This window comes from Ambystoma mexicanum, chromosome 9, assembly GCF_040938575.1.
Source record: "Ambystoma mexicanum isolate Mex_15411 chromosome 9, UKY_AmexF1_1, whole genome shotgun sequence".
NCBI lineage: Eukaryota > Metazoa > Chordata > Amphibia > Caudata > Ambystomatidae > Ambystoma > Ambystoma mexicanum.
Genome location: NC_090931.1, coordinates 643,136,483 through 643,280,661, shown reverse-complemented (window position 1 = coordinate 643,280,661; position 144,179 = coordinate 643,136,483). Strand labels below are relative to the sequence as shown.

Sequence of the window (144,179 nt, the reverse complement as noted above, 5' to 3'; positions counted from 1 at the left end):
AGGGAAACCCTCTATTAGCACAACAAGTTCTGGGGGTGTTAAGGAAAGCTTTGGTAGCGGTGGGTGAGAAGGCAGATGATTTTGGTACTCATTCTTTTAGAATGGGGACAGCATCTGAAGGTAGCAGGTTGGGCTATTCTGAAGAAAAGGTGAAGAGTTTGGGGCGTTGGAAGTCAGGAAGGGTATGTCAGGGATTTGGGTAAACGGGATGTTTGAAAGAATATTTTTCAAAAGTTTTAGGAGTGTTGTATTTAAACATAATGTTGGTTTTTTCAGTAATTAATAATTTATTTTACAGATGCTGCTCGGAGGTCGCGTCAGATGTCACAGTTGTGGATAGTTGGGCATTCCATTGTTAAGTGGGCTGGGAAAGAAGCTGAGAAAAGAGTTTTTGGCAGGCAATTGGGTTGCAGCTATAAAGATGTTTTGGTAAGATGGTCAGGTTTAGGGGGGCTTCGCTGGTATCAGTTACTCCCAATGTTGGCGGGGTTGAAGGAGCGTCACGGGACTCCAGATGGGCTGATTATTCATGCTGGGGAAAATGACCTGGTAAGGGATACTGGTGTGGCTCTACTTAAAAAGATGAAAAGGGATTTGTTATGGGTACGAGAAATGTGGCCACAAGCATCTGTAGTTTGGACTAAGTTGTTGCCTAGGAGAGTTTGGAGGGGAGCGAGAAGTGAAGGAGCTATAGAGCGAGCAAGGAAGGGGATAAATAGAGAGATGGTAAAGTTTTGTGCCTCGGTGGCGGTGCAGGTTTTAGACCACAAGGATATTATTCATGAAGGATTTATGCTAATTAGAGAGGATGGTGTCCACTTATCTATGAATGGTAATATTTACTATCTGTCGGAAGTGATATGGTTGGTGAGAGACATGTTAAAGAGTTGGAAGTAGGAAGGGTTGGGGGGTGGGGCAGAAAGAACACCTTGGGGGAGGGTTTTTCTGGTGGCGGGGGCATGGCCCCTTTTGATGTGGGGGGAGGGAAGCAAAATGGGGGAATGGCGCGGGAAAGGATGGGGTGGTGCTGTTTTGCAGAAGCGGGCTACCCTGGGGGAGCAGGTATTGAACCTGAAGGGGCATGGCCCCAGGGGAAAAAGGGGACGACTTGAGAAGTGGTAAGGAGACTGTTGGGACCAAGGGATGTTTAGGGAGGAAGTCGATTTCTTTATTTATTTATTTAATTATTTAAGGGTTGGGAAAATGAAAATTGTAATTGTTGTTTGGTTGTTTAAATAGTTTGTTAGTTTGTAAGGGCAGGGAGCCAGGTAAGCGTTTTATTTGTAAGCTTTGACCTGTCACATTAAAGCGACCTTTTCCACTCTAACAAGTCTGGGTTTTTGTGCAGTAAGTCAAAAAGGGGGCCCCGGGGGGAACGCAAAGCATTTCCCCCCGGGGTTATTTTGATGCCACAGAGGCCAGCGAGGTGGCCGTGTGCAGAGCGTCTCAGGGGTATTTAAGGGTCAGGGAAGGTTCGGGAAGCAGGCGACGGTTGGGGACTTTGGTTTGACCCGCCCGCCCGCCCCCTTTGTTCTTGGTTTATGATTTAGATTCTAGTTGTCTGGGGGGGGGGGTTACATATCTTTATTTTTGTTCTTTGGGATCAATTCTCTGTATATAGTGGTCAGGGGGTTTTTTGGTACTGTTTTCAGTTGGTATTGTTTGGTAGTTTTATGTGACAGGTTGGGGCATTCGATTTGTGTGATGTATATTATTTGTTGCTGATGTGGCAGGTCAGACTGGCTGCAGGTCATAGGAAAGAGGAGTTTCGTGTAGAGGGGAGTTTGTATGGGTCTGGGAAATTGTTCTGGTGGCGGGGGCATGGCCCCTTTTGATGTGGGGGGAGGGAAGCAAAATGGGGGAATGGCGCGGGAAAGGATGGGGTGGTGCTGTTTTGCAGAAGCGGGCTACCCCGGGGGAGCAGGTATTGAACCTGAAGGGGCATGGCCCCAGGGGAAAAAGGGGACGACTTGAGAAGTGGTAAGGAGACTGTTGGGCCCAGGGATGTTTAGGGAGGAAGTTGATTTCTTTATTTGTTTAATTATTTAAGGGTTGGGAAAATGAACATTGTAATTGTTGTTTGGTTGTTTAAATAGTTTGTTAGTTTGTAAGGGCAGGGAGCCAGGTAAGCGTTTTATTTGTAAGCTTTGACCTGTCACATTAAAGCAACCTTTTCCACTCTAACAAGTCTGGGTTTTTGTGCAGTAAGTCAAAAAGGGGGTATAGCCAGTGCCGGGATGGATCTCCATGCTTATAATTGTGCATCACGTTGTAGTTTCACCTTCTAAGATGGCCGCCACATTAAAAGCTCATATAGTGAGGCTTAGTACCTACACATGGCTGCTGAGCGTCCCGTACCGAAGTACGAGCAGTGCTCCATTGCCAATCTGGGAGCCGTGTTGAGACGCACGCGAACAGTGCTGCGCCTCCTTCATTCATTATAAAATGAACGGAGAAGCAGAGCACGTTGTCTTGCAAACTGCACATATGACAGACACATCCAGTCTGTGGTTCCCATTTCCAGGTATTTTTAGGTAATTAGACTTATTTCGGATGGGCTAGAGGTCCGGTCCTTGTTGCTGTGTGGGGTTCCCAAGTCAGCGTTCAGTTTCAGTATTCACTAGGATATAGGGGATACCGTGCATTGTTTGGCACGTGTTGTTGTAACAGTACATGTTTCTCCCGTGATTCGGGGGTTTTGGTTCTAAGACTCGGTTAGTGCCGTTGTGAGAAATAACGAAAGAATCTCCTGAATCCACCACTTTGATTTTGCGATGATAACAGAACAGAAATGGCACTCTAGGTGGTTCTAGCCCGACACATCAGGAGATCAGGTATTTGCCCTCGAGCTACGGCATCCCCATTTATGTGTGTGTGTTGTTGAGTTACTGTTGTGCATACACCACACAGGTTCCTAAATCCTGTACCTTTGTCGCCACTGCAGCTCCTGAGTCGGGGATCCGGAGTACCACCAGGAAAGGGGGCGCAGCCACTAAGGCGTCCCTGCCGGTTTCAGCCACCGGTTTCCCTGTATGCTCCAGTGGGGATCAGGAGGTTTACATAGTGACTGAGGAGTCTGTCTTTCATGGTTCCCAAGGACCCTCAAGCAACTGAGAACCGGCCTGATCCGGACATTTACCTGGAAAAAGGCAAAAATGCTTTCATCTGTAACTTTTTGTCCCATCCATGAGAGTTCATCAAATTTGGTAAGTCGCGGGCGGATTTGGCCGAAGCCCAAACATCCATGCAAATATTAAACCCATGATGTCTCAAAATTCTCCACTTTGATTTTTTTTTTATACTTTTGACACACAGCACAGTCATAGGTTGAAGGAGAGCATGGCAATAACATTTTAAAAATAACATCAGTCAAACTCGAAATATTTCATTTTTTAAAGCCCAGAAAACATTTGCCTATCTGAGAACATGCACAATAAGCATGTAGGGAGAAACAAAAGCAAAGATATACTGCAAAACACACACAAATATTGCAGCCCTCTTACACACGCGAAAAATAGAATGAAAATGATAAAGTATTTTACAAAATGCCCATGATGCTCTTCTACACCAAACAAGCAGTGGGGCCACCGTGCATGCTCAGTAGGTTTGAAGCAACAAAACCAGACCTGAAAAATATTTTGCAAAATGCACAAAAACATTTGCAGCCCCCAATGCATGCATAAACACAGACTCCCATTTAGTCTGCACAGTAGAGTCGGAGGGACAAAACTAAATGAATGATATACAGCAAAAAGTAGTATATTCAGCAAAAAACAGAAGAGGATATGCTGCAACGAACACTCAATAGAGCCGCTATATGCCGCAAAATGCACAAAAACATCAGTCGACCGCAAACACCCCTGTGCATTCAGACACAGTAGAAGCAGAGGGACAAAACGCGAATGAAAAAGATTCTGCAAAAGGCAGAAAATGATCGCCCATACCAAACATGCAGTGCGGTCCCCGGAGTGACAAATCGCAGGATTCAGTCACTTCTCCCCAGTGGGGAGCCTTTCGGTGTGAAGCTAGGGAGATGAGCCTGCTACGTGATACCCTCCCTAGGGGTAGAGGCAAGCTGGACCTTACTGGAAGAGACTCCCTCATTGGGGACAAGGACTCCCGATTCTAAGAGGAACTCCCTCAAACATTCCCTCACAATCCACCAGCTACAGTACTACAACCAAGAAACCTGGACGAGCTCACTGCTATCTATTTGCTATTGTGAAATAACACCAAAAATCCAAGTAAAAGAAACTGATATCACAAATACTGAGAACAATAAGAGTGATCGAGCAATACCGCACACTCAACGGAGAGTGAAGAAGGACTATATTACACACGCTGGGGAAGCCCAAGCTGTCTGTTGTAAAAAGAGAAGGAGGACTCAAGACAGAGAGAGAAGCCCAGGAGATTTGAAACCGGATGGCTGCGGAAGCTGAGAAAAGCCAACAAGTGCAGCGTGCAGACCAGAGAGACAGCCGGCGTGGAAACAGGAAGTGAGAACAGCTGATAACCTGGGAAGCTGGGGAAAGAGAAACTCAGAGAAGAACCTCAAGAGTGTGTGGTGGCGTGACCTAGACGCGGTGGACTGTCCAGTCCAGCAACAGCGTTGAGACCACAGACTCTCCTGCATCAGAGAGTGGATACCGAGGGAGAGAGTGAGAAGGAGATAGGAGTGAAGCCAACCTGACTGGCCTGGTGATGCTAACCCCAAGGAAAGGAGCTAACAGGAACAGCAGGAGACCCGGGAGGGATATCAGAGATAATGAGTACATGAATCATACTCGTTCCAGTGAAACAGAAGATTGGAATTCGAGTGTGAATCATTACTGGCCCAACCATACTCGTCCTAGTAACACTGAAGAATGGAATCCAAGGGTGAATCGTTACTGGCACAATCATACTCATCCCAGTAACACTGAAGAGTGGAATCCAAAAGTGAATAATTACTTGCACAATCATACTCATCCCAGTAACACTGAAGAGTGGAATCCAAGGGTGAATCGTTACTGGCACAATCATACTCATCCCAGTAACACTGAAGAGTGGAATCCAAAAGTGAATCGTTACTGGCACAATCATACTCATCCCAGTAACAGTGAAGAGTTGAATCCAAGGGTGAATCATTACTGGCACAATCTAGGTCCCAGTAACACTAAAGAGCGGAATACAAGTGTGAATCGTTACTGGCTCAATCATACTCGTCTCAGTAACACTGATGAGTGGAATCCAAGGGTGAATCATTACTGGCACCATCATACTCATTCCAGTAACTCTGAAGAATGGGAGCCAAGTGTGTTTCTTTGATGGCACAATCATGCTCGTCCCAGTAAAAGTGAAGAGAAGAATATAACTCAAAATAATTTTTGGAACTGCTAAGCTCATTCCAGTAGTAGAGAAGAGTTGGAAATAAAATGGCCCAGCCAGGAAAGAGAGTGGGTATTCAGAGGGGGAAGAGCAATGCTTATAATGACCCAAGATAGAGCAGGAGCATCCGAAGTGAAAAGCACTGTGTCAAAGGCACATTAGGAAAGCTGAAGAAACCCATTTTGGACCTCTATGAACTATTGAGGGTGGTTGCCAAGAACCACATAAAGATTAAATATTGAAGAGACTTTGCTGAGAAGCAGAACACAGGAGAAGGAAGCCATTCTCCTTTGCCGTAGCTGCCTTTTTGAATAGTGATACAGGCTGAGTAGACTAGATTTGGACAGAAGACAGTTCTTCCTTTTTGGACTCACCGACGACTGACGAGCACGCGAGTTAGTTTAGGTTAGGTCGGGAAAACCCATAGTTTAGGGACAGATAGGAGTTTATTTTGAAGGATAATAAAAACCTTTTGTAATGGAAGATACTCGTCTTTGTCCTTCTGAGCTGCCACACCATATATGTGCAATAGGTATGGAGGGAGAAAACTAAATAAAAAATATATTCCAAAATGAAAAATATTCAGAAAATTTAACAAAAACACCCACCGCCCCCAATATACGCACACATCTAATCAGTCACGCGCACCAAGGTTGGCGAAAAACCTTACTCAAATTGAGTAATAGTCCCTAAAACAAACATATATTTGAGGCCCCCAGAGAACCACACACCTGCCAGTTCAGCCATTGAAGGCACAACAAGAAATGAAAAATGTACAGCAGAAAGAAAACGTTCTGCAAACCTCAGAAGATAATCCTGTGCACCAAACATGCAGCCGGGCCACCGTACATGCAGAGGAGGCCAAGAGGGCCAAAACAAAACATACTGTGAAATGAATATTATTCCTCCAAATACACAAACACATCTGCAGCCCCACTACAAACACACACACAAACATACCTTTGTGAAGGCATGCTCACTTGGGACGGAGGACTGAAATTATATTTAAAAGGTTATAAAAAAAGAAACACAACAAATGCGGCCATCAGTTCATTCAGACATCCCTATTAAACCATTCATTCTAGGAACAAACTCTAGCCCCAGATTATACAGTGGCCCAGGCTCTGATGAAATGGCGGATCCGGGCTCTCATAAGTTGGTTTGCTCATCTTTCAGGAAGTTGCAAGCTTCTCCTTTGTACTGCATATCTCAATTGCTTTACTTTCTCAGCTGGCTAAGGATTGGGCAGAGAGAGGGCAAAGTAGCATTGCCGTTCTGATCACAAGTGGGACACACACCAGCTACCCGATTAGGGGTGAGAGTGCGGCATGTGTACTGCCATGTGCCTCTGGGGGGGGTCATACCAAATGGCACTAATATGCAATACCTCCCTTTCTCTCTTGATCATTATTCAATCACATTCGTCTATTACGCAGTCCAACTAGGGCGGGGCCTACGATCATGCCCAGGCCTGGCTAGCCAGACTTCTCGCTCTAGAATCTGATCTGGACCAAGGATAAACCCAATCCAGATCAAGGCCTTCTCTTGTAACTGGACGGCTGGAGCACGCTTCAGGCCCATCACACATCCAATCACTTCGGGCCGCGACTGGTTTCTCAAGCAAAGGGATAATCACTCTACCAATTGTTTACACAACACCTAGAGACACCGCCCTTCCTCGGGTTCTGACATATGGCCCTCCAGTGGACCCACACTATCACAAACATACCTCTTCCTGGTGACATCACCGCTCCCAACGTCTGTCAAAAACTTTACCTGATATCCCCAGTCCCCTCCTCTCCTCAGACTAAGGTCTGGTCACCTCTCTTGGGCACACAATACACCTACTTCCCATACGCGCCAGGTGCGTTGGGACCACTATAGAGGTGATTTGGCACAGTATACAAGCTTTATGGCATAACATAACAAAGCAGCACAGTTTGAAGGGGCTGAACGAAATACACAACTATACTAAGCAATATGCAGTCAGAGGGACAACGGAAAGGGGCGTATATATGAAAAGCAAAACCTTCCCCAACAACATAGGAGGAGCATGAATCCTAAACAAATGTCAACATACAACAGAGAACTCAAACATAGGGTGACCAGACGTCCTTTAGCCGGGTCTGTCCTGGTATTTGGTGCTCTGTCCCACTTTCTCAAGATTATGTTCCCATTGGAAACTGCAGTGGTCCCGGTTTTTTGTAGTAGGTCTTCATGGCTGGCAGGCAGGAATGCACATGTCGCACAGAAGAAATGCTGCATTTTACCACTTAAGTGAGTGTACTAGTTTGTGATACATTAATTAGAATATGTGTTTATTTGAACAGTAACACTTTAAACCAGCTTCTCCTCCAAAAGCTATTGAAGTGTAGTGCCTTGACAGCCACATTCAAGAATTAGTCCTTCTTTTATGTTAGTTGCTCTGTCCCGATTTTTTACTTTTTGATTCTGGTCACCCTACCCAAACACCATCATAATCTGAAAGCGTTCGCTTGCGGAAATACACACACTTGCATACCGTGCATGCCCTTATCAGGCAAGTGCCACACCACAGCGCAAACACAGTCCTAACTTCTTACAAAAAATCAAATGGGGCAGAACAGCCAAAAACTAAACACTGGTGCACAGCAGACACGGGCAGCACAGCATTGGGTCACACTTTCCGAACACGCCAACCAAGCATCCAATCACACCATGCACACCTTTTGAAAACATGGAAACGCAAACCATCACGACTGGTCAAGCCTCAGGCTGCACACGCAAACTGAAATACACCCTCTTTCTACTACTGAAAGCCACAAACAGAAAAGATCACTGACTCTGCTGTGGCCAGATTTTCTAAAAGTTTATATGCAAATAAATACTCCTGCCAACTGGTTCTGTGAATCAGGCCCATAGGGTTTAAACTCACTTTCGATTGCACAAGCACAGCGCAACAAAACTGTACAATAATAATAACCATAAAACAGTACTAATTATGCAATAAGCCCCGAGCAGCGTGCGAGGGCCTTAAGGAAGGCCCCGGGGCATTACCTGACTCGGTAATGCCCCCGAGGAGAGGGGCTTATTGCTATTAGTACCCTGGCATGCAAGACCGGGGTACTAATAGCATTTTTTCTGCTCCAAAGCACTTCAGCGTTTTGGAACAGAAATAAAAAGTTTAAAAAATGGCAGCCGGGAAAGGGAAAACAGGGTCTGTTTTCCCTTTCAATGGCAGACATCAGGACCAGACGCGCTGGAGACAGAAGTGGAACTCCTGTGCTTGGGAGATTGGAATATCTGGATGGATAGCTTTAAACATCCGGACTCTAAAGAATTGTCTGAAATGATGGGGAATCATGGGCTCTCACTACTGACAACTACCCCATTGCATGTAAAAGGTCATTGTTTGGACATATTACTGACCAGGGGCAATTGTGCAGTGTTGAAGGAGACGGTTCCTATTCACTGGCCCGATCACTATGCTGAATTTTTTGACCTGACTATTCAGGGGAGAGGGAAAGGGGCAAGAAGGATGGACCACTAGTGCTTACTCAAAAATCCAGAGATCTGGCTAGCATCCATGGGGAAGAGCTGACTGAAAGGCTAGCAAGTATTGATGGTACGTTGTTGAGTGAGGAATTCTTCGCTATAGGTACTATGATTTCTAGTTCTTCTCCGAAAGCAGGTTCGTCGAACGGATAAGAAATAGAGAAAGAGTAGATTACCTGAGAGTGCCGAGCGGGCGTGGACAGCGTTGAAGTTCTATAAACAAGCAATTTTTAGAGCTAAAATGGATTTTCTTCATAAAGAAATCGGAAATGCCAGCAATCAGCCAAGAAGGGCATTTACGGTGGATACGAGATTCTGTAAGCCAAGCTGAATTCATCTTTTGATCCCTCGCTAGTACTGGCTAACATTTTTGGTTCTATGTCATTTCATCACCTGCAATTTCATCGCCTTTCATTTTAATGTGTACATTCTAATAAAAATGCTTGTTTTTTTGTTTTTTGGGGGGTTCCCCCTAACCCCTCCGACACTTATTTTTAGCTATTCCCTACCCCAAACCCTTATCTGCTCTTTCCCAAACCCCTAAAAAATTCGATGAGCATATTTGTTGTAATATACACGTTAAAATGACAGGGGATGAAATTGCAGGCGATGAAAGGACGTCGTACCACATTTTCAATGTGTTTTTCAAAGGAAAAATAGAATCAATACAGGAGAATATTTTGGCAAAGGCCCAGGAAGGCCAGTGGTGCCCTGTTGTGGTAGAGGGTTCAGGATCATGTTCTCAGCCAGGCGTATTGGCCGCTTAAAGCAGTGAGGACTGTGTAAGGTTTGACTTTCAACCCGTTACAGAGGACTTGATACAATCACTCATTTTGAACCTCAAGCCCACTAATGACTAGGTTTACTCTACCCTCCTGCACTGCCAGAACATTGCTCCTTTTATGACCACCTTCGTCAACAAATCGTTGGCCCAGGGCATGGTTCCTAGCAAGCTAAAAAATGCTACGATTACACCATTATTAAAGAAAAATATTCTGGATCTGGCTTGCTTGAAGAACTATAGGCCGGTTACAGGCCTATCATGGCCTGTAAAAATAATGGAGAAAGTGGTTACCTCCCAACTCCAAACATTTGTTGAGAAGGAGGTGCTGCTGGACAGTTTTCAGTTAAGATTTTGGCCTAAGCATGGGACCGAGATGGCATTGCTATCAGTGTTTGATGAAATGTTGGAGGTTGCAGATAAAGGGAGGCTTGTACTTTGTGATGTTGGACCTGTCTGCAGCCTTCGATACATCCGATCACAATATCATACCCAATCGCCTGAGAATGCCTGGGAACGTCTTTGAACAGGCCATTAAATAGTCTGGGTCATTTGTGGAAAACAGACATCAGCAGTGAAATTTGGGGGCTATACTTCGGACCCTATTGCTATGAGCTGTGGAGTCCCTCAAGGTTCTTCCTTATCTCCTCTGCTATTCAATTTGTATATGCGACCTGTGCTGAATATTGTGGAAAGCTGTGGTCCGAGTTATCACTCGTATGCTGATGATACACAAAATTACATTCAAATTTACAACATTGAGGATGCTTTCATTAAAGTTAATCAATGCCTGGAAGATATAAATAAGTGGATGGCAAAAAATCAGCTTCCGCTGAATGCAGCCACAACTGAGCTTATCTTGTTCGGGCCTAGGCAGCGGGTTCTGGCTGCAAGGGAATCCTCTGTCCCATATATCCTCGTTGAGGAGCTTCAATTTTCTGGCAGAAAGGAGAACCTGGGTAGCGAAGTACAGGTTGGGGCAAAGGTTCAGGCAGTCTATTATTCTCTGCGCATGCTCTGTCGGGTTTTACCATTCATCCCTGAGGGGGATCATGCGGCAGTGTTGGGGGCCCTGACAAACACCCATTTGGACTATTGCAATAGTCTTCTGATGGGCATCCCTGTCAAACAAATGCATAGGCTCCAGAAAGCCCAAAATTCTGCGGTCAGACTGGTTGGCCAACTTGGTAGATCGGCTCATGTTTCTCCTCTTCGCAGAACACTGCGCTGGCTGGCAATGGAGGATCGCATTAAATTCAAGGTGGCAGGCCTGATTTTTAAGTGTGTAAACGGGCTGGCACTGGAGTATCTAAGCACTAAAATCTGCCGTCACAATCCCCTAAGGACGCTTCGTTCAAGGGATCAGCTGTTACTCAGTGTTCCCCGCCCATCCCCGGACTCCTGCAGAGCAGTAGTCATTTAGGCACAACTACACCTCTCCAACCAACTTCTATACCACAACCCTGGCCAATGCATCCTAGAACCATGGTCATGTGAGGCTCTCATTCAGACACCAATGCATTCACGCCCTCACACGGAACACAGAAACTGACGTGCACGCAGAGCTCAGGGTACTTCCAATCTGCATGCATTAACACAACTGCAAAGCTAGCTTGCATTTTCTCCTCCCACCATCCTCGCCCCTACCCGCTCTTTTAAATCCACCAGATCTCCTGGAGACCATGCAAATGGCATCAGAGCACAGTATAAATCCCAATAGCATAACAAGTGCAACCAATGGGTTCCCTCGCGGATATTAGACGTGAGCGCAGGTTAAAAATCCATGCTTCCGAGGTCACCAATTAGAACTGTGATAGACACAGTCTTCCCAAAATGGAGGCTCCCTTGCTACCACTCTTTAACGGTGTCTCTCCAAGCCGATGACATTGTTTCTGTAACACGTGGCGAGACAGGGTTAAATTATATATATAACTAAAAGGCAAAGCTTAAGAGTACATGGTACAAGGCTGGGTTGTGAGTACACACTGCAAATGGAATTTGATGTTGTCAAATGATTTGATGGCTTCAGCAGGAGGGGGAGGGTACAATGCCAGCCACCAAGGACGCTGAGGGCGCGGTTGCTCCAGGGCACGCCCCCGGAACAGCCATCTGTGCCAAAAGTCCCTACACCTTCAATGGCACATCTTAAATATGAAAAAGTCAGCTCTTCTGCCGGCCAATGGGAGTCCGGAAGCCAATGTAACGCCCCCGATTGAAGCAAGGGCAATGGGCCATAAGAGGGCTGAGGCTTCCTAGTAGCTGGCATTGTGCCATGCCCTCTTTGTGGCGCAAAGGCTTTAAGCACCTGCAGGGGTGGACTGGCCTATAGGGAACTCTGGAGATTTCCCAGTGGGCCTCTGCACCCTGGGCCTCTTTTGTGTGGCATTTCCAAATTTTCTCATAGGAAAAGCATTGGGCTTGCTCAAAATGTGTCATATGGGGCCACTTTGAACATTATTTCCAGGGCCTCTTTTGGTCCCCAGTAATTATTTCCAGGGCCTCTTTTAGTTCCCAGTCCACCCCTGAGCACCTGTCATGTTGGAGGGGCACTGTTAAATGCAGCCAGGAGAAGAGCGGCAGGTGTGCAGGCAAAAGAGGCAGGAAGTGACGTGTTGTCATGGTAATGCGGCATGCCGGAGTGAGAGGTTGGATCGCTGGGGAAGAGTGTGAGACAGAAGAGGTGTGCACTGGCATCAAATATGCAGGGGGAGGAAGCTCAGCACACAACCCACAGAGGCAAGGTGTCGAAAAGGACGGAGCAGAGGCAGGGGACAGCAGACAGGCGCAGAGGTTGCGGGGGGGGGGGGCTGAATGGAGAGCAGAGCAGGGACGCATAGAACATTGGCTGTGGCTGGCCACAGTGAGGGTCCCCCCCCCCCCCGCCCCACACACACACAATCTCAGGGCTTAGTGCATGGAATTCCATCGTCCTGACTGGCTGGGCCAGTTCCAATGTTCTCCAAAGTAGCTCCATTCTCCACCAATCAAAAAGATTTGAATTCGGGCTTTATTGGTCAGTACTATGGAGGGCAGTGCTTTAAATGGGCCAGTCCTAGCAATCCCTCATTACCTGCACCTTATTTTGACAACATGAGTACCTGTACTTCTCAAGGTTTGTAGGAGAGTACTGGTACTTGGCTAGGGGTCAAGGTGAACATGACCGCGTTAATTTAACGGTACCTCAATGAAAGACTAAGCTCGTGCAGCCTTTCCTGTGGAAAGCAGCGCCCTCTGCCTCCCTCTCGCTATCCCACCCACAGTGACCATAATGCCTCCTTCAGGGACCCCAGCAGAGCAAAAGGAGCACCAAACATGCACCTCCAGAGTTGCCGGCACACCAGACGCAGACCTCCGTTTCACTAATTGGGCTTTACCCGTTACCAGGGTCGGACTGGGACAAGAAATAGGCCCGGACACCCAAGAAAAAGTGGCCCACCCCTTACCTCAAAAAAGTGACCCACCCCTCGCCTCACGACCCTTGACCCCTGATGGCATCACCAGAATGACATTTGACCCCACCCAAAAGTGACATTCTGGGAAGTGAAGAAACACGACCTTTCACCCCTTGACAAAACAGGAAGTGGCATCAAATAGCATTGTTCTTAAGTACACTACGAAAAATATGGTTATGATTTCACTAATGTGATATACATGTCATACAAGAATGGATCACCATATGTATCATTAATATCTGTGGGTATAGATCCATATTGTCAAATTACTGTGAATGCAAGCAGATGTCCAAGGCCAAATGATAACATGTTATTGTATAGCATTTACGCGTAAGCTCTTTTATATAGAACAAATATGCATACAATATCACCCAACCTGTGTTGGTACTCATTTATCGACCTTAGAGGGATGATAGGCCGAGATGGCCTTGCTGGGATTCGAACCTGCAACCTGCAGACCACACACACATCGCAACCCACTGAGCTATCATATCGGCTATAGTAAAATTAGCAATTATTCTGTATTGGATACCATTAAACGGGTAACTGAGATTTAACAGCAAACCAGTTAAGTTCATCTGTAGGTCTGGTGCAAAGTTGGCCGCATGCTGCAGCAGCATGTGCATGATGCATGAATCATAATTTATGATGCACGCATCATGCATGCAAATCAATCATCAAAGCAAGGTAACGTGTTACCTTGCTTTGATGAATTATGCCGTTGCGGGTGCTTTTTGTTTGTTCTAAAAAAAATGTTTTACCCCCAAACTTTATTTATTTATTTTTTTTCAAACCGGCCCAGGCGTGGCCAGAAACCAGCCCCCAGGGACTACACATGATTTCAGCCCGGCCACGGGACGAGTGGCAGATGGGTAAATCCGACCCTGCCCGTTACCCATTCGGTCCCTTAAGAGCTTGCATGTGGGTTATGGAGTGATTTGCTCGCGATACCCCTGCATGAGCAACACCGGAAGAAACCCCGGCCAGTAGCTTTTTTTAACACGTTTTTCTGTTATTAGCAGGGCCTTTTCTGATATGGGCATGTTTAAGTGTTTGGAATTGTGATGGAACGTTTTGGACTGAAATCCCGCACGCAGCTCCAGTTATCTACCAAGGGCCCAATTCATGGAATTTTCAGCTGGGTGCAAAGTCACTTTTCAATGCAGCAAAGCCACTTTGCACTGCCAACACACACCCTGATTCATGGAACTGTGCAAAGTGTATTTTTCCAGTGCAAGTTATTTTTGCAGTACAAAGTGACTTTGCACTGCAAAAATACTGATTCATGGAACTGTGCAAAGTGTATTTTTGCAGTGCACAGTCAGTGCAAGTTATTTTTGCCGTACAAAGTGACTTTGCAATGCAAAAATACTGATTCATGGAACAGTGCAAAGTGTATTTGTGCAGTGCAAACTCACTTTGTACTGCAAAAATTACTTTGAACTGCAAAAATACACATTGCACAGTTCCATGAATCAGGGTGTGTGTTGCAGTGCAAAGTGATATTGCAGCAGTGGAAAGTGGCTTTGCAACATGCTGAAAATTCCATGAATCGGGCCCTTAATCTCTTATTACTAGACAATGAAATTGCACAATAATAAAACTCTGCCTTTCAATAGATTCCTTTCTATGAGGTCTGCTAGTTTGACACACAAAAGAAGAATTCGGCATTGAAATGGATTTTCACAGTTTCTTAACACCATGCATAGCAACAAACTGGACGCTTGTGTGAAAGATCCCAGCTTCACTGCTTAACCAAAGAGTGTGATCCTCTGCAAACAATTTACACTCAGTGTGCCCGCCCACCTGAAAAAGTGGGTGTTCTCAAGGACTGCCAACTGTTGTACATCACAATACTGTTGTCAAAACAGACCAAAATCGGTCTGCAATTGGTAAGCACCTTTGAGGCTTATGGAATCACATTTAAAGTGAATGACTTAAGAGCAAAGCATTATACTGGGATTGTGGTTGGAATCACTGGTGTTTCAGCACAGCATGCCCCCAAGGCTCAGAATAAAATTGCACACTTACACAGAGAGTTAGAGAGGGTGTGACTGGAGTGGGGTGGGAGACAACAAGAAATAAACACAATTGGAGACTGAGACATGACGATCGAGAAACATATTGTGAAATAACTGGACAAATATGAAAATGGAGAGGTACATGCAGTGTGTGATAAACTGAAATGGGTCAGTTAGCCTCCCTTGTGGGCATGAGCCCCGCCCCACTTTAAGCCTAGGTTGGTGAGTACAAGCACTTCGTTTTTTCCATTTAAAGCACTGACACCCATGTTCCAAGATTCCAGGTGACCACCTACCTCTTTCCCATTCACTTCCCCTCACCCACCGCATTCCCTTTCTCTTTTTTAAGAAAAAAAGAAGTTGGAAAAATAACCTTTCTGCGGCTGTCTTGCATTTCGTCTGTGGTTTGCTGGCCACACCTCCACCTGCGCCCCGCGATCGCTACGGGCTCCCCTGGGCTCCCTGTACTGTAGTGGAACACTGTTTGGCAGGCAGTACCGGCTGATAAGAGCACTTTTGGGCCTTGTTAATTAATGGTCCTCGGGGGCCATTACCTGCCAGTGGACCACCCCCACCGCCTCCTAAATATAGTGTGCAATGAATGTGTTGATGAGCTGCTATTCTAGACTGACCGAAGACAGAGGTCGTCATTTTGTTCTCCAAATTAATGTTTTGTGCATAATTCTATTAAATTGTGTAATGTGTAAGGCTTCATTGAGCCAACCAAAATCACACAAAATATATATATATATATATGTGCATGGCCATCATAAATAACATTGACCACTCAAAAGCTGTATTTTTGTGTTTATTAATGCAAAGAATAGCCCTTTAACTGCAACAATGAAAATGTGTTGCTCTTAATGACTACATGTGCTTGGCTCAGAGCGTGATACACTCACAGATTAAGGTGTGTAACTCATGCCTTTCACTTCAGGAGCACCTACATGCAAAATAGATCCAAAATATAAGTGTCCGCGGCCAACTGGTGGGTGCATCAATGCAGATGATCTACTGTTCACCGTACTTTGGGTCTCGTTACAGGTTTGGTGGTATTCCAGTGGTAAACGGATTTATTGTTACCGCCACTTCGTCCAGCGGAATGACCGCCGGATCACAGGTGGTGGTGTTAGTCCCCATTTATGGAGTCCACAGTACCTCATGGGGATTTTGGCAAAATTACCACCGTCTGTAATTCTGCCGATTTGTGGCTGCAAGGTGGCAAAATTACCTCCAGCATTTTGCTGGAGGTTTTCCTCCACTTCGCCGCCAAACCTATAGTACAGCGGTGCAGTAATGCAGAAGCGACAGAGTTACCTCCATTTTACTGCACTGCCGTACTTGTAATGAGGCCCTTTGGGGTCTTAGGGACACAGTCAGACGACAAAACCATGGAATGGAAAGCTACCCAAAAGAGTTCCCAGTAATTTAGAAGCCTTGAATCATCAAGCATTTCCATGCAACACTTTTTTTATTTTTCAAAGTTTCAGGGTCCTTGAATGTAGAGTGACCAGACGTCCCGGTTTTCCCGGGACAGTCTGGGGAAATCACCCTCCGTCCCGGGGTCCCGGGAATTTTTTCATTTTAGAAACCCCATCCGGGGTTTGCATGGTTGGTCAGCTATGGTGATTAAATTTGTAATTTTTTTTCACAACACTTTCAGAATTTTGAAGTTGGGTGATTGGCTCGAACCCCCAACCTTTCAGGTACAAGTCAGAACACTTACTGACTGTTGTGGGTGACCCTCCCATGGGCATTGCCCCTTTAAGGGGATGTGTCCCTCCCACGTGTATTTCCCCTTTAAGATGGGCCATGACTGTGTCATGGCCCAAGCTAATAAAAGGAGCTCCTGCAGGCACGTGCGTCAGAACGGCTGTAGACTCCCAAAGAGGAACGACTGAGTCCGTGTCTCATTAATGATGTGGGCCACAGGCCTACACGTAGAGGCCCAGGCCTGCATGCCCTGATGCCGTGGGACCCTCGTACCAGGACGGTGGCCGAGGTCCGCATGGTCAGGGGCCTGGCAGGCTGTGCCCCACCCCGATGGCACTGATGCCCCATAGTACCATGGGGCCTGCCGGATGTCCAGGGCAGGCCCCAACCCCCACAGGCACTGGGCCTGTGGTGTGCTGATGGAAACAGCGCCTAGGGGCGCCTGCCGGATGTCCATGGCAGGCTACCCCCAACACTGACTGTGCTAAAGAGACTGGCTTGGAAAAGATTGTACAGCAAGCCATGTAATATCAATGATAGCAAACGCCTGTTTTGAATCAACATGCCAAGATTCACAGACAAAACTGCACAAATGAGATCATATACAGTTTATAGAAAGGAGAAGTGCTGAACATATGATTGGGTGGTGGTTGTGGGGGTGTGTTGGGGGAAGGGCGGTAATTGGTGGGCTGCGATGGGGCAGTCCCTCTTTTATGTTGTTGGTCGTCCCGGTTTTTTATTTTGGAAATCTGGTCATCCTAACTTGAATGGGATGCAGGTGCACAACATGGCAGAATCAAGGCAGTGGGATCAAGCTTCCAATTGGCTTTCCAGGAGGAAAGTCCCAGCCGACCCCACTGGCGCAGCAGCTGAGCTATCTGTGGAGGTCATCGGCCTGCCAGCCAATCAGCGCCCAATGGAGGTGAAATGGCCTCTGGCGTCCATATCCAGGGCAGCTCTTCCTCTGAGCAAAAAGGTCCAGACCTCCAAGACCCCCTAGTTCTTCACTTACAGTAATGGGGTGAGCCCTCTGTGAGCTCCCTTCCCTCCTCTACCCTTCCCCGATCATTGTTGCACGTGGCGTACAGTGTATCCAGGGAGGAAGCGCAAGAGCCAGGGAGTGAGCGAGAGAGAGAGAAAGAGAGAGAGAGAGAGAGGGAAGAGAGAGAGAGAGAGAGAGAGAGAGAGAGAGAGAGACAGAGAGAGACAGGAAGAGAGAGAAACAGAGAGAGACAGAAAGAGAGAGAGAGAGAGAGAGAGAAGGGGAGGGAAAGAGAGACAGGGGCAGAAAGAGAGACAGACAGGGAGACAGAAATAGGGAGAGAAAGAGAGACAGAGAGGCAGGCAGAAAGACAGAAAGAGAGAAAAAAAGAGAGAAAGAGAGACACAAAGAGATATAGAAAGAGAAACAGAAACCGACAGACAGAAAAAGAGAGATAGAAAGAGAGACAGAGAGAAAGAGACAGAGATAGAAAGAGAAAAAGGGAGAGAGATAGACAGAGATAGAGACAGAGACAGAACGAGACAGAACGAGACAGAAAGAGACAGAAAGCGAGAGAGAGAGAGCGCGAGAGCGAGATAAAGAGAGAGAGAGAGGCTGGATTTGATTGTGGCCAAGAAAGAAATGAAAATGAACACTGTCTTTAGAGACCACTTCTCCTCCCAGCTGCTCACACAACGATCCGGCACCCCAGGGGTTATCCTGTCGTGTTATTAGTAAAACAAACGGGATGCCTGCTCTGGGGGTTCCCAGCAAAGACACGAACCCACACATTACTATTTTTTGCAACAGGCTTAAAAAATACATGTATAAAGTCGACGTGAGACAAATGAGAACAATAGAGCACGAACACTAGGAAAACGTACAATGACAAATCGAGCCCTACGGATCGTCTCACATAGTACAACATTCTATGTTTCCTCTAAAATCTGCGATAAATGACTTACAGCTGCTATGCAAAAGCGCAATCATATTCCCTTTTCAAATTTCCTTCCAAATATTCACTGCAGACACATTATTAAAATCATTAAAAAAGCGTGAAAAATACAAGAAATCACGCTCGACATGTAAATGGGAGCACGTCATAAAAAGATGTTCAAGGGTTTCCACCTGTGGTTCCTTACAAAATGCACACATTCTGATCGCTCTAGGAATTTTAGTTTGCGAGCCCCTCATTTCATGAGCGGAGTACAGACTAAACAGGCCTATCAGGAAGTTGGACCTCCGCCACCTATTTGGGGTGCCATGTGATAAAGTCACCGGGAAAAAGTCAGCAGGTAGCGACTTTTTCCTGACCCCTAAAATTATTTCCCCAAAAATTCTCGTTGGGGTATAATTATATATTATTACCTCTAATCCTAGAATATTTGGGGCAAGTGTTTGATTTTCTGGAGGGCGCATTTTTAGGGCAATGTCGCCACCTGACAGCCATTTCCCCGGCCACATCGTCACTGGATACCCTATTTGGAGACTTCCTTACGTAGGGGGCAATGAGATTTTCTTTCTAGTGATTAGAGAATCTGAATAGTTTATAACTCCTTATTTGCTGTCCAGTCTGAACCCAATCCTTCAACATTAGTTTCTTTTTTACATGACAAGAATTCTCGACGAGGTCTTGTTCAGAGATATCAAGAGATGCCAATTGTTACTGCACTTTAAAAATCAACATATTTAAGACCGGCATGATTGACTCTCCTTTATGTCCCAAACAGAGAGCACGGAGGAGGATGTATGAATTGGGTACAAACTAAAATTAGCTTCCCATCTAGAATAGCCTGGAGCAGAGGTGATGAGGGGGCTATAACCCCCGATCTTTTGACGGCAGCCCCGCATAGAAGCTCAGGGGCTACAACCAAAAGGCTAGCTAGCCCCGAGCCCCGACAGTCCCCACATTAGTGTGGCCCTGGATCTTTTCCAGACCTAGCAACAGACCTGGCCTGGAGAGATCCAACTTCATGTTGAATAGTGGTCATGAGAATGCCCAAGGGAAACGTGAGAGTGTACCCCAAATCTTGCCTTCCAATCTCTCCCAGTCTATACTAGCCAAATTGACGGGAGCACCATAGGCGAGGCACTGAACTTAATCATGGGTAAGATCAAAAATCTGCCACACTTCATGTCTGCCTTTTTTATTTGTATGGACAAAGAAATGACCTTTCCTTGAAGATCTTTTCCTACAGATGAAATCTTTTGCCCAATTGTATTACCCAAAAATATCCACTTACTAACTACTTCTGGCAGCTTTTTATTCATGTACCGTGTCCAGGGCAGGGCGGGTCGGGCGACTGCCCGGGGACCATTGCCCCCTCTGGGCACCATTAGCTCCCTGCCACGCCAGCTCGGCAGAGACTTTCAAGGGCTCCCCCGAGTTGGCGTAGTAGGAGATGGCAGGACAGGCGCCCTGTTGTAATTAAATCCGCCTGCAGAGGCGGGCACATTTAATAACACTAGGGTGTTGATGCAAAAGCCTCAGCAACCTATTAACATGATTACCTCCCTGCTCCAACGCAGCAACAAGGTGGGTTTCATTAGAATAGGGTGCTCATGCATTGGCACGCATTGGCAGTGCTTTATTAACACTGGGAGTTAATAAAAAATTGTTCTTAAACCGCCCGGGGTGCTGCGGCTGTATAGGGCAGGACGGACCCTGTCAACCTCCCTTGATTTTTTCCCTGGGATTAAAGATTAGAATTTTATTTCTGGGGCGATTAATCCCTAAATCTAGATCCTGCCTGTCATCTGTAAGAGCCTCCACCAATCTCTGGAGGCCTATGGGCATTTGCCCTATTAATACCATTTGGGAATATGAGCATTACCCTGCTTAGGAGGGAAGGTCTCAAAGGGGGCACGGGCCTGCCACAGATATGAAATGTATGAATTGAAAAGTGCAGGGCCAAGACAGCGCTACGATGGCACAGGCTACAATGGGTCGGAATTGCGTCTGCTAAGGAACCCTTAGGGTCTAACTGGCCTTTCATTGCAGTATCCGTTTGTGGGTCTCTTAGAATGTTAACAATGGCTGCTGGGTAGCCCCAACATTGAAGTTTGACCCAAAACGTATCCTGATTGACTCTGTCAAAGGCCTCCGTACGGTCTACAAATGCCAGGTACATGGGATGGTGTGAAACTCCCTATTGTTGCGGCATTAAAGAGAGAATGAGACCATTTAAAGAAGTATCTTGACATCATTTGATTGATTTTCATAACCGATCTTATATTGGGTCAGCCATTTAGGTCTTCAAAATTACCGCTGAAAAGATCTTACTAGCTGAACTCAATAGTGCCAGCCATCTGTAGTTAGCGGGCAGACCCCTATCACCTTTCCTGAAGATCGTTAAGAGGATGGATTCTTTCCATATTTAGGAGTGGACTGACTTGATAAAACATGTGTGTAGAGATTGAACAAGATGCAAGACCAGCCACCCAATCACAGCACACACGTGCCACATGCGTGTTCACGCGTGTTCATCTCAGGTTACTACCAGGCCGCACAACAGATAACGGGGCAAAAACACCCCAACCATAACATTGCCCTGATTCATTGTTTCCCCACAACCTCCATCACCCATGCTACCCTCTGCTGTTACTCTGCCTTGGGGGTGAGAAGGGGGGGTCTCGCCCATTGCCCAAAGGAATGCAGGTAGCTGGTGCTGCCCTGCTCTGGCAATCAGAGTTATTGGTGGCACTGAGAGGGAGACAAAACACACTGCATGAGGGAAGGTGGAACATTCCAAGCAGGTAAGTAGCATGTGAAAAGGGACGCCGAAGGAAAAAGGGTGACCGGACAATGGGTGGTGAGAGGTGGAAACACACGAATGACATCTCTTCCCAGGAAACACATTGCCAAGGCAGCTCCATTACTAGAAGTTCCAAAGCACTCCTTTTTTGTATTATGAATTAGCTAAACTAAGTTAGCCTTGCATAAGTCACAGAAATACAATTGATAAATACCATTAATTTCATTATTACAAAGATACATAATAAAAACTAACCATACAAATGAGCCTAAATCCATTCAAAATAAAATATTCATCTTAATTCCAAAATTCACTCCTAACAGTTCTAAATTACATATAGCATAATTTTTCTTTAATGGCGATCAGCCCCCTGTGTCCCAAAAATGTTAACAGGACGATGGTTCGGCTTACTTCATGCCCACTTGTTACTCTGTCCCAGATGCTCTGGGTTACAGCCATGCTTCATTATGCACAAATCTAATAAGGTTGCGCTGCTCGCGTCGGATAGCGCGCCGCCGGATTCAGATACCAAGCGTTCTCCAGTTTAAGAGTATCCTTCTCATTACATAGTGCACAATGGCCGTACCATGGATCCTTTCCTGAGCGAATTTATATAATCTCCCTCGTGGGAACAACATTTAGTCTAAACTTAAGGAATTGTGTCAGCCAGTGAGGGCACTTTGTTAAACGGTTTACCTCACTTGGTCAAGCTACTATATAGATCATGGGTTCGCATTTTTGTAATTGTGACCATCCAATCTTTACGAAATAAAAGATGTTTCGTCAGGACTGGATTGGCCACCAGCATCTCGTCATTTAAATAAGTGACACTAAGTATTACCTCTTTGTAAGCTCCTAGGGCAGCGACAGGTCTCCTGTGTCTTTGATCTACCACATCTGAGTGGAAATCAGCAAAAGGGGAGCCCGGCGATGGTATTCGTATATTTCTATACAGCGCGAGAGTCTTCCACAAACACCATCCTCTTGACAATGTCAATCCGAGTTTGACTCGCAATGCAGCTATTGGGATACAAGATGGAAGGTTTAAAGCCTTTTTCCAGATTACAGATTCGAAGGATCCCAGTCTACTTCCCTTGTGAGGTGATTAACCTCTTGGCCGTATAAGAGCGACGGAAAAACGTTGAGTTTATAATACTCTATGAGGGGCAGTATCGGGACATGGCAATGTTTGTTATTAATAGTGACCCGATTCGCGGCAGGTAAGTTTCCCTGCATCACGCTCCGGCGGTTTCTGAATTATACAATCCGATTTTCCTCTAGGTTTATACTTAATCCCCCGTCTGGTTTTGTCCACATGAATATTCCAGCCTTTTTGGAGCATTCAACCAAGCATTGAGGTAACCCTACATTTTGCCTAATCGCTCTATGCAAACATTTTCTTTCATACACATCCCTTTTAGTATTAATATAAGCACATTATTTTAACAGATTTCAACCCTGAGGTCAACACGCCAAGGTACCTCATCTTCATGCCTTACTTATCCCATCCCATTTGCTTCTTGATCCAGTTTCAAATGCCATTGACTGATACACTGTTCGTTATGCTTGTGTTCCCTACTTGTGTCAACAGCCCAGGGCTATTTGGTATCTATGGACTTATTTGCTTTACTATTTTACTTTATTTGTACACACGTGTTCCTACATTTGTGTTTGAACCCAACAGCGCTCAGTTCTGGCCAAGGAGTTTTTTTTCTCTGAAATGCATTGGCTCGTGAGCCCAAAGAGATGAGGACGCGGTTTGCCTCAACTGATTCTGTCATTAAAACCCGTTTATGTTGCAAAACGTTGTGAAATTTTCCAGAGAACTCATCTAAAGAATTTCCGGAAGTGCCATAATTTTTTAACAAGATACCAGTCATTCACTAAGCAGCTCCTCTTGGAGAGCAGGGTGTGGACGTCTGGATAACTGTGTGGTCTCCACCCAGTTTTTTTCGGAATATTTTTTATTAATCCATTTCAGCAGCACCACACATTGCGTCGCCTTCTTGGTAGAGCTGTTCTAGAACACGGGCCTTGCTTGGCCGTGAATCTAAGTCACGCTCCAAATATCGGATCTGTTTCCCTGCGGATAATAATAGTTTGGCCAAGTAAAGGCGTAAGATTTGTTGGGCCTGCCGGTGAATCTGATGACATTCATCTTCTTATGTTTATTACGAGGTCATTCTTAGGGGCATATGCCGAAGTGACATTGATTAACTGCTGCAGCCCAATCGGCGTTCCATCTATCAAAAACGACGTCGTCAGCATATGACATCCAAGGGATAACTAGATCTCCTATTTTCGGAGGGTGATGTCCAAAGTCAAATACGTCCAAAGTCAAATACATTCCTAGGTCTGATAGGTACAGATTGAATAGGCAAGCGGCCAAGACACATCCCTGGCGAAGGCCTCCGAGTGTCTTGAAATCTCTTGTCAGGTTACCCTACCCATTCAATCTCACCCGAGTCAATGACTCTTCATGCTAAAATGTCATGGAAGCTGCCATTCCCTCAGCTTGTTCCACAAACGCGCCCTGTTGATTGTATCGAATGCTTGGGGAAAGTCTATAGCTGCCACACGGATGGGATCCTGCACCATGCTGGCTCCTGGAGGCCGTTCATAATGAAGCCGTGAGTCGTGGTGCTCGTTCCCTTACGGAATCCCGCTTGCAATGTGTTAAGTCCATTAGTTGTGGCGGCCCATTCTCCAAGCCTCTGCAAAACCAGTGAGTCACAGATTTTACTGTCTGCGTCTAGCTGGGCAATAGGCCGATCATTTATGGGATCTGATCGATCTCAAATTTTGTATATGGGAAATATAAAGGCTTGCCTCCAAGTCCTAGGCAATGTGTTTGTGGTTAGTATGTTCCTATGCCCAATACAGTTGCCCAGTGCGTCACGTCGCTTTTCAAAATGGCGTTGCTTAACCCATTTGGACCTGGCGCCCCAAAGGTGGAAGATTTGTTAATAATAATTCTACGTCTGATAGGTCAAAATCAAAGGACCACTCACAATCCAGAGTTCCACTACAGGCCCCTGTGTTGGTGGTTTGCACACGTTTTCTATGTATTTACCCCAGGCTTCCTCATGCACTGCATTGCTTTGGGGAGACTCTTGTGAGTTGGTCAAGTCATTAATCAAAGACCGGAAATGACCACTATTGCAAATGGAGTCCCCAAAACACCCCACAAGGGCAAGCTCCAGCAACATGCCGGAGTGGCCTGGTTGGGGGAGCAGACAGCGGGCAACGCCTGGAGCGCCCTCCTTCCGGAGTTGCGCAGCAGCGCAACATCATCCACTGCTGACACGCAGTGCCGGAAGTGGCTGGTTTGCAGGCTTTGACGGGTGGTGGCAGTGGTGCGATGGGAAGCGACGCTTCAAAGGCACCGAGCCAGGAATCAGTTGCATTGGCGTCCCTCCGCTCCGCCGCCATCCTGTTCTCACCGCACTGCCACCTGCAGCCTCAGTCTTGAGGTGTGGATGGGTGTGTGAATGGGAGTACGCAAGAAGGGTTGCTTTGGTGCAGGGATTTGCCTCTGTGGTGGTCCAAGTGTTTGGGGTCATCCGGTGAAGTTGTCGAACCGGTGCTCATCAGAAGGTTCAGAGTTGGTAGAGGCCGCGGTGAGCGGGATGAGGAGGCCGACGGTGCAGGTTGCGGGGCTTCTGGCCTCCTGGTTTTGCTCCCCCCCGAGGGTGTGGCAGGGGGATGGGGCCCCTCCACACCAAATACATCCATGTTCTGAATCACGCTGCTAGTGACTTACAATGAACTATGATGGCTAACGGGTTTGTTGCGAATATTTGCTCTCATTATCTGTTGCATTTGTGTGAATAAACGTGGCCTAATGTTATTCCCAAGAAAGAGGGCCTTGTGGCTTTTTGGCGGGCCCTGGCTACTGCGCCCACCATTCCTTTACCTCCCAACCCTGCGCAAGTATCGCGACCGTGCGCAAAAAGATGCGGCATCGGGGCATTTTGGCATCGCGGCATTTTACTTCATATGAAATTCCTTTGCTTTATTTGCAACAATTTCCCAAAAAGGCTTCCATTTTGAGGAGGAAAAAAAATCGCAGGGTTTCCATCTCCTGTTAAATTTCACAGCATAACCTTCTGAGCCGGAACTATTTTATATCGCTGTGCAAATGAGTTTCAGAGCAGAAGGCAGAATTGGGCCGCGGTCAGGTTTACATTAGTCGGTAATTGGAGGCAGTGCGGCCTCGAGTTTGTGGGAGAACGACGTTAATACTGCGCAGAACGGTTTCAAAGAATTGCGCGTGTTTGTTGAAAACAGGGCGCAGAACAGTTCACGGTTAGGGTGAACAGTGTTTTTGAGGGGCTCGAGTTTAGGGGCAGCCTGCAGAATAGCGTGCACAGAGTGGTGGATGGCTAGTGCAGGGACGCGTTTTAAATCGCGGCGCTGCCCCGCACCCCCCGCGGCCCCTCCCCCTCGCTCCCCCCTGGAACATATCACACTGTATATGAAAGTTGGGCGGGAAACAGCCCGGAAACGCTGGGATGGGGGAGGGGGCGCAGCTGTGCACTTCGCGCCCGCGCCCCGACACCAGTCTTCGGGGGGAACCCGGGGCTGGCTCGCCCGGTCTCCAGCTTTACCCCAGCTGCGCCAGTGCTTCCAGGCCTCTCCTAACACGCGGCATGAGAGGCGCCCCGCAGCGGCAGCGCCAAGCAGCCACTGCCCTCTCGATGCGGGCGCTCGCCCGTCTGTAGCTCGTACTTTCTGGTTTCCCTCGTCCTCGACCCCCCGAACGCCGTTCCTCGTTCATTCGATCTGCCTTCCTCGCTCCTTTCTTTTTTTCCCTCGCCCTCTTTTCATTTCTCCCTCGTTTTCTCGTTGGTGCTCTCTCTCTTTCCTGCCTCGCTCTCACTCCTTTTATTGTTTCCCTGTGTTTCTTTGCATCCATCCATGGACGGGTGTCCCTCGCTGCTTGTCGCATGTTCTGTTGTGAATCCGCGCTTCGTTCTTTCTCTTTCCCTTTTTTTGGTTGCTCTGGTTTCTCTCTTTTCCGCGTTCATTTTCTCTCTTTTACTATAAGTCGGTCTGTTCGTCCGGGCCCTGTCCTCTCTGTGTGTCCATGTCTCCCTGTCTGTCCTATGCCTGGCTAGAGAGAGACGGCTGAATACGTCATTAGAGAGAGTGAGTGTGTGAGTCAATTGATGGATGGATGCTGATGACTAGAGACAGTGACACAGACAGACAGACGACCTGTAGCATGTGGCTAGCTGTCTCGAGGTTTGCAGTGCACGCGAGCACGCCCCCTGCGCCCCCATACATGCAAGGCCATGCTCGTGCTGCAGCCGCGCGTCCATGGTGACAGCACTGGCTGCACGACCCCCTCCCCCTCCCCACCCCCGCCAGAGGGACTGCCAATGGCGAGAAATGCGCCGCGGGCGTCTCCCTCCGCTGAGATATGTGTCCCGAGCGAGGGCGAATCCTGCCCAGTGCCCACTGGACCCTCCCTCCGCTAAAAAAAAAAAAAAAAACACAACGTCCAGCGGTATCTCTCTCCTGTGAAGCATGTGTCCTGATATATGTCACTCCTGCAACATACAATTCCTACGGTATCTCACCCCGCTAAGAACTGTGTCACGGGTGAGAATCTTGCCCACGGGAGCCTCCCCCACTTCCAGTGTTATCTCACTCCTGTGAGATGTGTACCCTGAGATGCAAGGCCGCCTGTCAGACCCCCGCGGGCTCCTACCTGCACACAGTAGCTCAGAAAAGACTCGCCCTGGCGGAGCTCATCGATATCACAAGGTCGGGAGGGTCGTCCAGCGCGCGGGCCCTAGAGCTTGCATTCAGATACACGCGCGTTAACCCGCTGAGCTATCTTACCGAAGCCGTACGCGTGCCTCTCGTCTCTCAGCGGCGTTAGAGGACACTGGGCAGATGGGTCGCGCTCCGCCGATGCCTCGCCGCGGAGAACATCCCGGCAGCTTTCAGAGGCGAGCCCTGCGCACACTGCAGCTACAGCGCCTCGATGGCCGAGGACTTAGGCGCTGTATACTAAACATATATCAATGTGTGTTGTTAAAATTAGCAACGACGAATCTTTAGCACTTAATTAGCCCTTCAACATACATGAACATGAGGGGCTTTGAAAAATCAGACTGTTTCATACACCACACCCCAACGAAACGCTCCACGAGAATAGAGGGGCGGCGGCCCAAAACCGCACAGATGTCGGGAGGGTCGTTGACTCCCTGCGGGTTGCACAGCAGTAAGAAAACATGTAAATTCCAATTAAAATTCTGATATATATATATATATAGAAAGCCTATATATGCATTTTGGCCGAGAGGTCGCAGTGATTATCGATGTGTGTCTGTACTTGGGTCTCCAGGACGTGGTCGGCACTATGTGTGATCCTGGGCACATGACTTTCTCCCCCATTGAATCGGAAATTGCTAACAAGTCTAAATAGTCACAAAACAGAACTCTGATTTGAGAAGCTGGGATGTTCGCTGTGGTGTCTGCATTAAATACCCGCCTCCTCCCCCGCCCCCACACACACACACCATAGTGATTTGGCCCGTCCCTGCGCCCACACTGTTCCATGTACCTCGAGGTGGGGTGCCCCTGCTGTAGTATAAATCGCCTGTTAAGTGTCCTGCTGAGCTGGGACTACATGCCAACAGAAAAAGGCTAAATTAGCCAACGTTGCCACTGCAGGGCGTGTCTGAGGGTGCAGCAAACACCAGCAGAAAAATACTGCTCGTTGACTGCATGCGTTTGCCTCCCTTCATACCCCGGAGCTTAAATGGGGATCGAACCTGTGTTGCTCTGAGTGGTCTTGCTTCCAAGGCGAGCACGTTGCCCATGAGCTATCCTCCCGACCTTCCAGTGTGTAATTCACTGAGGGCCATACATTGGGGAAGGGTCATTATTCCACGATAATGACCCGAGGTCTATAAGGCTATTAGCGCATAGTGGTGGTATCCATACGTTTTGGGAGTTTTGACGGTGAAGTAAAAAATTTAACTTTTAAGAATTAGTAAAGAGAAAAAGTGAGCTAGTAAAAAAAATGTACTATTTTGCAGTATTTAAACAACATGGTCGTCTTTGAAAGCATTTTAATTGCCACTTGGTGTAACTGGAACAGGTCTACCAAGAGAACGCATTAAGTGTCGTGTAAAAGTAAACAGTTTCTCTATAAGAAAGTGAAAGCATGTTCCAACGTGTTAGCTCCTCGTTCGTGTGTTAAATAGCATGTTGCAGCCAAAAAAAGAGGTCCTGCTAGAGAAGGCAGCGTCTTGCCTGGATGCTGCATTGTGGTGCCCTGTCTGCTTCTGAAGTCGGAGCGTTCAGATTGCAGTCAATACCAGTATTAATACCAATAGTTATTGACTGCATTCTAAACCTTCTGATTGGCTGAGAAGTGGTCAATATCGAACCCAGTCTAAATGTCTCCACCTCTCCCCTACGCACTTGCATTCTGGCCTGACACTCGCCTTTCACTGGGAAGTGTTAGATTTTAGCATCAGACCTGCCAAGGAAATTAAAGATCTTGAGCGCCGGCTTACGAGCTTTTCCCTATTAAAGGAACTGGTGGTGTTTCTGAAATGCATCCGATTTTAATGGAATGTGCTTATTAAATAGACTGTCATATAGGCCCGCTATCTGCTGCGAAATTACTTTTGCAGTGGCCAAGACCACAGCTACTTGGGAGATCAGCCCTGAGCCCCCAGGAATGTCTGAGGCGAGAGAGCAGCGATTTCCCACTAAAAATGCACCCCGGTCACGAACCCGGCCCCCAGAGCACTCCGTGTACTTTTCTGGAAGCGATGGCAAAGGAGCAGAGGGGCCCAGTCCCTGACCCGCTGCACTTTCTGTGCGCGCTGAGTAGCAGTGTGGCGCTGTGGCCACCATGTGGCAGGCTCCCTGCAGCCGAGCCCCTTCTGAGCAATGAGGATGGCCGGCAGTCCTTCGGTGCGGTGCCCCTGGTCGGCCAGCAGGTGGCGCGTCGACTGCAGGTCCCGGGACCTGGCAGCAGCAGCACCAACTCAGGAGCAGTCAGAGGAGCAGAGAGTACAGGGGGAGCAGGGACGGCAGCAGACGTCCGGGAGCAGCAGAGCGCGACAGCCGGCAGCCTGGCATCCCTCTGGAGGCACCGGCAGGGCATGGGGTTCAGGGATGAGCCCCAAGGTGAGTGCACAGGCTGTGGCTCGGGGTAGGGGGTGCCCCTTGTGGTGTGGGTGCTGGGAGACGTCAGCAGGAGCTCTGCTCCTCGGTCAGAGGATGCAAGGATGGCCAGCAAGGATGCAAGGGTGGTCCTTTCGTGCAAGGGAGACTGTGCCAGCCCAAGTGCACACCCTGTGATGCCATGTCCAGAATAGGCACCCTCTGAATACGTGTTTTTGGTTATGTGACGGCCGTGCATGAGCCGTGCACAGCCCATCCCTGGGAATGCGTGCCCGTGCGTGTACAGTACATGCATGTACAGAGAGCATCCATGTGGCGCACGTTTGCTATACGGCATCAGATGGCCGGCTACACGGTCTCCGCGCGCTTCAGGGGTCACGGCGCTTGAGTTGTCATAGTTACAGGGACACAGCTGGGTCAATGCGCCGTGAACCTAGGCGGCTGTCAGCGCAGCGCACGCTGCGCGCACGCGTGGTGCAGAGGCTGGACCGGACACTTTAGCGGCGCTGTATGTGGGAGCCTCTCTCGCTCTCTCTGGCTTGGGATGGGGCGCGGGGGTGTCCTGTTGCTATCACTCACGAGACATTCTCTTACTGAGGCGTTTGGAGTTGATATAGCGCCAACGCATCTCCTCGGGGCGCTTTCTAAGTTCCCAGAGGCAGCGCGCACAGGTACTTGTGGGGCGGCCGAAAAACAGAATGCAACATTTTGGATCAGAAACGAATGGTATATGTTTTTTTTCTTGTGTTGGGGGTGGGGGGTTGCTAAAGGTGGGTCGCCTTTGATTGTGCGTCCACGCTGTATAGCATTGCACTGGGAGCCCTGGGGGTGTTTCTTTGGGGTGCAGCATATGATAGAATGGAAGCTGGGCAGTGCCATGCCTACCTAGAGAGGTTGTGAGTGCAGCTAGAGAGGGTATGAGTGCAGCATATGATAGAATGGAAGGTGGGCAGTGCCTTGCCTACCTAGAGAGGGTGTGAGTGCAGCATATGATAGAATGGAAGCTGGGCAGTGCCATGCCTACCCAGAGAGGGTGTGAGTGCAGCATATGATAGAATGGAAGCTGGGCAGTGCCATGCCTACCCAGAGAGGGTGTGAGTGCAGCATATAATAGTATGGAAGATGGGCAGTGCCATGCCTTCCTAGAGAGGGTGTGGGTGCAGCTGGAAGATGGGCAGTGCCATGCCTTCCTAGAGAGGGTGTGGGTGCAGTTGGAAGATGGGCAGTGCTATGCCTACCTAGAGAGGGTGTGGGTGCAGATGGAAGATGGGCAGTGCCATGCCCACCTAGAGAGGGTGTGGGTGCAGATGGAAGATGGGCAGTGCCATGCCCACCTAGAGAGGGTGTGGGTGCAGATGGAAGATGGGCGGTGCCATGCCTACCTAGAGAGGGTGTGGGTGCAGCATATGATAGAATGGAAGCTGGGCAGTGCCATGCCTACCTAGAGAGGGTGTGAGTGCAGCATATGATAGAATGGAAGCTGGGCAGTGCCATGCCTACCTAGAGAGGGTGTGGGTGCAGATGGAAGATGGGCAGTGCCATGCCCACCTAGAGAGGGTATGGGTGCAGCATATAACAGTATGGAAGATAGGCACTGCCATGCCTGCCTATTCGGGCACACACGCTGCCACACTCTGGCACAGTCCGCGTCCTTGCATAGCGGTTCTTGTGAATGGCACAGGCCGCGGCAGAACCGTGCCCTCCATCATTCCTTGGCCAAGTAGTGTCGGGATTTCGCTCCCTGGCCCGAACCCGAACGTAGTTTCGTTTTGCGTGTGCCCTCCAACGTGTCTTGCCACCATTTAACAACGACAACAAAATGTAGAAAACCGCGCTGTTTTTTTCGCCTTGAAATGTGTACATTTAGGGTTTTTTTTGTTTGTTAAACAATATCTTTCCTTAGTTTGGGGCGTATTTGAAAGTCATTCGCGATATTTACAGCAGGCGTGAGGGGCATTTTTTTCGTGGGCACGAGGAGATGAAACGCGCTTTCGCAGAAGCGAGAAAAGGGGGTGGGGGGCTTTGCTGGCAAATTGGCGGCATTGATCAAGCGCGTTGCGATTCGCGAATAAACTGGTTGCACTGCCGCGGGGCAGTCTTTCACAGCATTTCATTTGATGCCGTACAAGGGACATATCGTTACACAGAATATGAACAGAACTAGAACGATAATTCCTTAATCTAGACCTAGTTTCAGCCGAAGCCGTCGTCGGAAAATTGAAACGGGAAAGTGGAATAAAGGGGTTTGGCTTGCCACCCGCCGGGGGTCCACTGAGGCGGCGATACCATGTTTCTCGTTTAGTTTTAAGGTGCATGAAAATACTTTAACTGAGGATAATCGCAAAAGACAGTCAAACCCTAATTACTAGTTAACGAGATCAGAAATAGAGCACAGCTAAAGAAATGACAAGCGCTTCTATAGCGGCCAGTAAAGCCATTCTAAGCATCTAGGCGCTTTCCCCAGGTTTGAAACAGGGCTTTGTCTCCCAAAAGAAGGGCGTCAAATGAAGTACTCATTTGTTTATAAACTCTGTCCGAAGTGGGAAGCAGGCGAACAAGAAAAGCGCCGATAGCAGTATGGGTTTGTGTAAAAATCCCCCGAGTTCTCTGGTCGTCTGCGGGGTGCAATATTTGCTAGGCCTGGGGGGCACGGGGGGGGGGCAGGGATTTTGGTAACTCATCCATCAGCTGGAAGCGTCTGGGCAGCAAGTCTGGCCACCGTGGGCACGGGTAGGCTTGCTGACACATGGTGAATGCGTGCCGGCGTAGGAGATAAACAAGGGGGCGAGGGGTGCTTTAATGGGTAATAAAGACCCACTGACGACGCCTGCGTCATAGATTGCGTGGGGAGGGGCGGGGGCACGCCCCAATGGATAAGCGGTGTCCGAGAGTGAGGGTGGGGGGGGGGGCGAGGGAGAGATGAACGATGGGACAGGTAGGGTGGGGCGGGGAGGGCGTGTGAGATAGATTGAGTAACAGGTAGGGAAGGGCAGGGTGAGAGGGGGCAGGGGCGTCTGTGTGCTTAGCGATGAGGGTTTAATAGGACTGGGTGGTGGGGGAAGAGGGCGCCGGGGGTCCCTGCGCAGGTCACCCCGCGGTCAAAGGGCCTCTGTCGGTCGCTTATGTCCACAGACGGCCGGTCGATGCTCCGCGGGCTGCGGGAGCTCACGCTTCTGTCATCTCACGCTCTCTCTAGAAGTATGTCACACTTTGCGTGACAGACTGCCGCTGTCAAGCGCGCTTCTTTTCCGCCTTTTTTTTCTCCGCATCTGTTACTGCTTCGCGCAGCGCTAAGACCAAGGCAAGCAAGAAAGCAAGCGCTATAGGAAAACAACGTTTTAGGATTACAATTGTGTCCTGACATTTTAGCTGACTTTGTTGCTAAGCGCGGGAAAGCCCGAAGCAGGTGAGTGGGGGGCTCTCATAAAGAAACGGAACGAGTGGTGCAGAACACGCAGGGTTTCATAACGTGTCCTAAAAACGACGGGGATGCAAATATTTGCCGAGCTAGAAGTGGCCCCTACTATAACAAAAATTGCAAAATAATGCCGATCTCACTAAATAATAAATGTAACCAAAATGTCCAAACTAGGAGTGTACTTCCTATCTGAAAAGCAAGCGATGCGGCTAGAAGTCGCCCTGCGCGACAAGGCCAGTTATTCTTTCCTGAGCGAGCGCGCGCTGGCGCAGAGTGTAAGCCATCCATTGGGGGCCATTCTGAGCACTTCGCCATAGGCCAGGCCTTCTGGCAGAGTAACAATGGAGCAGGCGCAGAGGCACTCACTGGCATTTCCAGGGATCTCCCCAGAGGCCAGTCCACCTGACAGCGAGCTCCTGCACACAATACAAGAATGCGTTATTGGCATAGCCGAAGCGGCAACATGCGTGTCAGGTGTAGTCTGTATATTCACGCCCCTGGGGTTTTGGGGCATGGCATGCTGGCAGGTATTCGGCTGCCTTTTCTGGAGCCTCGTCTCCCCATGTTTGGTTCATGGCCTGGATAGGGGAAGGCCCGGACTTTTGTTTTCAGGTCTCTGTAGCAGCGGCTTCTGGCGTCTCCGTGCTCCGGGCGGGCAGTGGGCGAGGAAGGTGACCTTCAGATGCGATGCGGCCCATGTCACCGGGCGTACACACGCGGTGTGTTTTCAGTGGTCCGCGGCCTGCTCCCGCCTCCAGTCTCTGGCCACTCGTCCTGTACTTGGTCATTAGTTGGCTGTGTTTTAGCACGGCCCAGCCAGGTTGGGTTCTCGTTTAAGTAGATTGGAGCGTGCAGCGTTTCACAAGGCTGTGTTTTTTCTGCTTGGGATTCCCAGTGTTTTTGTATCGCTCTTCTGCCGCGAGGTGGTTTCTTTTTCAGTAATGCCCCCGAGCAGACTGTGGGCAGGTCCGGGGCCCCCCAAAAATGCCAAATGCACAGTAAGTCCAAATGCATATGAACTATTGCGCCGTCATCGCACCCTACTCCCAGTATAGTGCCTGGGCTCCCCCCACCTGCTCCCATCACAGTCCCTGGCTTCCCTCATCCCACTCGTACCCAGTCCCTGGGCTCCCGCCACCCCGTTCCCAGCACAGGGCATACGGGGCATACATCTTTCCCCCAGATATACCATACCGACCGAGCATAGCACATTTAAAAAAAAATAATGGTTTAAAATGTTGCATTTTTTAGCATACTTTTTAAAAAAAAATGTAAAAATCTAAACAGTTTGCACTTGGTGCTGTGGGGCCCATAAGGCAGGCATGATATTTTTTACTGGACATCTATGATAGACTGGGGAACTGAACTGTCAAAGGGAAAACTCTGTTTCCCTTTGACAGTTCAGCCAGCCCAGGAGCACTCCCTCAGCTGGAAAAAGCAGCTGGTGTATAGTGTTTCACTGGGCTGGCTCCTCGGCTCCTCCATAATGGGTGAAGGGGCCACTGGGCGGACGCCCCCTCGCCCATTATGGATGAGCAGCCAGGCTCGGACTGGCATGTAGGGCAATATGGCAATGCCCATACCAAAAATGCAAAATGCTAGTGTGGGCCAGTCAAAATGGCCCACTTTTTTGGCCAATGTGGGCTAGTTAGAGGAGTTAATTCACTATGCAGCTAGTAGCTTTGACCATTGTTGCTGAATACATTTTTTATTTTTTACATTTTGTGCTGGGCTCTCGCGGCACCTTGGAGGGGCACGCCCCACAGTTTGAAGACCTCTGCCTTAGAGTGATCTATCCTGCTTCGGTCTACAGTTACTCCATGGCTCGCCATAGAGGGATATATCGTGCTTTGGTCTACATATGCTTCATGGCTCACCTTAGAGTGATAAGTCATGCTTCGGTCTCTAGTTGCGTCATAGCTCACCTTCGAGTGATATGCCTTGCTTCAGTGTCTTAACTGCTTCATGGCTTGCCCTAGAGGGATATGTCCTGCTTTGATCTACAAATGCTTCATGGCTCACTTTATTTTGATATGTCCTGCTGCAATCTCTAGTTGCTTCATGGCTCACCATAGAGGGATATGTCATGCTTTGGTCTCTAGCTGCTTCAAGGCTCACTTTAGAGTGATATGTCCTGCTTCGGTCTACAGTTGCTTCATGATGCGCCTTACAGTGATTGATATGTCCTGCTTTGGCATCTATTCGCTTCATGGCTCGCCTTAGAGGGATATGTCCTGCTTCTATCTCTGGTTGCCTCACGGCTCACCTTAGGGTGATATGCCGTGCTTCAGTCTCCAGTTGCTTCATGGCTCGCCTTAGATGGCTATGTCCTGCTTTGGTCTGTAGTTGCTGCATGGCTCACCTTGGAGTGATATGCCCTGCTTCGGTCTCTAGTCACTTCATGGCTCGCCTTAGAGGGGGGATATGTCCTGCTTTGGTCTCTACCTCATGGATCACCTTAGAGTGATATACCTTGGTTCAGTCTCTAGTTTCTTCATGGCTCGACTAAGAGGGATATGTCCTGCTTCGATCTCTAGTTGCCTCACGGCTCACCTTAGAGTGATATGCCGTGCTTCAGTCTCTAGTTGCTTCGTGGTTCGCCTTGGAGTGATATGTCCTGCTTCATTCTCTTTTCGCTTCATTGCTCGCCTTACAAGGATATGTCCTAGCGTCACTTTCCGGTTGGTGGCTGAAGAGTTTTGTGGATCTCATTACTTCCGCTATTGGAGGGCGTCTTCCTAGCACTGCTCTTCGGCCATCATGGAGTACATATCTGTGGACTTTGAGTATCTGTGTACATGCCTGCTTCCAGTGGGTGAATTGTCCCATGCGGTGAGGTCTTGATTTTGGGGTTGTTCTCCATACTTTACGCCCATATAGAAGGATTGGTGTCACTGCAGAGTTGACTAGGGTTAGCCACAGACTTACCAATGGTTTCATAGGGCCCAAAGTGCCATTTATAGTGCCGTGTGATGGTTGCTTTTTCTTGGGTCCTTTTCATGGCCAGTGTGAGGCTTGCTGGTTCACTGAAAAGGATTGCCAGCGAGTCGTGCTGTGTTCTAAGGAGCGTAAATGCCTGGGGTGAGGAACCCCGAGGCCGAGCTGCTTTTCCACGTGCGAGGCCTGGTCTGTACAGGGAGTAGAGTCCCCGAGAGAGAAGGGTGAGACTGTGGCCCTTGAGCACACATGCACCCTGCCCTAGGCGACAGCACACTGTAACAGGGCCACGGGTGGCGTGGGGACCCCTAGTCCCAGTCCCCGAGTCTAGCGATCGCAGGACTTAGGGCAGCCCGTCTGTCCATGGGGCCAGGCAGCTGCCTATTCAGTGCCTATCTCATCTCCCAAAGTCGGTCTCTTTGTGTCTAGTCGTCTCTTCTGGGTCAGGCCTCGATCTCTGTACATGTGCCATTTTAATGTGGTCTCTCTGCTACATACACACACACGTCCCTTATCGTGGTGTGTCTAACCCCTTTGCGTCAGTTGCTGCGTATGGAGTTCTCCCGTGTCCCTGCATCTGTGTGTACACGTCGTCTTTGGGCAACATTTGTAACGCGTTTAGCTAAATTTAGTACGGCCTCAAAGCACTATGTCAGCCTGGACCAACACTGCATTACACAATTAGGCACATTGTTGTATAATATGGGCAATTTGCAGCAGTGAGCAAACAGTTTAAATGTTAGTGTTGGGGACAGATTAAGCCTGGGTGTGGATGTGTAGTTGTTGTATTTGGAATAATGTGTCACGTGCCGGGCTATGTATGCTCAAATGGTTTGGATGAGCCAGGAGCCGCAAATGAGTAGGACCCACACACACACACTCGCCTGCAACCAACAGAAGGCAGCTTCCTTTTCATTTCAAGCCACTATGACCTACCTGTAAGGAGGATGTTAAATGGAGGCCAGTTTGCACTGTTACTAGGACTGCCTGCCAATACATGCTGAAAGAGAACCGACTGGAGGAGAGGACTAGAAAAGCATTGAGAAAACGGCTTGAGGGAAGATAGTGGCTGTTTGCTTGCTTGCTTGCTTGCTTGCTTGAGCAGCACCTCCAAGACTCTTGGCAGGGACAACATCTGGGTCTTTCAACCTTTTCAAATGAAAGGGACCGTGAGCCTCAAAGGGGTGTGGGGGCAGCGACGGCTCCCATGTTGCCAGTCAGCAGTCTTATAGCGTGGCAATATAGTCCTTTGGCTATTTTCGCTCTGGGGCTTAAAATGTGCGCTTTGCAGAACTTGCAATACAAGCTGCGTTTCCTTCCAGCTGTCACTTCCCATGGGATATACAGAAGTGTCATCACCTCATTGCCTTCTAACACTGGTTCCTCCACATCAGCCTTTTGCTGGCAAAGAAGGGGTTATAGCTCTTCAGTGGGCAGTGCTTAAGATCCCTGCTGGTAGGCCATCTCGGTGCTTATTAACCTTATCTTTGTTGCAATTGTGATGTATGCACCCCAAGCTCTAAGCATGGGCCCCCCACAACCATCATGTTAAAATGGGCCCCCACACATCTTCAGCCGGCCTGACTCTTGTGGTACCTCAAAAAACTCAAGGGGAAAGAGAATGGGAGGGAACCTGTGGGACAGGGTCAAATGTCAAAGTTGTTTTGTGTACAGTTGTCATTGGTATGCATTTGTAGCGCTGTATCCTTATCTGACAGCAGAGTTGCTGCACATCTCAGGTCATTAGTAGCAGTTACTTGCTAACCAGTCTGCTCTGTGTGGCACTTTTTGCCTTTCTGTGTCTATTGATGTCTGATCTCTTTCCGTCTCTGGAAATGTAACCATTGTGTCAGGGACGTGTGTCTGTGTAACCGGGAGAAACAGAAAGAGGGACAGCTGTGAGAGAGAGCTGCAGAGGAAGAGAGACAGCCAAACAGACTGCCACTATAGAGAGATGGAGAGAGTGAGAGAGAGAAAGAGAGATGGAGAGAGTGAGGGAAAGAGAGATGGAGAGAGTGAGAGAGAGAAAGAGAGATGGGGAGAGAGATGTGGAGAGAGAGAGAGATGAAGAGAGATGGAGAGAGTGAGAGAGAGAAAGAGATGAGAGAGAGATGTGGAGAGAGAGAGAGAGATGAAGAGAGATGGAGAGATGGAGAGGGGGAGAGATGAGAGAGAGAGAGATGGGGAGAGAGGGAGAGAGAGAGAGAGATGGGGAGAGAGAGCGAGAGAGAGAGAGAGAGAGAGAGAGAGAGAGAGAGAGAGAGAGAGAGAGAGAGATCGGATATGTGTCCGTGTGTTGAAAAAGGGGAGCTCTCCATGATGGCCCTGGAGCGGTGCAGTCGGAGGTCGCGGGCTCAGAGGTGATCCTGAGGTGGCGGGGGCCGCCTTGGGGATGAGCGGGGGGAGGGGGGGAAGGATAGCATGGCATGCCCGCCCGCCCGCCCCCCGGGGTGAGGAGGGCAGGCCGCCCCTGGGGTGAGGCAGCGCTGCTGCACACGCCAGCCGAGGCCCGGCAGGAAGCGGGGCTGCCGCGCAGGGCCCGGTGCGTGCGTGAAGTTCACCGCGGGGTCATGTGAAGTTCCTGGCCCGGGCATTACCCTGGTCTGGAGGAGGCTGCGTCACATGGGGTGCAGCGGTGACTGTGGCCTTTATCTGCGCCTGAAATAGCAGAGGAAACCACTGCAATAACCCAGGGGGCACGACTCGAGGGGCACACGGGGGAGGGCGGCAGGGAGCAAAGACGGCGGGACGGACACAAAGGGCACAGGGCACGCAGGGGAAGCGGGGACTTCACGAGACAGGAGGCAAAAGGGCACAAGAAACTGGGGTTTGAGAAAGTGTTAGGGGGCGGGGAGGTACAGCAGAGACAGTTCCAGAAACCAGGTAGTGGCAAGGGGCACGGGACAGGGTATGGGCGACCGTGGACGCAGAAGTGACAAGGGGGGCACAAGAGGCGAGGGCATGCAGCAGGTACAGGAGACAATTGGCACAGTAGACCGAGTCAGAGACCACGGTCTAGACAAGCAGAGAGGTACACGAGGCAAGGGGTGCACGAGACCCCCCCCATAGACAAGGTGGCCCGACGCTGGAAGGTCTCGGGCTACCTTGAAGACAAGGGGGTACCGTGGACACAAGTGGCGCTAATGAGAACACTACAGAGGACGGGAGGGCAGAGCTGCAGGCGGGCACAGAAGACGCGAGGAGGTGACAGGAGAGAAGTAGGAACAGGACCGAGAGAAGACGGGGGACACACAGAGCGGGTCACAGTGCATGCGGGAGACAGTGGGCACTCGAGACCGAAAACAGGATATACGGGTATGGGAGACGGGGGTACAGCAGATGAGACAGGAATCATAGGGGCTGTAGAGAAGCAGGAGACGGGGACCGAAGAGACAGCTGGCACTGGAGAGAGGAACCACAGCAGACCGGGGCTGCCCGAGCCCCCGCCCATTACCCTGTGCCTGGCTGTCCTGCCCAGGGCATCGCAGAGGTTCGGAGAAGGAAAGGTGGGGTCACAGATACACTGCCTCCTCTGTGCGAATGGTTTGGGTCGAGCGTCACCCGCAAAGCAAGCTTTGCCTACAAAACTAGAAACGCTCCTGCCCTCCATGTGGATCCTAAAAAAAAAAATTCGAAAGATAAGGCGAATTTATCAAAGAAAAAAATAGACAGCTTCCTGACCCCTACAAAATCTAACGCACTCTGCTGCTCTTTGATAAATTGCATTTCCTGGCACCTTCCCCTTAATTATTACATACGCTTTGCGAATACAAATAACAGAAGAAAAGGAAGCAGCACGGACGTTATTTTAACTGCTTATATTAAGTATGTCCTGCACGTACAGCAGGTTGTTATTGCAATACAATCCCATCAGTTTCCAGCGTGAGTCGAACATTTGTTAACTCTTTTGTATTCTGCTAAACAGTAAACATGGCACCCACCGTGCTGCTGAACAGAGAATATGAAATATGCCCTTCTCTGTTCAGCTATATGTGGTGTGCGTATCGGCCGAAGAGTAAACATGGCACCCACCGTGCTGCTGAACAGAGAATATGAAATATGCCCTTCTCTGTTCAGCTATATGTGGTGTGCGTATCGGCCGAAGAGTAAACATGGCACCCACCGTGCTGCTGAACAGAGAATATGAAATATGCCCTTCTCTGTTCAGCTATATGTGGTGTGCGTATCGGCCGAAGAGTAAACATGGCACCCACCGTGCTGCTGAACAGAGAATATGAAATATGCCCTTCTCTGTTCAGCTATATGTGGTGTGCGTATCGGCCGAAGAGTAAACATGGCACCCACCGTGCTGCTGAACAGAGAATATGAAATATGCCCTTCTCTGTTCAGCTATATGTGGTGTGCGTATCGGCCGAAGAGTAAACATGGCACCCACCGTGCTGCTGAACAGAGAATATGAAATATGCCCTTCTCTGTTCAGCTATATGTGGTGTGCGTATCGGCCGAAGAGTAAACATGGCACCCACCGTGCTGCTGAACAGAGAATATGAAATATGCCCTTCTCTGTTCAGCTATATGTGGTGTGCGTATCGGCCGAAGAGTAAACATGGCACCCACCGTGCTGCTGAACAGAGAATATGAAATATGCCCTTCTCTGTTCAGCTATATGTGGTGTGCGTATCGGCCGAAGAGTAAACATGGCACCCACCGTGCTGCTGAACAGAGAATATGAAATATGCCCTTCTCTGTTCAGCTATATGGGGTGTGCGTATCGGCCGAAGAGTAAACATGGCACCCACCGTGCTGCTGAACAGAGAATATGAAATATGCCCTTCTCTGTTCAGCTATATGTGGTGTGCGTATCGGCCGAAGAGTAAACATGGCACCCACCGTGCTGCTGAACAGAGAATATGAAATATGCCCTTCTCTGTTCAGCTATATGGGGTGTGCGTATCGGCCGAAGAGTAAACATGGCACCCACCGTGCTGCTGAACAGAGAATATGAAATATGCCCTTCTCTGTTCAGCTATATGGGGTGTGCGTATCGGCCGAAGAGTAAACATGGCACCCACCGTGCTGCTGAACAGAGAATATGAAATATGCCCTTCTCTGTTCAGCTATATGTGGTGTGCGTATCGGCCGAAGAGTAAACATGGCACCCACCGTGCTGCTGAACAGAGAATATGAAATATGCCCTTCTCTGTTCAGCTATATGTGGTGTGCGTATCGGCCGAAGAGTAAACATGGCACCCACCGTGCTGCTGAACAGAGAATATGAAATATGCCCTTCTCTGTTCAGCTATATGTGGTGTGCGTATCGGCCGAAGAGTAAACATGGCACCCACCGTGCTGCTGAACAGAGAATATGAAATATGCCCTTCTCTGTTCAGCTATATGTGGTGTGCGTATCGGCCGAAGAGTAAACATGTCACCCACCGTGCTGCTGAACAGAGAATATGAAATATGCCCTTCTCTGTTCAGCTATATGTGGTGTGCGTATCGGCCGAAGAGTAAACATGGCACCCACCGTGCTGCTGAACAGAGAATATGAAATATGCCCTTCTCTGTTCAGCTATATGTGGTATGCGTATCGGCCGAAGAGTAAACATGGCACCCACTGTTCTGCTGAGCAGAAAACGTGCCATTCTCTTTTGAAGTATATAACATGCTATTCGGCCGAATAGTAAATATTCTATTCGTTATTATGCTGAACAGAAAAGAGGCCATTTTCTTTACAGAAGTATAGCTTGATATCTGACTAAATAGTAAACCGTTTTTCTAAGGAATAGCAAATATGTTATCCATTATTCTATCAAACAGAAAACACAATATTCTCTTTTCAGATGGATATCCTGCTATCCCGCTGAATTGCAGATATGCTCTCGCATCATTAATACGCAATGTCATATTCTACCAGATCACTCGCATATCCAGCAGAATAGCAGCCTATCTGTTTGGCGGGATACTATCTTTCATTCCACCAACTAGCCTCGTACCTGACAGAATACCGGATACATGATTTTCCTGCATAGCGGATAACATATTTACTGTATATTTGGATAGCACCCTATCTGTTACTTTTCTTGAGAAAAATATGTTGTTCTGTTTTTAAATGGTGTGCAATTTCAATTAATATAAGAAATGCTAGCATGTGTATGGCCAAATCGTTAAATGGTGTTTGCCAACATAGTAAAGAGGCAAAAAAGAACATCTACTTTTCTTGGTTCAGGTGAATAGTAAACGTGCAATTCTGTACTTGGCCGATGGGTTCATATGCTGCTCTGTGTTTAGCCAAATAGTAAGTGTGTGCTCTGAACAGTTAGCCTGTACTTCTGTATTCAGCAGAATAGTAAATATTCCATGCTCCATTCGCTCTATTCGTAAATATGCTACTCTATATTCAGCCAAACAGTAAATAAGCTGTTCTGTATTTGGCCGAATGGTTAAGATGCTACTCTGTATTCAGCCAAACAGTAAATATTCCACTCTGAATAGTAAATATGCACTTCATTATTCAGCAGAATAGTAAATATGCACTTCATTATTTAGCCAAACAGTAAATATTCCACTCTGAATAGTAAATATGCACTTCATTATATAGCAAAATAGTAAATATTCCGCTCTGAATAGCAAATATGCACTTCATTATTCTGCAGAATAGTAAATATGCACTTCATCATTCAGCAGAATCGTAAATATGCACTTCATTATTCCACAGAATAGTAAATATGCACTTCATTATTCAGCAGAACAGTAAATATGCACTTCATCATTCAGCAGAATAGTAAATATGCACTTCCTTATTCAGCAGAATAGTAAATATGCTATTCTCTATTTCAGCTGAATAGTAAATACGTTATGCTCCACTTGTCCGATTGTTAAATATGCCATTCTCTTTATTAATAGCATATATTCTATATGGTACACCCCTTAAAAGACACCCATTTAATTTCAAAGATGGAGTAATAGGACACACCCTGAACTGCATATACGGCAGAATAATTTTTAGTGTCTCACGCCGCTTTGCACAGGCCGCACAAGCCCTCTTTAGTAAAGTCCCTACCAGCGTATCATGCCCCAATACCCAGAATCCTCCACATGAGTGCACTGGTTGGAGTTTGGTTTTCATTCGTGCACTTTGCCATTTTGACGATTTTCCTGGACAATACTGAACTAGGGGGCCTGCCTAGGACCAATATCTGGCAAAGTGGGACGCGTGCGCCAAAAGAAAATCTTCCACTATTCTGTAAGCAGCTCGTTAATGCCCTAAAAAACTACACCCAATAACCAACAGACAAAGCTGGAATGGGGAGACACACATTAAGGCTTGCCATAGTGACATTCAAGTCATTATTGAAGAAGGGTGCAGTCTGGCACAGTACCCACTGAAAGAAAATAAGCACTGCACACAGAAACATTATTAAATACACAGTGCAGTGGCTGGGAGACAGAGAAAAGCAGAAACACATAGATGTGGGATCTGTAAGGGCGCAGAAGTAAGGCCTGTACACAAAGGTGACATGGTTTTGGCTATGCACTTTTATGAACCAATACAAGGGTTGGGAGGAAGCCCTCTCTGTCCCTAAAGCTAAGAGGGGCTTGCCTGCATCAAAGGAAACAATGGAAAATGTCAGGATGTCAAACAAATAGTCTGTCACTGTCGTGTCCAAAAACCCTCCTTCTGACCCCAACACTAATACCCTCAATCTAATGTGCAGGGATGATCTTTCCAGAACTTAAAGTGATAATGACAGTTCTTGCCCAGAGAAAAGTTCCCAATGTCTCGGGTGGTCAAAAGCAATTACAAAAAAAATCCTTTTAGAAAATATGTAACTGCAGTGCCCAAGGGGATCCTCCTTTCCCCTGGATTCCATCTAGTTCTATCTGAGGAGCTTGTCTTCGCCTTATGTCATTTCCTTTATCTTCTTGGGTCCTTCTTGCGTGCTCTTTATATTGCTGTGAGTCCCAGACTCGCCAGGCTTTATTATACCAGCTTGGTGTACTCTCCTGCGAAGTGTATATTTTCTTCTGATCCATCTCTTTTGCTTTCCGAGCCCGAGACCCTCCTATTCTCTGATTCTCATATGGGTGCTGGTCCCAGACTCACAATGCGTGTTTGCAATAGCTTGGTTTACTCTCCTGCCAAGCATATGCCTTCTTTTCGACTGTCTCTGTTTCTCCCAGGGTCCCATACCCTCCGATTCCCTGGTTCCTATATGGGTGTGGGTCCCAGACGCGCAATGTGCCGTTGCAATAGCTTGGTTTACTCTCCTACCAAGCATATGCCTCCATCTGTACGGTGTCTGTTTCAGGGTCCCAGACCCTCTCACTCTCTTGCTCTCATAGGGTTGCAGGTCCCAGACTCGCAATACTGGCTCTTGTTCGCTTGGTTTACTCTCCTGCCAAGCATACCAGTGTTTCTTCCTTTCTCTCGTGTTCCCAGGGTCCCAGACACCATTATTTTGTGAACTTTAGCTTTTCTCTGAATCCTCCCGGACCTCTAGCACTTCTTGGTCTGCCCGCGTACCTCTTTCTGTGGTTCGTGTCTTCTGAGCACCGGTGCTCCACTGTGAGTCTCCGGAAGCGTTTAAGTCTTTTCTCATGTCGGCAGGCATCTCTGCCAGTCAATTGTTTTCCTTGGGCTGAACCCTCCGTCTCCAGTCTCATTCGGTTCTTTTATTCATCAGCGGCTGCTCTGCCAGTCCCTGCTCGTTTCTCGAGCTGCGTTCTTGCTCTCTGGCAGCTTGCCGGATTTCAGGGTGCTCCCATTTGGCTTAGTGCATGGCGTCTACTGGAGTGCTTCCCAGTTCGCCGGGTCGGCGGCCCTCAGGTTTCCTCATCTGAGGATGATTCTCTCTATGTTGGTTTCCCTCTCTATTTTTGTATTTCCCATGACCAGTTAAATGCTGCGAAATGCTAGACCATTGACTCCGGTTCTCTGGAGTGATCATCATACTCCTGGTCATCATCTTCTTTACAGTACTTGTATTGGAGCAATATGGAAAGAAACTTGTATTTACAGGGCCGCTAATCAGCCCTAACATACTAGGTTGGTTTACCTTACTGTACAAGATGTTGACACTGTTTAGAAAGAACGAAGGAGAGTTTGGTAAGGGGAAAGAGAGAGGGTCTAATAAGGCAGAGGTATACAGCGTTCTCTGGGAATGGTCATCCCTCATGCCATAAGGGGCTTCCTCGCCCATGTGATCCTCCCCCGTTGCACCATCCCCAGGGGGACTATTGTACTGTGGACTCAGATCCCTGACCCCATGGGAAAGGTCTCCCCCTAGGAAAGAAGGGATGACACCCACAGATGCATCGCAGATCCCAGGATACAGGCGAATAATCACCAAATACACAGAACAACGGACTAGCTACAAAGACAGGCGAGAACAGACAGACCTGGGGGGTATCAGGTAATATTGTCCCCACCAAAAATATGACTGCATATATGGTTGTCGGGAATGGCCATTTGCAATATTTTTAGTGGTGATAATATTTGGGGTTATTGGGAGACGGGGTTGCGGGGGTGTCCCCCACTCCCTTTAAAATAATATGGGGTTTGCAGAGGTGTCCCCCGCAGGTTCCATGCCTTAATATCGCCGCAAGAATATGGCAATAATTTTGTATGGCGATATTTTTGCGGGGATATTAACACATGGAACCACCTGGGGAATCTCAAAGACAGGCAATTAATCACCAAATATGCAGCGAGCAACCCAGGGCTAGTGACAGACAGGAAGATCCAGACACACTTAGTAACCAGTGAATGGCGGACTCTGTAAACAAAGCAACCTTGACCTAGATGAAGAGGACATGCACTGCCTCATACATGGCACAAAATACTGCACCTGCAAGAGATGCTACTTCGGAGACTTGGGAGTAAAATTACACTTTACTGAATTCTATGAAATGAACAAAAGACGAAAATAATGTTTGTTGTAAACAGTAAAAGCGCAAAAAGCTGTTCTTCTTAATTCCTGACATCAGGTGACAGTAACAGGCCCCAAAGGCTCAGAAATGAAATTACTGAATTCCTGGCAGCAGGAGAAGACCCCAAGGATGCCAAGGTAAAACTGCTAAATTCCTGGCAGCAAGTGACTGTAAAAAGCCCCAAAGTCTCGGAAATAAAACTGCAGAATTCCTGGCAGCAGGTGACAGTAAAATGCCAAAAAGGCTCAGAGATACAACTGCTAAATTCCCGGAGCAGGTGCTTGTAAAAGTCCCCAAAGGCTCAGAGATAAATCCACTGAATTCATAGCAGCAAGTGACTGTAAAAGTCTGAAAGGTTCAGAGATAAAACTGCTGAATTCTTGGCAGCAGGTGACAGTAAAAGGCACCAAAGGTCCACAGAGATGTCTGCCCAATTTCTAGCAGCAGGTGCCTGTGAAAGGCACTGCTGAATTCCTTGCAGCAGGTGACAGCCAAAGCCTCAGAGATTAAGCTCTGGAGTTCCTGGCAGAAGTTGTCAGCAAACGGACCAGCAGACCCAGTAGTAAAACTGCAAAATTCGTAACAACAGGTAACAACACCCAAAGATAAAGCTTTGTAACTGCTGGTGGCAAGTTACTGTAAAATGCCCTTTAGGCCTGGAGATGAAGCTTTGAATTTGCTGGCAGCGAGTGACTGTAAAATGCCCTATAGGCCCGGAAATAAAACTGCTGATTTCCTAGCAGGAAGTGACTGTAAAATGCCCTATAAGCCCAAAGATGAAGCTTTGGAATTGCTGGAGGCAAGTGACTATAAAATGCCCTTTAGGCCCAGAGACGAAGCTTTGAATTTGCTGGCAGCGAGTGACTGTAAAATGCCCTATAGGCCCAGAAATAAAACTGCTGATTTCCTGGCAGCAAGTGACTGTAAAATGCCCTATAAGCCGAGAGATGAAGCTTTGGAATTGCTGGCGGCAAGTGACTGTTAAATGCCCTTTAGGCCCGGAAATAAAACAGCTGATTTCCTGGCAGCAAGTGACTGTAAAATGCTATATAAACCCGGAGATGAAGCTTTGAAATTGCTGGCAGCGATTGACTGTAAATGCCCTATTGGCCGGAAAAAAAACCTGCTGATTTCCTGGCAGCAAGTGACTGTAAAATGCCCTATAAAACCGGAGATGAAGCATTGAAATCGCTGGTTGCAAGTGACTAAAATGCCCTATAAGCCCGGAGATGAAGCTTTGGAATTGCTGGCAGCGAGTGACTGTAAAATGCCCTATAGGCCTGGAAATAAAACAGCTGATTTCCTGGCAGCAAGTGACTGTAAAATGCCCTATAAGCCCGAGATGAAGCTTTGAAATTGCTGGCAGCGAGTGACTGTAAAATGCCCTATAGGCCCGGAAATAAAACTGCTGATTTCCTGGCAAGTGACTGTAAAATGCCCTATAAACCCGGAGATGAAGCTTTGAAATTGCTGGCAGCGATTGACTGTAAATGCCCTATAGGCCGGAAAAAAAACCTGCTGATTTCCTGGCAGCAAGTGACTGTAAAATGCCCTATAAAACCGGAGATGAAGCATTGAAATCGCTGGTTGCAAGTGACTGTAAAATGCCCTATAAGCCCGGAGATGAAGCTTTGGAATTGCTGGCAGCGAGTGACTGTAAAATGCCCTATAGGCCTGGAAATAAAACAGTTGATTTCCTGGCAGCAAGTGACTGTAAAATGCCCTATAAGCCCGAGATGAAGCTTTGAAATTGCTGGCAGCGAGTGACTGTAAAATGCCCTATAAATGCATTATAGGCCAGGAAATAAAATTGCTGATTTCCTGGCAGCAAGTGACTGTGAAATGCCCTATAAGCCCGAAGATGAAGCATTGGAATTGCTGGTTGCAAGTGACTGTAAAATGCCCTATAAGCCCGGAGATGAAGCTTTGGAATTGCTGGCGGCGAGTGACTGTAAAATGCCCTATAGGCCCGGAGATGAATCTTTGAAATTGCTGGCAGCGAGTGACTGTAAAATGCCCTATAGGCCGGGAAATAAAACTGCTGATTTCCTGGCAGCAAGTGACTGTAAAATGCCCTATAAGTCCGAGATGAAGCTTTGAAATTGCTGGCAGCGAGTGACTGTAAAATGTCCTATAGGCCGGGAAATAAAATTGCTGATTTCCTGGCAGCAAGTGACTGTAAAATGCCCTATAAGCCTGAAGATGAAGCATTGGAATTGCTGGTTGCAAGTGACTGTAAAATGCCCTATAAACCCGGAGATGAATCTTTGAAATTGCTGGCAGCGAGTGACTGTAAAATGCCCTATAGGCCGGGAAATAAAACTGCTGATTTCCTGGCAGCAAGTGACTGTAAAATGCCTGATAAACCCAGAGATTAGGCATCGGAATTGCTGGCAGTGAGTGACTGTAAAATGCCCTAAAGGCCGGCAAATAAATCTGCTTATTACCTGGCAGCAAGTGACTGTAAAAAGCGCTATAAGCCCGGAGATGAAGCTTTGGAATTGCTGCCAGCGAGTGACTGTAAAATGCCCTATAGTCCCGCGGATAAAACTTCTGATTTCCTGGAAGCAAGAGACTGTAAAATGTCCTTTAGGCCCAGAGATGTAGCGTTGCCATGGCTGCCAGCAGTTGGCAGTGTACGTGTCTGTAGCACGTTGTTCTTCATTCTGCGGGTCCTCAACCTTTTCCCACTTGATGGCACCACTTACTTTCCTCAGCTGGTTTTTTCTGTTTAATTTTGCCAGCTCCCCATAAGTTTAAAGACTTAGCCAATCTCCATGCGCCTATTCCAATGGGAAGCCTGGGTGCACACACCCATTTGTAGACTGCAGAGAGAAAGCAGTGTAATATAGGACGGTCTTGCAAAGCGCAGCTCCTGCTGGGTTCGGTGGTATCTTTTTTTAACATCTCTGCAGACTCTTTTGGCATTCTTGATTTTAAAGGCAGATGCTGGAATCGCCATGGTACACCGATTTTAAGGACATTCTACAAATGGTGCCAGCAAATACCGCACCTGCACCAAATTTTAAGCGCAGGTGGACGGTCATTTTAGTTCGGTTAAACTGCATTTAGTTAAAAAAAAAAAGTACCAAAGGAAAGTTTTCATTTATTAAACGAATCTTGGAATTGCAAGCAACCCTCCGTTTAAAAATTAAGCATTTGGGGGAAAAGCCTGCTGAACCAGCCATCTCAAAGGGCCCGTGTCCAGGTCATTCTTTTGCTCATTAATGTGTAATAATTGCCCCCCTAAAAAGGGCGTGGAAAGAACTGCCCTATCAGGCAGATAGCGATGTACTAATAATCGAGGAGAGCGATGCGGGGCGGAGCTGAGATTTATTTTTTATGTTATTTATTTAATTGTTTTGTTATAACGCGCTTAGTACCAGAGTTCGGTTTCTAAGCACAGACCCGGGTTTCGAAGCCTCTCTCTGCCCCAGTGAAGACCGGAGATTATCGCCTGGCGCAGGCCACACAAACCATGTCACCATTGCCCAGTAATGGCTGTCTTGCCCCACAGAAATGGTAGCTCCCTGAAGCCTTTACTTCTTGCCCCCAGGTGAAGCAGGAAAGAGAATGCATGGGGATAGAAAAACACATCGTCCGTGTCCCCTTCTCCCAAAAATTATTTTCCCCCTGCCAAAGCTATGTGGGTGAAAGGGACCATATGTGCCAGGAGGCCATCTGATGTATTCCACCCTGCCAAAGCTATGTGGGTGAAAGGGACCATATGTGCCAGGAGGCCATCTGATGTATTCCAACCTGCCAAAGCTATGTGGGTGAAAGGGACCATATGTGCCAGGAGGCCATCTGATGTATTCCACCCTGCCAAAGCTATGTGGGTGAAAGGGACCATATGTGCCAGGAGGCCATCTGATGTATTCCACCCTGCCAAAGCTATGTGGGTGAAAGGGACCATATGTGCCAGGAGGCCATCTGATGTATTCCACCCTGCCAAAGCTATGTGGGTGAAAGGGACCATATGTGCCAGGAGGCCATCTGATGTATTCCACCCTGCCAAAGCTATGTGGGTGAAAGGGACCATATGTGCCAGGAGGCCATCTGATGTATTCCAACCTGCCAAAGCTATGTGGGTGAAAGGGACCATATGTGCCAGGAGGCCATCTGATGTATTCCACCCTGCCAAAGCTATGTGGGTGAAAGGGACCATATGTGCCAGGAGGCCATCTGATGTATTCCACCCTGCCAAAGCTATGTGGGTGAAAGGGACCATATGTGCCAGGAGGCCATCTGATGTATTCCACCCTGCCAAAGCTATGTGGGTGAAAGGGACCATATGTGCCAGGAGGCCATCTGATGTATTCCAACCTGCCAAAGCTATGTGGGTGAAAGGGACCATATGTGCCAGGAGGCCATCTGATGTATTCCACCCTGCCAAAGCTATGTGGGTGAAAGGGACCATATGTGCCAGGAGGCCATCTGATGTATTCCCCTTGTAACTCCCAAAAATCCTTGGTTTTCCACAAAGTTGGGGACACATTTGGTTCCGCTATGAAAGGGGGCCCACCTTTCCGATTGGCTCTTGGAAACTTGAGACAGCCTCACCTTTGTCCCTTAATTGTCCTGCGCGAGTGGGATCTTTAAAGAATCCAAAACAAGGGTGGGCGCAAACCCTCAAAAAAGGTGCCTGCAGGACCACTGGTGCCCCGGCGGGGATGCCACCAGCTTCCCAAGTGGGGCTCAGGGACAGTGTGTCCTCACAGGACTCTGCCACACCGGCCAGTTACCTGCGTCTGCTGCCAAGGGCCAGTCTACAGTCTCCTAAGCTGAGAAGGTCTGGACTTGACAAGAGAACCGTCAGCTGTACCTGGGCCTGGCCCTCCTGTTAAAGTGCCCACCCACTGGTGTGGTCCTTACACTCCCTGAGCCTCCGCACCAACCACGAATGCTCCGTCTGCAAAATGGAGCCGGTCTCCTTCCTGCAGTTGCTTGGGGCCCTGCTACCCTAGGGTAGAAGCAGTAAGCGTGCAACGCTGCCCACACCCATTGGGCTTATCGTAAGCAGTCTTGTCCTGGCCTTTTGGAGGAAAGTCCCGCCATCATTCCTACATTTGAGGCACTACTCTGGATAGCAGCAAGGTAGTGCAGGGAACAATATCAACACCCCTCAAAGAAATCTCAGGTGCCTGCATTGCTGTAAAAAACGTGGGTTATTGTGTATGCAGTATCTCAGAACAGGTCCAACTGACCCCCCTAACATCCGCAAGAGTCATGGGTAACCCCCTGGTTGGCCTGAGCTCAGAACCTGGTCACGCTGAAGCTCTGTTTGGTCTTAAACATTTTCAGAAACACATGCTGCACCTTGTCCTTCAGTATACATTGCCACAGTGTTGTACTAAGGTGCAATTCCTGTATCATGATTGGTGGAGAAGGATGCCTGCATCCTTCTAAGGATGCTCCTCTGCTAAATGCCTCTAAGATCTTTTCAGCTCCATTTTCCTCAACCCCATTTGTTATTTTCATTCTTCTTGGTATTTGCAAACCACTGTGGCCTAAACCTTGTACTAAACTCATTATGAGTAAAAAAAAAAAAAAGAACAATTCTTATTTTATTTTACAATGGACTCGAGGCAGGGCTGAAGCATTTGTTTGAAAATGGTTGGTGCTGCAGCTTTTATCAACCCCATCATGTCCTTAAAGTATTTGCTTTGGTAGAAGGCCTCTACCTAAGGTGATCTGAGGAAACGAAGGAGCTTTTGGCAGGTGGGGGAGACCTGAGGCCGGTAGGCTGGCTGTAGGCGCTGGTTGTGTTAAGAAATGTTTATTTACATTTTTAAAGCGCTCACACAGCCCGCAGGCATCGAGGCGCTGTTACAGGAATTGTTTTGTATTTGTTTTGTATGTCCCGCATATGACCCCTAGCTGGGGACATCTTGTCCTAGATTAGATCTATTTGGGGGGAAGCGTGCATCTTGCTGAGCCCCCTTGATGGGCAAGCACTGCCCTGGTTGAAATCCCCAACTGGGAAAGGGTTACTGAGATAGGCAGGTTTGTGATGTTTCAGATAGAGGCCTAGGGGAAGTACTCACTGGATTAGAGGTCCAGAAGAGAGGCTGGCTAGCCTGGTCGCTGAAGAGGCTCTGTAAGCGTGAGGGTCTGGAGGAGGGCCTTTTGGTGGTGAGTCAAAGAAGCGCAAGAGCCTGTCTTTGCCTTTACCTGGAAGCCTTTGACCCCAGTGATCAGCAGCTGGAACAATAGCCCGTGTCAGGACAAGTAGTCCCCAGTGGGTAGTGTGGCAGTAGTGACAGACTTGGAAGCAATGACCTCCTCTGTAACACTAATCAACTGTGGCCATATGAAGCTCATCGGGGACATGCACCTGCTGCGGGGACAATGGCAAGTTGTGTGTCTAGTGACAGGAAGTTAAAAAAAACACAGTAGTGCCTGCAAGGAACAGCTTTCCTACCCTGGATGTTCTAGTCAAGGTAATACCTTTCTGTGGCACACTGCAGCCATCCATTGATAAGAAATTGTGTATAGTAATATTTGTATTTTGTGCACTGCTGGAGTTAAAGTTAACACAATAGAGCAACAATCTACATGCATGCTATTTATTTTAAACGAATTGTAGCAAACTGTCAAACTGTTAAAAAAAAATGTGCAGCATATTCCAAGCTGCATGTTAGGTTTTTTTTTGCGTTTAAATGGATACTACTTGGATTATATGCACCAATAACTGAAATATCTTATTGGATTTAGCAAGAGGGAAGGTTAAGAGGGGTGATAGTGCCGGGCTATTGTAAATACCTCTACCGTAAGGACACAAAGTGACATCGGGGTTCTGAGACCTTATAAAGGAACTCAGCCCTTATCCCTCGTTCCTCCATTTGGCCACAGAACTCATTTGTAACTCAGGGTAGAGGCACTTTATTCCATAAATGTTCCAATAATACAGGGCCCACTGCAAGTTGAATTTCCCATTTCCTCACTCATTTATCATTTTATTTATTTGTATAGCGCTGAACTAGCCCGTAGGCATCAGAGCAAGAATACATAAAACATAACAAAACATGTAACAAAATACTTAAAAACCAAAAGCAAAATGCAACCAACAAAAACCGGATCAGACGAAACGGAGGAAAATCTATGCCGAAAGCATCCATAAGAACAGCAAGAGTGAGCCATCCACCTTCAACTATAGGTCGTACAAAAAAAAAAAAAATCAACGACCATTTTCAAATTAGATGAACCGTTGGAAAAGTCCTTGCAGACGCTCAAAAAGAGTGGAAGATGACTGCCAGCACAAGCTACAAGGACACAGTCCTTGTTATTCGGAGTGCACCACTCATCTATTTCAATCCTCCAAAGAACCTTAAGATCAGAAGTTCTTATAACCCCCAGGTCCGGTCTTCTGGCGTAACCAGGCCAATACTTTATTCCTGAGGGCCTCCTTAGGTTCCTTTCTACATCAGTAATTATGAGGTTTCTTTTGTCCATAACAAATCCCCCCCAGGGTCTCACCCACAATTGCAGGCATGTGAGTTTTGCCAGCACTCATGCACCCAGTAGTACAAGATTTTAGTTTGTGATTAACAGGGCGGACAGGACATAAAAACGCTTATATTCGGTCTCCAGTGGCAACTGGCAGTTTTGGTGTCAATGTTTGGGGGCAGTAAAAACTTCCTGCATTCTGGCATATTTTTCTTCCAGTAACTGAATAATGTTCAGTGTTCACCCCAGCTAGGTCCATCTGACAGGAATTACCAATGGTGCCTGAACCATCCTTAACCCCCCTCGAGGGCCTACTGCCCCCCTCGGATGTAGGGCCCCCATGAGAGCCTCAGAATTGGCTCTTAGATACTGTGGAAAGGATAACGAGTACTCAAGAATCCCACAGATTCTGTTGTCCAAAATTACCCAGAGAGGTTAAAAGTATTTAGGATATAGGACAATAGCTAGGGTGGAGCAGGTAAGGGGAGAAGGAGTGGGTGGATATCCTGGGGGTCTATTTCTAGGGCTTTATGGCTGATTGACAGTGACACTGAACTGTACAATTGTATTCCTTGATGACAGTTTGCTGTAAAATGCTAATAAACACATTTTAAAAAGGAAAATAAATAGACCCCTTTCTACTCTTTGGCGTAGCCTACCTTAACAATGTTTACTTGCAGTGAGTCTTACAGATAAGGGCTGTATCAGCCACTTTTAACCCCCAAAACATAGGCAAACACTTGCAAAACAGAAAATAGGGAGTACACAAATACTCCCAAAGGAACATAGGAGCCTGCCCCCCTGCTTTCCCCCACACAGCTCCTGTATATGCTTGGACCAGTTGTACACACTGATCCACAGGAAGAAACTCTGCTGCTATTGCTGCCCAATAAGAGGAGGGGAAAATCTATAGTTTAATGACCATGAATAACTGGGTGCAAATAAATAATGATCACAAAACATTTCTGTTTTACAGTTAAACATATTTTTACTCACTTACAAAAATGCTCCCATTAGGAATGGTGGGACTTACTTTTTTACTCCTTAAAAATCATTTTACTCCCAACTTTAAAACATAGAGAGTAAAACACTCCCACCTCAATATCTTATCTGAAGGCGCATCCATGATTGGAGGCCACAGCAGAGTTTGTTGTCTTTTTCCTCACCTTCCTCAGACACTTCACTGCCACTCTTTCTATCAGACTATGTCAGAGTCTGTTTTCTCTTTCCTCTCTCTCCTCAGACACTTCTCTGCCACTCTTTCTATCAGACTATGTCAGAGTCTGTTTTCTCTTTCCTCTCTCTCCTCAGACACATCTCTGCCACTGGTTCTATCAGACTATGTCAGAGTTTGTTTTCTCTTTCCTCTCTCTCCTCACACACTTCAGTGCCACACTTTCTGTCAGACTATGTTAGGTTGCATTAATATGTGTGTCTTCAGATCTGCCTACAAATTCTGTCGTGTTGTTTTCAATTCCTTCTGAAGAAAATGTGCTTTAAAATGCACCATTATGATCTATCATTTATTAAACATTTTTTGAGGGAAGACCTCCTTCACACCCTGTCCTGGTGGGTGTTGGAGAGGTATTAAGCAGGTGTGGGGAGATTTGAACTTGCTCACTTCACTCGGTCACTTCCTCATGTTCAGGAGAGGAGTTCTGCCCTTGTAGAGAAAATCAAATGTTGTTCGCCATGTTTATATCTAGAATAGAGGAACACCTAGTTGAGAGGCACACAAAAACAGGGGATGCCCAGGTAAAAGAGGCACATATAAGAGGGACAGGTAACAGAGATGCCTAGCTAAGATAGCTGCCTATGCAAGACAGGAAGAGTGAAACACCAGAACAAGAGAGGGGTTTCCTAGGTAAAAGAGGCACATATATAAGAGGGACATGTAACAGATGCCTATCTAAGATAGCTGCCTATGCAAGACAGGAAGAGCGAGACACCAGAACAAGAGAGGGGTTTCCTAGGTAAAAGAGGCACATATATAAGAGGGACATGTAACAGATGCCTAGCTAAGATAGCTGCCTATGCAAGACAGGAAGAGCGAGACACCAGAACAAGAGAGGGGTTTCCTAGGTAAAAGAGGCACATATATAAGAGGGACATGTAACAGATGCCTAGCTAAAGTGGCTGCCTAGGCAAGACAGTAAGAGTGTGACACCAGAACAAGAGAGGGGGTTCCTAGGTAAAGAGGCACATATATAAGAGGGACAGGTAACAGAGATGCCTAGATGCATAGCTAAGATGGCTGCCTATGCAAGACAGGAAGAGTGAGACACCAGAACAAGAGAGGGGGTTCCTAGGTAAAGAGGCACATACATAAGAGGGACAGGTAACAGATGCCTAGCTAAAATGGCTGCCTAGGCAAGACAGGATGAGTGAGACACCAGAACAAGAGATGGGTTTCCTAGGTAAAAGAGACACATATATAAGAGGGACAGGTAACAGATGCCTAGCTAAGATGGCTGCCTATGCAAGACATTAAGAGTGTGACACCAGAACAAGATAGGGGGTTCCTAGGTAAAGAGGCACATATATAAGAGGGACAGGTAACAGAGATGCCTAGATGCCTAGCTAAAATGGCTGCCTATGCAAAACAGGAAGAGTGAGACACCAGAACAAGAGAGGGGTTTCCTAGATAAAGAGGTACATATATAAGACGGACAGGTAATGGAGACACCCAGCTTAGATGGCTGCATAGGTAAGAGGTATTGAATACTTCGGTATAAGAGAGGCGATCTAGGTAATAATCAACCTGATAAGGGGGGCACCTAGGTAAGGGTAAAGGGGCTCCAGGGTAAGATCTCAGGTTCTGGAGTGCAGAGGAGCGGGCTAACAAGACCCCTGTGCACCCTCTACCCCATGAGGAGCTCTTACTTGATGTAGCTAGTTGCCACACATGTGACTGACTGCTACAACATTCACCAACATGCTATGGCACTAGTGGCCGGCAAGGGTATTCGTGAACTGCAGTGGGGCTAGTGACAGGACGCGGAATAAGTGACGAGTTCTGAGGTTAGTGATAGTCTCTGGGCAAGCGACCTGTTGTGGTAAAGTGACGGCTACACGCCTGTAGGACTATTTTGAGGTGGGAGGGGCAACTAACTATGGCAAGCATGGATAGGGGTGGGAAACAGGGGTTTAGGAGGCCCCCCCAAAAAAATGCATTCACTATAAAAGTTTTCAAGATAAAAGATTCGACATATGGGCATTAGTTATAAATCACTTCGATGTAAAGACATGTAACCGGAAGTAATGACCCGCTACGCGCTAACCAACTGTGGACATATTCAGCGGAAATGAGGCTAGCAACCACTGTGAGAACAAAGAACAAAGTGGCATGACTAGTGACAGGAAGTGAGTGAAAGAAAAGTGACAAGGCGTAGAACTCCTGTACAGCTTTAGAACGTAAACACACTGTCTGGCTTTGACAAAAGCGACCCGTTTTGGGACTAGTGAGTAGCTGTCGGAAGAATGACTGGCTGTAAGAAGATTGTCGCGATGCGGCAACGATGACTGTCTGCTGGCCTAGTAAATCTATGTATATGTATAAGGTATGATTTGTTCCATAAACACAATAAAACAAATATTTTAAAAAGGATGTATTTCTGGGAAGGATAGCTCACGAGTTAAGCACTCTCTTTGACACAATCTCAGCCTGCACTTGGCAAATTTGAATCCCTGCTGTACCAACTGTGCCCTTCATTTTTTCGAGGATAACTTCATTAATATTCATTTGAGTAATAACAACACTCAAGGGCTTAGAAGCCAGGGAAATCAGGCATGGAGCACTACAGGAAAACGTTATATTATTTCTGTATTGTTAGATGTACTATCCTCTCCAGTGATTGGGTTTGAAGGGTACGTTAGTGCTGGGGAAATCATTGGCACGCTTTTTTTTTCTTTTAGTTTGCATGGGATTGACCCGGTATCTGGAGAAAAGTTTGCATAGTGCTGCGAGTGTGGGCGTCAAGGTTTCAATCTGCCCTTTTATCAGGCTAACCAGGCATGGTTTGGAAAGGGTAAGAGTGCCCCTAGCTGAGGCCTGAAGATGTGAGGGGGCTGCCCTGGCTGATGCATGGAGGTGTAAATGGCGGTCAACGGCAAGGACCCAGGGTAGGCAAGGAATTGTCCTGGCAAAGGTTCCTAGGTGGAAAAGGGCTGTGCTGGCTGAGGTAGTAGCTAGGTTTGGAGGGATTGCCCTGATGGTGGCCCATAGGTATAATATGATATGATAGGTTATTTATAACACACTTAATACCCAATGGTTTCTAAGCACGGACCTGGGGATCGAACCTGTGTTGCTCTATGTCGTATTGCTTCCAAGGCAAGCGCGTTGCCCCTGAGTTATCCTCCCGAGACAAAGACGTGTTGTCCTCCCTCTGGGTTCTTTGTGTAGTATGGTAGTCCTGGCTGATGTTACTAGTTAGGGAAGGGTTATGTTCAACGTGGTTAATTAGTGTGGAATGGTACTCTTGGCTCAGGTTCCTTGGAGAGAAAGGATTATCCTGGCTAAGGCCCCTATATGAAATGTGCTGTGCTGGCTGAGGACCCTAGGTTTGGAGGAGTTGTCCTGGATGAGGTTCCTAGGCAGGGAATCCTGGTCCTTACTAACTCCTAGATATAAAATGGTAGTCTTTCCAGAAGTTCCTAGGTGAGAAGGATTGTCCAGGGGAAGGGCACTAGGTGGTACATGTTATCCTGGCTGAGGGTCCCCTAAGTGGGACAGGGATGTGCTGGCTGAGGCCCCTAGGTTTGGAGGAGCTGTCCTGGATGAGGTTCCTAGGTAGGCAATCCTGGTCCTTACTAACTGCTACTTGTAGAATGGAAGTCTTTCCTGATGTTCCTAGGTGAGAAGGATTGTCCAGGGGAAAGGCACTAGGTGGTACATGTTGTCCTGGATAAGATCCCTCTGCAGGGAAGGGTTATCCTGACCTATGGTCCCCTAGTTAGGAAAGTGCTGTTCAGACTGAGGCCCCCTAGGATTGGAGGAGTTGTCCTGGATGTGGTCCCTAGTCGGGGAATCTGTGTCCTTACTAACTCCTAGGTAATGATGATAATGATGTGTTATTATATAGCGCCTTATCCCAAAGCGCTTTACAGAGCACATATTTACATACAATATCACCCAACCGAAATTGGGGCTCATTTATCGACCTCGAAAGGATGAAAGGCTGAGTTGGCCTTGCCGGGATTCGAACCTGCGACCTGCAGATCACGCTTAGATCGCAGCAGCAAGTGCTCAACCCGCTGAGCGATGTTACCAGCCTAGGTGTAGAATGCAAGTCTTTCCTGAAGTTGCTAGGTGAGAAGGATTGTCCAGGGGAAGGGCACTAGGTAGTACGTGATGTCCTGGATAATGTCCCGCTGTGGGGAAGAGTTATCCTGGCTGAGGGCCCCGTAAGTGGGAGAGCATTGTTCTGGTTGAAGACCCAAAGTGGGGAAGAATGACTCCAATAGGTGCGTTTGGGGGTATTTCTGGGAGGGATCAACGGAACGGCAGGCCGCGAGGAATCGAAGTCTAGAGGACATGCATCTCAGTGTGTGGCCCCTGGTGTGTTCGGAGATGAGGTGCTGTGGGTGGGAGTGTTTCTTCTGGAGAACTTCCTTGTGGCGGAGGGATACGGCCTTGCAGTGTATTCTCTCTTCTACCGGAAGGCATCGTGACGTGATGATCACAGACGGCAATGGACTTCCGTCTCCAATTACTGAAGGAGTTTCAATTTATATGAAGGGACTTTTAGGTCTTGCGACAAGACAAGAGTGTTGGCTTTGGGTGTGACAAGGCATAGAGTCGCAATGTCTACATGTAGCCAGACATAGTGCGATGCACTTTATGGGTCTACCAAGACACAGGTAGTTGCAGCTTGTGTGTGTGTGGAGATTTACATAACTGTAGTTTGTGTGGTGTGAGAAGGCAGAGTTTCGGAGTGTGTCAAGTGATCAGGCGTGGCAGTTTTTGGTGTCGAGCCAGCCAGAGACGGGCAGTCGTTGGGTGTACCGGGTCATAAAGAAGTGCTGATTTTATGCTGTCCAAATATCAGCATTATTTATTTTATTTATTTGACAATTGTCGGCGCGCAGTCAACCCAGGGGCGCCTAGGCGCTAGTTACAGGCAGAAAAGTACAGAGAGCAAAGGGGTAAGACAGGTAGGGGAACAATAGGTTAGTCCAAGGGGAGCTAAATAAGCAGATGTGTCTTAAGCTGTTTCGGGAACCGGGGGAAGGGAAGGTTCACCTCTCAGTCCAGGAGGGAGGGAGTTCCAGAGCATAGGGGCGGCAACCAGGAAGCTGGCACCCCCCGCTTTGGCGCTTCTGTATCTTGGATATGATAATGATATGATAGGTTATTTATGAAGCGCTTAATCGTCTTGCTTCCAAGGCGAGCACGTTGCCCCTGAGCTATCCTCCCGAGACAATGGAGTGAATACCCGTGCAGTTATGATGGTACACGTGGATTTGCGCTAAGGGGAACACTTTGCTCAAAACTGCAGGGAGATCCCTGAAAAGTGCACATAAAAACACATTTGCTTTCAAGAACATTTTTATCCCCCCCCCCCCGCACCCCCTTCATTTGACAGCGACCCAGCAGAGCCCTGCACTGTCCCACCACCTGCTAATCACTAAAGCGACGTGCAAGAAAGGAGGTGACAGCCGACTGGCTGAAGTCACTGTCTACCTCCAGAATAACATCCGAGAAGACAGGAGACGCTCCCCTAACCGGATATCTTGGAGGAGAGACCAAGGTCTTGGGAAGGAACCACAAATGGACTTTTCCAAAGCGCCATATAAAATTAAGCTGTGCAGTGAACGTTCTACTAGCAAATTAATGTGAACAGGAAGGGATGGCCTCCCTTTACCATGTTTTTACAGTAAAACATGGCCTGTTTCTCTAGTGAGATGTGCCGTAGTTAAGTTTACTATTCAACATTTATCGGATATGTGATCTCTGCAACAATAGCAGGGCTCGAATCGAGGATACACGCGGGTGGACAGAGTCCCCCCCACACTTTTTTCAGAGGGCATCTTGATATGCTAGTTTCTGGTGACTCAGCCTTCAATTGGTATGTTAATGTTTTAGGACTTCACCCCTAAACAAAAGTATTGCAAGTCTATGGCGAAGTTTGATACTTGCGAGCAAAGGAGTTTCTCAAAGGAGGGGGATTATGAAATATTAATGCACCCTCACTCGGGCAAACATTTTCATGCAAACCTTGACCACCCATACATTTTCGACAATGTTTCCGTCACAATCATTTTGCTGGCCTTTGCGGGACCGGGGGCATATTATTTTCATTATGAACCCATTAAAGTGCAGCGTTCAGGCAGGGTGGAGGGAGAAAACCTCTGGAACGTTCGATTTGCTGAAAGAGGCAGCTTGGCGGGGCTGCCTGGAAGGATGGATACCCGGGCAAGATTTTGAAGTGAAGGGGCAGTGTGGAGGACAGCAGGATGTTGAAGAAATCACTTCCTCGTGCAGATTACACACAGGGGTCAAATGTGACTTCCCCTCCCCTCACGCTGCAAATTTGGGAACAGCACATGGCATGTTTATCTGCCTGGATTTCAATTCATCTCTGAGAAACCAATATAAACCTGTCAAAGGCAAAAGAAATGCAGAGGCCATTTTCCTCCCGGCATAAGACCTTCACAGTGCAGAAAATAATGGATACACCCATGTACACGTGTTTCCTACGCACTGTACGATTGTGGTGGATTTGAGACACGGAGCTCGGATCAAGAATGTAATTATCGAATTAACACGCCCCATCTACTCCGTCTCACAAATCCGACAGAAACTCCTCCTTTTGTCAGCTCCACCGCCCTTGTACATAGTGTTACAACGCAAGTTGAGGGGTTGTAATGATGTGCCAGGAGACCAGGTTGGGTTAAGAGACTTTAGTGGGTTCGTGGTACATAAGTCACAGGTAATAAGTTACAGGCAGGATAAGTACATAAGGGAGGGAAGCATCCACCGGTCCCCCTCTGTTCAGCTCATTTTCCAACTGAACAGGGAGAACCTTGGCACTCACACCAAAACATCCTAGATGGAACACTATAATACAAGCATTCCAGGCACAGGCTCACATATACTTAGGAAACAGCTAATGAACCAGGATAGGTAAGACATAACACATAGCTCTCAGCTCATACGCTTTTGGCGGGTGTCACCCGCCTTGTAAACAGCTGACTCACCCGCCAAGCCTCCTGCACGCCCATTCGTTTCAATGGGCCTCTCACCCGCCAATAATCAAATCGGCTGTTTTCACCCGCCTTTGCAACACAAATGGTTGAGAGCTATGCTTGTATCTCTGCTACCCTCCAGGCTCGGATTGCCCTACAACACATTTGAGTGCGGCCAGTTTTTTGGGTCAAAGCGGGCCAATTTTTTGGGCCATTTGACCAATTTGATGAGTTACTTCACTGTGTGGCTAGTAGTTTTCACCAGTCTTACTGAATACTTATTCTTTAAAATGCACAATTTGCATCACATTTGATCAAAAACCACACCCCAGGGTGATACTCGAACAGTCGGTCACAAAAAGGAATCAATTGCCATTTGCAACTGAGGGCCACGTTTTCATTGGTGCCCGAGACCGACCCTACTTCCCTCCCTGTGCCCTCCCCACTAGGATCTGTGAAGTGCTCCATGGCTTCCTGAAGCGAGGCTGTGCTCAATAAATATCCTAATAATAATATTAATACTTGGATTCCTCTGCAATCTGCATATTTTTTGCACCTGCGTAAAGAAGGCGCATTCCAAAGGAAGCCACGCCGAGGCCTCCCACCCTGCACCAACGTGTCAGGCGGCTTTGATGCAGGGTTGTCAACATACATGCAAACCCAGGACAGCCGAATGTCTGCGTATAAACCACATTGCAGCAGAAAAACAATCACAATTCCACAAAGGGGACTGCTTGCACGCAGGTGCCATCGCAGGTGGTCCCATCCGTGCTATGTAGAGGCGCCATTAACATTTGCCCCAGAACGCGTCGATCGGCCTAGACCTCATCGCCGACACCGGCTGCCATGCAACGGAAAGAAAAGAGCAAGGAGAGCCGAGCAGAACATCCCAAAACAAGGCCAGACGTAAACTCCCATGACTCAACCGTGAGCTGAACAGGAAACCAACCCTCGTGCAGCATGTTGCCAAGCTACTGAAAAATGAAAGTACTTCGAAATGGAGATCTTTGCCCCCACCCCTCCTCCTCAACATGGTGCCTTCTCTTTCACAGGAAGTTGATGGCAGCTTGTATTTGAGGAAGAGTTTTTTGGGCTGCTGGCTAGAGCAGCGTATGGCAATGCCTTCTCCGGCACCTGGCGAGCTCGATGGTACAATGCATTGGGACACGGTTCTCAGACTCAGATTTCCCAGGCGATGGCCCTTGTACACAGCGTGGGAACCTGACTGTGAAAAAAGACAATATTGTGTATGATTGCAACATTGTAGGTATGTTTTCAATGTCTGCTCATGAACAAAACACGTGTAGCCCTTTCATGAGGCCAAACACAGGCGGCAAAACCAATGAAAAAACACATTGATTTAGCCAAGTAAACTAGTTTCTAAAAGTACACAAGGACTGTTATTTCGTCACCAAAAATTAACGTGAACAGATACACAAATCACACACTTCTCGTATTACTCTATCCACGCACAATCTCTTACATGTTCACCTCATGAATAACTATATTTTATTCTGAAACAGTGCAGATCTCATGGCAACAATATCATTTTTTGCACATACCTTACCCCCGTGGTATGTGTACCAAAGTTGGGTATGTCATGTAATGTTATTATCATCGATGGGCAACCGATGACAAACGTATTGGTGCTAAAATCACAAAGTGTGTTGTACATGCCCAAAACATGTTATTGTTGGCTTGAGAGATGCATGGTTTCAGAACAAAAGATAGTTATTAATGAGATGTATATATAAACGACTGTGGTGGATAGAGTAATACGAGAAGCACAAGTGATTTTTTTTATATTTTCAAGTTACTTGTCAAATCAATGTCGCTTTGTACTTATTTTTGAGAAGGTTATTTTTTTACTCGGCTAAATAAATTTGTATTTTTTTTTTTTTTTGCATTTCTATGGCCACCTGTGTGTGAATGTATGAGAGGGCTACATGTGTTTTGCTCATATTTGGTTCTAGGGGCAGCCCTTTAATAGCAACCCTCGTGTCTCCCGAATGTTTGTAGTGTACTATTTCTACTTCCGGCTTAATTTCTGGGCGGGCAGAGAAATATGTACAAAAGGGCTTTCTCCCTTTTCTCTGCACCTACCAGCTCTCTTATGTGAGAGGCCCGGCTGTCTCCCAGTTGGTTCCCCACACAGCCAGAACTGTACGCCACACATTCATTCATCTTGCCTTTTGTATAGCGCCTTTCACCATAATTATGGTCCCAACACGCTGTTGGTTGAACACCCTCAGAGGGACCGGACTCCAAAATGTAGGAGAATTGGAAGGTGCTATTATGCGTGTGTGTATTCCAGACATTAAAGTTATGAGTGGTCAAGGCCCTGTTTGTCGCCCATGTCTGAGTGGCGTGTGGATGGGCGCAGCAGAGGTAAACTATGAACTAAACAGGGGTGGGATTTCAGGAGATAGAGGATTATGTGAGAAGCTACTATTGTTGTTAGAGGTAGCTTCATTCCTATGGCAGAGGTGCTGTGCAGAAGTGTTTGTGTTGTATGTGAGTGCCGGGTGTGTAGAATGAGCTGAGCAAAAGGGAAAAACTCAAAAGCACAGAGGGAACAAATGAGTATTAGAACTGTCACACAAAAAGGGGGGGTCCCCTCAATGAACACATTCAAATTTTGATTCTATGGAGCCACACCCCCTCTAGAGCATGTGGCTATTGTCAATTATATTTGTATACATCTATAATGTGGCACACAAATGAATATACAATGAATGTTTATTTATTTTTTAGTAAAATTCTGTTTTGCAAACTTTTTTTTAAAATAAAAAAACAATGAAAGTCTTGTTGAAATCCACATTAAAGATCCAAGCAAAACAAAGTATAGCAATACGAATAAATATATAATGATAAAAATGAATTATATATTCAATAGGCAATAAGTCCTACAACAATACATATTAGAATTGTAATAAAGTCTGCTTCAAATGACACAGATACATTGGATAAAGAGAAAAATCATGAAACCAAATCTTGGACCGTTGAATCAAAGCAAATTATAAGGCCTATTGTATAGGCTAGAACATTTGTATACAATTTAGACACATCTCTTGGTAACAAGGCCAAATATTATAGATCACAGGTCGGAGACATAATATCGCAACAGGGGAATGTCTACTTAACACAGGTGAAGGAACTGGATCCTGTACTACTGACCCTGTCTAACTGAATGTAGCAGAGTACACAAAAACCAATGTTGCACGAAAAGTAAAGAAACACATGATTATATATATATTATATATATATATATATATACATACACACACATCCCAGGTCTGAAGATCCTGTGATCTATAATATTAGGAATAGAAGTCAAAGTCCAGGTCATGGATAAGGCAGACAAGGTGACAGAGGTCAGAATTGAAAAGGAGAGTAGAGTGAGCAGCGCCTTGCGGCACAACCACAAATCAAGGGGTGAAGAGTAGGGGAGAAGCAGCCAAGAGAAACCGAGTGAGAAAGACCCACGAGGAAGGACCTGAACTCGGCTAGCACCAGGTCAGTGGTCACCACACTTACCAGGAACTCCAGGAGAATGGAGTGGTCGATAGGGTCAACGGCTGCTGGCAGATTGAGCATAATCAGAGCAGTGCCACCGCCATGATCAGAAGCGAAGCGCAGATCAGCGAGCGCAGTAACCAAAACCAATTGTCGTCCTCGCCGGGTGAAAGCTGGGCTGAAATGGGCCAAGAGCATCTGCTGCTTCAAGGACGTCTTGAAGGAGTGGAAGCAGAGTGGATTCCAATGATGTAGCAATGGAATGATGGAGGTTGGTGGAAGTCAGCCGGAAGTTGGCAGTAACGGAGAGATACAGATAACCAGGGCAGCAGACTTCAAAGACAGATGGGAATTAAAGCCTTATTTGAGAAAAACATTAAGAACGTCAGGTAAAGGAGGACTATGCAGGACTTATTCTGTAAATATTGCAATCAGTGATCAGTCATGGGTCTAGTGACTGGCTCATAGAATAGCGATGGACTAACTGAAGAAATAGTTACTGTCTGTGGCACTAGAGCATGCCAGTGGGACCAGTCATAAAATGTAGAATTAGCCACTGACCTTGGGAAAATATATTGACTAACGGATTTGGGTTGTTCTACCGAAATAGAAACAATCGCGGAATTGGCCAAAGTCGATTTCGCAGCAAATCAGTTTTTACTTCAGCAAAACAACCCAAATTTGGCGTAGACCAAACCCTCCCCGCCTACTTACCTTTTTTCGGCTGCCACCGCTTCTCTTGTACCCTTGCAGCGTCCATTACGTCCCTCCTAATCGGGGTCGGATCTGATGCTGCAGGGTGCCTATCGCTTTTTTGATTGTTTCTTTTTTCTGGGTCCCCCACTTCCAATGTCAAGGAAGCAGGGGACACCCTTGCAGCCCCCAAAACCCATAATACTAAACATGGGGTGCGGGAGGGGGGGGACACCCACAGCCCCCGCTCCTCATGTTCGGTATTCTGGGCATCCATTTTTTTTAGCACTGGCCGAATTCAGCCAAATGGTCCATATAACTATTTTTTTCGATCTGTTTGGTTGTTTTTTCTTGACTAACAATGGCAACGGTCTATTGGAATAAAAACTCACTGTGGGAACAGTGATCTAATGTGGGCATAGAAATTGTCTTTGCAGCTAGTGGGACTAGTGAACAAATGTAGGAACAGTGGCAACTGATTGTGTGAATAGTCCGCGACAGCAGGAAAAAAGTGTACAACAATAGTCACTGCACTTGCTGTTGAATTGTGACAGGCTGCAGCTATAGCAGCTGACCGTAAGAAGAGTGGCTTACTGTGGGAGAAGTGACTGTCTTTTTAAATAGTGAAATACTCTGGCATGAAACAAAAGCAAATCGACTCAATAATTATGCGACCAACTGGCTGCCGACTTCTCTCCTAAAAGGAAGCTTATCAAAGCACAAGTCCTTTACACTGCGCCTACTGACTTGGGTACGGGCAAGGATGCATTGGCTCTGTAGCTATGGATCACCACTGAAGATCGCGTTCCGTCCCTAACTCCCAACTAAGCTCAGCTACAAAAGCTCTTGATCCCAAGAGGATCCTGCTTTAGACCTCGGAATGTCCAATTGGAGCAGAAAGATGATTGGCTGACAGCTGGCCAATAACTGCCAGGGAGATTCATAGAGAATCTGACAGAATCCTTAATCGTCGCACAAATATCACAGAACTAAAGGAAAGATGAGGGGTGCCCAAAAAATAAATAAATAAATAAAAGAACTAAAGGAAAGATATTTGAGGAAGGAAAAATAAAATCACATCTCGAGCAGAAAGATTTCACTGTCATGATGGCAGGCAATAGATCAAGTACAACATGTCCGGACAGTGCAACAACTTGTTACCCTCTTTTGGAGCCATGACAAAAAAGTGAAAGGGTACACCACTTCATTTCTGGTGGGTTAGACTTCAACAAGCTCGTGAGTAAAACATGTGAAAGGTTCGAACTTCGCTCTCTCTCTAGCCTCAAATAATAGCGAGGCTTTCTAGCATGCAACCCTCCCCAGGAGACAAACCAAATAGACCACTTTTTTCAAGGGCATTTGTAATTCGAACTTAAATTTGAAGGATCATATTCAACGTTGCAATATTATTCAGGGTGGCAGTCCTGGATTATTACTGACCAGGGGAAGAGACGGGAGTTGGCTTCACAGAGGCCAATTGCTTCCTAGGAATGGCTCCTCCTGAATAACATTGGGGATCTCATCAGGGGTGAACTGGCCTATCGGGAACTCTGGAGATTTCCGTGTAGGCCTCTGCACCCGGGGCCTCTTGTGTGATAACCTATTTTATTTCCACATTTTCTCCTAAGAAAATGTTTGGGCTTGCTGGAACTGTGTAATATGGGGCCACTTTGAAAATTATTTCTAGGGCCTCTTTGGGTTCCCAGTCCACCCCTGGATCTGATCAATGAAATGGGGGTTCCCTCATTAAACTAAGACAATGAAAGACACAACATATAACGACTAAAAGCAGTCCCGCCCTGCAATCTCGACTAATTTCCAAAGTGCACAAAAGTACCACTTTATTTAATTTAGAAAATGCACACTTGCAAAGATGATATGTTTATTAGGATAACTCATTTTTGTCTGCCAGCTTTCAGGACCACATAGGTCTCTTGCTTGGCCGGTGATAGTACAACTGAATCATCATTTTTATTTCTTGGAAAGTGTATTATGAAGGCAAACAAGAGTAAAGTGAACAAGAAAAGTTGGACATTTTCTTTTCTATATTTTACATTAAGTCTGAATGCATGTTATGGCGTGCAAGAGAAGTGCAAGTTTGGTCAAAAAAGTAAAGTGCAGTAAAAAAAAGGGAAAAAAGTGGCAGTAGTGGAATTACAGCTACTTTCATCTCACTGCCATCACAAGTTTGAGGTAAAGCAGAAGACATGCCTCCAGCATTTGTAAACGCTGGACGGCCCAGCCCCCTAACCCCTCCGTGTGCACATAGGGGCAGGTTGACACTTTCCACTTTCATGGTGTAAAGCTGTGGCTTACATGGTTTATGGCTGGTATGTGTAGCAATAACCTGGCATGGAGTAAACCTGGTACATGTAGCTACAGCAGGTAAAATTTAGCGCTGTTGCTACAGCTGGCTGGCAAGTTGTAAAACTGTCACATTTAGTTGCTGCTGGTATGGTATAAATCTGGTACATGTAGCAATAGTTTGCATTGTTGCGCATGTTACAGTTGACACAGTGTAAATCACCTACATTTAGCTACAGCTGGCATGGTATAAAGCTTGTACAAGTAGTTAAAGCTGGCATGGTGTAAAGCTTGTAAGTAGTTACAGCTGGCATGGTATAAAGCTTGTACAATTAGTTACAGCTGGCATGGTGTAAAGCTTGTAAGTAGTTAAAGCTGGCATGGTGTAAAGCTTGTAAGTAGTTACAGCTGGCATGGTATAAAGCTTGTACAATTAGTTACAGCTGGCATGGTGTAAAGCTTGTCAGTAGTTACAGCTGACATGGTGTAAAGCTTGCGCAAGTAGTTACTGCTGGCATGGTGTAAAGCGTGTACAAGTAGTTACAGCTGACCTGGTGTAAAGCTTGTACAAATAGTTACAGCGCACATGGTGTAAAGCTTGTACAAATAGTTACAGCGCACATGGTGTAAAGCTTGTACAAATAGTTACAGCGACATGGTGTAAAGCGTGTACAAGTAGTTACAGCTGGCATGGTATAAAGCTTGTACAATTAGTTACAGCTGACATGGTGTAAAGCTTGCGCAAGTAGTTACAGCTGGCATGGTGTAAAGCGTGTACAAGTAGTTACAGCTGACATGGTGTAAAGCTTGTACAAATAGTTACAGCGGACATGGTGTAAAGCTTGTACAAGTAGTTACAGCTGACATGGTGTAAAGCTTGTACAAATAGTTACAGCGGACATGGTGTAAAGCTTGTACAAATAGTTACAGCGGACATGGTGTAAAGCTTGTACAAATAGTTACAGCGGACATGGTGTAAAGCTTGTACAAGTAGTTACAGCAGGAATGCTGTAAAGCTTGTTTGAAAAATCTCTATGTCTGCAACAGTAAAAATGATCAGGTAGAAGAAAAGGATATGTATGATTTCAAAGATTGATTTAAAACAAAGAGGTCAACTTAAGTACACGAGGACAGATATACAAGTCACAGTAGACATGTTAGATGAGTAGAAAACACCAGAGATTTTTGAACATCCAGATGCTTCCAATAACAAACAATTATTGTTCAATTATGTTTGTCAAACATGGCGACATACTTTGAAGTGGCTAGTGCTTTTCATTTAGTTGCGTAATGTAAGGCAGTGTCAGAGTATTTCAAAACATGTATGGCTTAGTATCTTTAACACACACTTCTACTAAAGTGTGGTTTAGATAAAGTGGTCAACAATGAAGAGACAATGGTTTGAAGAACCAATAAATGGATGTACAATTTACATTCGAAAAAGGAACGTCGCCCTGAGCTGCTTGAGTTTCAGCTTGAAGGGTTTCAGTCTAGAGAAACAGCCCAACCTTCCTCAGGACGTGATGGATAGAAGGGGCAGCACCTTCTTTTCACTTATGGTTGATGATGCTGTGAGGAAAAATCTTTCTGTAATACAGTATTTTCAGGTTCTAATGGTTGAAGAGTGTAACCTCCTGATGGATTGTTCAGATACTCTCATAGATGGAATCTGGGTTGCACATTTAACATTCCAGCTTCACAGGGTCCTCGTGGAAACCTCTTTGTAATGACATAATTTTGTCGTCAGTCAAAAAGGACTTTAATCGAGTCTAAGAATTAGGGGGGCCCAATTGGATGCAAGTTAGGTAAAATTTGCTACGTACCTGTAATACATTTTTTTAAGGTTGTAATGGTTGGAGAGTGCAACTTCCAAATGGATCGTTTGAATACTCGCGTGAATGGAATCCAAGTTCCATTTGTTAGTCTGGTACACGTAGCTACAGCTGGCAATGGGCAAAACTGGTGTGTTGTTGCAAAGGGAAATTATATTGGGACATAATGAAGTACCTGTGGAATTATTTTGGGGACATTGGTGTTCATACCAAGTAGCCACAAATGTTGAGAAGAATTTGAAGCCATGGCTACACAGCTACAGTTGTAAAAGGCATTTTAGCCGTTATATCTGCCGATGTGCTTGTTTTTGGCAACATATGTACTGCCTGATATTTCAGTTGAAAACACATGATTATTTGAAAAGTTTTTATTGGTAAGACCGCCACTCTTACTCAGAACCCACTTATGAAATTGTCCTTGGAGATGTGAAATCTCAACTACCTAGAAACTACCTGTCCTGTGCAGGGATCCCCAAATATGTCTGTTCCCAGATGCCACACAAATTAAGATAGCCCTGGAGCATACTTCTGCAATGGGACTGAGAGCACTGCTCTGCGGCTTCTGTACAAAGCCTCTATGGATACCATTCAGTCCAAACGATCAGAAAACTCCCCACTGTTCCTTTTCTGTGCGAGTTAGGGGCTAGAAACATTTCAGAACAGCGCCCATGACCTGCTGACGGTTCATGTGCACCATAGTGTCTGTGCCTGCCCTGGTGGGATTAATGTCATTTCCCATCCCCGTGCCAGACAGGTGGCCAACAACCACCACCACTCACACCCACTCCCCTTTACGCGACACTAGGAGAACTCTTGCCCTACCAGTGAATATCTCTGGGGTCTTTACATTTCTCTGTGGACACCCCATGTTGCCCAAAAAGAATGGATTTGCCCTCCGTCCGTGGGTCAGGGACTTCTTACATGCACCCTCGAGAGCTGCTGTCCTTAACATGTCATTTGCTAGGTAAACAGTGCTCCCTGCACTCTCCCCCCGCCCCCAAGCTAAACCTTTGACCACTGCCATGATCACCAGAGATGACTTTGTAGCTCCCGGGCTATTCAAACTCTGGTAGCACAACTTCTCTGTTTTGCAGTAGAGCCGGCAGGGTCCAAATCCCACCAGGAGACTAGAACATCTCTGTCCCACCTCCACATAGAGTGGTGCAAATGTGACATCCACCACTGACATGTTACGCCCCTCTACAGCCACGGCAGCATGGCAAACCAAAACATGAAGCCTGTTTCTTTGACACCTCTTAAATGCAGGGCCTCTGTCCGCACCCTCCAGGACCTGGATCGTCTCCTTAGCTGCCCAGATACCCGTCCCGCTCCTCTTTTAAGCAGCAGACACTATGGGCCTGATTCACAGAAGGGTTTTATAATGTGCTCGTAGCGCAGCTTCGTGGTTGTAAATTACCCTGATAAAACCGGTATACCTTGGAACCTTGACTATGGCAAGGCTCTACTCTATCATGAAGTATAGTTAAATCTCTTCAGGGGTTACGGTTGTTTTGGGCCATTATCTTTTCACGTGTGAGATCTTGCCATTTTTTACATTTCTTTTTAACCCTTTTCATTGTTCCACATGTTTTCTGTTTACACCTATGTCGATCTTTTGTCTTCATTCGCATTGGGGTCTATAAAGTGTGTCTGCTTCTTAGGCCGCCACCACTTGGGATGCATCAGCCTCGATGTTCAATCCTGCTACCAAAGGGGAAACAAGAAAGAATGATAGAGGCTTGCACACATTGGCTCGGGAAAAGTGGAGGTGGGGGTACTGTGTGGCCAGGCATGGGGTGGAAAAGTAGCACGCTAGCTAGAGGCCTCACGTGCTTTAGCAGAGTTTCCGCAGCATTCACATCAAGGGGTGGGGTTGGCAAACACATGTAAATGGCAATCTCTTGGGTCACCAATAGTATTGGCAGCCTAGCTCCACGCTTGACCACCTCCAAGTCCCGGGGAGTGCAGGATGCACTATAAAAATGTCATTATCTTTCTTAATTCGGATTTCTCCATTAAAAAAATGTTTATACAATATACCAATAAAATCAATACGACATACAAAACCATCAATATTTGTACATAGTAAAGGGCAGCAAACAATTACCCCATAAAATTAAAATGTGCATACAATTAATAAAATGGTGGTGTCAAACAGTTACAATTACAAAGTCCAGTTTTGAGCTAAAATGATCCGATAGAGGAGTGCTTCCCTTACATACTCAAATATATATCTTTTTTTTAAAAAAAAAAGCCCTCAACACTATAGTTCATGTAAAAGGTAATGCTTCTTGGTAGGTTATAATGTTGCCATCATAAAATGAGGTTTTATCCACTTTTCCCATTGGTCACTACAATTCTTACAAATTAACAGGAAATGCCCCAGGTCTTCATCGGCTCCAATTCCACAATTACATTTTGGGGATACAGCACCCCCTTTCCAATTACCAAGGGCAGTTAGTGGTAGCACGTTGAGTCCAAGCATCAATATGCGTTTCCTGTAGTCATGTTTTTTGATCTTATCAATGTCTCCCCCGGCATGAAGAGGCAACCGAGTGTCTTTGTACAACTTGAGTGATGATAGGGTACCCAACCTTTATCCTCCAGGGTTGTACAACTGCAGGCCTCGCGGGCCGGAATTCTGATAGGTTTTCAAGATATCCCTCATTCATATTCATGAGGAAAATTGTGCATACACTTAGAATCACTGTATGCAAATCTATTTCATGAATATTAATGAGGGGGTATTCTGAAAACCCAGCATAGATCCGGCCCTCGAGACCTGGAGTTGGACAACCCAGTGGCCTATCCAGTACTCTATCATATCAGACGGCTTTCCAAGACCGGTCCTTTCTAATTTCTGTAATCGTTCGTGATGCTAGTGCCTTCACTTCTTGATAACTGCACCTATATAAAAGAATGCAACCCTCGTTAGAACAAGTGCATTTCCTTTTTTCATTTGCAGCTTGCTATCTCTGCCACAGCGTTTTGTATATTTGGATCCGTTGGACCTTAAGCATGAGTCTTCAAAAAGGTTACATGTGATTTCATCAAATCCAAAAACAAGCAATGAAATTTCAATGAATACAAAACAACTAATACCGCAATAACACCTTTCTTTTTCATTGTTTTAGGGGGGGGGGGATTCCTCCCCTAGAGCCCTCTTTTTGTTTTACTGATACTTTTCCCCCACCCCAAAACCACTATTCCCAACCCCATTTTTAGTTTTTTCCCAAATTCGTTATTTTTGTTTTCGTTGTTTTTGTCTTTGTTGTAATTTCATTTGTTATTTTCTATTTGATAGAATCACTGCATACCTTCAAAAAGAATGTGCCCAACCTCAAGTTCGCCATGGTAACTATATTTGGCACCCCCAATTCCAACCTGATTGCACTGCTCTGCGCGCCCTGTGGGAGGCCTGTTAATTTTTTCAACAGTTTATTCGGAGCCAACAACAGTTGATCGCAATTAGCATACCTCTAAATCTCGCTCCCGTACACAATGTGCAACAGAGCTGATCTAGAAACAAAGGAAACATAAGATCCAACCTGGATTTTGCATTGAGAAAATAAAAGTTTACATTTAACGTTATGTTCAAAAATAATTTCTTCAGCTGTAAAAAAAAAAAAAAAAACATAAAAGCATCATCAAATCACACAGATCATAATAAACAATAAAAAAAAAAAAAATTCATCCAGACAAAATACATTAAAAGCAAGTCCCAGCGAAGGTGCACACTACAATATTCAGAAAAAAATATAAAATGTATCACAGCAATCCAAGAATATGCGGCCTTCTTAGCCATGCCCTATAAACATATTTTGCAATAAAATACACTGCATTCAAATCAGAAAGTGTCTTTGCAAAAATTCACAGATGCAACAGTCAGTCTAACACCCCCTCAACCTAAAGAGAGGTGACAAATAACCATCCCTCAAATCCTTGTACCCTGGACAGAGCAATAAAACGTGTGTTATCGGTTCCTCGCGAGGGACTCCACAGACCTTACACTGACTATCGTTAGAACGAGTCCACTTAGCTATGAATGTGGCCATCTTCAGCGTGTTACGCACTGGACGTATAATGCCCGAGCATAACCAGGGCCAACACAGTTTAAGGATGGAAAAATCCTGTGTCTGTTTCAGTTCTAGATACAAGGAACCAGTGCTCAGATCGTGAGAGGCCGGTTTCATGCTATTAATGGTTGCCTTATGGCACCCTTTTTTCACCAGCACCTTCGAACCAGAAGACAAACCAGCGGCTCGGGATCAGAAAATACCCAGGTAGAAACCTGCTAGGCCCTTACGAATGAACCGTGGCAAGGGCAGAGAACCAGATCCAGGTGTTTTCAGCAGACTATTAAGCGCTTCTCTGTAGTTACCCAATTCAGTTGCACTCCAAATTCTAACCCAGTACAGCAATGGTTTGGTCACCAGTACCTCAGAAATTGGCTTTGAAATCCCATTGAAGACTGGCCATTGGTGCATCTTTTGGTTGCATAAGCAGAGCTCTTAAAAAGTTATCAACTACATTCAATGGAGGAATTACAGTGTCCCCACAATTCAGCCCCATCCATAGTAGCCGCCACCCGACCTTGACCATTTATACAGATGGAGGGCTGGAGAACATGCTCCTCTGCCATGGCTAAAGTAGAAACGACGGACTCTGCCGCTATATTTTTCCAAGGTCGCCACAGCTTTTGTATGTTCGGCCGACCAAGTAAGATCTTCTGAAAACATAGCCCCCAGATAGTTATATGAGCTCACCTGCTCCAAGGCACACCCTTCAACTGAGATCTTCAATTTGATTTTCTTACTGGATTACTGGCCAAATACTATCACTTTAATGTTCTCGATATGGAACGTTCCTTACATTTCCCAACAAAGGATTGCAGATTGTGTCTCAGTCCCATAGAGGTAGTCGATACTGTCATCGGCGTAGAATAACGCAGGGAAGCTAACTTTCACCAATTTTGGAGGGTCAAGGCTACAGATTAAAAGATCCTCAATGATAACATTGATGTATAGACAGAATAGGAGGGTGGCCAGCACACACCCCTGGCGAACCCCCCTCTCAACTTCAAAGAGTTCTGTTGTCAACACTCCCAGTCCCCAGCTCATTAATGCTCTGTTCTCAGTATATAGAGACTGGATATTAACCGGGAAATACCCTGGGACACCCTTATTCTTCAGGATGGACCACAACTTACTACGGGAAATGCAGTCAAACGCTGTACGCAGTTCTTCAAATATTGTGTAGAATTTAGAGTGCTGTACCGATACATACTTGGCCAGAATTGCGCTTAACCTAAAGCACTGATCCACAGTGCTACTCAGCTTGGAGGGGATTTATTTGGCCCCCACCCTCAGATGCCCAATGTTGAAGACGGGTCAACAGAACTTTGGCATAAACCTTACCTACAGCATCCAAGAGAGAAATGGGCCTATAATTGTCACCCTTCTTAAAAATATGCAGAAGGTTTGCCTCATGCCAGGATTGTGGAACACTCCCAGATCTGATGAAAAAATCAAACACTCGGGACAACAATGGTGCCCAGACACTAAGCTCATCCTTGAGCGAATCAATGGGGACTCAGTCGGGGCCTGGCGCCTTCCCACTCCCGATATGGCCTCCTCCACCTCTGTAATTGAATTTGGCGGGTAATCCTGACCTAGATGTACGATACTGGCACTCTGAGATATTTGCTGGATCTCACCTTGCCCATTTTTATATAGATTACTGAAGTGTTGAAACCATACATTCGGGGGTAAATGGCAAGTGACAGGCTCCGCAGAATGCGAGTCTCTTTCTCCCACAGGTTTACAAAAACTAGACTGGTCAAGCCTAGCACAGCATGACAACAGTTAATCCCATTTATTCTTTGCATGTTCTGCCTCCTTTCTGCAAGCACTGCCTTATAGTTGGCCCTCAGATTTCAATCAGAACTGTGTTTTTACGATGGGTCAGCAGTTCTTGTTTTGCCATTTGTCAATCCTCGTCGAACCAACCCCTGTTCCCTAAGGTGATCTTTCTAATTCTCCTCATTGATTTGGTAAAATAGGGATGCAGAACGTTCACTGTGTCATTATTTATATCCCCAATACTGGGAACTGGACCGTCAGAAATACAGATGCCCAAAATATGCGCGTCAATGCTTGTATAAATATTGGGCTTGAACACCGACAGATCTAGGAAGGACCACTTAACAGCCCGTCTTGAGTGTCCCGAAATGGAGATCTAGCTCGCATCCCCCATTTTTTAAGGTCCGTGGCCCCCCTACAGTCGCAGCTGAGTGGGTAATGATCACTGCCACCGCGCTTAAGGACCTCCAGGCTGACCACCATGTCCCACTCTGCCAAGCTAATCATGACGTAGTCTATCCTTGAGCTATCCTGGTGGCCATCATGGGTAACTCCAGCAGGCTTGTCAAAGGGAGACTCTCCCATTACAAGTTCGAAGGCCTGCTTCATACGTCAACCTAGCAACCTCAATAGCGCATGGTTGAATCATAACAGGTTTGACTGACTCCAGGGGGGGATCCCATATGCCTCGCCCTGATCGTCCCACGGAGCACTTAACACATCAATGTGTTCAAACTGAACGTCAATGTCACCCATTGCTAAAATTAGGGGAGTAATGTTTTTTTAATTTCCTTATTACCTTTTAGAACGTTATACAGTTTAAAGCAATATATACATGCAAAATCATACATTCTCATAATTTGTTCCTATTGTTAACCCAACATTCCCTCGTCCTCTCCTCTTTGATTAGCCTAGGTATGGTCTCTTTTGTCGTCCATGCTAGTCCTTCTCACATCGCGCAGCAGCCTCTTCCCAATGCCTTCTAGTTCTCGCTTTCTCTCCTGCCTTGGCTGAATAGTGTTATTGTGAGGGCCGTCCACTTTCAGTTTGTCTGCTCCTGGGTCTTGCTTATTCTCCCCTTCGCCTTTTGCCACACTCCCTTTTCTGCTGTTGACCATTTCCGCAAGTCTTCCCGCCATTTTTTCACGCTCTGTCCTGTTTCCAGTTCTTAGCTATGCTGCGTTTAGCCTTTTAGTAACAGGAGGGACAGCCCTGATGATGGCAGGACTATGGGCTAAATAGGATTGAAACGAAAGGAGGGCGTCCTACCATCCCCATTTGGATGTTTACACATCGTGTATGCAAACATATTTACTTTTGGCTTGTATCACTTGACAGAGATATCTCTGTAACTATTGTCACCTTGGTGTTAAATAGAAGAACACTCAATCCGGATTGCGTTCTTACAGTATTTTATTATTTTGCTGTTGAAATTGTTTTTTTCTGACTTTTTTGATTCATTAGTCATATTACAACAATTATCAAAAAGGACAGACAGTGCAATGATAATTGTGTTCAACAAAGACTGTCAATGTCAAATGACTGTACATGTATCAATTTCACATATTCAGGTGTCATGATTGTGTAACATACATTAAATACAAAATAAGCAATCAGAGCTTCTGGAAGAGTCAGGGCTCTCTCAGTACAGGAGAGTGCTGAGTGTCATGCTCCCGTGGAACGTGCTAGATGTCGTACCCCTTTCTAAGGACCTCTCTGAGGTCAGGTATGCCAGGCGAAAGGGTGACCCAGTAGTAGGTTTTGCCAACCCATATATTCTTCTTTAGTGCCTCTCGGGAAGAGTCCCAATATGCATGCCTCCGGAGATTGAATATCTAAGTTCATGCCTCACAGGACCACCTTGTTTGCAATTTGCCTCAAGAATTCCTGTATGATGTCGCATTCCCAGAACATGTGTGTCATTCCTTCATGTTCCCTTCTACATTTTGGACATATCTGTCTACCTGCTCCTTTGAATTTGGCTATCGCTTCTGGTGTCAGGTATGCTCTTTGTGTAATTAGGGAAGTAATGTTATTGACAATTTCATAGTCCTTGATAATGAGGTTTATCGCGTTCAAATTTTCCAACGGTGCGGCCCCCCCCCCGTCCCCCAAGTCTATTATAAATGTTAAAAATCAATATGTGCCTCCCGTCAATAGAGAATGCTTCCAAGCACAGGAGATCGTCCGAGCCTGAGGGAATAATTTGATGCGGTTTGGTTTGTGTGCAGACTTTTGTATGAAGCAGAGATCTTTGAAGACGGAACGAGATGACATGACTGCCTAGTAAAAATGCGGTTGTGCATTTTTATGCGCTGAATTTTATGTGGTGTAAATCTAGTGGTGACGCAACAGAGGATTTTACAAGGCAATAGATTAATAGAATACAATAATGGCAAGTTGGGGATAGGAGCACACCCGATCTATCTCAAGCCACCAGACTTCTTTCAGAGTTCTGCGCAATGTTGAGCCACTGTGTGTTTAACGCCTTATAGCCACACCCAATGTGGAAGATAAACCCGGAAAAACAAATCCGAGGGTGGTTTTTTTTCTGAAGCATTTTATGTCCATTTAGCCCAGGAGATAAATGTAAACAGAATTCATTTTTTGTGGAAGGGAAATTAAGGGTCCGATTCATAGAATTCTTTTTTGCGTGGGAAATAGAGGACTTGCGCGCCAAACTGCGCACGCATTGCGTGTTCTTTGATTCATGGAACTAACTGTGCAGGACTTTCTTGGGATTTGCATGTAGTTCGTGCAGGCCCGGAACGTCTGTGTGAGCGAGCCGTTGAGCGCCTTGCGCGAGACACCACGCAGAGCGTGGGCGTGGCTTGCGCAGAGGGCTGGGAAGAGGCTGAACTCAGAAAATGGGGAAGAAGATGCAATAAAGTGGGCGTTACGAGTGAGGGCCCGTAGGCAGTCCCTCGCACGCCCACATTTGCACCAAACAATGCATATTCATGTAAACACCCAGGCAGACTCTCAGCATAGGAATGGCCATGCAAATCCATCAATCACTATGCCAACCGAAGGCAGGCGTAAGTACACTTGCGCATAGGATTCGCAACGCAAAGGTGGGTTTGCATGTCGGATTTAGAGGTGCGTGTACGCAACCGGGGTTACAATCTAACTTAGGGCCGCGCGTACCCAATGTGACAGGGTGCAGGAACGGTTTACGGGGGTAGGCACGCAGATTTTCCGAGTTATGATTTTTGATACGCATGTTGTCAGGATGCCGCAGGGTCCCCGGGATGCAGGCCTGCTGTTGGGGACCCCATGCACTGTTTGAAGGGTGTGTATTTTCGCAAACGTTGTAGCTTGCAAAGGTAGCTATTCTGGCTGTTTATGCTTTGCGTGTTGGCGTGTCAGGGAGGTTGAGGGCGCGATTTGCCAATACGTTACTTGTGCAGTGAATTCCATGAATACGCGAACGCGCATTTTTTTATTCTGTGCGAAGTCTCGCAAAGCGTCCTTCTCGGCGCGCGGCCCTTGCGAGATTTCTGCGCACGTTTCCATGAATCGGCCCCTATATGTGCACAAAAATATGTATTGGCTATAGGAACTGGGCCATGGAAATGAACATTGTGGTGCATATATTACTTTTGAACCGGACAGCGGCTCCATTGCTTTTACTTAGCAAATAAAACATTTATGTCAGGGATTCTACAAGCATGAAAAGAGATAGGATTATGTTTGATTTAAATGGTGCATGATCGCCCCAGCTGGGATTCTGACCCTGTTTGAAAATGACACAGGTTTCCTTCTTGAGTGAGTTACAGCAGCCAGCAAGGAGACATGGAAGGAAATGCCTGAATTTATTACGTGCTATATAGTTAATGTGTACTCTACATTGGAAAATGTAAATCCATTTTCTTTTAACCTCTGAAAATGTGGAAGAAAGTGCACCACAAGTTTTATTCACATCTGCTTGAACAAGTGCATTTTTTTGAACGTCGATTCACAGTTTCGTACGTAAAAACAGGTCCCTTTTAAACAGCCTTTTGCGTTTGCTTTTACTGGCGATTCAGCTTCATTATGAATGCTTTCAGCTCGTGGGCAGTTTATAGGACTACAAAACGCAGGTTCCACTAAAAACCGATGTTACAAAAGCTCACAAGACACGTTCTGGGTGCACGTCTCAAAATCTCCCACATCACTCTTCACCCCACACCAATATCTTACTCCACGTGCATTTATGCTAAAAATAGATGTGTACATTTTTGACAATTGTTGAAGACCCCTGACTTCACCAGGAGAAGTCAACTCGATTTTATTGGTGCACACTCAAGAGCCGCTGACCTCTCTCTCAAGCCTCGAGTATCGACGTACACAGACAGCATTGGGGTTTCAAGACCGTGTTGGCTAGTCAGTGGGACATACCTGCGCAGGACTTGCCTACCATATGTGTTCAGTATTTGAAATATATACATACACACTTACCTGCACTATTCTTTCATGATGTGTTCAATATATAAAACAATGAAAGGTGTACAAGAGGAGTTACATGTTTTGGTTGCCTTTAAGTATAGATCAGTTGTCAGTACATACACACGCCTTCATGTACGGTGACATTTTCTTTTTTGTAACTGTATTGTTTGTTTGCTCTTTTCAGGTTTCTGGCAAACTTGCACTCGGTGGAATATACTTCCCCACTTTTCGGGGAACAGACATACATGTTTTGCTAAATTGTACACATTATGAAATATTGCAGTCACGTGTCCTTTCAGTTTGTTCAGGCAGCACGCGCGCCTACACTGTTGGGGCGTCGCTTGTGTCACGCCATTGCTCTGGCTGCAGCCTGTAGGTGACCTCCACCTGACACTGGTTCACTCGTTTCTGCTGACAGGAAAAGGAAGCCACGAACCGAAGCAAACGCGCGTTTAAAGGGAATTCACATTACACGAGTGAGATCCACGCTCAAGGGTGAAGTACGGGGCGGGGAGGCGACGCCATACCCAGCGTAACCGCAAACAATTCAAGTGCGCAGCATGCGCGCGTTATATATAGGACATGTCTGCGCCTTCTTTAGCATGACAGGGCACAGATATGTGTCTTTCAAACAGGAACATGTTCACGAAAGACAGCCAGTAGAATAACGTAATAGTAGGCCGAGTTAAAAAAAAATAACAAAAAAAGTGAAACTATTAATCAGTAGCTGGGTTTTGGTGAACATTTTGAAATATGTGTTTTAGTTGCCGTTAGCCCAAATGCAAGCCTCTAGCTCCCCAAATATTGCCTTTGCTGCCCGTGCCCCAATGTTCCACCCACAAGGCTGTCTGTCACACGATACTGCACTAATAATCCCGGAGATGGGCGACGCTGGGGTGCAGTTGGCTGCAGCCTTGAGAGCTGTCGATCTGGGCTTGATTACGCTATATATAAAATAGCGCTGCCCTTGCACTGTATTTCAGGCGGTGTGTGAACGATCTGCGTGTGCACCGGCATTTGACAATAGTGTGTTAGATTTCACAAGACACGTGCATTTAATTTATTTTCAAGCTCCAGGCCTACGGTTGCGTTCCCGTGGAATGAAAACGATATTTTTTTTTCCAACTAGAGCGTTTCTGTTGAAAACAGGAAGTGAGATATTTGTGCCACACTTTCTAGTAGTCTGTGGAGTGAAGGCTAGGATGCAGTTTCCTTGCGCCGCTGGTCGGTGGGTCGGGTGTTCAGGGGCAGGCTCGGCTTGCAGGAGCTGTGGCTTTTAAGTGACCGTCTGCAAAGCAGCGTGGATAACCAAGTGGCCCGAGGCTTTACGCTGAGGTCACTTCCGGTAGAGCGGAAGACTCTGCTTGGAGCATTGCCGCAGGGTTGCGTTAATAATATACTGTAATGGGCTGCTGACTGCCTGACGGGGTTTGTCTGTTTTAATGTGTTTTTATAATTAAAAGGAATTCATTTGCGTGTAACGTTCTAGTGTTCCTCAGGTCAACCAGTCAGGTAGCCTGAGGCAGTGTCGTCGCTAGGAATCAAATTTAGCAGGGGTACAGAGGGGGCCAAAGACAAAAGTAAGGGGGGGCACAGACAAAAGTGGGGGGCGGCCTATGAAAGGGAATGTGTGACGTCACAAGCGCTCCTGCAGAAAGGCTTTTGTGCACACCAACTACCCACACCCCACTCTACCTCCCCTCCCATCAGAATGCAGGCACGAAACCATTCAGTGATTAATGGCCCATCATTAGGGGTTTTGTGCGCCACATTCTGATTGGAGGGGCTGGTCTTAGCTGCAGAGGGAACGCAACTGTTTTGATTGTTGTGCTTATGAAGACTTATGACAGCCTCCATTCACTATCTATTTCTGCTCAAAGGTACACTATCCTGTTGTTCAGCTCCTGTGTTGCATTGACATTGCAGAGAGCACCCAGCCAAGGTAAGGGGGGACAAGGGGTGGCCCTGAAATTCAGAGGGGTGTCACGCCCCCGCCCCCTCCCCCCACTCCCACTAGCAACGCCACTGGCAGGCCCTGAGGATCTCTGTAAACGCAGTCAAGTCACATGACAGCAGTTGGAAAGGGAGCGCTGAAGGCGCGAGCAAAGTAATTTACGGGCTGACCCCATACTGTGTGGGGGTGTGTCATTGTGCTCAGCCGCGCAAGCATGCGCCCTAACATTGCGTTTCCCATAGCAGGGAACTCAGGCAGGTGAATGACAGCGATTTCCTCAGAATCACACAACGCTGGCCCAGAGGCGATGCTGATTAGAAATGTAGGGCGGGACCCTCTTTTTTTGTTTTTCGGGGGCCTGACTCTAGAGGGAAAGTACGAAATGAACAAAGGAAACCAACTACAGGCTACCCCTCCCTTCAACGGACAGGTAGTGCTAGATAATCTGAAGAAGGCTTGAAACTTCTTGACCAGCCATATGAGCTCACACTCACAAAGTGAAAGAATGTAGATAAAACAAGGTTTATTTTAAATTGGAAAACATAGCAAAATCACAAAGGGGCAAGTGGACACCTTTGTCTTTCAATATGCAGCCATGTAGATTCAATAAATAGTAACAAAGACAGTGTTATTGTATGTACTGTAACATTAACAGCACATATTAACTGTCGACACATTGTGTGTTTCGACTTACTATGTTTTTCAATTTAAAATAAACCTGGTTTTATCAGCACTCTTTCACTTTCTCATATGGCTAGTCCAGGCAGTTTCTAGCCTTCTGCAGGTTTTCTAGCACTACCTGTGCGTTGAAGGGACGGGGTAGGTAGCCTGTACTCAGTTTCCCGTGTTCATTCCAGAGGCGGTGCTGCCAAGATTTGACACGGGTTACCCTGCAGTAGGCTAGGCTACGTCTCCTCTGAGTGCGATCGCCCACCGGCGTGGATGGCGTTAGTGATTTGCTGAAAAGGTGCTTTCATTGGGCAGGCACTTTCTGGGTCTGGTTGCCTGCTCTTCCCTTGCATCTTAGGTGGCATTCTGACCTTCTGAGCAGGGAGCAGCACTTCCTAGCAAAGCAGCACTCCTTGGAGAAAGAAAGAAAGGGGGTGGGCACCCTGAAATGCTAACTCCAAATATAGAACGAACTACAGAAAAGGCGCACAAGTTTAATGAAAAATGTAGAAACAAAAATATCTCAACTTTGAAAATGCAGAGCAAACAAAAAAGAAGAATTTTGTAATAAACATTCAGGCTGGCTGAAGGTGGGCTAGGAGGGTGATGGGGCAGGCAGGAGCAGCACTGTTGGGAAAGGAGTAGCGGGGGCGGGGGGGTCTGGGGGGGCAGTAGGGCATCTCCTCCCCCACACACACACACACACACACTTCCTCCCACCTACCTTCACCCCCACTTCAACAGTTGTGATGTCGAAATAGTAGATGAAAGCAGCATAGGAGTATGGCAAACCATTTTGTTTGGGAAAAGTAGCATATCCTTGGTACATATGTCGGGGAGGATTTCATTCCATCCTTGGTACATATGGCGGGCAGGATTTCATTCCATCCTTGGTACATATGGCGGGGAGGATTTCATTCCATCCTTGGTACATATGGCGGGGAGGATTTCATTCCATCCTTGGTACATATGGCAGGCAGGATTTCATTCCATCCTTGGTACATATGGCGGGCAGGATTTCATTCCATCCTTGGTACATATGGCGGGGAGGATTTCATTCCATCCTTGGTACATATGGCGGGGAGGATTTCCTTCCATCCTTGGTACATATGGCGGGCAGGATTTCATTCCATCCTTGGTACATATGGCGGGGAGGATTTCATTCCATCCTTGGTACATATGGCGGGCAGGATTTCCTTCCATCCTTGGTACATATGGCGGGCAGGATTTCATTCCATCCTTGGTACATATGGCGGGCAGGATTTCCTTCCATCCTTGGTACATATGGCGGGGAGGATTTCCTTCCATCCTTGGTACATATGGCGGGCAGGATTTCCTTCCATCCTTGGTACATATGGCGGGCAGGATTTCATTCCATCCTTGGTACATATGGCGGGCAGGATTTCATTCCATCCTTGGTACATATGGCGGGCAGGATTTCATTCCATCCTTGGTACATATGGCGGGGAGGATTTCATTCCATCCTTGGTACATATGGGGGGCAGGATTTCCTTCCATCCTTGGTACATATGGCGGGGAGGATTTCATTCCATCCTTGGTACATATGTCGGGGAGGATTTCATTCCATCCTTGGTACATATGGCGGGGAGGATTTCATTCCATCCTTGGTACATATGGCGGGGAGGATTTCATTCCATCCTTGGTACATATGGCGGGGAGGATTTCATTCCATCCTTGGTACATATGGCGGGCAGGATTTCATTCCATCCTTGGTACATATGGCGGGGAGGATTTCCTTCCATCCTTGGTACATATGGCGGGCAGGATTTCATTCCATCCTTGGTACATATGGCGGGGAGGATTTCATTCCATCCTTGGTACATATGGCGGGCAGGATTTCCTTCCATCCTTGGTACATATGGCGGGCAGGATTTCATTCCATCCTTGGTACATATGGCGGGCAGGATTTCCTTCCATCCTTGGTACATATGGCGGGGAGGATTTCCTTCCATCCTTGGTACATATGGCGGGCAGGATTTCCTTCCATCCTTGGTACATATGGCGGGCAGGATTTCATTCCATCCTTGGTACATATGGCGGGCAGGATTTCATTCCATCCTTGGTACATATGGCGGGCAGGATTTCCTTCCATCCTTGGTACATATGGCGGGCAGGATTTCATTCCATCCTTGGTACATATGGCGGGCAGGATTTCATTCCATCCTTGGTACATATGGCGGGCAGGATTTCATTCCATCCTTGGTACATATGGCGGGCAGGATTTCATTCCATCCTTTGTAGATATGGCGGGGAGGATTTCATTCCATACGATACATCACCAACCACTGTCACTCCCTTTATTTAATATCTCGCCTCTTAATTTGGTGTAAGAAATATTGCAATTGTTTATGCATGTAACGAATGTAGGGTCTGTTTTGATCTTTAAAAAAAACACTGATGCGCAGCTAATGTATTGCAGAAAAATAGTTTAAGCAGTTTATTAAATTCCATCTAAAAGTGTGTGGTTTAAAATAGGTGACATGGAGGTATGTTCGTGCTCCCCAGTGTGACACTCTTAACAGTGCTCCGAATAAACATACTCCCATAAATGGTTCCTCGTCAATGAATGCTTAGAAAGTGCTGCACAAAGAGAGCTTAGGCGACAGGAATTTGGCAAGTTAGTGACGGCTTCAATTAAGTGCTGCAGTCACAGCTGGAATTCTGCTCTGGGCTGGCTCAAGCAGCGGGCATTGTGGTGTCGCAAATGAACTAATACTTAATTACAGTTCCACAAGTGATGTCATTTCCTTTCTACAGGCGAGGAGGGACGTCACAAGTAACCTGTAATATATGAGATAAAGTACCCCCTAGCACAAGCTATAAGGACAGAGCAAGTCTCTGAGGAGTTCCCTGGCAAAGTACAGTAACCGAGCTGAAGGCAGAGTTCCTTTATAAGTTCACAGAACTTTGAGGTGACTGTCAATATCCTTGTTTCCCTATGGGAAAGGTTATTTACTGTGTGTTATATAATACATGGCCCCCGCAGCCATAACACGTCTTCCCATTGATGAAACATGTAGTCAGTGCACAATCTATTTGGATTGAAAAAAATACTAATATGCAACTTCCTATTTGTCTCAGAAAAAGTTTAAGCAGTTTAAAAAAATACACCTAAACCATGTTCTTTAAAAAGAAGTCATAATATGAAGATAGATGCTTGCTCTCATGTGAAGCGCCAGCAGTGCCCACAATAAACGTAACACCACAAGCCTGTCCTTAGCAATGGTCTGTAAAGTGTCACCAAAAGCTATTTTATGAGAAATTGATTTGAAAAGGGCATCCCAGCGTTAATGAAGCGCTGCATTGACAGCTGGAATTCTGCTCTCTGCTGCTCAAAGAGCAGGCACTGTAACTGACCTATAACACCTGATTACAGTGCAGCAGTGATGTTTTCTCGTTCCTAGAACATTATGTACAGCCTTTTATCATTAATTGTAATTGGTTATTTGCAACACGCTTAATACCCAGAGGTTTCTAAGCGCTGACCCGGGATCGAACCTGTGTTGTTGCCCGACGTCATCTTACTTCCGTATACAAATATGACATGTCATGAATTTTATATTTTAAAACAGTTACATGACGTTTTATTTTTGATTTTCAAACTATTTCATTTTTATATTTTCTTTTTTGATTAGACATATTTTTATTTAAGCTATGCCCAATCTGATCATTTAGGATGTTCACATGGCAGCAACTGATAAGTAACTGACAAGTTTCCCAGTTCCGTGTGTAATCTTTGAGCCAGTCCTGTGTTTCTTTTCTGCGCTGCATGATGAGACTTGTAGGCCCAGCCTTTAAGTGGGAAGAACTAAACTACAAGTTCCAGCATGCAATTGGAAGTAAAAAGCAGGACGGGCACGAGGTGTCTGTCACGCATGGAAGTCGGAAACTTGACAGGAAGGAAACTGTATTTCCCTTGTTCGGATTGAACTAACGGGAGGCAACCTGTGCCATTGCCTCTGTAGCAATGGGGGCAGTGGTCAGCTTGCCACTGGGTATGATCGTGGGGCCCCCTGATGATTTGGTGGGTGCAAAGCCGAGGCGGGGGAGGGTGGGGGCTGCAAGCTCCATTAGCGGCTCAGTCTTTTTTCTATATCATGTTTCTGGGTTTCCCACTGCTGAATCGAAGGCGTTTCTCACGTTCTCGCCATTGTTCTTTTCCATGACTTCTTTCATTTGTCTTTTTCTCTCAATCTTTTTTCTCCCTATTTAGGTTTCTCTTTCATTCCACATTGTTTCGATATTTACTTCTTTAGTCCTGACTTGTTCCATCTTCTCCTTTTTCTTTCTTCTTTCTTTCCTTCCTTCCCTCCTTGCTGGCATCTTCCACTTTCTCCTGGTTTCTCTCTGTGATTGATGTTCTTCTTATTTTTCGTTTGTGCCTTCTTCCTTCGAGTCTTTTATCTTTCTGCTGACATTGTAAGAACCAGAGATTCAAGTGGTCAGGAACTAAAGAAAGAGTACAACATTGCCATAGATTTTGGAAAAGTCAGCCATCATTCCCTGACTTTTTGTCACCCGGAGCACCATTCCTGGGCGACAGTGGAAGGGCAGGTTTGCTTTCTGCTTCCGTCCTGCTGGGCATTCGAACCTGGGCCCTGCTGGGAATGCTCTAGTGCCACATCTTGCTGAGCTATCTTGTAGATGCTCGTTTGCTTTTGTTAATTTCAATAGCCTGCTTGGGACAGTAAGTCCATTCCCCAGCAGTTACATAGCCGCACATCTGTCGTGTTCAGCATTTAAGTACGATTAAAGTAAAATTGCTGCAGGCTCAGCTGTGTGTACATGTGTTGGGTGGTGGCTTGTCCCTTAAGAAGTGAGAATGGTGGGCGATTCTGGAAATCCTCAAGCCCGGCTTTTGCGATTCAGTTTTTAAACTGTAATAAAAAGCAAATTTTTGGTGAACACTAATTTGGGTCCAGCTGAAGAACATTTTGCTTCAGGGGGGGACATATGCTAACCGAAAGTGAAAGTCGATCTGAAACCACATCGCGAGCCCTGAAAGGATAAGTAGAGCTCTGGATCCTGACCCGGAGCAGGCCCAGGGCTCCTAAACTAGAACTAGAGCTCTGAACCCAGATGTGGAGCTGCAAAACCAGTCCCGGCGCCCTGAATATAAAGCTATGAATTAGAGCTCCAAATCCAGAACTCAAACCAGTCCTGGAGCTCTGAATCCAAAGTTATGAATTAGAGCTCCAAATCCAGAACTCACACCACACCCAGAACTTTGAATCCAGCTGTTGAGCTCTGAAACCAGACCTGAGTTCTGAAACAAGAACCAGGGCTTTGAAACCAGATCAGAGAACTGAAACAACTGAACTAGTTCCGGGACCAAGAGTGCTAAACCTAAACTAGAGCCCCAGGACCCACTGCCAACATTCTGTTTTTGGTTAGGACCCAGGAGAAAGGTGTGGCTATGGAACTGCAGGCTGGGAAAGCTCTCTTACATTCGGGTTGGGGCTCCAAACCTTGTCATTCTGCTTGAATTATCAGCAGTGTTCGACACCCTGACCACGGGCCTGCTTTACAAAAACTGTGCGCCGTGGTCAGAGTGTCTGATGCTGCTCCAAAATAGTTTGAATCTTTTTTTATTTTTTGGCAAATGGACTGAATGGTGTAGGTCTGTCTATCAGCATTGATGAAGAATCCAGTGTTGGTGAAGTGCAGGGTGGTGCAGGGTGATGCAGGGACCGGCATGGCCGTCTGCATCTACACAAAGCATTTTCAGGACCCGTTGCTTCATCTGAAGGTGGGATGTCGCTGGTACACAGGTCATTCCCAAATATTATTTTTAACTAACTAGAGATTCTTAGCATGATAATAGGAATCTAAATGTGTTTTTTAATTCTATAAAATGCTGGATGCAACAGAACTGGCTTAGCCTTTTAATAGTAAAAACACTGGGTTTGCAATAATTACCATAGACAGCAGCGCAAAGAAAGTTATGAATTGTACCCCTAGCCCAACTAATGAGTCTCAGGCCATGACGCGCACCGGTGAACTCCTTGTTGAGTAGCAGCAGCCGTTGTGTCTTTCCCGCCAAACAGATTCAACCATATCGCGCAGCATCTCATCCAAGCATAATTGCAAGGGCGATAGGAAGGATGCTGAATTATTGCAATTCCCTTTATGAAGGCTCCGCAATGACTATGAGCCATAGACTACTGACAGTACAAATCAATGTTGCGCCGAGTTGCAAACACTTGCTACCACTATTCGGCAGCAACTTCACTGGCTCCCTATCCGGGCCAAGCTAAAATGGAAGGCAGTGACACCAACACATAGATGTGCCTGCAGCAAAGAGCCAGCTTTTTTGGCTAGCAGTTTTAAGCTTTACAAACCCCCTTCCCCCTAGATCATTCTGATAATCTAATCCACTCCTAGACGTAAGATTTTAACGACACTTGGTAAGAGCGTATTAGTTCAGGAAGCACTAACCTGGAGTGCCCACTCAGAGAAGCTCAGATCTGAAACATTCCCTCAGTATTTAAAGGTCTCTCAATTTCTGTGGTTCCTTTTTAGGTTTTCCTCTTAAAGTGCTAATAACTTGGGGTTCTTATCATGTTACAAGAAACATAGAACATAACATAAGGTGATGTAACATATGATCTTGAACTCCAACACCGAAAGGGCCTAGGAACCAGAACTAGGATTTGAAAGCAGACATTGCGCTCTGTTAGTGCACACACAGCTCTGAAACTTGAACTAGAGCTGTGAAAACACATCGGGAGGATAGCTCAGGGGCAACATGCTCGCCTTGGAAGCAAGACGACACGGAACAGCACAGGTTCGATCCCCGGGTCTGCGCTTAGAAAACTCTGGGTATTAAGCGCGTTATAAATAACCTATCAAATAATATCACAAGCTCTTATAGCAAAACTCAGTTCTCGGAGGACAGATGTGGGCTCTCATATCAGAACTAGAGCTTTGAAAGCAGTGCAGGAGCTCTTCATTCAAAACTAGAGCTCTGGAACAAGAACTAAAGCTCTGATGGCAAAGCTCTAATCCCAGGCTTCTTGCACACGAGGCGAACATCCACCTCTTTATGTGAACTGCCATAATTACAACTCCAATTTTTAAGCGAAGGTTTGTGGCTGTGCTAAAGTGTTTAAAACTAGGACTGAGCTCTGAAACTAGATGTCCGAAACCAGAAAGAGCCCAGACGCCAGATCATTTTGGTGTCAGAACTTTAGTTCTGAAACTATAACTAAAGCATGCAAGACCAACAGCAGAACAGTGGATCTAGAACAAAGCTCTGAAAGCAGAGCTCGAGTTCCGAAGACAAAGCCACAGCACCAAAACCAGAATTAATCTCTGAACCAGAGCTCTGAAGCTGGTACTAGAGTCTGCACACTTACCCTTGCACTTGCCACCAGCTGGCCGCACGTTTTACTTATTGCTTTTATTTATTCTATTTTTTTTTGTACTGTCGATCCCATGTACTGCACTGCCCCCTCTCCCTTACCCCCCGTACTTTTCCCCTTCCCCGGCACTTGCGCGATCTCAATGCCACCTGGCTTTGTACGATCGTTGTCTCAGTCTTCCCTCTGTTTCCCCTCGCTTGCCTCGTTGCGCTTTGAAACACTTGTGTATAGGCGCGTTATAAATGCCATATCATATCCTGAAACCAGAGCTGCGTCCTAAAAGCAGGAAGATCTCTACCGAGAACTGTGACTCTAAAACCAGGAAACGGATTCCAAACAAAAACCAGGCACTGCAACTGGCCTGTAATTAGTCTAGCCCTTTCCTTAGATGCAAATTTGATGAAAAATTGCGTAAAGCTATGAACAGACCGAAGGACGAAAAATTGAGTGCTTAGGTATTGCACAGTGAATCAGGTGAATAGCTCCAAGAGGCCAGATATTGTGCAGGGTGGGAGAGTCCAGAGCTTGATCCCACTGCCCTTCAAACCCACCCAAAGCTCTGAAGCGGAAACTGGCATGAGGCAGTCGAGGGCCCGAGGAGGACTCCAAGCAGGAACGAGACACCTGGAAGGCTTTCCAGTTTGCTTTTTTGGCCTGAAGGCCATGTCTGGATTCAATTTGTTTTGGAGCCGAAACATGTTGTTCAAATCTCACAGAAAGTGATAGCGGTTTGTTGAGAGGTGTGAAGGATTCGTAGAGCTGTGTGTGTGTCTCAGATAGGGAAAGGGCAGGTGGAGTTCTGCTGTAGTGCTCACGCCTGGCCGACCTTGCCATTACTCCTGGGTGTTTGGTCTGGGGTTGGGGGGCAGAGGAGCAATACACAGGGAACTCCGGGGCATTCAGGGGGTGGGTTGGGGGAGGGGGGGGTAGAAGATACTTGACCTTGTGCCAATTTATTGCCGATTTGTGAGATGGCCCTTGCTGCATGCAGGCGCTGGGGGTCGCGTGGAATACAGAATTGGAAGGCAGGCATGCACTGCTCACTGGCGGGAAATCACTCCTAGCTCTCGACACATAGTTCACTCATAACGCCTTGCATAGGCGCATTGCTTGCAAAGTCTTGACAGAACAGCATTGCTTTCAGTTTTTGTGTGCGGATGAGGCGGCTCCAGTGATGATGAAGTATTGGGCTGCGATTTCTCCAGATATCGGGGTCGAGTCTTTTGGGGGCTCTGCCCCACCCAGCACCGCCACTTGAACTGCTTCTGCGAACCACAGGCTTTAGGCTTGCCTAGGCATTTGTGGCCTTGGGGAGATTGTGCCTTGTGAGAGAGGCGTGGGATGTCCAATATTAAGATGGATTGCAGCCAAACCTAGTGTAAGGACTCCTGGGGGGCTCTTTGTGGCTTCGGGCCTGGCATCACTCTGGCTTCTCCCTTCTGGGCGGCTGAAGCTTTCTCCAGAGGTTTCTGGGGAGGCCTGTGTACTCAATGTTACCGAAGTCCAGGTGGGAGTGCACACTTGCGTGCTCTGGGTGGGACCTGGGGCTGCACTGTGCTGGAATGACAGCGAAGGAACTACTTATTCTAAGCAGAGTTAAAAGTGATTACTCTTACACTCCGATTAAGAGGTTGGTGGTAGCTGTAAAACCGGGCAGCATTTAAATGACTGCCCACATTATTATGGGCAAGACCCTGTTTACTGCAGAAAATACCCACTGAGTATGGAGAGAAATAATTGACTAAAGTGTTTACCTCCACCTATGAGATGGTGGTAAACCCAGATGGAAAAAAAGGGCATTTTCTGTTAAGCGGAGAGATATTCTAGTGCACGACTTCGTCTTAAGGGTAACAACAAAAAAACAGGGTCCCACCAAAGAAGGTGAAAAACTGGGCCCACATCTGAGATGCCCACGAATCGCCCCCTTTGCAATGGAATGCACAGAAGGGTGAATAAGGACCCATTGCCATGTTTTGCTTTGTCCAGTAGAGTTATTATCCACCACTGGACACAATCCATTTCCATCCTCAAAACAAAGATTGTAAGGAATTAACATTTTGCAACAAATATAGTGCAGGGCTCCAAATGTACAATAACCATTGGCTCACTGATTTGAAATGTTTCCCCCTGGCTATAGAGCACCTGCACCAGTTACCTCCCCACTGTCAGTACTCTAATAATCAGGTGCATTTCCGGGGTCAGTGCACGTGGAAAAATCCAGCAACCTTTTCATGTGGGCCTTGGAACTGGTGCCCTCTGCAGAACCACAGAGGGTGAAGGGTCGAACGCGCCTGCAGAGTCCAGCGGAGCACGCGAGGCCACAGGCCAATGGAAAGGTAAGGGCTCTGGGCGGCACTCACATTCTGGTGCAGTTTAAGTCTCCAAAGTTCTCCCTCGCCCATCCCTGCACGTGGGCCCTGAGGTTTCTTCATGGTTTGTTCCCCGCTTCTCGGGGAGAGGAACCGGTGTGCCATGAATACTTTGGAAACAGCGGGTCGGGTTCCTAAATTGAAATTACCAGATATTACATGTAAACACTGAATAGCCACGGGGGGTCGGGGGAGGGGAGGCTGCTCGTGCACGTTGACGTTTGACAATGCTGAAAACATTCTTGTATCTTTTGAAGAAAAGACCAGCATTGGCAAAGCAATAACTTTTGGCTGTCATATCAAGAGCAGCGTCAAATGCCCAGTGAACGTCACGCCATGACTAAAGTAAAGTAAGTTCACACCATTGCAAGTGATAGCAATCAGTACAGTGCTTAACACAAAACAGGCACATACTAAAGCGCTGACAAGTAATATACACACATTGAATATTCACCTTACAGCAAACAGCAATGCCAGTATCCAGCGCTGGCCTAAGCAGCAGCAGCGCCATGGGCAGAATTGGCACCACACCCTCCCCACGAACCCCTGATCAACAGGGGGAGGGGTGGGAGTGGACAGGATGCGCCACATTTTTTTTTCTACCTCCCCGCTCCGGTGCCTCGCAGGGAGTTAATCACTGGAATAGGTATTCCAATGCAAACCGCCTCGCTCCCGCGTCAGAGCGGGAGGTAATCCTCTGAATAAGGTCCTGATGCAAAGCATCAGCACCCTATTGTTATTAAATGAGCCCCGCCACCGCGGGCGCATTCAGTAACAAAAGGGCGCCTGCTGCGCCTTCTCCCACTACGCCAGCTCAGGGGGCCCATGAAAGACTCCCCTGAGCTCCCAATTGACACATTAATGTAGCCATAATGACTAGCTTCCGAGGGCCGTCCCGTGTGGTAACGGCCTGCAGCCTGAGTTCATAGCCCGGGGGAAGCAATGATCTTAAACAAGGTCCCCTGGATGTTACCACCCAGTATGGCACAAGGAACTCGTCATTGACTATTAGCACCCTGGGGTGCCAATAGGCATTTATTTCTTTGCATCAACGGGTTTGCAGATATCCAGTGACTCGTTCTTTCAAAGAAATGGAAGTGGGGCTTCTGGTGGGCATGAGGGGAGTGAGGGTGCAGCAACCCCTTCAGGTAAGTGCGAGGTGGGGAGGCAGAAGGCCGAAGCGCAGATGTGGGGAAGGAAATTATTTGTGCGGACATGAGCGGGGGCCAGGAGGGAAAAGGGCAGGATGGGTCACGAGCAGCCATTGGCTCGCTTGGAACGGAGGCTTATCCCGTGAGGTCCAGCCCGGGTTCTGAGCAACCTGATTGGCTGCGCCCACCCTGGGTGCTAATATGTTAAAAACTCCATGCTTTCCCCATTGTTATGTTTTTTTAAAAGTAGAATTCTAGGCTTGGCCCCTTTTTGAATAAAAGGACGATGGCTTGTAGTGGTCCATGCCCGATTGCCACCAGATTTGCCTCGGGATTAAAAAGGCACAAGTCAACTCAATGCTGAGATGTTCTGAGAAGGTAAATGACATTTCTGGACCAGTCCCAAAATCCAAGCCAGGTTTCCAAGCAGCTCCTCCAAGCACCTGGATAAGGTTCCTCTCAGTCGGCCTTTGGTCTGACTGGAGCCAACCCTCTGTGGACTCCACCAGACTGTGATGCTGTGGCCTCTCAGCTGGGAGAGTTGTCCTATTGCCCATCCTGAGACATAGGGCCACAAGGAGGGTCCCCTGACGCCCATCTCAGGGGCTCTATCTTATCCAGGGTAGGCATTGCACAGAATTCCTCGTCAAAGACTGCCGTGCTTGAGTTATATAGGAGCCTGACATAGGAAACTAACTAACCTTACACTTGCAAAGGTAAGTCTCCAAAACCAGCGCTGCCACAAGGAGGTGAACCTCAACAACAGATGAGAAGACATCTTCTGAGAGGATCCCCTCGTTTCTCCGTAACACAACTTGTCTGAAGGCTAAGCGGAAAACCTGCAACACAGATTCAGCACACAAAATGTCACCCTCAGAGTCACAGTGCAAGCAAATAGCCCAGTCCTTGCACTCACCCTGGGCAGCAGGCTGGTTTCAGAGCAGGCAGACTCGCCAGTCCACCAGCATCCTGATCGCCCAGGATGCTCTTGTGGATAGCAGTGTAATTATGGGGTCCTGGACTGGCGGCACTCACTCGATGTGTCTACCTCAACTACGGCAGGGGCCCGCGTGATGTTTCAAGCTTGTTTTAGATCATTTCTAACTGGTTCATAATTCTCTGCATCCATTCCTGCCCAGCACCAGCTGCATGTCCCAATTGTCTATTTTTAAGAGGAAATTAAATTCGGGAGGATAGCTCAGGGGCAATGTGCTCGTCTTGGAAGCAAGACGACACAGAGCAACATAGGTTCAATCCCCAGGTCCGCGCTTAGAAACCTCTGGGTATTAAGCACGTTATAAATAACCTATCGTATCCCTCGTACACTAGTCAGAAAAATATTGGTTGCAGTTCATTTTCTCTTTAAATTGTAGGTTTAGCCGTACATTTTTATATTTGTATTTGAACCTTCCAGTTACTAATGATTTCCTGCTTCACTGTGCAAATTGTATGGGATAGTGAATTGCTGCTTGTGCGCGCATCCCATTGGAAGAGACAGCCTGCAAACGCCCCCCCCACCCCCTTCGGGGGCCTGTCCTATGCCCCCTCCCCACTGCACCTGGTGCTGGATTGATACTGTGTTACCTAGCATAGCAGGAGATCCGATACTCTGCTCACCAAAACCCACACCAAACCTCCCACTCACTGAAGGCTGACCAGGAATGTCACAAAATGGTGTTACTGCGGTTGGGTTTGGCTCACAATAAGTCTGCATTCTTCTACTCGACAGAAACAAAACCCCAAAAGGCTGAAGCATAGTTATTTAATTTTTCTGTTTATTTTTTATTTTTTAAATCAACCAACCATTACTGCTGGCTGGGCCCTGATGGAAAGATCTCTGCAAAAAGCATAAGCGGCTTATTTTCTTAAAGTGGTGCATGTCCTGGAGTGGCGCGAGGCCTTTAAAGAGTAGAACGGGCCTACACGTGAGAGGTCAGCCAAGGAGCGAGCAGGAATAGGAGAGGTGCCATTCCCACTTCTGCCACTAGAGGGCCAGTGAGACTGTAGGCGAGGGCGCCGCGCGGATCAACAAAACACGGTGCCTGGACTTTGGGGTGTTGTGCTAATGAGCAGGCAGCTGGCACATTGGACATGTGTTCTGTTACACGGGCACCAGTGGCTCGGATAGATCTAAAACAGAGGGGGGGTAGGTTAGTGATAGAGTTTTGTTGATGCGGCGCCCTGAGTACCTGAGTTCTGCGTGCGTGCTTCTGTGTTTTGTGTCCAGAGTGTGTGGCGAGCTGAGACTCGTATGCCTATGGTGCCAGAATGGATGGGCTGTGGTAGGTAAGCTGCTTGTAGAGGTGCAGTGTTCCGTTTGACGTCTGTTCGGAGAGATACTAAATCTTCCAGTGTGTTTGAGGGTAGAAGTTGAGAATGTGAGTACAGGGAGGTTACTCAGAGTCCTGGTGGGCGGTTAGAGCGTCCTTGCGATGCGTCCATGGCCAGGTCTCAGTGTGGGTCTCTCTTAGCCATCTTTACAGAATGGTTTTGCAGGACACTTTAGACCTGGTAGCGCATCAGAAGCGGCCTGCAGTGCGCGCAGTTCCATATCGTGTAATTTGTGCCCCCTGCTCTCTATCCACTTTTTTTGGGTAACATTAGTGGTAGATGACATTTAAACACATACCCAGCCCACAAAAAAACGGTAGGACATTCTACATGGAGGACACTCATCTGTTAGTGCTCTGTCCAGGCCCTGTTGGACAAAATATATGCAAACATCCAAATTTGCATATGTGTTGACAACATAAATGACTTCACAGAAAGAGCACTGCAAAAAGCATCATCAGTCTTCGCTACTTTGAAACACCAAGGGAAGTGACATTACAATAATTTGCCATGAGGTAATTCAGTGTCAAATAACTTTGTGGTGTGAAATGCACAAATGGCACTATTATTTAGGTAGCATCTCTATAGCTATTAAAACCATGAGTGAGGATTTATTTTATAACATAATGGTATAATAATAGAAGCTATGAACTGATCACTTACAGGGACTTCAGATAATACGCTGTGAGATTAAATGATTTGCCACATATCATACACTTTGCTTAAGGAGTGAAATAAAACACTGAGATTAAATGATTTGCCCAGGATCACACACTTTGGTTAGAGAGTGAAAATGGTATCTGGGCAATTTAAGCAGTTGACCACATATCCTTCATGCTTTAATTGATACACGTATTTGTTAAGGCTCTGTTTAGAGAAATGACTTGGAAAAAACACATACAACATAAAAAAACAAGAATCTCACAATAAATAACCTTACACTATATAAATTGTCATAGAAATATGTTGAGCAAAATTAGTTTGACTTTAGCTTTCTTTTCCCTACCCTGAATGCAAAGTCACAGTAGCACCAGGCAAACTAATGTGAGACAAAACATTCTCACTTGACTTTCCAAATCATAGTCTTATTTCAAACACAGTTTGCTGCATGATGAACCCCAGCACCCCACCTCGCCCCCTCCCCCCCCACCGGCCCCACCCTCCTACTTCTAATCACTCCCAATTCACATTTCTTAAGCGACAGACGTCCCTGCTAATATTCACAAGTGTGAGCTCAGGGCAGAAAAGGCTTTGATCAGGCCGGGGGTCGAACCAAAGTCGTGACTTTTGATATCCCGCAGAGGGGGCCTGCAAATCGGACAAAACCCATCAATGCGGGTAAGTCCCGCAAAATACGGGACGGTTGGCCACCCTGGTCTCTCTGGAAGAGGACAGTGTGCAGCAACTGGCTCTGGATGAGTGTGGCAGGGGGGCATTGGGAGCATGCAGCAGTGGGCACCAAGTAGCAGGATTACTGTGGGATATCAGAGGCCACATTCATAGTTTAGTGCAAATTACTGTGGGACACCAGGGAGCGAGATCACAGTGTAGTACAAGTTACAGTCGGTGAGTTGGGGGGGGGGGCAAAAATAACAGTGTAGCACAATATAGGGTATTACACCAAAGGGCAGCATTAATGTGGGACACCACAGTGCAAAATCACAGTGTGTCACAGATTAAGGAGGGACTCCATGGAGAAAGATCACAGTATCGCACAAATGACGGCGGGAGATCGGGGGAAAAGTCCCACTGCAACACAATTTAGGGTGTTACACCAAGGGGTAGACTTACTGTGGGACACAAGGGAGCAAGACCACAGTGTAGCACAAATTATGGTGGGGGACCGGGTGTGAAATCCCGGTTTAGCACAATTAAGGGTTTTACACCAAGTGCAGAATTACCGTGGGCCACCAAGAAGCAAGATCACAGTATGTCAAAGATTAAGGAGGGACTCCATGGAGCAAGATCACAGTAAGTTACAGTAGGTGAGCTGGGAGCAGAATCACAGTGTAGCAACATTTAGGGTGTTAAACCAAGGGGCAGAATTGCCAGATGAATAGAAAGACCACTATAAGCAGATGGGTGAAGCTTTTCTGAACACCTTTCCTGAGACCCCGTGCACAGTACCATAAGGGCTCATGGGAGTTCCTGAAAAGGAAGCCTCACTATTGAGAAAAGCGGATGGGTGTGCTTTGAAAGAACCTAAAAGTTGGTTTGAAAGTCGAGAGACTGCTTAATGTGTTGGCCTGAGAGCACCCACCGCTGCCTTACATCAGCACCACTTGTATTGCTCGCTCACAGGCCCAAAGTAGCTCCCATTGGCTGCGGACATACTTGTTAGCAGCCGGGGTCCAGCAAAGAACAGGGATGGATGGGAACTCAAGCCAGGCCTGTAAATCGATTCCAGGTTTTTTTTATTAAGAGTCTTGTAACACGCTACATTGCAATTTAAGATTGCTTCAAACCACATAGTATGTTCTTATGAAAGGTTTGGATTTTTGATGAAACATTTTGGGTAATGTATTTTTGCCAGTTTTGCACCATGTTACTTTGTTCTTACTTTGACTGGGCCTGTTACTCCGTTTCCTCTCACTGACCCTTATGCAGTTCACCACAGTAGCATCACTCCACCTGGGCCTTACTTTCCCCTGTCCTCAAACATTCAACTTAAGCCACTCACTCCATCCATCCATCCATCCATCCATCCATCCATCCTTCCTTCTGAATTTATCTGACTTCCCAGTCTTTCGCTCTCTCGTCTGACGCTTCGCATGATCCTCACACTACCCTAAACCGATCCCTGCCGTCCCATCCTTACATTTTAATTTACATTTCCTTTTTCTGCCGCCCTACTAATTTCCCTTCATCATTAAAAATACTTTTAATTTGTCATACTCTTGACTTTGCAGTGACCACAATGGTATTTTTATCCAATTAATTATTGCAAATGATTATGGTGATTTATTACGCACTTAATACCCAGAGGTTTGTAAGCGCGGACCCGGGGATCGAACCATCGTCTTGCTTCCAAGGTGAGCGCGTTGCCCCTGAGCTATCCTCCCGTCCCTATTAGAGTGAGGGAACTCTATGCTATGTTATGTGGGTTGCTTGTGCAGCACTCTGCACTGAGGTTTCAAAGCACTGAGATTGGGAAGAGTGCTACGAATAGGAAAGAAAAAGTGAGTGAGGCATTGCGAAGAAGACAACAAAGTTGTTATGTTGGTTGTCTCTATGTGCTAAAAGGTTCACCTCACAGGACCGAGAATGAGTGGATGGAATGTAATTGGGAGGTGTCCCCCGAGACCTTTACTAGTGGGGCCTGGGCCTCATCCATGAAAGCACAGTCTTGCACCCAACAGGGGGGCCCTGAAAATACTCACGAGAGGGTGGATTTCAGTAGGTAGGTTCCCTTCTGAGGGTACAGCACTTAGGCTTATGTCTCAGAAGTCAATGCTCCCACCAGAAAACTAATGGGGCGCCTGTGGCTATGTGGAGACCAACCTGTCTTAAAGCATTGCTGGGCTCCTCCAGCTGAGCTCTACATAACCACCACCCCTTTCCAGCCTCTTGCCCTGGGCTTCAGTTTCCTCCCACAGGGCTTTAAGTGGGCCAGGGCTAAGCTGGGCCGAGCCCCAGCAGTCTCCCAAAACCCAGGTCGAGCCAGGGCCCTGCCACGGCTCCTTCACCGCAGTGTGGGGATTCAAACCAGAGTCCTGCTGCCTTCAAGCCAGTGTCAAAGCCACTGTGCTATTTCAGAGTTGCTGGCATCTCTTTTGTTTTATTCAGTAGACTGCTTGATGTGACGGGGTTCATGTTTCAAATGAAACAAAAAAGATTCCAGCACTTACGAAATAGCACAGTGCCATTTGGTAGTTGCTGGATAGCTTTTGTTTCATTTGAGACTGCTTGACACATGAAGGTCGGAACGGCTCTGTGTGTCAAACAGTCTATTGAATTAAATGAAAGCAATTCAGTACCTATTGAATAGCACAGTGCAATGCAATGCTGGCATGTCAGCAGCTGAGCTCGGGTTCGAATCTTCAGCAATGGAAAATAAGGCGAAGAAACCAATTTTTCTTTATTGTCCTGTGCTGGGGATTCAAACCCACGCATGCCGATGACAAGCCTTCTGTGCCATTTGGGAGATACTGGATTGCGTTTCTATCATTCAATAAACTGCTTGACACATAAAGCCTGTGTCAAGCAGGCTATTGAATGAAACACGGCTCAGCTTGGAATCCTCAGCAATGGACAGTAAAAAAAAAAAAATGACATTGATTTAAGCCACTTTTTTATTGTCCCGTGTTGGGGACTCTTCAGGCCACGCCCATCATTTAGGCCACGCCCATTTTTAAGGCCGCACGCCCTCGTTACAGCCCCCCCTCGATTTCCCACCCCACTTAAAGCGCTGCCTCCCACAGTTAACAAAGGGCATCAGATAATGTGAGAAAGGCCCTTCCATGGCAATAATGTATTTAAAAAATGAAAATCATTGGCCCCACAATGCTAAGGGGGTGGAGTCAGATCCCTCCTGCAATTGAGACAACCCAGAAGTACTGATCTGGGTTCAAGCGGGGAGATTCGAGCTGCATCACGAGGAAGCCCGGGGTACACATGGCTAATTGGGGGGTTCCAGGCAGCTGAAAGCCCCGGGGCAATAGAGAGGCTAGAGCGTGCCATGCTTTTCACAGCAGGGTTAGAGGGTGGCCCAGAGGCAACAGCACTGATCCTTGACAATACTAGGAAATGCCTTCAGGGAGTCCCTGCAAGAATGCCAAGGGTTACTCCCCCACAGGGAGGGATACCGCCGCGAGCCCCGCACAAGTGAAAGCAAGGCGGGGCAGCCAAGAATACTCCCACGAGGGGCAGCATATTTAGTCATGAAAGCGTTCCACCGGGTAAGCCTTACAGTTTTAGAAGGTGTGTCCTCGGTCTGCTCCCAAAGAGAGTAATGGGGCTTCAAGGAGCTACTGTTCACTCTTAGGGTCCGATTTACTCGAGGTGAAGTGGCGGGAGATTGTGTACAGTACCCTCCAAGTCCACACTAAGTCACCCACTCTCCTAAGACTTCACACATATATTATGGTTACACAGTTAGTACATGTGCATGGTATAGTAACAACGGTTAGTAGTCTTATAAATGTAATACAGTTGCATTGTTGGGATACTTCATTTGTTCCTGTGGTTACTGCAGCTGCACTAAAGGGATAGTTGCATAGCAAGTACAGCATTCAACAATTAGCTGAGTTGAACAATTAACATTGCTATATATGTATGATTTAATTGTTAGTGCCCTTGATGTGGGTACACAGATATAGCCAGCAGCTAAATGAACCACATCGTCTCAAGGCGCAGTTGGAAGTATCTCTAGGGCTTTTGCGTCATGGCCTTAAGACATCACATTTCCTGGCTCATGTTGATCTAAATGTTGGCCATTATTAAACAAGTATGTTTTTAGTTTTTTGCAAAATGATGTCTGGGAGTCCAGTTTCTCAGCTCCAAAGGGAGGCTGTTCCATAATGTTGGCCCGAATACAGAGAATCTACAGTCTCCTCTGGACACGCATCGAATGAGTGGGACGGACAAGTGCTTGTCTTCTGATCGAAAAGACTGTGTGGGGTGATAGCGCTTTAATTTGTCTGCTAGGTAATTCGGGTGCGTGGTTATTCAGGCATTTATAAATCGTACACCCAATTTTAAACTTTATCTGGTCCTCCACTGGTAATCAGTGAACAGACCGACGCAAGCCAGAAATTGGTGTAGATTTAACGTAAAAATGTATGTAACCTCTGCATTCTGGGCTTTTTGTAATTGGTGCATTTGTTTGGTGGGAGCCCTGGTTAATAGACTGTTACAAATAGTCAAGCTTGGAAATAACCAGGGCTCCTACCATGGTAGCATGGTAATTCGGGGGGACATAGGGGAGAGTCTGCTGAAGTAGCGGAAGGTTATATATAACGGCCAGTACTTTAGCCGATACCTGCCCTTCACAACCCAGGTCGTTTTGCCATATGCACCCCAAGTTCTTTACCCTAGGTGCATACTTAAATTCTGATCCCCACGGGTGGAGGGCCACTGTTTTCACCTATTAGATGTTTTAGGCCGAACAAAATCACTTCCTTCTTCTTTGGGGTGAGTTGTAGCAATTTGTGGCCATCCATTCTCCTACTTCTTCCACACACCTGCTGACCCATGTCAGACAATCATCTACACCCTCTAGCCTGAGAAACACTTGGGTATCGTCTGCATAACACTGAACACTGACCTTATGACTTACTGTGATATTCATAAGGGGGCGTAGATAGAAATTAAACAGCAACAGCGGGCGAGAGGACCCCTGTGGGATGCCATATCACTGTGTGAGAGTATCCGAAAGGAAGCCCCCCCCCAACTTCACCCATTGCTGTCGCCCTGATAAGAAGGCGGCAAACCATTCAAGGGCACTGGCCGATGCATTCCCTATAGTCATTCCAAAAGAATGCTGTGGTCCACCATGTCAAAGGCCGCCGACAGGTCCAACTTTACAAGTAGGGACAGTTTACCTTGGTCTCCCCCTTGCAGAAGTTCGGCCCAGACGCTACTAGTGCCGGTTCAATCCCTATTTTGGACGGAACCCCAACTGGACTGGATCCAGGAGACCTTCTCTTTCGACATATTCCTGGAATTGTGTTGTGGCCATTTTTTCCAAACCAAGGAATGCCTGCCACTGGGCGATAATTCTGGAGATTCACAGGGTCCGGATTTGACTTTTTTTTTAACAGTGGTGAGATCGGGTTAGCTTAAATGTGTCATTGGCTTCTACACAGCTAGAATGGTTAATTAGTGTAACAGCACAGCGGAATACCAAGTGAATTATCCAGTAGTCATGCCACAAAGTCATTAAAAGCAAATATGGGTAATTAGTTGATATAATAGCAAGTAAGCTTTAGAATGACAGTGACGAGCAGCTAGTACATATGCTTTTATTTAATGGTTCTGTTTTCAGTTTCCCTCAAAGCGTAGTGGGGGTATCAGGGTGAAGCAATGCTAAGCCTCTATAAGCGAACCCGTGCCCATTGCTGGTTGGGAAGCTGGGCTATGGGGACCCGCAAACACCAATATTTTGAAACCGCTTGTGGGAATAAGCTGCCGACAAATGTGATGGTCTCCCATAATCAACTGATCTCCAAATATATATATATATATATATATATATATATATATATATATATATATATATTTGTTGTTGGTACTCTTGTACCGCAGAGAATTGCCTAGCATTTTGCTGGACTGCCCTTGTGGGTGGCACCAGACTGTAGATCAATGGACATTTCTCCTCTGGTATAGCACAGGAACACAACACGCGAAATGGGGGGGGGTTCCCTCCAAACCCCCCTTTTTAATGTTTTTTTGTTTTTACCTTTTTTTTTACTCGCGAACCCCCCCAAAAAAATATATAAATAAAAAAATAAAAAATGCGATGTTTTTTTTTTTGTCGAAATTATTGTCTTTCGACATTTTATTTTCGATATTATGACTGACCACCGGCAGAAATACATGTCTGGGGTTGTTGTGGGTACTTTTGTTCGGAGTAGAATTGACTAGAAATTCTGTGCTCGGCTATACTTGAGGGCGGCACAAGATTGACATACAAATGTACATTTCTCCATTGGTCCGTACTGGGAGCAAACATACCATTGTACACCTTCCGATAGAACAGGTTATTTGGCTTTGTTCGTTCGCAGTAGAAGGACTCGCGCATTGTTGGCAAATCATGCTAATTCTCTGATCACACTGAACATTCGGCCTGTCTAAATACCACCAGCACACCCAGACAGCATTCAGAATACATATAGTATTGCAAAGCCATTATTAAAAGTCCACAATCATTAGAATGAACATTTACGCTTCTGCATAAGGTGATCGTACAGTTAGAGAATTGTTGCCGTTGCACTGTGATCTTGATGTGTGTAGCGACGCCGCCGCTACTGTTCGATAGCATTGATGCGTCGCTATTGCTTCGGAGTAGCAGCATGCGTAGCTTGGATCCGTCGCTAGAATATTTATGCAGTGCCGTTAAAAGCCGAGACAAGGTTCATCGAGTTGAGCTTTCTTGCAATTGTCTGCAACTGGCATTTTCCTGGCAATAACCCCAAAGGCAAGAAAAACAAAAAAGAAACCTCGTAGAAACCGAGCCAATCTTGCTCCAAAGTAGGAAGAGAATGAATTCCTGGCTCCCAAACATGGCGATCCACACACTCCCTGGATCATCCCCTGGTAGCGCTTCCACCGCGCCCAATGACGCCAGGCGACTCCAAGAATGTATCGCACTCAGTCGTGCGTATGTGTGCAGCTGGACTGCAACGACCCCTCGGAGGTGGGGGCTGAGTGGCGGCCGCCTACTCCAAGCCCATCACTCTCCTGTGAGATGAGCAGTCTGGTGCAGCTGGAGCAGGCCACCATTTCCTCTGTTTATTTGCATGGAGGGCCGCCATTTTCTGAGATGATGCCCCGCCCCATCCCTTGACCTCCACCCCAACCAGGATTTAGATTCTCGGTTTCGCTCTCGTGTAAATCACAGGATTAAGTGGCGTCATTGCTGATAAAACAAACATATTGTATATTCTATCCTGCTAACCAGCGGAGCCAAGCCTACATAGGACTCTGACTGGAAGGGGTGGGGAGGAGTAGCTCACCACCAACAGGCAGAGAGGGTAGAGGGAATCTCAGCACCAACTGTCAGAGGATAGAGACAGAGAAGCTCGCCACCAAGAGCCAGAGGGTAGAGAGAAGCTCAATACAGAGGGCAGAAAGAAAAGCTTATTACCAACAGGCAACGGGTAGAGGGAATCTCAGAACCAACAGGCAGAGGGTAGACGGAATATCAGCACCAACAGGCAGAGGGTAGATGGAATCACAGCACCAACAGGCAGAGAGTTGAGGGAATCTCAGCACCAAGAGGCAGAGAGTAGAGAGAATCTCAACACAAGCAGGCAGAGGGAAGAGAGCATCTCAGCACCAACAGGCAGAGGGTAGAAGGAATCTCAGTACCCAACTGGCCGAGGGTAGAGGGAATCTCAGCACCAAACAGGCAGAGGGTAGAGGGAATCACAGCACCAACAGGCAGGGAGTAGAGGGAATCTCAGCACCAACAGGCAGAGGGAAGGTAGATCTCAGAACCAACAGGCAAACGATAGAGGAAATCTCACCAACAGGCAGAGGGTAGAGAGAAACTCACCACCAAGAGATAGAGAGAAGCACAAAACCAACAGGGGGACGGTAGCGAGAGAAGCTTGCCACCAAGAGCCAGAGGGTAGAGAGAAGCTCAATACAGAGGGCAGAAAGAAAAGCTTTTTACCAACCGGCAAAGGGTAGAGGGAGTCTCAGAACCAACAGGCAGAGGGTAGAGAGCATCTCAGCACCAACAGGCAGAGGCAATCTCACCACCAGGTAGAGGTAATCTCACCACCAACAGGCGAAGGGTAGAGAGAAACTCACCACCAAGAGGTAGAGAAAAGCACAAAATCACCAGGGGGATGGTAGCGAGAGAAGCTTGCCACCACGAGGCAGAGGATAGAGAAAGGCTCACCACCAAGAGGCAGAGGGTAGAGAGAAGCTCTTTACCAACAGACAGAAAGTAGAAGAAAGCTCACCAAGGGTACCGGCAATCACACCAACAACAGTTAGAGAGAGAAGTTTGCCGCCAAGAGCCAGAGGGTAGAGAGAAGCTCAATACAGAGGGCAGAAAGAATGGTTTTTGACCAACCGGCAAAGGGTAGACAGAATCTCAGCACCAACAGGCAGAGGGAAGAGAGAGTCTCAGCACCAACAGGCAGAGGGTAGAGAGAAACTCACCACCAAGTAGAGAGAAGCACAACACCAACATAGGGACGGTAGCGAGTGAAGCTTCCCACCAAGAGGCAGAGGGTAGAGAGAACAGCTTATTACCAACAGGCAGAGGGTAGGGGGGTTCTCAACACTAACAGGCAGAGAGGATAGAGGGAATCTCACCACCAACAGGCAGAGGGTAAAGGCAATCTCATCACCAACAGGCAGAGGGTAGAAAAAAACTCACCACCAAGAGGTAAAGAGAAGTACAAAATCAACAGGGGGACGGTAGCGAGAGAAGCTTGCCACCAAGAGGCATAGGGTAGAGAGAATCTTGCCACCACGAGGCAGAGGATAGAGAAAGGCTCACCACCAAGAGGCAGAGGGTAGAGAGAAGCTATTTACCAACAGACAGAAAGTAGAGCAAAGCTCATCAATGGATAGAGGCAATGACACCACTAACAGGCAGAGAGTAGAGAGAGAGAAGCTCGCCAACAAGAGCCAAATGGTAGAGAGAACAGCGTATTACCAACAGGCAGAGGGTAGGGGGAATCTCACCACCAACAGGCAGAGGGAAGAGACGCACTCAGAACCAACAGGCAGATGATAGAGGGAATATCGCCGCCCACATGTGGACGGTAGAGAGGGAGAGAGACGCTCACCATCAAGAAGCTGAGGGTAGAGAGAGGCTCACTGGCATGAGGCAGAACGTAGAGAGAATCTCTTTATCAACAGAGCGAAGATAGAGCCAAGCTCACCACCAAGTGGCAGAGGGTAGTTAGAAACTGACCACCAAGATACAGAAGGAGGAGAGTCTTGCCACCAAGAGGCAGAGGTTTGTGACAAGCTTGCCACCAAGAAAGAGGCAAATGGTAGAAAGACTTGCCACCAAGAGGTAGCGGGAGAGAGAGAGAGAGAGAGCGAGAGAGAGAGAGAGCGAGAGAGAGAGAGAGAGAGAGAGAGACTCACCACCAAGAGGCAGAGGGTAGGGAGAAGCTTGCTACTAACAGGCAGATGTGAAAGAGAAGCTGGCCACAAACAAAACAAAGACACTCACCACCAACAGAACGAGGGTAGGAAAAGACTCTCTGGCAAGATGCATAAGGTAGAGAGAGGCTCAGCACCTACAGGAAGAGGGTAGTGTGTAGCCTCGTGCAAAGGGGAGAGGGTCACTTCTCAAAGTCAGAGGCGAGAGTTTCATATCAGAGTTTCCAACTTATTTTTTCCTTGATTTGGTCCTGGTTGTTGGGGACTTGAAGGTATTAGAGTGTTGGTTGGAGGGTACGTCGAGAGGTGTCAGGTCATCACTCCACCGATTTGTGAATTTCAACAAATGTCTTCTCCTCGTCAGCTGGCTAGTCTCTAAAAACAATCAGAACACACTCTATAATATAATTTATCCACCCCACCCCCACTTATTGTTCAATAAATTAGGACAAAGGGTAAACAGCACCCAAACATACAGTGTAATTAGCAATCACTGTTAGCTGAGCCATGCGGAGGCCCGGACTACTGACATAACAAACTGCTACTCATTGTCTGTTTGCCGATTACTAAAAAAATGTATGCAAAGTCCTGCTTTAAATAAGGATTTTCCTGCTTGAAAGAAATCTAATTTCATATCATGCTAAACTAAATTAAACAATGAAATATAAAACTTAAACTAGTACCATGTCGGATGTTAAAATGATGGCATCTCAGAATTCCATTGACATGTCATGATATATATATCACACGACCTGCGGTAGCGGGCGTGTAGTTATGGTTTAGTTGCTCCACTCACATTTTTTGGGCGGCTTAAAACTTTGCTCCCCTGAACGAATCCTCACAAAACTTTGCAACAAAAGAATATGGCCCCCTCAGAAAGATTCTCCAAAGTTTGGTGCGGCTTCGTCCAGGGGGGACAAAGTTATAGGGGGGTCCAAAATATGTGAAAATTCTCAGATGCAATGTAAAAAAGAATTTGCTTACGCCTACAGGCCAAACCGCTGGATGGATTTTCACCAAATGTGCGCCAGGTGCAGCGGCTTGGTCCCGAAAGCACACTCACTTCCCTATTCTGTCTGTAGACACCCCCCTGGACCAATCGGGCCCGGCGTGATATCCGCGGACATCGGATGTGCCGGCTGATTGGATGGTGAAAAGCGTGTGGTGCGTCATATTTTCTGAAACGGTTGCCAGGTTGGGTCCACAGGCAGCCATCAGTGCCCGCGGATAGTGCGATGGGTAAAAAGTCAGAAAACATATTTGGGGTTATTTGGTGATCGAAAGAGAGGCTGGAAAGGGTGTGTTGTGGAATAAAGATGATAGAGAGCTGTTTTTATAAGTGAAAAAAGTGGGCGCTGGTGCCGTTCAGTCCACGGACACTGCGGTAGTCTGTGGACACTGCCGTGAGCGAACACCTTGGGAAACACATTTGTGGTTATTTGATGGCTAAAAGAGGGCATCGAAAGGGTCAGGAGTGGAATGAAGATGATATGGAGCTGTTTTAATAGGTGACAAACGGGTTTGTAGATGCCTCTGAGGCTGTGGTCAAAATTGGTGTCCGAGTTTTGTTATTTTAAGGTGTATTGTACGTACTTGTTATATGGTTTAATTTTATTGTGGCGGTTGTGGCCAGCGGCCAGATTCTTGGGGGCATGGCCGTAGGCAATGTCCCCAAGATTCTGCCCACTGTCCACACCCACTACAATAGTAATGTGTGTATAGTAATTATAGGTAATGTAGTGGGAGTTTAAGTATATCATTCCACTATATTACAAATATTGTAAAGTGTAAATGGTATTTACCATTGTTGTAGCACAAGTGAGGACAGTGCTACTTAATGTGTCCTCCACCTTTCACACGGTCAACAATTGTATCCTCATTAAACGGTTACATGATACCATTAGCATCATGGAGCGGGCGCTGAACTGGCTGATTTGTTTTGCTCACTAACCACCCTTACCAGCTGCAACTGGGCTGTTTTGTACTCCACCACCTCAATGTTTACCTGCAGAGTACCCTATGGGTTTATCCTATAATTGTGGATTTTCCCAATCTATTTCGTCCCTCTGCCTCACCTGATATCCTTCTTCTTTTCTTATTTCTAGCGTTATGTTAATGACAGATATGTTTGCTTAGACTTCCCTGAACTAATTTGTTGTCCTCGTTTTTTTATCTCGAATTGCTTGACCGCATCGAGGCATTCTGTGCTGCTTACAATGTGTGTCTCAAAGCCAGTAAGATGGAGATATTCTTTACTGTGACACTGTTGGCCGGTTTATCTTCTACCCTCCAGCCGTTAGTCATTGGGCCCTCTATTCTCACCATCCCGTGAGGCCAAAAACCTTGGGGTTATCTTTAAGTCCACTCTCCCCTTTACTCCTTACAGTTTGGAGCTTGTAGAGAAAGCCCATGCTTTCAGCTTGACCTCCTTACAGGCATTGTACCGTTCCTCACCTTCACCCAGAAGGTCAATGTCTGTAGAGCCCCCGTCCTGTGTAGGCTGGACTACTGCAAGAGCCTCTTCTTTAACCTCCCCCTTTGTTGTCTATGCCCCCTTCAGGCTAATCTAGAATAGGCCTGCAAGACTTATCCTTGGCCTCAAGCCAGGGGTCTTATCGCTGCAGACCTCAAATGTGTACATTGGCGCCTGCTAAGTTGCAAGGACGACAATGGGTCCAACTTTGTTTCCCCAAATACTATCCTGCTAGAGCCCTCCGCTTTTTTGTGATGCCATCTTTCATGTCCTGTTGGTTAGTCTTAACAGTGCACGGTGGTGGCATGAGTTATGGTTGCTTAGCTTACAATAACTAGCATATTTCTGGCGGTTTTCGGTTTTACTTGTAACCATAACGTCTCTTTAACAACGTTTTTTCATTGAATTGCATAGGTTTTTATTTAATGCAACTTAACCATAACGTTCCTTTAACAAAGTTTTTTCATTGACTATATAACTATATTAGTCATAATCAATGTATATACACACAGAGTTATTCCCAACGTACTTATCTTGGGATTGCCATTGGTTCGATACACATTGTGGTTGGAGCCAACTCAGCCCTTCTTCCTCCCCTATGTTGATACATTGAATGACAGCAATTATTACAGTGCTTAGAATCTGGATGAATCTGCTATGAAGCGCCATATAGACAAAGTGTGTGTGTATATATATAATATCCTGCTACCGAGAAACCGTTTAGAGCTCCCTAACAGGAACAAATTCCTAATGTCTAATCTGCAATTATTTTAAAATCAATTAACAGCCCCCACCATAGAGTACAAAGCAGAGCGGTTCAAACCTAAAATGGGCCATGCAAGGCCATGATTGGACATATGAGCTGGATGTCATTACCTTTAAACGATATACGCCAGAACACCGCGAGAAGCTGGCAAGAGAGGCAATACAAGGGCCCGGACCATTGTACTAGATGGTAGGTTATTGTCCATTATAATTCTACCTTAAAATGATACTATTGCATTGGTTCATGTGCAATTGGATCATCGCTTTGGCAAAATGAATCCTAAAATGTAGATATATTTTTAAACAGGATATAAACATATCATTATCAAGTGGCTGATGTATTACGGATGCAGACGTTAGAATCAACGACTCCAATTGAAGTCCATATTGACAAGATGGCGCCTAAGGGGATATTGTAGTGAGAGCCCTTTAGTAGAGATAGTGTCGTATTGCAAACACTGCTCCCTCTATAGGAGGGCGCCACTTGGGTTCAAGAACGGACCCAAGTATCAAGCGGGAAAAGCCAGCCTCACATTTTTCTTTTTACTCAAACGAGCATCGGTTCATGTGTCAAGTTTGGTCTGCGCCTCTCCTCAATAATGGGTCCTTGCAAACATTCACAAGAAGAGATGCCCTGCGCTTTTACGCAGAGTTTAAAAGTTGACTTCAATTATTGCTCTCTGGGCAAAAACAAAGTCAGCTTCTTGAAGGGGCCATTTATATGTTTAAGAAAGTTCTCCCAGCCAAGGCGTCACACTAGTAGAAATGCGGCCGCTTCCTGTCCCATAGCGGGGATCGCAGTGATATATTTGAAGTAAAAACGTATTATAAACATCCGCCAGCCTCAAAGTACGAAAACCTCTGGAAATGTAGAGGCCCTGGCCAGGACATAATTAACTCTCCTTTTAGAAAAAAGTTTAAAAATACAAGGAAGAAAACTGGATTTGATGAAAATGAAAAGGGGGCTTCGCTTGACAGTAAAAATGTGTAAATAGGAGAAATCTATGGAATGATGTACACAAAATGAGTGATCACCAACTCATCTAACTCAGTAAATTAACCAGATGCATCCCATTAAAGCCATTGATTTATGTTATTGTAACCCCATCCACAAATAAATATATATATATATATGTATATCTCAGACACAGCGAGGGGATGTGGAATTTGTTCATGTTTGGGTTGCAGTTGCCGTGGGATGGGTTGAGAGGTGAACCTGGTATTTTATTCATGTTTTACGTAGTTCTGTTATGCATACCCATCTCTACCCACCCTGCAATTCTCGCCTATTGGGACAGTGCAGGAGTTGTAAAAGGGATGCGGGGAGGGCGCTTACAGACAACATGCAATTATAGATGAGTGCTTTCATAGACGGTGCGTATTCCACCTCAGAGTTCGGAGGGACATCGCTAACAACTCGAGCTTCATTCTCTTTCTTTAACAAGTGACATCGGGAAATGCTTGTGAAATATATGCCTGTCGTTGATAACTGCCCATCAATAATTATATTCTGGGTGCGCACACTAAGAGGGCCTGTGGTAGCACATTCCAGCTCTTTGGTCGATTAAGCGGGGCCAAAGGTAACGAGACCCACATCCTTGTATATCAGGGAGCCAGTGTAGATGACCGAGGTCCATTAATCGAGGCCGAAGGTAACGAGACCCACATCCTTGTATATCAGGAAGCCAGTGTAGATGACCGAGGTCCATTAATCGAGGCCGAAGGTAACGAGACCCACATCCTTGTATATCAGGAAGCCAGTGTAGATGACCGAGGTCCATTAATCGAGGCTGAAGGTAATGAGACCCACATCCTTGTATATCAGGAAGCCAGTGTAGATGACCGAGGTCCATTAATCGAGGCCGAAGGTAACGAGACCCACATCCTTGTATATCAGGAAGCCAATGTAGATGACCGAGGTCCATTAATCGAGGCTGAAGGTAACAAGACCCACAACCTTGTATATCTGGAAGTCAGAGTAGCTGACCGAGGTTGGCAGAAAGATGGATGACGTGCACGCGAGGGACTTGTGTCGGCACTCTGGCAGCCACATTCGAGCCTCCAAATCGAACACATGGGAAGCGCTGCATATTGGGTGTTTAGTCTATCCACAGAAATAAGTCGGCATGAGTCATTGATGCTAATCAACCGTATGTCCTGAAGCACCTTTAGATGTGACTTTATCCACTATATGAGGTTTTATTGTCAGACAAGGCTCCAAAAGGGAACCCAAGGTTGCAGACTGGGGTCTAGGACCACGCAGAAACTATTAATTTAGGAGAGCTAGCAGTCACCGGGCAACATTCTGAATTTGTACAGTTTAGATAAGACGGAGGTGACGGGAACATGTCGATATATTCTTGTGTTTGACGTTGCTCAGAAGAAATTCTATAACACATTTAAATTGTGGATATTCTATGCAGCCGATTTTACTTCATTGTTTTCTGGCAAATATTGAATGTTCTGGTCTTGCTGGGTTTAGGTCACCTTTAGCTTGGGGTAAGAAGAGTGACCCGCACCTGTGCCGGTTCTTCGTCCTTTTATTGTCTACGCAGATAAGATAGGGGCTTGATCTCGAGTGTTGCCCGTCATCTGTAGGATGGGGATAATTATAGGCAACCTGTGTTCAATCTAATACTTTTTCTTTTTGACTTGCAGGTGGACAACTGAATGGGATGCTGGATGCTATGGACGTGCCAAGCCATGCCCGGCAACTTCTCCTCCAACTCAACAGTCAACGGACTAAAGGGTTTCTGTGTGACGTGATTATTGTGGTACAGAACGCTCTATTTAGGGCTCACAAGAACATCTTGGCAGCTAGCAGCGTCTACTTGAAATCTTTGGTGGTGCACGACAACCTGATCAATTTGGACCATGAGATGGTGAGTCCCGGCATCTTCCGCATCATTCTGGACTTCATCTACACGGGGAGGCTGACGGACATGGAACCAGCCACGGAGCAGAGCTTCGGGGCAGTCCTGGCTGCTGCCAGCTACCTGCAGATCTCTGACCTTGTGTCCCTCTGCAAGAAGAAGATCAAAAGGAACAACAAATACTGCCATTTAAGGACCACGGGTTACTCGGCCTATGGGAAGCTGGGCAGGGGCTTCAGAGCAGCCACTCCTGTCATCCAGTCTTGCTTCTCATCAACCCCCCGGGCAGTAGAGATGCCACCAGTGGAACCAGTGAATGCCCTTAATACCCACTGTGGGGAGCTCTATGCCTCAATGTCTCAGGGAAGCCAGATGCACCCCCATGGACTGTGCCCTCCCGAAAGACACTGCTCCCCTCTGTGCGGGCTGGATCTGTCCAAGAAAAGCCCAAATGGACCGTCCTCCCAGCACCACCCAGATGGACTTCATTCTGAAGAAGCCAGGGACGCCCCTCTGCCCACCAGGCATGATAGCCCCCCAGTCAGTGCCTCTTTGATGGCTAATCACCACAGTGCCTCCTACAAAGATTCCTACCAAAAAACGGACACTGCCGAGCCGGCAAATCACCAGCCAGAGTCGTTCCGAAGTAGCACCCCTCCTGAACCCCCAAACCGGACTGAGAGTCAGGACTTCTTTTACAGGTGGATGAAACGCGAGCCCCTGAGCAATTACATTGAGGATATTGAGCGGGAAAAGGAGCTGGAGAGGGAGAAGGCTGATGGGTCCCCCATTTCTCAGCAAGCTCGGTACCCCAGCATTGGTAGTAATGATCCCGACGATGATAAGAGCACAAGTGAAGACACTGGGAGCAGCGAAGACCCATCCCCCTCTTCAAACATGGAGCGGTATCATTGCAACCACCTGGGCTACGAGCCAGAGACCTTCGAGGACAATCTCTATGTCTGTATACCATGCGGCAAAGGGTTCCCCAGCTCGGAGCTGCTGAACGCTCACGTGGAGGCTCACAACGAGGAGGACCTGTACCACAAGGACTGTTCAGACCCATCAACACCATTTTTAGACAAGTCCGGCCAGAACCTCGGGGACATAATAAGACCCTACAGATGCTCTTCCTGTGACAAGTCCTACAAGGACCCAGCCACACTCAGGCAGCATGAAAAGACCCACTGGCTGACCCGGCCTTATCCATGCAGTATATGTGGCAAGAAATTCACCCAGAGGGGCACCATGACCCGGCACATGAGAAGTCACTTGGGCCTCAAGCCCTTTGCCTGCGATGCCTGCGGCATGCGATTCACCCGCCAATACAGGCTAACCGAGCACATGCGGATCCACTCAGGAGAGAAGCCTTACGAGTGCCAGGTGTGCGGGGGGAAGTTTGCCCAGCAGAGGAACCTCATCAGCCACATGAAGATGCACACCACAGGCCCAGATGGTAAGCCCAAGCTGGACTTCCCCGAGAGCGTCTACGCCATGGCCAAGTTCACTGCCGACCACCTGGGCTTTAAGCAGGACAAAGCTGCAGAGATCTTCTCCCATACCTCACACTTCCTCAACGACCCCAAAACCCTTGAGAGCCTCTACCCACTGGCCAAGTTCACAGCTGACCACCTGAGCTTCAGTCAGGAGAAGGCTGCTGAGGTCCTCAGCCAGAGTTCCCACCTCAACAGTGACAGCCGGATCATTGAGAGATTCTCCCCAACCTAAGGGGCAATCCCCTTGAAGACTGTCTGGACCCAAATCCTGAGCTTTTTGAGCTAAAAAAAAACCTTGACACATAAACGAAAATGTTACAAGGCGGACAACTGTTTTGGCACTTTCAGCTGAGCAGTTGACTGCTGCAGGAGCCAAAGATGTGCCCAGGGTCACCGTAACCTGTGTATTTTTTACATTTCCGAGAGGAGAGCACTGCCCATATTGCACTTTGAGTATGGACCTGTTCAAAGGTCTGGACACAAAAAAAAAGGAGTTGAATTAATCCATTAACCCCTTTCTTCCCTGATGGGGAGGCCAACGATGAGCCAACCGATAAATGAAACTCAGTGTGCCTTAAGTATGTGAATTGGTTAGCTGTTTCCCCCAAACTCTATGGCCCCTTCCCTGTTCTTCGAAGGGTGTGTGTTAGTTCATCCATCGGCTGTTGGCTGGGCACTCCGTCCACACACAGATTTTAAAAGGCCTCAAACGCAGAAGATAGGTTCAAGGAGAGGCGAGATACCCATGAGATGTGGGGGTTCATTGGAACGTCACAGTAGTTCAATGGAAGCCATCCCTTGGTGGGTGGGGGGAGTTTGAGGGGGCTCTATAATGAGTCAGACTTAATGGTCTTCTGCAAGCCAGAGTGCGAGAGAACATTACCAGAAAGGCTCTGATATCGCTGGAGAACAGGGTGATTTCCTGGAGGTGAGGTGGGTGAGGGTTGCATGAAAGGAACTATGGCATGGGTAATAGGAGGCAGAACAATGATATGCCAGGGCACGTGGGGGGCATTTCTGGGCTAGGGGGTATTTTCCTAGGCACAGCAATAGCATGACTGGGATGGAGATGTCTCTGGTGTGAGGCGATGCACCCATATAAGATTTCCAGATGTCTGTCCCTTGGGACACCATATTCCAGTCCTGGGCTTTGCTTTTGCTTCCTGGTTATTTATTCCATTCACTCAATGGAAGTGACCCAAGACTAGAACAGGCAGGAAGCAACTGACGGAGAAATGAAAGCCCAGGACTGGCGCCTGCTTTCCCTAGTGACACGGAGTCCTTAAACTGGGCAGGCTAAGAGGAAGATGCACAGCTGAGGGTCATATGCTTCGAGGAGGGTGATGGGTCTGAGGGTGCACCGACTAAAGAGGCCATCGATTCCCTTGAAGGAGAGAGCCATCACTCGGGCCTGGGGTGAATGGTGGGCTTAGAGGTGCCTTCGAAGTGAGCAGTGGTATTTGGAGCGAGAGGTAATGTTCCTGGGTCCGGAGCGAATCACAGGGAAGCTTTGGAGGGGTTGGGGAGGTCTAGCATGCTTGGGGTGAATGCATACATGCTAAATCGCTCCATTCCACTCACGAGATGGTAGGCAAGTTCTACTTTTTTCCTGGGACTTTCGGTCATGTCGTTTTCCAGTATAACTCCCGGACGTCAAGTCCCAGAATCCAATGAGCCATCCAGGTCTGGGCACTGCCACCTCCCGAATGGAATGTGGGATGCTTGCGTGTGCAGGTAATTGAGCCGTCACTGGGATATGGGATCGATAATGGATATGGGATTCTTGGAGCCAGTGAGGAGGAAACGTGTAATGGCGGGCTGGAGGGGAGAGCACAAGTAAGTAATATGGCCTAGCTGGCAGCCGGATGCCCCTTGAGGATTGTACTCTCAAAAGACATCTTCCGTCGGAAAAGACCGCTCCACGTTTCATGACACTCACTATCCGCCATCATTAGTAAATGTGTAAAAACAGCAGGAACGTAGGGGTTCATTGCGCTGTCGCCCTCGTCATGCATTCTCGGAGCCTCTCTCTTGCCCCGCGCGGCCTCGGCATGTTCCTGCTTCTGTTACTTGCTTCCCTCCTCCCCCCCCCCCACCCCTGTCCCATGGCCTCTAGAGTTGACTGCTTAATCCCACCCAGGTACCTGCACACTGTGGAGCTGGGAGGGAATGTGGCCGTTCCCAGCAGTGCTCTCTAAACAACAGCCGCCATTCCCTCACACAGGGGCATGCTACACCCCTGCAGCGCCGAGGGCCCCAACTAATCCAGGTCTCCAATCTGGGGCGATGACCTGCGTAGGTGTTGGGTGGTGAGAGTCTTGGGGGGTGGGTGGGTGGTCACATTTTGCTGCAGTGCCCTTCAGTTTTGTGTTAATCCACTGATTCTTACATCAAAGAAATATTCGAATGAACATTAAAACCACCTCTTCTCCCCATAAAACTTTAATCATTTTTCTTCGCTTGTGCCCCGTTTTGCCGCTCATCGTTCTTGGCTGAATTGAGGGCGGGGGACTTGGTAAGGGGACAGAAAAAAAATGCAGTGGCCAGGGAACCACAGGGGATGGAAGCAGGAACCAAGCGCTAGAGAGCAGGAGCTCCTTGTAAGGGCAGGGGACCTGGTGATGGCCCCAGATCCCAATGAGCGATGAGAGATCTCAAGGGACAAGGCCTTCAGGGAAACCTTGGTAAATATCACCATCAACCGTGGAAAGCACTCTGCTAGAAAACCCAACAATAATAATAATTTGACATTTATATAGTGCTACGAACCTTCGGGTTTCCGAGAGCTGCTTACCCACGGTGTGTGGTGCTAATTTAACGACCTGGGAAGGGTGAAAGGCTGAGTTTTGCACCTGCCTGGGATTCGAACCTGCGTTAGCAGGCTCTGCACAGATGTCAAAGCGAGCGCTCTACTCGCTGTGCTATCGGAACGGCTTCCCGAAGTGGAACCGGAACTTGGTGATAATGGCAAGGAACTCTGAGGAGGTGGAAGATTGGGCGGCCCCGTGGGAGAGTTCTGTATGCGTGCTGGTGGGCGAGGTGGGGCTTGACCAGAGCCTGGGTTAACCGCCTTTCTTAGAAATGACCCAAGTCCTTGGCTGGCAGCAGACGGTGCCTGCTTCCCGCATGAAGTTTGAAAGGCCACAGGTGTACAGCTCAGGGCAATAACTAAACAGAATTTAAAAAATGCAACACAGGGGTCACAATAACTGCCTAACTTACCAGCACCACGGGTAACATCTGTCTGGTAACCATGGCACCCCACCAAACTTCCTGAATCAGGTCCAGCCTAAAACGTCACCACGTAATTTACCGCCTTCATTTTAAAACCCTCTTCGATGGGTCCCCTCCTGACTCTTAACCAATCCCCGTGGGCCATCCATATCCCAGCCCAGTAGCGAGGCATAGACCTAGGTCTGTTGTGTGTGGGTCGAGTTAGTGCGCATGCGTTTCAGGCAGGGGTTCGCGAGGGTCTTTTCCCGTGTGAGAGATGGTGCATGCAAAGGTGCATGGGAGCATGTGGCCGGGTTTGTGTGCATGGCCTGATTGTGCACGCTTACTTCTGCAATTGAGGGGTGGAAGGATGTGTGACTGGTTGTATCAACTGGGATGTGTGCATGAGGTGTACAGTGGTCCAACTGTACACAAAAAGTAGACTGATGCCCCCCCAACCAGACATCTGCACAACTGCCCTAGCTATCGACCCTCATTACTCCCACTGTGAAACTATCACAAATCCCCTAAATTGGTGTTCTGCCTTCCCTTCACTCCACCCCACAAACTCACTACCTAGTGTCTGCCTTTCCTCAACTCCATCCCAAACACTAACCCCGCTCTGGTAATGTGAGCCTAAAAAAAAAACTATATTTTACAACTGTACGGTTAAGACATCATACGATCACCTGCTCGTAATCATTGTTCCTCGGAGCGTGCACCTCTTCCCTTTTCTAATCACCCACCATTCACAAGACCATAGCCACCCCCATTATCGACACACAACGCTGCCTGCAGCAATCTAAAGTGGTAGTCTTTCAGCGTTGGAACAGCTGTTCACCCTGGGGGCAGCGCAGTGTTGTCTGGTAGCCCAGGGAATGGACTTTATGTCCCAACCATGTAAATAAAACAAAATAACACAAAGCTGTGTTGTCAAGATGGCTCTTGCAAGCCACTGGCTTGAATCACTGTAGCAGGCAAGCACCTTTCTCCCACCTTCTGGTGGATGTACTCCAGAGGGAAAAAAGTAAGGGAACAAGGATATTTGTTTAAAATTAGAGGAACGTAGGACCGTGTAGTTCCCGCTCACTTAAACCACTGGAGGTGTGTGTTGATGAGCGAGGGGCATTTGTGAGCTGTGGGCGCATTTCCACAGGAGCCAAAAAAGCCTACTCAAGACAGATGGGCTTTTTCATGCCTCCACTTCCCAAAATACTCCTCGCCAGCCACCGTGGAAGGTTAAAAGCTCATTTTTAAAAGGAGAGGAAATGGCTGTTTACGAGTCTTACGCCAAGGCCTCCGTTTCGCTGCGCATGAAGGCCGAGCTGCCCTCGCTGCGCGGTGAGCGCCATTTCAGGCCTCGGCATCGCAGATTCTCGAGCTCTGAAGAAATAAAACATGATTTCAATGAGCCCAGTCCCCCACGGCTCTTTGATGGCCTCTGCGTCATTTGCACAGATTACCCAAACCTTTCTGAATTCAGGTCTTTCGTTTTAAAATATCATTTTAGCTTGCAGCCCTCTCACACCTCTCTCATCTATCTCTCTCTCTCACTACACACTTCAAAATAAATACATTTAAAACACAAACCTCCAAAACACCTGGGGGCAGGGGGGACGCTACAGTGGAATACTTTAGGGGTGCACATGGCGGTGCTACCATGTATGGTTCTTTAACAAGGTGGCAATCCAGTAAACATCTTTAGGTGCATGGGGCGTGGGGGGCAGGAACCCATAGGGCGGCTCCACCCTTTCCCAGCCCACCCTCCATGGTATCCTGCAATATTCCCACATTCCAGGGTCCCAAACATTATCTCGTGAAGAAGACCCTCACTCCTGAAGACCAATAATACCAAATTAACTTCTCATAGGAAGTCTTTTCACATGATCTCCTCAAACTTGTGCAATTCAAAATAGAGGGCCTCGCAATATGAGGTCAGGGCTTTATAGTTGACTAATGGTACCAAAATACAAGGGAATGAGTAGGCTGGTCAGAAAGGTTTCCTAGTGGTTGGGAGGCTGGCGGATTTCATGTGTGTCTGTCAGTTACGTCTCTCTGTCCTGTGTGTGCGTCATGGTACGATATGCCTGAGGGTTCGTCAGGATATTTTGTGCCTGCCAGTTTGGTCTTCCATGTGTTTGAGTCCGACCGTCCAAAGGTTATCCTTTGTGCATCACAGCTTCCTGTGTTCAAGGACGGAGGAGGATATCCTGTGTGTCTGTTAGAGATCCTTGTGTATGGGAGGCAGGTATGATATCCTATGTCTCAGTCTGGGAGTTAGGAGCCTGGTAGGGTATCCTCTATGTCAGTTCGGGATCCCTGGGTGTGAATGTCAGAGTATTTTGTGATTATCAGGGCTCCTGGTGTCTCACGTGTGGGGTATTTTGTTCCCATTAGTTAAGGATCCCTATATCTGAAAGTCTGGGACAGTATTCTGGGTGTTGGGTAGGGATCCCTGTTTCTGTGCGTTAGGGAGCCCTCGCTCTGGTTGCCTGTCAGAGCATTTTGTGTCTATCAGGGCTTCTTATGTCTCACATGTAGGGTATTGTGTGCCTGGCATTTAGAGATGCCTGTATCAAACTCTGGCACAGTATCCTGTGTGTGTGAGGGATCTCTGTGACTGAGAGGTTGTTGAGGTATCTGTCTGAGAAAGTGTCCCCTGGCCCGTTATCTTGTTTCTGCTAGTTCGGTCAGTCTCCCTGTTCCTGAGAGGCTGGCATAAAGTACATGCAGATAAAAACAGCAATGCTGGTTAAGAACATATATCATAGCTTTTATGGCATGTGTGAGAGGAAGTCCATTTAGGCAAACAGCCATGTTTTCAAGGCCTTGCGGACGGTCCAGTAGGCGTTCTGTGCTTTAGTTCTGGCGGGGGAGGGCATTCCAGTGGTTGGCAGCTGCAATCAGGAAGCTCCCCTCTCCCCCTCTTTTGGCTCTTTTCTCTTTTGGTAGGGTGAGTCGATCAGCACAGCGAGACCTGACTGGACTGATGGAGTTCAACCTCTTAATTTTCTGGGAGAGGTATTGTGGGGCAGTGTTGCCCAGGCATTTGTGTGTGATGGACAGGGTCTTCAAGAAAGACCTTTCCCGTAAGGGGAGCCAATGTGCCTGTCGTCTGGCAGCTGAGATGTGGTCTCTTTTGGGGATGTATAGCGCAGCACAGAGGCCGTTATTTTGGCTTATCTGTAGCTTGATAATGTTCTGTTTGGAAGTCCCGGCAAAGAGGACATTACAGTAATTCAATTTCGCGCCAGTAGTGGCTCTCGCAATGGTCAGGCAGCTCTCTGGTGTCAAGCACTGTCTTGCTGCATTGATAAGTTTGTCTGTTGTAAGCTGCAGAAGAGGCCACTGCACTTACTTGTTTGGTGAGTGAGGAGTCGGCATCCAGGTGGATCTCGCGCTCTGAAACACTTGTGTACGAACGCGATAGAAATAAAATATCAATATCAAAAATATCAATATCAGTGCCCAGAGTTTTTACCACGGCTGAAACATGGATCTGGAACTCATCTATCCTAAAAGAGGTATAATGGGGGGTTAGTTTCTGACGCATGGCGGGAGAGCCTGCCAAGAGCATTCAGTCTTGTCGTTGTTTCGACATAGGTAGTTGGTTGCCATCCAAGTTTGGATTGTAGAGTAGATTTTGTTGAGCGTGAGGGTGCAGGCTAACCTGTGTCTGTCAGTTAGGGTTCCCCGTGTCTGAAACTTTGGATGGGTCTCCTGCATCTTTCAAGGCTCAATGTTTCTGAGAGCCTCTCCCACCAACACCCCCCACTCTTAGGAGTTAGTCTCTCTGTGGCAGATAAGCTGGGCCGCAATTGACAGCTCCCTGTGTCTAACAGGAAGTAGCCTCTCAGTGATTGACAGGCTGAGCCTCCATTTAGGGCTCCCTTCGTCTGACAGGAGGTAGTCTATGTGAGTCAAGCTGAGTCGCCAGTTAAGGGCGCTTTGTGTCTGTGAGGCAGGGCCCCATATCATCTATCAGAGCACACTGCATCCGACAGACAGGTTCCCCGAGTGTCATGTGCCCAGCCAGAGGAAAAGGTATTGCACAAAAACTTGGCCCGAGTCAGACATCCTGCGCGTGCTACAAACAACGGAAAACATGTCTGAAAAAGAGCAGAATGTAGGAAACTCACGACGTGAAGCCACGGCCGGGAGCCTTCTCATCTGGCACCAGGGCAGGGGCCCTTTAAGGGTAAAAGCCGCTCTTGGCAGCACGAGGGAAACTCCTGAGGGGAGTCAGTGGGTCTCGGCCAGAAAAGGCGGGCATCTGAGGGTGACCGCAGGGCGTGGTAGCACGCGAGGGGCTCCAGGAGGTCAGTGCAGCACCTGGCCTCCTCGTGGATAGACGTTGGCCCCGAGGGCAAGAAGCAGAGCCCCTTAGCGATGGGTGAAAGAAATACAGTGGATGGCCCCCTCATGTCCTTCGGTACTAGTAGCCGTGATAATGTGCCATAAGATTGAGATTTGAAAACACACGCTCCTACAATCGCTTACGCAGCCAGCCTGTGTGCCTCTATGGTCAGTGAGCCGCTCCGCTCTTCAAAGCAACATATATCGCTTTCTGATCAGTCACTAGCACATCCTTTGCTGTTAAACAACTTCTCGCCTTGGCCAGTCTATCTCTCTTCCCACCATGTCTATGTCTCTATGGCCAGTGACAGGAACACTCTTGTCACCATTGTGAACAGGTTTGTGGACAATAAGGGGCACCTCTCGCTTGTAAGGCTACAAAAAGAAGCACCATCCGTCTGTAAGAGCGCTAGCCCAATGGCCTGCAATGCTTACATAATTGGAATTTGTAATCACTGTCTTGTGATACTTTTGGGTCAATGGCTACCAACTTTGACCCCGTGGGGCAGCCATGTTTTATGGAGCACATGTTTGGCCATTCTATTTGACTACCTTGATCCCAGATTAGAAAATCCAGACACAAAGGACACACTCTTGTCACTCTATTTAATAGAGCAATGTACGGGAGGGCTTACAACCCAAAACGCTCCATCTGCGTTAGACAGGGCACCTCTGGCTACTGTTCAACTCTCCCCACCTTCCTGTACTTTGAAAACACCAAGGTCTCAGGGTTCTTGCCTTCACAGAGATTCAACTGGTTTTCATAGCTGGGCGTTACTGCTTTGTGGTTGTCGTCTGGGGTTTGTTTGTCCAACATTTTAGATGTTTGAGAGAGCTGGTGGATATATAGTATTTTCCTTAAAATGGAAAGATGACATTCGAGTTAAGGGGGACAGGAGGATATCCAGGTTTTAAGGCCCGGGTGCTGAGAATGGCTATCATTTCAATGTTTCCATTTTCAAACATGCGGGGAGGGTTCAACCAGGTGTTGCAGCAAAAATTGGGGTGCGTAAATGCACGTTCCTGCGGGTAAAAACATACTCTTTTTATGGGATTATTGTTTCGATTTTGATGTAGCCCAGGTTCCTGAAACATGGGAAGGTTGCTTGTGAACTTACGGAAACCCATGGCTGCTCAGACAGACCTGTTGGATTGGTCTGACAATCTGTGTTGCCAGTCTGACTTTGCCCTTTTGAGGATTCTGACAATCAGGGTTCTTGGGGAATCTTAGTAGTGTTCATTTTTTTTTTAACAACCTAATGTAAAAGTGGCAAGTTTATGTCATTTAATTTTCCTCTCTATGGTAGGCTTGGATTAGAACAAATCTTCTAGCGTGGCGACTTTTGGTTTGGATGGATGGATGGATGGATGGATGGATATGGTGGGACGGATGTGGTGGTAGTGTGCACGTGTTTGCTTTGATTGCACTAGAAAGAGATTGGTTTGGTCAGTGTTAATTATAAAACCAAAACACAAATACAACACTCCAACAAATTGAGATTGACCATCCCACACTCTACAAAGAGCAAAAAAACTCTTCCAAACAAAGATAACTAATTTAGCATACATTTTATTTTTCAAAATAATCATGGGTTATATTTTCTGTAACAATAAATGAATACATTCTATAAATCATCTACATTAGTAAACAAATAGAGAGTCATGCACCACCACTAAGTGTATTCTTCCTACAAAGTTCCATTTATTGGCTTCTAACAACACACATTTTCTGTAGTTGATCATTCAAAGAAAACATTGAACCAAAAGCTTCCTTTATGCACTTTAAAGGCTCCTAAGAAAAGGGAGCACACTCACTAAATACTAACCTACTTTTAATGAGTGTGCTCCCTTTTCCTAGGAGCCTTTAAAGTGTGTAAATGTGAATATTAATAGGTACCTATTTCTCATTACTCGGAGAAATAATTAGTGGTAGTTTTCCCTGATGAAGAAAGTAGTTTCAAAACGCGTGCAGCACGAAATCCATAACCACTTCACATTGCTGAAACTTAACTAGTAGCTTTTCATAAAATAAGCTTTTATTGAGTGCGTGAAGTTCAACCTCAATTTTTTTGAGAGTTGTATTTCTCTTTTGGTTTCATACATTAGGTTTTCGCCATTCCTTCTACTTCCCAGCACCGTAAATTGCTAGAACTTTTTTCCAATTATACGTCTATTGATAAACCTGTATAATTGTATACTGTGAATGAGAACACAGAGTGCAACCGGTTTTGGTGTGTGTGATTTTACAGTATTAATTATAAACCAGTTTGTTTCCATCCATTTTTTGAAAAAAGAGATGTTGCATGCGTTTAATAGAACTGGCGAGAGGGACTAAACCAGTGCAATCCTCACAAGCCCTGGATGCATTTTGGGGGGCGGGGGAGGGGTGTGGTAAAGCTACCCCAAGAATGCTTGCCAAGTATTACTTGAAGAGAAGAAAGTGAACCATTAAACTGATGCTTCAGATGTTTCAATTATTGGTAAAGCCCTTCATGGAGGGCGTTTTGGTTAATCATTCCAAATATACAGGCAGGCCCAGTGGGACTAGAATCGGGGTTTCAACCTTCCCATCTGTGATTACTGGGTGCTAATCAGCCACATCTAATACAGTGGGATGGGATCTTTGCAGCTAGGCTGGCAGTGCCCCTGGTGGTTGTGTGGGCTACCATGGGGTTCCATGTGTGTAATAAGATGAACCACAAGCTGTGAACCACCGGCAGCCACCGGTATACCAGGATCTAATTCCTTCCCCTTACCTAGCCCGCTTAGAGCATAATGTTTGTACTACCCTTCTGTGGTCTTCTGTTCAAAGAGGATGCGAGATCTGGCAGACAAGTGGAACATGGTTGCTAAAAACCTTTATTGTTTTAAAATTTGTTTGTATACTATTTGAGTCAAAGCCATCCGATTTATGACCACCTCTGGCAAAATCCGCTCCACACAAATTAGAGGCAAATACAGCCAATCAAAATAGGAGCTTTTCACAGTGGTTATCCCCAAAAACCAGGAGCGGTTGGAGACGGGTCATAGGGGATGTTTGATTAGAAGACTGGTTGAAGGACAATATAATTTTCTTGAAGGGCCTTAGTCTGGAGCATCATCTCGTTTTGGATGTGTTCTTCTATAATCGGTTTGGGTCATCCTTTCCACTCTATCTAGAGCCTTTCGAGTGCGTGCGGGTACTGATGGGCAATTTTTACCGCATTCATACGCAAGCGGCCCCATCATGGGCGGAGCACTGACATCACATTTACAGGTCACCTCATATAGGTGTTGTAAATATATGATTAAAGAATATTGAAAAAGAGTTGCCCGCTGGCCGGGTATACAGCAGGGTGTGCTACGCCGACTCCTTTCCCCAGATGGTGACCTGGTATTCAGTCTTTGCAACCAACAGGCAAGTGCATTTTAGGGTTTTATTGTTAACTTCAACAGTTTCCGCAAGATATTCCTGGGGCCTTTCTCAGTTCTTGCCCCTAGCCTGCAAGGGAAGAGGCTATTGTGGCCTAGCCTAAAAAAATAAAATAAAAACAAATCAGACACTAGTCACTGAAGCCAGCACTGCGACAGCAGCAGAAGGGTCGCTCACTGACCACAGTAACAAATCAGCGAGAACGGTGCTTCACGATGACCACAGAAGCAGACATCAAGAGAGACCCCTTTCAGCCATCTCTGAATCATATACGGTGACAGAAAGAGGTTTTGTTTATTGAGCCAAGAAACACACACTAACAGCAGAAGGTGTGGTCCCACTGCCCTTAGAAACAAACAACTCGATGTCAAAAACATTCCCGCTGAAGGCTGCATCCAAAAAAAAAAAAAAGACTGCTTTTTAAAGCTGATTTGGAGAGGCCTTCAAGAGGAGGATTTTGCCCACATCAGTGGGTTTATAATCCCCGAACCTTCCTCCCCTGAACCTCCCCACCCCAGCATTATCTATTGGGGTGTAACCCCCTGTAAACCTCACCCCGCCTGTCCACCCCCTGCATGCAGGGACTTAATTCCAACCTTCTGCGACCACACCCGGCACACCCTACCGATATCATTCTCTCCATTTACCCATCTTGGTCCATCCGGGCTACACTCGTTTTCAGAGAGCGGCTGCATAAGGATTCAGGCAACAATGTCCCTGATTGATCAGGGGGCGCACAACTGACAAGTGGTACACATGCCAACGCAATGTCCAATGGTATAATGGCATAATCCTGGCCTCACTAATGAAAAATGGATTCTTAATTTCTAAAAAAAAATTAAAAAAACATTAAACACCCCCATTGATACCCCATATCACAAAGTCATACATGTGTACCCACTGTATAGACACAAAAGCACCAAAGCGCGTGGGGCCTGTCACTGTGAGGTGTGCTGCTTCGCGATTGGCAAATGCATGCCCAGTGCTGTACCGGGACAGATGGTGATGTGATGACAGGAGAAAGCGAGGGAACACTAGAGGGAGGAGAGACTGGTGAGGAAGGGGGAGTGACTGGAGGCAGAGGATGCGGTGAAGGAGAATAAGTAGGGGAGGGTGAGCATAGGCATTAGGCAGGAGAGATTGGAAGAGGTGATGAGAGGGTGAGGGGTCGGAGATGCTGTATGTGGTTAAGAAAGTAGCCCTAAGGCAGGGGTGCACAACTCTGGTCCGCAAACAGGACAGATGTTCATAATATCCAACATGAATATTCATGCGATAAAATGTGCGCGCCATTGATCCAAATGGGACATCATTTGTGATCAAGGGTCACCGTGAAAACCCCATAGGCTTGTTGACTCGAGTGAGAGATTTGGGCACCAATGCTGGAATGGGAAGACCAAGGTGCAGTCTCTGCCTTTCATTAGGATTATCAAGGTTTGCAGGCAGAGGTAGAGTTTCTGGGGTGGTCTATTTTTAAGGCACAACATACTTTACTGACACTTACACACCATGCAGAAAATTGTAGTGTTGAAGATCAGACAAACAAGCCAAGGGTCCATTCATATCTCATGGGTGCATCAAGGATGCATGTGATGGTTCAATAGCAGTTTGAGTGATCGTCCATAGCCAAGTAGTGGGTCAAGGGGCTTGTGTGATGGCTCTGATCTGGGTTGGGGACTTAGATGACTCAGTAGTAGCGCTGAGGGGATTGTGTGATGGTGGCACTTTATGAATCAAAACGTCTCTCATCTGGCTCAGTTATGGGTTGAGGGTGTCTGGGGATGCTTGTGGTCTCGTGCAGAAGGGGTGTGACTACTAGCAGTTCGGACTGGACTACTCCTTTGGGGGTGGGACCAAGCCTGATTTGTATATGGTCTTTCCCCTTATTTAATGGCGTGGCAGGTGAAGAACGATGGTCTGGAGGGTTGCCCAGAGCAATGCCAGAGATTAAGATTTATTCTAAACCTTCCAACCATCACCTCTTTTGTTTTGCTATTGAGGGTGCAGCCATAACTTGGTAGTGGTTTGAAGGGAGGCTTAATGGCTCAGTTGTGTCTTGAGACCAAGTCTGTAGCTTAGTGGTAGGCTTGTTTGATGGCTCATTTATAGTTGGAGTCAACCGTAGAAGCTTCCTAGTGTGAGGAGATCTTCCATACCTCAAGAGTGAGTGAAGGCATGCATGTTCGATGGTTCCATAGTTGTTAGAAGGATCAGCCATACCACAGTAGCGTGTTGAAGGTTCCACCGCACCTCAGAAAGGGGTCCAAGGGCTCGTTGGATGGCTCAACAGGTGTAAAGCTAGTTTCTTGGCCTTGCTGCAATGCTCTCATGTAACGTTATATTCTAATTTAGGACAAAACCACTGTTTAAACTGTTAAACCTATGTAAGCACATCACGTGTTAAAGAATGTAGCGCTTTAGAATACCACTATAGTCCTTTGCATAGGACTAAACCCTGCAGCTGAGCACGCTACCCTTACTGCTGAACATACTCTGCCTCAGACCATTATGCATCACGGCCAAGCCTCTCAATTGCAAACAATCACAAATTGCCCTTTCTTTACCACAGGCATATCAGGTCATCAGCACACAATGGTAAAGGGTATCCACTTACAACCGTGCCCAAGCTGGGGGCATAGACGCAAAGAGATCACCAACAGAAGATGGTGGGGCTGCAAAGGAACTCTGAGCAGTGTCTCTTCTCATTTCTCAAGCAAGCAAAAAGACTGCAAGCTCTCCCAAGCACCCAATCACACCCCAGTCCTGCCAGCCTGAGGAACTGACACACTAAAGAAAGCTTCATAAAATGGACCAGCCAAAGTGTGAGGCGTATGCGAACCATTCAGCTAAAGTAACAACTCCATGCCATTTATGACAGCCAACTGAAGCAACTGCATGCCAAGCATAACCAAAAGCAAACAACCACATTCTAAGCTTCCATACCAAAGGAACTAGCCTGATGCCATCCAAGCAACCAGCCACTTGCCACCCCTGACAGAGAAATGGACTGATCTCACCTTAAACATGGAGCCACGGGTACGATGCACCCTCAGCAGGCGATGGGGTTGTACCCAGCTAAGTGTGGCAGCCAAAGCACCAATCAAGCCAAACGAGTTGAACTTTGCCAAACGTGACATTCAAAGGAACAGAATACAGGTTGACTAGGCTTTAAAAGGAAGCAAGACAAGGCTGATTGTGTCAGGCAAAGCAATCAAACCTATGCCAAACTTTCAACCAGAGAACCAATTATACACCAACCGCACAGCAAAAGTGTCCAACGCCATGCCAAGCCAGTCAGAAAAAGAAACAAACGTGAAAAGTGTGCCAGCCAAAGGAACAGGCCACAATGTTTGAAATACAATTCAATAGCGTGTCGCTTGTGCCAGCAAAGGAATGGATTGTATACAACCTGTGGCAGCCAAGAGAACCGTCCCCTTGCCAAATAGTGTCACGTAAAGGAGCCAAACTTCAGCCACTTAAATTAACTGATCTTCTAACCTGTCCCCACGCAAAAGGTACAAAGACACTTGCCACTTGTTTGGAGCCCAAAAATTCAACCACGCCACCTGTGGCAATTGGAGGTCCAACTTTCAAACTGTTGCCATGCACCGCACAGGACCACATGCCAGCACTGCCTAGCGACTGGCCCAGTAACTAGGGTGCCAACCAAGGGAACACAGTGCCTACCCAACACGTTTAACAAACACCAGCTGCACCAAAGACCACCCAGAGCTCTTCTGCACAGAGCGTTCAGGGCAGACACTTCCGCTGTTGCCAGCCAAATCAGCCCTGCTTCCCGCTTCTCCTGAAGGTTGTACAGTTTGGTGTGGAGGTCGATGGCAGACGACAAGGCCACGGTCTACGGGGGGCGCCCACCCCACCTTTATAAAAGCTGCAAGCTATTTTTAATGATTGCCCCCTCCCCATAGGGACTCTTAAAGCATGCAGCTGCAGAGTTAAAGCCACACATCGCACCTGCATCTTTACAGGCCACTGGAGACTGGTGCATGGGGCCCTGTAGGATTTTCTCGATTTCATAAACATGCCCAGCTGGCAATACGCGACAACGTCTACCAAACGCCATTTGAAATAAGGTGGAACGGAAACAAAACATACTGGGTAAAAGGGGTTAACGCCAGAACAAATATGGACGGGTGGCAGGTGTGGGGGAAGCACAGAGGTGTGAGAAGGGACATCCACAACAAAGGAAAAAACGAGGTTATAGAATAAACTACCTTATTAGGTCAACTTTATTGCCAAAGACGTTTCTATGAGACTTGTTTTTACTTAGCACTGCTTAACTTTGCTGCCAACACAGCAGCTCTGTGCAATGACAGTGCCAAGGCCCCACACACAGGCAGGAAGGCATAGCGAGCTTCGCTGATTTAACGCCTTGTCCTCCAGGTGTGCTAGTAAAATACCATTCAGCGGTGCAGTATGGGGCATCAACACATGGTGAGAATGTCATCTAACCGCGACTGCGTGATAACCGCACGTCCTGGCCGAACACGTCACGGCGCAGCGTCGGTTGCGTACGTCACAGGGAAAATCCAGCAAGGGCACATGAGGGAAGACGATGAAAGTAAAGGTGGCTGCGAGGGCTCGCAGACTATAGGGCATAGCGAGACAGGGCACAAAATCAACACACAGCACGGGGTAAACGAGAAGAGGCTGAGGGTACAAGGATTCAGACAACTGTGTCCATCACAAATACTGAAAACTGCAACGAATTCAAACTGACAGCAGGCCCAAAATATGGCAACGCGCACAACGAAAGACGAGCTAAAGGACGACAGACCTGACAGTGAGGCAAAAGCACTCGGCCCTAAAACACACCAACAGTCGAGGGCAGAAGTAACATAGAAAGAACAACTGTGAAACACACCGCAGGCGCGCAAAGAGACCCAGCGACAATGAAGGAGGGCAGGTGATGCCACGATGCAGAAAGCACTTACACAAATGGCGCATTGTGGATACATGGAGGGAAGGCTGGGGGTACAATACGACCTAAAGCACTTACACGGGCCTATTCCAAAGACATCAAAAAAAGGAACCGTTTCACCAGCTGGACGACGGCACAATTTCCCAAAGCACTTAAGCATAGCACATACCAAAGATTGCAACAGGAACCATGGCACAAACAAATGCAATGCCCTTGTGAAAGGGACCCACTGCTGTCAGCACGCTTACCCAAAGGTGCACGGGAGGGTCTGCCCGCACCCCCACCCCCTTCCCCACTCCCATACCAGTCTTACCCAAAGCGTCGTGGAAGGGGCCACACTTTCACAAGGCTGAACAGCTGGTCCCCTAGTCTAACCCATATCCAATTCTGTATAGGCGGACCCCCATAGCTATGCTGCAAGGAGAGAGACTGCCATTCCACCCACTTCCAAGGATTCAGGGGTGGGCCAGAAGTCCCATCCTTACCCGCATGTGTGTAAGAGGGTTACAAGGCCCATTATCATCCAGTGCCACAGTAGAGAGGTGCCAGGTCAATGCTGCATGGGGGAGTCCACAGTCCAACCCTTATTCAAGCATGCACGGAAGGGCCTACAGTGTCGTCACTACCCACGAGCCTGTTGGAAGTGCTGGTCACACACCTTTCCCCCTTTCAAGGAGAGTGACACAAGTGGGGTAGAGGCTAAGGTGGGCCTGCCACGAATGCAAGCACCTCGATTCTTTGTGAAAACCAAACAGTATTTTGTGTTACATTTTCCAATGTTCCAATGTGTTGCATTACACGGGGTGTATTTATTGCATGTGAAGGGTGTGTGTAATATGCTTCAGTGGGACCTCGGTCCTCTGGATCTTTTGTATATTTTTTTATAAATAAATTGTACAAGGGCTTCTGTGAAAAGCCCTAACATGCATTTTCAATATTCACTGAAACCAGCAATAAAAATATGTTTTGATGACAAATCTGTGCAGAGGTTTAATCTTGTGTCTGTGACTTAGCGGAGTGACCCTAGCCACGGCCTGTCCCCTTACTGCTTACTACAGTCCGAATTTGGTCTGGGATGGATGTCCAGCCACCGTTATAGCTCACCATGGCCTGTTGTCACTGCACACACCACAATCGTACTCTGTCCTAGGATGTCCAGCTTTCACTGCCCTCTTACTCGCCTGTCTCTGGTGTAAATGCACAGCAGTCTCACTGTCTTCTCAACGCAGCGTTGCTCCTCACCACTCTCTATCATTGGCAGGGCTGATGGGAGTTGCAGTCCAGGAACATTTACACAGCCAAAGGTTACAGACCGCTTCAATAGAATCTCCACCTAATGTCCACGCTAAACAACCTAGTCTAATTTTGTCCACCCACTGCCAGCTCGTCTTGCTGCCACTGTACAAACTGCAGGCGCAGGGGCTCATGTTCAATGGGGGCAAAACGTTAGCCTAGCTTGTGGCTTTTACACCTTCCATTAACGTAACCCCCCCCCCCCATTTTCAATCATTTGTATGGCGGAGAGAAAGGGTGGAACGCAACTTGCATTTCCGATCCCTCCCCCATGGGGTCCTCCAGCTTTATGCATGAGCAGAAAGAAGGCAGACCCATAGGGATCCATGGCAGGCGACGTTTACAATTACAAATAATTTCTGTCCAATATGAAAGTATGTTGGACAGCGTTTATTTTTCATTATGGACACTGCTTAACATGCGTGCATGGTAAGCAGTGTTCACAAATTAAAATGACACGCTCTGTAGCATGCGAGCATGCCACGCAACGCTCACAATCAGAAGTACATTTTGCCTGGTATGTCATGCAGAGTTTACATGTGGAGGGCAAGAGGCGGCATACATGCTGGTATGCTGCATTGTGCTAATTGCATTGGCACCCTGCAGTGCAAATAAGCAACATTTGGCGGTGGAGACCCTCTTATGTTAAAGTGTAAACATGACGGGCCCCGTCGGCAAATTACACATTTTTTCAAAATGAGTTTGTTAGTCTTCACACAGTGCATCGCCATCTATCCCGCCATTTCAGTGCAACTTTCTCCCTCTCAGGGAAGTCTGACACCACGTCCCCACATTCTAAACTGGGGGTTGGGGGGGTCTATTGCCATAATCGCCACTCTTACAGAGAACTACAGCGCAGGCCTTTAATTCTCCCATGCTCTGAGTATGGACATGCAAAGGTAGGTACAATGATTACCTCGGCCATTCGTGCCAAAGATAGATGTTTCAAGTGTGAAGTGGACTCATATATTGCAATATACTAATATTGCACCAATCGTGTCTACAACAAAAAGCATCCACCCAAAAAAAGACTGATTTTTCTTTAATATGTTGGAGTACGACGGATAAAGTAGGGTAAGGAAAACACATAGGTGGCAAACAAGGGAGACAGACAATGCAACTATGCAAGACCCACACCCCTCATTAAATGTATAACACATTAACCATCATCCTTACTTTTCAGGTCACTCCTCTTGCAGGAATCCCTCTCCCCACCTAGTAGATAGGACACAAGTCCTCACCCTGTGGGCTAGTTGGCTCTTTACAATTTCTTATTTTTTTGAGGCACAGCCGAGACACAGTAAATCCGGAACCCCATTGGAGGAATTCATCCCTCATTGTGAGGCAGAACACCTACGACCAATGATACAGGAGTTGCTAGGTGGGCTGTAGCCCATATACATTTTATTTGGTGCAGTACTTCCCCCTAAAAGTCTGCATTTTAGCATAACTGCTACCAAATGGTTTGTTGAGTTGGGAGAGCATATAGAGCTCCACTTTGTTCCCAGAGGTCTCCAGCTGCCTGAAGGCATGTCACAATGGTGGCCACCGCAGCCACCTTCTTCTCTGGCCGCGTCAAAGCGACCGTTGGCCTTTATTTGGAGCGCACCGACTTAATCTAACAGAATTGGAAGTTACAGTGCCACTTCTTCCGGCATCAAAACTGTCAAGATCTGCAACTATCAAAACAAAAGAAAACTTGCCATTCATTAATAAATTGAAAAGAGCATCCCACACAAACGAGGATATGCAATCTGTACTTATAATGTTCAAAGATACGACCGCTTATGTTTGCCCTCCCACACAGCTGCAAGCAAGGTTAAGGAAAAGTTGGCGTCCAATGTGAAACCTTCAGGGTACTATGAAGGCAGAAAATAAGATAGCGGGCAGCTTATCACTACCGACCCCCCTCGGCCCCGCACAGTGTTCATGGTGATGAACAGTCCACAAGCAGGGTCAGGCACATGCATTCCCCTGGATTAAATGGTGTGTGGCAACTAACACTGTGGCCCACCAAGGAATTTCTATTTGAATTAGAATTTGTTTGAAGAACAGGGGTGTCCCTTTCGATCAGAAATGAATTCCAATAACACATTTACAGATCATGGAGGTATTTCCCTGAAGAGTGCCTGTATAATAGCACAAAAACCAGAACGAACAAGTTACTTACCTATAACTGTTGTTCTCCATCATGGGTCTGGCATGCAGTCACATGCTCATGAATATTCCCTGTCAGGCCATGAATCCTCTGTAAGAGTATTGCTTTTAAAAGCTTGAATACTGCCTTTCGCTTGGTATCCAATCAGTGAAGACCAGGTCATTCTGCACCCATCCAATGACGGTCGCCTCCCTGAATCCCGCCCCCGGTGGCCATGTTCTGATTAAAAGCGCGTGAGGTGCCAGTATGAACCCAGAAGTGCCACAGTAGGGACGGAGGGTATGCATGTGATTCCATGCCAGACGCATACTGAAGAACAACAACAGTTGCAGGTAATTCACTTGTTCCTTCTACTGCATGGGGTCTGGCATGGATTCACATGCTCATGAATACGATTATACAGCAGTAACACAAACACAACCACGGGAGGTGGCAAGGCTCAACAGAAGTGCAACACTTACCCCTGGAACCAACTCGCCTCAAGAAAACAGGTTGCACAGCACTGCTTGGCTGTCTCTTGGCTCCCCTTGGAATCCATGTTGACACAGTAGAATTTCGTGAAGATGTGTGTCAACCTTCACGTAGCAGCCCGGCAAATGTCCAGCAGGGGAACCCCAGAGAGAAACACTGTTGTGGCTCTAGTGGAGTTGGCTCTCAGCCTGCGTGGAAGGGGTCTTTCGGCCATGGCATTTGTAACGCACCTATACACAAGTGTTTAAAGGCGCGAAGAGGCAAGGAAGGGGGAACTGAGGGAGGACAGAGACAACGATCTTACTAGGCCAAGTGACATTGAGATCGCGCAATTGCAGGGGAGGGGATAAGTGCCAGGGAAAGGGGAGGGGGGCAGTGCTGTACATGGGATTAAAACAATAACAAGAAGTGTGACAGCAGGTGACAGGTGCAAGGGTAAGTGCAGACAGCAGGTGTCCAAAAGTGCAGGTAGGGGGACTGTAGGGTTACAGATACAGACCCAAGAGGCAGCGCGAGTGTGCAACTGGGCGGGCAGGGACCTGGGCCCGAATCAGAAGGTAGCCAGGTGACCAGTGCAGTATCAGATAGGAAATCAGCAGGGGATGGTAAGAGAGAAGGCAGAAGCAAAGAGGACGGTCTTGAGGTGCTTCCGGAACCGGAGATGGTTCTCCTCAAGTTTCAGAGAGGCAGGGAGGCTGTTCCAGAGGGAGGCCCCAGCCGAAGAAAGATCTACCACCAACTCATTGCTTGGAGAAGCGACTGACCCTGAGGGAGTTGGAGGTGGAGGAGCGAAGAGCTTGAGAAGGAATGTATTTGTGAAGAGAGAGAGTTGAAGACATTGAGGACCCAGAGGGCCTTGTGGACAATGCAGAGGGTCTTGAACTTAATCCTTGCAGCCACTGGGAGCCAATGCAGAGATTTCAGTGCTGGAGAGATACGATCCCTGGGCTTGAGGCCAAGGACAAGTCTCGCAGCCCTATTCTGGATGAGTTGCAGAGGGCAGAGAGTAGAAAAAGGCAGATTTAGAAAAAGGCGGTTGCAGTAGTCCAGCCTAGAGAGAACCAGAGCTCTAGAGACATTGAGCTTCTGGGGGAAGAAGAGGAAAGCAGAATACCTCTGAGGAAATGCAGTAGGTAGTTTGACTTCTTAGAGATGTCCGAGATGTGAGGAGAAAAGGAGAGTGTGGAGTCGAAGATGACCCTGAGGTTCTTAGCCTCAAAGGTGGGAGCAGGAAGAGGGCCTAGGGAGGCCAGCCAGAGAGTGACAGGAAAGGTGGGTGCGGGTGTGCCGATGAGGAGAATCTCTTGTCTTACTGGCATTAAGGCAGAGATCGTTGGTGGCTCACCACTCCTGGATAACAGACAGTCAGAGATGAGAGCAGGAGAAGAGGTGGCAGAGGGGAGCGTCAAAACTTGCTGAGTGTCATCCGTATAGCACTGAAAGTTTAAGCAGAGAGTGGAACTGCGGTGGGCGATAGGTGCCTGGTATTGGTTGAACTGCCAGGGAGAGAGGTTAGACCCCCGGGGGCGAGATAGAGGAAAGGAAGGATCCAAGTTGGACCTGGGAGGGTCGATCAGAGAGGAACGAGGTCAGCCAGGCCAGGTGATCGGTGATACCCAAGTTATCACAGAGACGATTAAGCAGGATGGCATGGTTGACCGTGCCAAAGGCAGAAGAGAGATGAAGTAAGATGAGGTCAGAGGGGAGATTAGAATCAAGGTTAGAGTGCAGCTCTTCACGGATGTTCAGGAGAGCAGTTTCTGTGCTTCTGGCTGCTCTGAAGCCAGACTAATGGTCATGGAGACAACCAACAGATTCAGTGTGAAGATTAAGCTGGGATATGGCCAGCTTTTCCAGGAGTTTGCCCAGGAAAGAAGTGATGGAGATAAGGTGATAGTTAGCTGGGCAGGAGGGGGGGGGCTGAGGGTTTCTTGAGATGAGGGTGCACAAGAGTGCTTCAGGGGGGTAAGGGGAGGTCCTTCAGATCCCTTTCACCTAGAAGGCATAAAGAACACCATAGTGGATGCCCTCAGCAGGGAGGTTCGGTCCGATCACAAATGGGAGTTGCAGCAGAAGTGGTTGCAGAAGTCAGCCAGGGAAGGATCAAGGGTGTCAATGTGGTCCTTGATGGTTTTGGAAGAACAGGGAAGAACCTGTTTTGACGAGACTTTGATAGATCAGACTTGTCTAGAAACCTTGTCAGGGGAGAACAGAGGAAAGGAAAAGAAAGAGGGAGAAGAGGTGGCCAGAAGGGGTCCGGAGGTAGAGGATGAAAGTGCATGATGCAGCCAGAGAGCCACCTGGATAGGGAGGCCTTGAACAGGGCCTTTCCTTAATTCACAGGACCAAAGTTCACAAAGACCTGAGAAGTATTCCGGAAATCTTTCGAACAGCCACATAGAACTTCAAGGCACAAGCAACGTCCAGCGTATGCAGTGACTGCTCAGCAGGCGAAACCGGATTGGGGAGCAAGACTGGAAGGACCAAAGGTTTGTTGAGGCGGAGCAAAGAGAGGACTTTCTGCATGAAGGAGGGGTGAGTGAGGAGTACCACCATAGTAGGTTGCAACAATAAGTAGGGGGCTTTGCAGGCAAGAGCCTGAAGTTCCCCAATCCACCTGGCCGAAGTGATCGCTACTAGGAATGCAGTGAACACAGCCTTCCATGAATGAAATATGAGCGGAGCTCAATGTAAAGGCTCAAATGGAGCTCCCATGCCAGGGCCGGAGCTTTCACTGGAGCGAAAGACCTAAAGAGACCTTTCATGAATTCTTTGACCAGTCTGTGGGACCAGAAGAATGGCTTTGTAGGTGAACGGGTATACCGTGAAATAGCCACCAGATGCACATTGATGGAGGCGTGGGACAAACCAGACTTGGCCAGTGAGAGCAGGTACAACAAGAGCTGAGGAGCAGTCACACGCAGCAGCATGATGCCCTGCACCACACTGTGAAGCGTTTCAATTTGTGACTGTAGCACGATAGAGTAGACAGTGCTCTGGCCTTGGCAAGAACAGCTTTACATTCCACCGGAAGGTCGTAGTGGCCAAACTCTAAGGCTGCAGCAGGAGCCAGGCCGTGAGGTTCATTGATGCCAGATCGTGATGCAGGATGGTTCAGTTTTCTTTGGAGAACAGGTCGGGAAGAGGAGGCAGCCTGTTGGCCGTTGCCGCTCATAGGCGGAGCAGGTCTGGGTACCATATCTGGTGGGGGCTATGCTGGGGCGAGGGGTATCATTTTACATAGGCATCTCTTCAATGTGTTGATGACCCATAGCAGGAGGGGAATCATAGAAAAAGCACACAGGAATTGACCCTCTCATCTGAGTGAGAAGGCGTCCCCCAATGTCCCCAGTTGAGGGAACCTGGTGGCAAACTGCTTGCATTTGGAGTTTGCTGCTATGGCCAATAGAATGATCTCCGGACAACCCCATTGGCGGAACAGATGGGTTACTTGGTCCTGCTGCAACTCCCATTTGTGATCGGACCGAAGCTCCCTGCTGAGGGCATCCACTATGGTGTTCTTTATGCCTTCTAGGTGAAAGGGATCTGAAGGATCGCCCAGTGTCATAGGGTTTGGGCCTCCAACCATAGAGCAGGGGATCAGGTCCTGCCCTGCTTCCTTATGTAGAACAGCCTGGTGGTGTTGTCCATGAAAATCCTCACCACCCGACCCATCAGCAGCAGCAAGAATGACTTGAGGGCCCAGAGCACATCCCGAAGCTCCAGCACATTGATGTGTAGATCCTTTTCCTCTGGCAGCCAAAGGCCTCTGGCTTGGGACTGCCTGATACGTCCCCACCCATCCATCCAGCAATGCATCTGTGGTGACTGTTGCCTGAAACCGAGGGGTTCGGAATGGGGAACCCCGCGTAATTTGAGAGCGCACCCCTACCATTGGACGGCTTGCCTGAATTTCAGGTAGAGCTTCAACTTGTCTGACCAATTGCCCGTGGCCTGAGGCACCTGCAGTCCAGAAACCTCTGGAGGGGCCTCATCTGCAGCCTGCATAACAGGATCAGATGTATGCAGGAGGGCATCATGCCCAGCAGTGACTTGATTACTAGGATGGTTGCTGAAATGATGGTGGATAGGCAATGCACCTTCCCAAGGATGACCAGCACCTGCTGTTCAGAGGGGAACGCTAGAGACGTCACAGTGTCAAGACGTGCCCCTGGAAGCAGAACGTCCTCCGAAGGCGTTATGCAGGATTACGGATAATTGATAAGAGAATCTGAGCTCTGTAAGTAGGTGTATGGTTTCCTGTGTGTGCTGCACCGTCAGGCTCTGAGAGCGTGCCCATATGAGCCAGTTGTCTAGGTATAGGTAGACATGTATGCCTTTGAGATGTAGATGCGCTGCCATCGGGGCCAAACAGTTTGTGAACATCGTTGGAGCCGACTTCAGTCCGAAGGGCAGCGCCTTGAACTTGTAGTGATTTCCCAGGACTAAGGCATTTCCAATGCTTTGGATGAATGGGGACGTGAAAGTAGGCATCTTCCAGATCGAGAGTCGTCATGAAGTCCCCTTCTTCCAGTTAGCTGCGCACTTGCTGCAACGTGACCATCCTGAACTTTTGGGACCTGGTATTTGTTGACGTGTCGCAAGTCCAGGATTATGCACCACCCCCGACTTCTTTTGGACCAGAAAGTATCTGGAGTAGGCTCTGGAGCCCCAGAGTTGCAGCGGGACGGGTTCTATTGCGCCCTTTGCTAGCATAGAACGCACTTCCTGGAGCAGCTGGGAAGTGTGTTTTTCCTTCCTTGTTACAGGTAGAATAATAGGGCATTTGCATTTGAATATCAGTGTGTGCCTTTTTGCAGAATGTTCAGCACCCATTCTTCCATGGTGATGTTTTTCCAATCGTTGATGAAATTTAACAGACAGCCTCCCGCTGGGTTGCGAAGTGGGCGCCCAGGCCAAGTCAGGCATGCTTGGTTGTTTGCGGCTTTCCTTGCAGGCGCCAACCTTGACACCTGCGTGCTACGCCATTCCTCATTTGGCGGAAGCCAGAGTCTGCGACATCCATAGCCTCAGTGATGGCATAATTGGAGGCTACCTCCGCCTCCTGAAATAGCACCAGAGCTTTCGTCCTTTGTTGTCCGGCAAGAATTCTAGGAGTGGGCCTTGCTTAAACCACAACTCCCTACCATACCAGGCCAGGATGGCTAGAGCGTTGGCAGCCTTGATGGTTGACGCTGCAGTATATATGATGCGCTTTCCTGACACATTCAGCTTCTTCCCCTTTTGGTCCGGCGGCTCCATAGACTTGGAGGTTGGGTTCGCCGACCGGTAGCTTGCTACGGCTGAAACCACTGAATCCAGGGATGGCTGCGAACAGAGACATTTGGGGGTAGAGTCCCACACCCTGTATTTTTTCTCTAATTGGTACTGCTTCACTGGTGCTGAACTCAGGGACTTCATTAAGGCCAGGCCCTCTTCCCATACCTCATCCAGCAAAGGGACAGATAACAGTCTTCCTGGTTGAAGTACATCTCTGGTAGAGGAAATCTTTCTTCCTCTTCTCCTCTGGTACCAGATTAATCAGGGCAGATGTCCGCGCCATCATGGAAGGAATGACCCAACTTCACCTGGAGGTGAAGCTCTATGGGTATCATCCGCACCTTCTTGCTCCCCATCAGCTGAGACAAAGTAATCAAAGTCACCCGTGTCAGTTGCGCCAGTGTCTGTGTTTGTTGCTGTATCAGTGTGCGGTGCATCACCTGGTGGTGTTGGAACAGGCAGTGGTGACGTTGGTCGCCTCAGGGTAGCCGAGCGATGCCTGTGTGGAAGCCTTGGAGGGCTGTACCCAGGGTTGCTCCCTGACGGGCCCACTATCGGTGGTAGCCACTGCTGTATCTCTGAGACCAGAGAACTGAGCACTGTTGTCCTGGGACATAACTCTTGGAACTTGCAGTGGGGCCCCTGGAGGAATGGTGGTATGCCTCAAAATGCTTGTATGCCTTGACGAATCCACCTGCATCCTAGCACTTATGCTGTCTGTCGTCATTGGAGATTGTATAAAAGGCCAAAGAACCAACTGAGCTCTCTGCGTACTGGTCTCCTGGTCTAGCCACTTCCTTCAGGGCTACAGACATGACTGTCGCCTTTACTGACTGGGTAGTGGTGATCAAAGGAGCTGTAGTCATGGGTCATGACGGCAGCGAAACCCTTGCTGCAGGTTTTTCCAGCAGCTTTTCCTTGCCCGTTGACGAGGTGGCTGTCAACGAGGCATCTGTTGACGGAGCAGCCGTTGCTGAAGAGGAGGCCACAGCAGCCAATGACTAAGCAACCATCGACGATAGTCTGGTCGGTATAGTCATGGCCGTAGGCGGTCTTGTAGTCGTTGACAAAGCCGTAGGGGGGTCGCTGAGAGCTTTGAAGAGGGTTTCTTTCGGGAGTGCTTTTTCGGTTTCTCCTGTGACGAAACACCATGCTTCGAGGACTTTGTGCCGGACACCAGCAAGCTCATTGGAGACGGGCAAGGTGATGGAGAGCGGGTGTTCACAGTATCAGGAACTGCATCAGCGATGTCTCTAGCTGGACCAACTGCCTGGCACTTGGCTTTACTGGAGCCCTTCAGGGGCACCTCCTCGGCCGATTTGGATCTCTTACCAGGTGGAGAGTGCACTGGAGTGCGGCCCGATCTGGTCTTCGCCTGAGCATGCTCGGAGACCACGCCAGGGGCCCTGTCCTCTTTCAACCATGCCACCAACTGCCGATAGCGGTCCCTCTTGGTTTTGGCGGAAAACTTCGGCAGATATTGCATTGCTCCTCTTCATGGTCGTGATGCAGACAATAGAGGCATCTCGTGTACTTGTCCTCCACATAGATGTTTCGCAAGCATCACCGGGAGCAGAACCTGAAGAGACTTTGCCTGCCTTCCTCCAACGTGAATTAGGCCTTGGTACACGTAGTGTAGATGTGGAAACGTAACCGACAACGGAGGCCCGTTACCGGAGCAAACTAGTCGTCAACAGTCTTTGAAATTTGCACAAAAATTAGATATTTTCTGTCAAAAAACGGAAAAGTATCAAAAAAAAGATCAGAGAGCAAAACTTGAGGACTCCTTGTACCAAAACGTGCGGTAAAACTCTGAAGATGGCCACGGGGCCGGGACTCCGGGAGACAACCGTCATTGGAATGATGTTTTATGACCCAGTCTTCAGTGATTGGATACCAGGTGAAAGGCAGTATTCAAGCTTTTAAAGCAATATTGCTTTTCTCTTCTTACAGAGGATTCCCGGCCTGACAACAGGGAATATTCATGAGCATGTGAATCCGTGCCAGATCCCATCCTGGAGAGCATGCAGTTAGCCGGTTTATGAGGGTGTGTATATAAGAAACGGGTGACTTACAAAGGTAACATTAACCTGGGGGAGTTGGGCGGTGGGGGCAAGTGTTTCAAACTAAAGAGGAGTACTGTACACATATACAAAATTATATTAGCACCCTGGCAGAGGGAGCCAGCCATCAGGTGGGTAGGAACATGGGCTTGAACCAGTGATGAAAGCACGCGTTCCATGCTGCCTGACAGCTAGATCCCCCCGCCTCCATCTTCCCCCACCCTCAGTCCCCCTTTTTTTCTCTGCATTTTCCACCCCCCTAATTATCTTATTTCGGTGGTAGCAAATGCTGCCGCCGCAGCCGCACCTTCCCCATGGCTCCCACACATCACCATGGAAAGGGAAGAGAGGTTCCGTACAGAGCCCCACCTCCCCTTTCCATGGTGGCCATCTTAAGACAGTATTTTCAGTCATTGAACAGGACGTGTGAGGCGTCCCGTTCAATTACTGAAAATACTTTTTTTGTAGCACACCGGGTTATCGCTTGGGTAGCCTGGTGTGCCAATGGCCTTAAGCCCCCGATACAAGTGCTGGAACGGTGATAACAGCCCAGCAGCCCAAGTTAATGGCCCGAGCTAAACGGCACAGTATTACACAGCTCTGGCAGAAGTGATGAGGTCAGGTACCGAGGATGAGGGAATATTACTTGGGCCAAACACTTTGTTAAACAATCCTTTTTGATACTAGTGCATTTCCTTAATTTATAGAGGGAAGGACTTGCAATTCTCCTGTCTCCAAGTGTCCTTCCAGGTGACAGTCAACACTTACGACAGTTGTTAACCTTGCTCTGGTAGCGTGGGGGAATTTCTTTTAGGCTATATCCCCAATATTTAAAATCCTGTGTTTCGCAAACTGTCACACCACCACACGGCCACTCCAGGTTGATTGGATTGGTTTATAGCTCCAAAGCAGACAACAGTATCAATTGCAAGCAAAGTGCACTTGACCTCTTAACAGTAGGTCTTTTCCTGTGTCATTTCAGTTAATAATATTTAAGGTAGATCATAATTTACTTCCGGAGCTCATAGTTTTATTGGTGTGTGTGTGCGTGCGTGCGTGCGCGTGTGTGTGTGTAGGGGGAGTGATATCAACAAATTCAAGAAAAGTGCAAAGGATGGCATGACACTCTGGGCAACTGACATGGGAAATAAAGTGCTGGAGGTCCATCCCTCTTGAAAGCACTGTAGCAAGATCAGTGATAGCCTGGGCACTCAGAGCTATTTCTTGCTGCAGCCGGCCCAAAACAGAAGCAAATCACTGTGAAATTGTGATTCAACCAGGTTGATATACTAGAACGAGTGGGTATTGGCTACAAAACTACGACTCAGGTTCGATGATGTAGTCTCTTCAGGGAGGACTTAGAAATCGCAGTTTTCTTATGTGACTGTAAATCAATAGAGCTTTAATTTAATTAATCCAATCCTGCAGACAGACTCCTCGGGTAACAAAGTTAAGGTGCGATCCTACGTTTAAATAAAGGCTGTGGGTTCTTTCTTTAAAACAAGTTATATTTTGATGCTATAAAGAGATATAATATTTTCACCATCAGGCATTTCTCTTGGTGCAAAGTATTTGCACAATTTGTTATGTATGTGATTTGTTACAATTTTTATATGGTTATTGAAAACCAAGATAACAGGTTTTCAATTGAGATTTGGGGTAACACAATATACATGTGATCCTCACACATCCTGCTAGGAGATGAAGGAAGTATGATTTCACTAGACAGACCCTCTGTAAGGTCCATGAATATTGAGTCACTCCTGAATTTAAATAGGATGAAATGCTGGTAATATACATGTAGGATACTTCATGAATAAGAGTTCAGACACAAGTCACACAATAGGAACCTCTGAACCTACTGCCGTAACAATATCTGATGACCCTTAACACATTAAGAATTAACAAGCTTTCACAGAACCCATTCACTCGAGAGAAGGCAATCACCGCAAATATATCACCACCAATGAAGGCAGGAGACTTGTTATGTGCAAAGAGCCAAACTCACGGGCGAGCCATCGAACCATGGGAGAAACCTACCTTTTCTGAGAGAACCAGGTTACTCATCTGTAACCGTAGATCTTGACAGTGGAGGGGTGTGTTTCTTGCTCTCATCACTCTGAACTACAATGCGAAACATATCCTAACATTCTAGAGAGGATAGTCCAATACCCACTGCATTCCATTATCTCCTTGAAAGATGGCTATGTCACAACTGTTGCAAATGACTGGTTTTGCATGTGTAACAAGGTTTCTTTCCAGAATCGGCATCTTTTATAGCACAGTACTAGCTGACAGTCGACAGGAGCAGACTCAGTCTCGCAGTCATGATTTTAACGATTAATGTACACAAGCTGAATCAAACTAGTTGTAATAAAATACAGCTCGTTAGTCCAACCAAGATCAAATGCTACCAATTTTTTGTCACATGCTCGCTGGACTTTTTT

At 47.2% G+C, this 144,179-nt stretch overlaps 1 protein-coding gene across 1 annotated transcript; it reads left to right on the top strand.

The window, feature by feature from the left end:
* The first annotated feature begins 29,640 nt into the window (after window positions 1-29,640).
* Window positions 29,641-131,444, top strand: HIC1 (HIC ZBTB transcriptional repressor 1). The gene is made up of 2 exons (XM_069615355.1): window positions 29,641-29,765; window positions 112,834-131,444. Exons 1-2 carry the CDS (start codon window positions 29,741-29,743, stop codon window positions 114,774-114,776), a joined length of 1,968 nt encoding a protein of 655 aa, XP_069471456.1. The 5' UTR covers window positions 29,641-29,740; the 3' UTR covers window positions 114,777-131,444.
* Window positions 131,445-144,179: the final 12,735 nt, after the last annotated feature.

Bases quoted from the DNA above. Each gene is read 5' to 3' on its own strand.
- HIC1 (XM_069615355.1), top strand. From the start codon at position 29,741: ATGGGGTTCAGGGATGAGCCCCAAG. The intron at 29,766-112,833 runs GTGAGTGCACAG...TTTGACTTGCAG, and splicing joins GTTCAGGGATGAGCCCCAAG to GTGGACAACTGAATGGGATG.